Here is a 144,179-nt window from a genome sequence, read left to right on the forward strand (position 1 = left end):
ATAGTGGCCTGACCTTCATGGCCAAGTTATCTCAATTACTCTCTAAGGTTCTTAACATAAATTGGAAACTTCATTGTATGTATCATCCTCAGGGCTCAGATAAAGTAGAGAGAATGAATAGAACTTTAAAGGAGATTTTTAACTAAATAAACTGGTTGTAACTGTGTTGACTGCCTTATGCCCTTCTCAGAGTCTGATGTACACCCTACTGAGAAAAGTTCACCCCATATGATACAGTCTAAGGGTGACCATCTTCCATGATCCCTCAGGTACATGCCAGACCATAATCAGATTGCCCCACTCCAATCTCTGAGTCCTTAAAAGGATCACAATTAACTTTGAATAAGATTCTCCCTCAGGTCCAGGCTGTTCAACTTGTTGGGTACTGCTCACCTAATCACCTGTTTCCAGCCTGGAGATGCTCTATCAGTCCTATATTAGTCCACTGCTTCAAAGCTGACTGGCTTGAATATAGATGAACTGGACTTTACATGGTGACTTTCTGGATTCCTACTGCTGTTAAAGCCACTGGCATTTGTGCCTGGATTCATCACTCACACCTCAAAAAGGCACCTGAGAAACCCATGGAAGAGGAGTCTAATCCTCAGAGCTGGAAAGTGATTGAAAAGGGGCCCTTTAAACCAAACTTTCTAAGGTTTGACTGTCTAACATAAATTTGTGTTCTTGCTGTTGAAATTTGCATCATGATTGTCCTATGGCTAATGGTTTAGTTGTTTTGTTTTCAACATATGCAAACAGAACCTAAATGCATCTGGAAAGAGGAAATAAGAGGTACCCCTATCATAGGAAACACCCTGATATTGTCTTGCCACACAAAAGATTGTCTTTATCTACCAGGGCCCACAGTTTTGACAAAAGAAGGGGAACAATTTGCCTTTAACCAAATGCATGGAGAATACTTGGAATGGACTAATCTAACTGACCAACCCCAATGTAATAACACAGATTTCAGCATAATCAAACATTCTTTAAAGGGTTCTGATAATAGAAATTATAGGTATGCTAAAATACGAAGGGGAGGGAAGACTCATTAATTACTTCAGTTGAATTTAACATACCCAGAGTAACCCTGAATATAATCTCTGGGTTCATTTAGCACTAAAAATCAATGAGAAAACTCCTTCTGTGTCAGAGGAGATCCCTTTATTCCTGGGCTTTAAAAAAAAAATTAGTATGAAAAAGGAGTTTCCTATGAAAATTATACAAGGATAATGGGGGGGAGGCAGAGAAAATGGAACTTGCCCTTACTAATGTTTTAAAGGCTGTGGCTGATGTTCCCATTGATACTCTTTTTCCTTCACTGTCTATGTTTTGATTGCACAAATATTCCTTCCTACTGTAATTCCACTTCTTATCACACCCTCCTCTTTGGTAAACAATTGCCCTTAGGATGGACTTTTTTTTTTTTCCTGTGAAAATAATACTTATTCTGCACTCCCTGCAGGATATAACAGTTTAGGTGGGATAGGACGTTTTACACCTGTTTTACTCAGTGAATCTTTACAATCTGTTAATAGAATTACAAGAGCTCTTCCTGGAAATTGCGATGATTCCTTACATCTATTAGTTCCCACTACAGTTGCTGCTACCACAGCCTTTCTGTTCCTGTCCCAGACTTGTCTTTGAACTATAAAAAGAGGTTTCTAAAATAGCCTGTCTAATTTCAAAAATGACTAATATTACAGCAAAAATATTAGCAGAAATTAATCAAGAAATGGAAGAATTGAGAACAACTGTTCTTCAAATTAGAGCTACTAAATGGATACCTGTTACTTAAATATAATGCTTGTTGTCAGCAATTTACTGGAATGTAAATTGCTCACAAGACGGCTAAGTGAGTAAAGTTGCATCTCACCAAGCCTGAGGACTTGAGTTTGATCCCTGGGACCCACATGGAGGGAAGGAGAGGGCCAACAGTAGTTGTCTGACCTCCACACATATACACATACCTAGATAAATATAATTTTCTAAAAAAAATGTTGGAATTGATAGACTATGGAGACAGCCAGGGTGTATGGTACATGCCTTAAATTGCAGCACTCGGGAATCAGAGGAAGACAGATCTTTATGAGTTCTAGGCCAGCCTAGTCTACATAGTGAGTTTCAGGACAGCCAGAGTTACATAGAAAGACCCTGTTTCAAAACAAAACAAGACTATGGAAACTTGAAGTTGAACTGAATGAATTTTTCATTATAAGGTAGCCATGAGCCTATGAAGATAAGGGGTAGAAGGTTATGGTTTAAAAGTGATATGTCTGGATGCCAAGTTGTGATGGATAATCTTGATTTTCAAATTGAGATAAAAATCACCATGGAAAAAAGTCCTTGGGCTTGCCTGTGAGAGATTTTCTAAATTAGGTTCATTGAGATGGAAAAACTCACCCTAAATGTGGGGAGCATCATTGAGTCAGCTGAGGTCCAGGACCAAATGATAAAGAGAAAGTGAGCTGAGCCCCAGTGTTTATTTTTCTCTGCTTGGTAACTGCAGATGCAACTGCAGAATGTGACCAGTGCCTCACATTCCTGCCGGCCATGACTTCCCCACCATGATGGACTGTGCCCTCGAAACTGTGAGTGAAATAAGTCTTCCATTAAGTGGTTTTGCCAGATTCTGTGACACAGCAAGGAGCAATATAACCAAACCTAGTGTACCAAAATCCTTTGCTTTCTCCTGGTCACCTTTTGCATTTCTACTAAAACCATCCCATATCTTAATTTGACTCAGTTTTAGGGATCTTTTTACAGATCTTCCCACAGTCAGTCACTCCACAGAAGGTAAGCCTGTTAGGTAACTTGTCACTTCCACTGTTTTTTCCCTCATAGCCTTTCATTTTTCTCTAATTGTGAATTTTTTAGTCTAAACAACAGTCACAGATTTGTTTTCCTGAGACTTGACTTCATGGATTGTCTGTGTCAAATCCCCTGGACTTCCTGTCTTTCTCTTATTTTATTTCAGTCTTTCCCTAGAACATTATAAGAAAGAAGCACAAGACATAATTTTATTATTTATTTAGCTTCTTTTGTTTTATGACTGTATTTGGCACTCTTTGATGCATATGTGAATGCATACATTGAGAATGTGAAAACCTGTCTCTAAAGCATCCCAGCTATACCACCTTTGCCTACGTTTTCACTGATGATCTTACCATTTACCAAGGAATACAAATAGAATGTGAGGTTCTTTGACACCAGCCCTCACCTTTACTTCCTGCCATCTGGTAATTAGTCTTGGATGCCTTTTAAGATTAATTTTTTTCATGAGTTCATGTGAACTCCCTCTTACAGAGCAGGCCTTAAATCCAATCAAAAGGCTCTTGGTCTTACCCATGATAGCCAAACCACTACTGAACAAGTGGACACTTCTTGCCTTTCATGTAGTATTTTAGCCTTGAATTTACAGCCAAGCAGGAATGTTGGTGACAGTTCTCCACCAGCAGCCTGTATGGCCACCTCTGGCCTTATGAAAGTCAGCCAACAAGCTAAGTTTCCAGTTCAGTCCCAGCTTAACTTCTCCATATCCTTCAATATGTACAGAATCTTCAGCAACAGGGTCTTACCATATAGTTTTGGCATATAACTAACAGCAATAACAGTAGCCTTTATGGCTTGTAGAGGCTCAGAGGCTTCCCTGACCAATAACTCAGAGGAGGTAGCCCACCCCCAGCACTGGGATTTTTATTTAACAACCTTATGACCTCTTGAAGTATCCTTTTTTACCCATGTAAGGTGCCTTTTGGGTTTAAATTTTGTAGCTATTGTTTTAACAACCCACTTTTTCCAATTAACCCAGGCCCGGCAGAGTTGTCAGATAGGCAGAAGAACCCTTGTACCTGGTTGTCTCTCCCATGACTTTCCAAATCTGTAAAACACTCAGAGGTTAGCATTGCATCATCTATATAACAAAACAATTCCCAGAGGATGGGTGGGACCAGGCAACATCTGAACTACCATCTCAGAGCAAATAGTGGGGTTACAAAGATAACCTTGGTGAAGCCTCTGAAAGTCTGTTGTTATCTGTTCTCAGCAAGTGTCAGGTGATCCCAGAGGTTTATAACTAAGAAGATATAAAGACAAACATAAGTAAGGTCTAATACAGCATGGAAATGTCCCACCCACTTGTATCAGTTGTTTCCTCCACAGGTCAAGGTTGGGTACAATGCATGGATAAGAGGCACTAATTTAATTAGTTCCCTGTAATCCTCAGTCATTATGTTTAGATAGCCTGGAGATTTCCTATGGAGTCCCCCTTTTCTACCCTTGATGAACTCAGTACAGCTGACATTTTCTGCTCAGACCAATTCAGGGCCAAATGTGAATTGATTTGATCCTGTTTTCCTCTGTTGCTGTTCCTGGCTCCCTGGGTCATAGTAGCGCTGGGTTGTGTTGGTACTATCGATGGAGCTGGAGCTGGAGCTGAAGCTACTTCTCTCTCTCTCTCTCTCTCTCTCTCTCTCTCTCTCTCTCTCTCTGTTCCTTTTGAGACAGTATATGGTGGTTTGGTAGAAAATTGCCCCCAAATGGAGTGGCACTACTAGGAGTCACGGCTTTGTTGGAGTGGGTGGGGCCTTCTTAGAGGAAGTGTATCACTCTATGGAGGCAGGCTTCCAGGTCTCATACATCCTCACGCTACACCCACTGTCTGAGGTCACTTCCTGTTGCCTGTAAATCAAAATGTAGGAAATGTAGGACACTCAGCTACTTCTCAAGCACCGTGTCTGCCTGCACACCACCATGTCTCAACATGATGATAATGGACTAAACATCTGAAAATGGAAGCCAGTTTAATATTTTTCCTTTGTAAGAGTTGCTGTGTCATGGTGTCTCTTCACGAAATAGAAACCCTAACTAAGACACAGGGTTTCTCTGTGTAGCCCTGGCTGTTCTGGAACTAGCTCTGTAGACCAGTCTGGCCTCAAACTCAGAGATCTGCCTGCCTCTGCCTCCCAAGTGCTGGGATTAAAGGCGTGCACCACCACATCCTGGCAGACTTCTCTGAGCACAGTTCTACATGGCTGAGTGAACTGGGATTCAGATACCTTGTTTCTAGTTCTCTCATGAGTGCCTGTCCATCCTCTATTGTTTTTTAATTCCTGGTCATTTATGGAGTTTAGGTGGAGATAATCAAATGTTTCTAATGGCTTTGCTGAGAGAGTCCATCAGGGACTGACTTCCCTCAGATTGTCTCATATTATGTATCCTTTGTCTTAAGAAGGGGCAGAAAGTGATATCACTCAGTTTTCCTGACTCCACAGCAGTCATACTGACCCTACCTGCTCCTGTGTCCCACAGCCTCATAAGCCATGTTGCAAAAGATTCTTTCATTGCTTGTTTAAAATCTTTCCTAATTTCTGCACTTTAAGTTCTGAGTAATTTCTAACCACTCTAGTTTCTTTCATTGGACCATGGTCAATGTCCCCATCTTGTATGTTGGATTACAGATCCCTCCCCCCACTTGTTTTTATTGAAGATTGGACTTGAGGAGTACCTTTTATCATTTTTACCATAGCTCTTTTATCCTTTTGTTTATCTACTTGTCAAAACAGAGGCTAACATGGAGGATGGTAGCCACGTCTCCCTTTTTTGTTGTAATTTCTTGTTTCTCAGCAAGAGAAGATCCTTGCTGAGACGTCCCTCAGTGGGCAGAGCAAGAGAGAGCTGAAAAAGTAACACTTTTCTCCAGAGCCGGGGGAGATTGTTACATTTCTGCAGGGGTTTCCCCTTTTGCAGAGTGAAGCAAAAGAAGCAACATCTTAGGCCCGAGAAGCAGCAGAGCTCTGCTAGGAAGCCCTTAAGTGGGGGCTGACCAAAGAAAGAAATGTGATAGATCAATAGGCCAATTTACTCTTTTTCTGGGAACATTTTTTTTTTTCTGAATGATTTCTCCTTTTTCTTCACATGTCTCATTTGTCCAGTGATCTTTAGTTTCCTTAGCTGGATGCCTTCATTCTCCTGAAAAACAAAATCAAAACCCTTCCCCAACCCTAATTTTGGGAAGGTTCCCTTATCTGATCAAATGAAAAACATTTGTTAGTTTTAGGTTAGTTTAGATTGAATAGTTATGCTGTTTAATGAAGTATCACCTCTTCTAATCAAGAGGTCTTTCTTGTTCAAATCTAATCTTTATCAAATTTGATTTACGGTTTCTCCTGAAATTTTCGTTTTATTTTTTATAGCTGTTCTATCATTCAGAGCAGTATGGTTTTTTATAGTCGGCATTAGGTTCTTTAATTGCTCTGGGGAGGAGTTTCCTCCACAATGACAGGAAATGACTGAACCAAATTTATCATGGGGGCCTGCCAGAGACTCCTCAGGGTGTTTCCCAATGGCAAAGGGTTACTTTAACTGTCTCTTATTGCTCTGCATTCATTAGTCTAATGCCTGCCTTTGTCATACCTTCTGCATAATACAGAAGGGAAGGGCATTCTGTTGGTATTATTTTTTAAACAATAACAACAACAAAAAACATTGTTTCTAGGAATGCCTTGTTTACAATCCCTTTTTAGGTGACCCTGTTTACCACAATTAAAATAGTTGACATTTCCATTTTTCTTCAAACTTCTTGAAATCATCTCTCTTATCCAAGCATCATCATGGTTATGAGATTCAATATTGACTATATCTCAGATCCATTCCACCAAGGGTACTGATCTTGCCTTTAATGACCTAATTACCTTTTTGCATTGTGCATTAGCATTTTCAAAAGCCAAAGATTAAATTATTATTTGCCTAGCTTCTGAATTTAGTGTCATTCTATTTACTGTTGAAGTCAATCTTTGTAAGAAATCAATGTAAGTTTCTTTTGGGCCCTGTATAATTTAGTAAATGACTCTGTTTTCTTTCTTACTTCTTTAATTCTGTCCCAAGCATTCAAAGCTGCTGTACAGCATAAAACCAGGTTGTGGTCATCATATAGAGACTATCTTTGGACATCAGCATAATCTCCCTCTCCAAAGAAGTTGGTCTTGGGAGATTTCCATACCTCTAGTCCTACTTTGCTGTTCAGTGGTCTTAGCCTCATCTTTCCACCAGATCCTCCGTTGTAATTGAGGACCAGGCTCCAAGACTGCTGTAACCAAGTCTCTCTAGTCTTGAGGGATAATTCTATTACAAGTTGATCATGAGTTTAATATCTGCTTCACAAAAAGTGAATGCATGCTGTATGAGACTATTGCTTCCTTGAATCTCCTTAAATCTAACATTTGCACAAGAGTCCATTCAGCTCTTACACAGCCTGAAGGATATCTATCATTTGGCAATTTCTGTAAAGTTACTGGATAAATTAAGGTTGGCTGTTTGAAAACCTTAGACTGTTCCTCTCTAACCTTATAATGCAATGCTGAGATTGGTTTTCCTTTAAATTCCTCTGTCTGGGTCTGAATATATCTATGATCTGTTTTAATAAATTTTTTTAAAACTTGTATCTTAGCACTTATATTAATCAACTTTTTTAGTGATAAAATAAAAATGATAAAACCGATCACATTTATAATTGACATTACATAAATCCCATCTAAATAATTATCCTCCCATTTAATTGTTCCATTTTCAAACTATCCAGCATATTATCATATAGAGACCTAACTCGCTCCATTGTTATAGTGTTTCCCATTTCTTAATGTGGGAAAAAACTCTCTCTTTTAACTAAGTCCTCCCTTTAAGAATTCCCGGTTGACTCACCAAATCTACCAATGCTGACAATTCAGATGACAGTGAAATATGAGGCTTACTACTGCTGCGTAGAACAGTAGAAGCTAAAGAGGGTGTCAAGGCAGCTACCTAGTGTGGCTTTAGCCCAAGGAGGGTGTCCAGTGGGAGAGGGAACTTGCTGTCCGAAAAATGTACACAAGGCACTATGGGGAAGAAACACATGTGGCGGGAGCTACCTAAAAGCAGAGCTGGCTGGTAGTGAGGGGCTAACTCTGGCAGCGTATTGAGCCTACATGTAGAGTTTGTTGCCCAGAGGCTGCAACAGGAAAAAATCCCAAACTCGCTCAAAGGCTTAGGGAAAAAAGAGAAAAATCTAGCTGGTGGGGTAGTGACTCCAGCTGCAGACAGCTCTGGCCTGTGCCAGTAGCTGCAAAGTGACTTTTTTTGTGTGAATTCATGCCCCAAAGTTTAATGCCAGATGTAGTGTGAATTCTAACTGGTCTTAATAATAAAAACCCAGAGTCAGACATTGTGGTGAATGCTTAAAGATCAGAAAAGTGAAGGAGCAGCCACAGTTATCTCTTACTTCCATGGCTCCTCAGACCAAAAAGGGGCCAAGCTCATGTCTCCATCCTGCCTTATCACTTCTCTCCACCATATCACATCCCAGCCATATCACTTCCTGTCTCCTGTCTGTATCAACCTCCAGACTTCTATGGTTAGCTCTACCCTCTGATCTTCAGGAAGTTTTATTTGTCAGAACTCAAACAAAAATATCACAACACACATTGGCTTATGAAAACTACTGGATTAAACCAACCTATATATTTTAAAAATGTCTTGACTTCAAAATGGAAGTCAAAAGATATGTTACTTTAGGGAAGAGGTTATGCTTTTTATTTCCACAGGAGATGAGAGGTCATGGACTCATTCCGGGTTGATATGTATCAGGTTTAATTGGGGAAGACCCCCTGAAAATCCTGGCTACAGACATAAAGAAATAAACCTAGAAAAACCACAAAACACATAACATATATTTTACCTGCTCAAACATAAAACAAAAAAATCATCTTTGGCTAACTTGTGTACAACACACAGTCTATGCTTTCATTGATGCAGATATGTATGTTACCTTTAAAAGTTTACATATTTTCAGAGCAAGACACCAAAAAAATGGATGGTCCAGGTGATACAGCATCCAGAACTGCTTCAAGCCTGGTGGCTGAGATGATTTAGCCTCATAGAATACTCCAGCCAAGACTTAACAATTATCCTGATTTTCAAGGTTCCCCTAGAAATTCCAGTGCCCCCAGACAACAAGAAGCAGTCTAGAAAAAACAATGCCCATATTCTCAAAAGATGGGTTATGGAAGTTTGTTATCGTTTAAGGGGGTGTTGGTTACAAGTTGTTATTGGTCATAGTCAGAAAAAAAACTAAACAAAAGAGTTAAATTCAAAGAAACTCTTTCTAAAGGAAAAAAATGGGGATATGATATAGAAATGATGAGCTAAAAGGGTAGATTATTGAATCTACTTTAATCTGAAATGCAACTATTAATCTCAAAATATTTTACATTGGCATGGATTTTGGTTTACTGATACAAATTTAAAGTTAATATTGTTATATTGTATGTATGTTTCTACTCTTGTTTAGGGTATTATATTTATGCAGCTCATTAAAAAATGTAACATATAATTAAGAAATACAGATTAATAGTAATCTATAATAGTCAAACTTATAGTCATGTTAGGTATGTTTTCAAGGTATGTTTTAAGCATGTAGTGATATTTTTGCTTGTGATCTAACAAGTAAAGCTTGCTAAAGATCAGATTGCAGAGCTAAGCCACTAGTTAGCCATAGAGGCCAGGCAGTGGTGGCACACGCCTTTAATCTCAGCATTAGGGAGGCAGAGGCAGACAGATCTCTGTGAGTTCAAGGCCACTCTAGGATACACAAGATTGATCCAATCTGAAAGAAAAACAGAACCAGGCAGTGGATGGCACACATGCCTTTAATCCAAGTACTAGGGAGGTTTAGACAGGAAGTGATATGGCTGGGTGGAGAAAGGAATATAAGGTAGGAGGAGACAGGAACTCGGTCGGCTCTTTCAGGCTGAGAATTTGGTAGAGGTAAGAGCTCTAGTGGCTAGCTGCTCTGCTTCTCTGATCTTTCAGCATTTACCATAATATCTGGCTTTGTGTTTTTATAAAGACCAAATTGGATTATTGCTACAAAACAGATATATTTAGATAGATAGATGATATTCAAACACTTCTAAGACTTACAGAATATAACATTTAAAATGTTTTAATAACATAAAGCTATTCATTACAGTGAGACATGTCTGCTTCTGTCAGCACAAAATTACTTCAAAAAAGATGATGGGTATTGAAGAAACTCCATATGGAGTTTGCTTTCTTTATAGCAAAAGCTAGCCATTTGGGCAAAGAAACTGGCTTTGCCTCAATTGCTGACAGTATACTGTCCAAACTGGACCAGCAGGATGCAAAAGAAAGAGACTGCCAAACTTTGCCTAGACAAGGTAGGCCACTCCTTCAAAATTTCATACTTCTTAAAAATGTCTGTCAGATATACTAGGCCTGTAGGCCAAAGCTGGATGCCCCAACATCCCAGAAGAACTTTGAATGACTGTCCAGGCAGCCAGATGTCCCTGTTGTTAGGAAACATTATACCCTTCTGGGTCTTTGACTGAGTTAAAGACTAAATGATTAGACTTTAACTTTCCCTTAGTTATGATAAAGGGTAAGTTAGGTATAAAACTTTGGACTCATAAAGATAAGGTAAATAAATAATAGAGTACTTTCTCTAATTTTGTCAAATACAAATGGACTGGATATTGTAAGTGTAATTCTTACTTGATAATTATTTTTGTTGTATATAATTTTACTATACTAAAATTAAAACCTTTTAAAATTAGACAAAAAGGGAGAAATGCTGTGTAGCAATCTTTGTATACTGTAAATAAGTATTACTCACATTGGTTTAGAAAGAGCTGACTGGCCTCTAGCTGGGCAGGAAGAGACTGGGCAGGAAAGCCAGACTAGAAAGACACTGGGAAGAAGGGCAGAGTCTGAGAAGTCTCGAGCCAAATGCAGAGGAAGCAGGACATGTAGAAAACGAGGTAACAAGTCATAAACCACATGGTAGAACTTAGATAAGAAATATGGGTTAATTTAAGTTGCAAGTGCTAGTTAGTAACAAGCCTAAGCCATTGGCTAAGCATTTATAATTAATAAAAGTCTCTGTGTGGTTATTTGGGAGATACTGATGAGACACAGAGAGACTCTACTGACAGAGGGGCCTAGAGAATATGGTCAGACTCTACTGACAGAGGGGCCTAGAGAATATAGCCTGAGCTATTTTAAGGTTGTTTAATTTCTGTCTTATTGGAGCTTACCTGAAGGATGAAATGTTTCAATCTTGGAAGAAACAGTTACATAACACTGTCAGGTATGTTGTCTCAATAAGGAGTAAAGTAACTAATACAATGTTTTTTAAATTTATTTGATCATAGAATATTTCTCATATGAAAGTGTATGAGTAGATCATCATCAATAGGAACGTTTTAGAAGCTGATGTGATGTTTCAGTGGCTAAGAGCACTTGCTGCTCATGAAAAGGAGCTGGTTTGGTTCCCAGCACCTATATGTCATCTCAAAACCATCTTTCACTCCAGTGTCAAGGGATCTGACAGTCTTCTATGACCTCCTTAGGTACCAGGCATGCAACTACATACATACATACACACATGTATGTGGCAGGTAAATGTTCATACATATAAAATTTAATTAATCCTTTAAAAAGAGGAACTTCTAGTATACAATGTTTATTCAGAAAAAGAAAAATAATATTTCAGATTAGCTGGTGCAAGACAATAAATTATCATACTTATTATCAAAATCATCTAGCTTTTCCAAGTGTGGAGGTATGTACCTGTAATCTCAGCACTCAGGATATGGAGGCAAGAGGATCAAGAGTTCATGGCCATCCTCAGATAGTGAGTTTAAGGCTAGCTGGAGCTATGTGCAGCCCTGTCAAGACGGAAAAGGAAAAGCTATAATGAAACCCATTACTTTGTATGATAACTTAAAAAGAATATTTTTAAAGAATAAGAGATTCAATCTGGGTGTGGCAGTGCATGCCTTTGATCCAAGCAGAGGCACAGGTAAGAGGATCTCTATGAGTTCAAGGCCCGCCTGGTCTACATAGTTCCAGAACAGCCAGGACTATGAAGAGAGAATCTGTCTAAAAAACAAAAAACAGCCGGGCGGTGGTGGCGCACGCCTTTAATCCCAGCACTCGGGAGACAGAGCCAGGCGGATCTCTGTGAGTTCGAGGCCAGCCTGGGCTACCAAGTGAGTTCCAGGAAAGGCGCAAAGCTACACAGAGAAACCCTGTCTCGGAAAAAAAAACAAAAAAACAAAAACAAAAAACAACAAATAACAAACAAACAGAGGGAGATTGTGTGTAGAAGCAACTAACTTTTTTTCAGTACTTGCAAGAGTTCATTAAAGTGATAACACAAGGTAAATATATCAATCAATGGATTTGAATTGGGCTTTGAAGCCAATCCTTTAACCCCAGCTCTCTACAGGATAAGGTGTAAGTAAATTTGTTGCAACTCTGTGGGTTTGGTCCCAGACTTTGGTACCAAAACGTGAGTTTTGCAACTCTGGGAAGGAGTATCTTGACCACTTGTGAGTCAGGCGACAGCTGGAGCTGTGATGAGACAGCAGCCCTGGAAGGCCAGGTATCCTGGATCCCGGAACTGCTTCACAAGGGAAGCATATCCTGACTGTTTGGGAAAGTCAGGCCTGGAGCTGCTAGGGCAGCTCAGCCAGGAATGGTATCCTGACTGTTCCGGTCAGGCTATACCTGGTGTGGTGGGGGATGGTCTCCCCGCAGGATATAGCAATCCTGCTCAGCTCCTGGAGAGCTGCTACAGCTGAGCTTTGCTCAGACCCCACTTAAGGGGGCTTCCTAGCAGAGCTCTGCTTCTCCACCCTAAAATGTTGTTTCTTTTGCTTCACTCTGCAAAAGGGGAAACCCATGCAGAAATGTAACAATCTCCTCCGGCTCTGGAGCAAAGTGTTACTTTTTCAGCTCTCTTGCTCTGTCCACTGAGGGACATCTCAGCAAGGATCTTGTGTTCAGCTCCTCCTTTCTCTGTCCAACGAGGGATATCTTAGCAAGGATCTTCTCTACACCAGTGAATGAAGATCTTCACATCTAAAAAGAGGTTTATTTGGGAAGGAGGAGTCCAGGAGAGTAGCGGCCTCTACCAGGGTGGAGAGAACAGCCCACAACTGACCAGGCAGGGCGGTTTATATAGGATGTCTTGGGGGCGGAGTCAACCACTGATTGGTTAGTTTTTTCTGCCCAGGGACTGCCAGTTTTATGGGCTAGGGACAGAGATGCCCCTTATTTCAGAGCCAAACTGTGTTTCTTTCACTGGCCTTATTTAGCTTTTTGACACTAATTCTAAGGCCAGGGCACATTTCTTTCACTGACTCTGATTCTAGGAACCAATGTAGATGAATTTCTAAAGTCTTATTAAATAAGGAACACAGAGCCAAATACAGAGGTGCAAGCTGTAGAGATCAGAGCAATAGCCACCAACTAACCTTAGCTTACCACCTCGCCATAGCTTCCCAAGAGAGCCTTTTCCTCTCTAACCTGCACTTTTATTGCCTTGCTGATCTGCTTTTTCATTGGCTCTAAGCCCAGCCACATCACTTCCTCATCACTGCCTGTCTATACAGAGCTTCAGGTCTCTGTGGTTGGTACTGGGATTAAAGGCGTGTGTTACCATGCTTGGCTGTGTCCACACAGAGACTCTGCCTGCCATGTGATCGGATTAAGGGCATGTGCTACCACTACCTGACTTCTGTTTATGGCTATGACCTCTGATCTCCAGGCAAACTTTATTTATTAACATACAAATAAAACATCACATTTCAGCACAAATAAAATATCACCACAGACCAAAAGTGTCATTTTGGCACTAATTTCAGAGTCAGGGCATGTTTCCTTGGTTCTGGGTTTGGGGATAAAGTGTTCATTTCTCTGGCTCAGGTCCCAAACCCAGGCTGTGTTTCTTTCCCTGGTTTTGGGCCCCAGAGCCAGGGTGCTACTGTCCTGCTCTATGATTAGTTGGTTTCACAGGTCAGTTGACCAGGGGCAGAGATGGCTCTGGTTTGAGCCAAACTGTGTTTCTTTCACTGGCCTTATCTGAGCCATCTTTCCCTGGTTCTGGGCTCCAGGGTCAGGGTGGGTTTCTTTAGCCAGCCCCTTTCCCCTATATAAGGTAGAATCTCCCCCCTCTCCCCTCAGAGCTGAGGACCGAACCCAGGGCCTTGCGCTTGCTAGGCAAGCACTCTACCACTGAGCTAAATCCTCAACCCATAAGGTAGAATCTCTAGTTCAAAGCCAGCCTGTGTTACATGATGAGATACTTGCCTCAAAACATTCAATATTAGCCGGGCGGTGGTGGTGCATACCTTTAATTCCAGCACTTGGGAGGCAGAGCCAAGCAGATCCCTGTGAGTTTGACGCTAGCCTGGTCTACAGAGCGAGATCCAGGACAGGAACCAAAACTACACAGAGAAACCCTGTCTCAAAAAACCAAAACAAAACCAAAACAAAACAAAAATTCAACATTGCTTAAGCTTTTATTTTGTATTTAGATAAAATGTAACTGGTGGATATAGAATAGGAATCTGATTTCTGCAGTAATCAAAATAATAAAATATCTATCATTAAGATTTCAGGAAATATTCTTTATCTATTTGAAGAGCCTCATAGTAATATGTTCAAATATATCAAAGAATATGTGAATAAATGGAAAATTCATAAAATGAAGATAATATTTCAAAGATGTCAGTTTCCCCCAAATTAGCTCATAGTTGTAATGCAATTCTGAATAAATTCCCATGAGATTAGATGCTATTAGCTTTCCATCAGTGATTAAAAGGAAGTACCAAGATAGGAACTGTTGTGTAGCAGTTTTCTTCAGATTAAAACCTTCCATTTTAGAGGAAAACTTAAAACATAGGCAGGGTGTAAAGGGAAAAATGAAAGAACACGCTATTTTAGGACAGGATTTTTACAAAACGTGAAACAATGGCATGTCCTGGGAGAGGCAAAACTCTCCATTCTGCAAGGAAGCCCCATTAAGACAGAAAGTAAACAACCCAAAATAGCTCAGGAAGTCCCTGAAACAGACCAGATTCTCTAGGCCTTTCCTTTACCAAGAGTATATAAATAGTAAACACTTGAGCATCACTCTCAGATAAGCCAACCTGCAAGAATGACTCTGAGACACCTCCTGGAATAAACGGAGACTGGCTGCCTAGAAGAAACAAAGACCAGCCAAGCTGCCTGGAAAGGACACTCTCCAACTTGTTGAGCTGCTGCCTTGCAGGCTGTGCAGTTTGCTCTAGGTCCCAGCTTTGCTATCACCTGTCCTGGGTGAGCTTTGGTAATGCAGGTGTCTTTGAGTGATTTCTGCTCCTGTAAGTAACCCCTAACCCATATTCCTGTAAGGAACCCCAGTAAAATTAATAGGTTCACCAAGCTGGACTTTAGGGGTAACTGTATTTTGGTATGTCATCAGTTCCATTTGAGATGAGTAGACATTTGTTCACATTCCCCCAAGAATAGTGTTGGCACCTATCCCCAGGCCTCACAACTTGAGTTCAAACCCTGAGAATTAAAGGTATAAGGAATGATTCTACTCCAAGTTGTTCTCTGATCTCCATACACATCCATGGCACATGCATTCCCTCCTTCTGTGTCAATAAATATATAAATGTTAAAAAATTTTAAACCAAGGTAAACAACTTAAAAGGTTCACCTTTCTGAAGTTTTGGTCCATGGCTATTTGATCATGTTGTTTTGAGCCTATGGAAACACATTTTCTTATGTAGGAAGAAGATGGCAGAAGAGGCTGCTTATTTCACGGCATCCTGGAAGCAGAGATAAAAGCAACCAAAGTCACCAGGTGGTGGTGGTGCATGCCTTTAATCCCAGCACCACCACCACCACTGCAGGGCAGAGGCAGGCAGATCTCTGTGAGTTTGCAGCCAGGCTAGTCTACAGAGCAAGTTTCAGGACAGCCCGGACTGTTAGATAGAGAAACCTTGTCCTGGAAAAAACAAAAAACAACAAAACAAAACAAAAACAACCAAAGTCACAGTATTGTGGGAGTGAGAACTCATGATATGAGCATGGCATGCCAATGAGGGCAATTCCTGAGACTCATGGGAATGGCAAGGCCTTCCTCCAGTCAGGCTCAGTAGAATGGCAAGGTCTTTCCCTGGTTAGAGTACAGATGCTGAACAAAGGTTGACCTTTAACTAAAAACAGTACCGAGAATACAGAGTACCAACTGCAGCTTCATCCTGATGACTGTTATCACACACCCTAAGACTCTTCCCCTACAGAGGCCTGTCTCCTCATTCATGTCGTTTACAATAAACTCACTGAATATCTGGGCTGCTGGTGTGGAGCTGAAGAGGCCTAACTTAACATCAGTGCAGCCATGGCAGGCTGCAGACCAGGAAAAGCCACAAACTGTACCCTGCAGGGGACCAATCAGAATTGAGACAAACAAGTACTAAATGCTCTAGAACGTAAAGGACAGCTTACATCACTTGTATATAAATTGTCAGTTTCCTTGCAGCAATGCCAATACCAATCACCGTTTGACAAAACTTCTGTTACCTCACTCCTGCCCAATTAGGAGTTCAACCCCCATCCCCTCAATCCTGTCTCGACTGAGCTCGAGGCTCTTCCTGATCTAACTGCTGTGTTGGAATGGACTGGAAGCCCAAGCTTAAGCTTACAATAAAGGCTCTTTGCTTTTGCACATGAACTCGGACTCTTGGTGATCTCTGGGGGGGCTCATGACTCAGGCATAAGAGAGCAAGCTTTCTTGTTAGGACCACCAGCCCTCAAATAATGACACAGAGACTTATTATTAACTACAAAAGTTCAGCCTTAGCTTAGGCTTGTTACCAACTAGCTCTTATAACTTGAATTAACCCCTATTTTTTGTTGTTTACTTTTTTATTTTTACTTTTTTGAAACAAGGTTTCTCTGTGTAGCCCTGGCTGTCCTGGAACTCACTCTGTAGCCCAGGCTGGCCTTGAACTCACAGATCCACCTGCCTTTGCCTCCTGGGTGCTGGGATTAAAGGCATGTACCACCACTGCCTGGCTAACCCATATTTTTTAATCTACATTCTGCCACATGGCCTGTTACCTCATCTCTGTACTGCATGCCCTGCTTTCCCTGCATCTCGCTAGTGAATCTGCCTTTCTTCTTCCCAGAGTTCTCTCTCTGCCTGGAAGTCCTGCCTACCTACTGGCCATTCAACTCTTTATTACACCAATCATAGTAACACATCTTCGCACAGTGTGCAAATATCCTGCAACACTGGTGTGTCTCCATCCAAGCACATACACAATGATCCCAGATTTATGTTATTCATATCTGTCTTTCTCAATCTCCTGTTGCTCCCAGTCAGGTTTCTAGGATCCAGCTTTGAGGGCCATGGCACAGTATCACCTTCAAGAACATTCCCTCAGTGACTTAACTTCCTCTTACTAGGCTTCGCCTCCTAAAAGGTCCACCAAGTCCCCATGGCACCAAATTTTAACTATGGTTTCAAATGAATTAGCCCATTGTAGCTTTCTCCTGGGCCTGGGTAGAACATCATGGAAGCAGGAGAGTAGCAGAGACTGTTGTTCATGTCTTGGGAGCACAAAGCAGAGAGATGGAGAGAGGAAGAGACCTAGACAGGATAGCTCCTTCCTCTAAGCCCATGAACGACTTTCTCCCACTGAACCACTGCCTCCCTTTCACTTCTGCCCACCACTGCCACCAGACTATGAATCTATCCAAGGATTAATCCATTGGTTTGTTCAGAGCCTTCCCGACCCACTTGTCTCAGGAAATGCCACCAGACACACCCGGAGGTGAGTCTCAACAGTTCCATAGGAGTTTCTTAATCCCAAGAAGTTCATAATCAATGGGAATCATCATGTTGTCAATGGTAATCAGTCCAAAGGCAGCAAAGTATGATCGTACATGCTTGTAACCCTGCACTTGGAAGGTGGAAGCAAGTCATCCACAGAAATACAGGGTATTCAAGGCCAGCCAGAGCTACTAATACATCACCTCAAATCCAAAAAGCAAATAACTATGATAATAATTTCAGAGTTTTGGAATGGAACAATAGCTTCATTTTGGACATTTTAACCTCAGAATGCTTTGCTATTAACCAGGTATGGTGTTTTATGCCTGTAATCTCATACTCAGAATGATAAAGCAGGAGGATTGTGGTGAGACCAAGGCCAGGTGCCCAGGAGCTCATAGTGAGACCCTGTCTTGATACAAAAATAAACAAATTAATTAACCTAAATAAATTAATAAAGAAATGCTTATGGTGAAATCATTTAATTCTGAAGAATTTCATTTTTGTTTGCTTTACAGTCAAATTTCTAATTTTTCTTTTCCTTTAAAGCATTCTTCTTTCAGTGTTTGATGACTTTATGACACAGCTGTCTAACATACTTTAAACATTTAATAATACTGCAGACAGGATCTGAGGCTGCAACTCTGTGGTATAGGACTTGCCTAGCAAATACAAAGGCCCTAGTTTGCCCGCCCCCTTCACAAAAAAAACAGAACAAAACAAAACTCACAAACATCTTTGAAGATAAACATTGTAACATCAGTGGTAGCCAGATAAGTCAAAAGTACGAACTATGAATTAAACGACAAATAGTACTTACTTCAAGGTAAATTGTCACGCACTTAAGTACCCCATAGGGTATTTTCTATGACATACGATATCATATAATGTAATTAGCATTTTCTTTTTAAAATGAATTTTCGAAGGCAAACTATTAGCCACATAAAATTTCCCTACCAAGTACTATCTATTATCGCACAGAAAGCAGTTTGGGTAATGCTGCTTTAAGGTCCCAGGATTGACTACGCAACTCAAAAGTTATATTTAACTCCTTGCTTAAGGTTGAGGGTGTTCTGAAACTGCTGGAAACGACTGGTTAAATATTTAGAAACACGGATTCTCTGGAATGCGGGATGAAAACGAGCACTTAAGGGTGGAACAGAAAGAAAACAGGAAATACAGAAACCCAGTGCAGTGAAACTATGTGTGACTACCCTGAGGAATGAATCACTAAGACTGGGTTGGGGATGTGCGGCGGTTTTGCTTGGATGTTAAGTTGGACTGTTAACACCTCTGGAGTGTTATTTCCAGGCAGGACTTGCCTCTGACTTCAGATCCTGGACCTGAGGCTTTTCAATATGATAAAAGACCAGTAGAGGGAGAGAAACGCTGAATACAGTGTAGCAGGAGTAATCCAAAAGCCAACAGATCTCTCATTCTTCCCAAGCAGAAGAGATTGATCCGTTACGCAGTACCAAATCACCACCTAACTTGAAGCCAGCATAACTTTTTTGAAGCCTCAAAAATGAAAAATAGCACAACTTCTATAGCTAGAATACAAGGAAAAAGCATGGGACACAGCCCAAGGTCTCTGGGAGCTGAGTCAAAGGACTGCAGAGGGCTCCTCGGACGGGTTGCAATTTAAACCAGTGTTTGCCAAGGACTTCTTTCTAAAATCGGCGTCCAATTTGGCATCGTTCATCTTGCCCTCATTTCGTTTTCTCTTCGGGCGTCCCTCGCTCCCAACTTCTCTGTCAGCTTCTCCCAAGACAGAGTGTCGCTGGAAGAAACTAACAGGCGTGACACGTCCGCCGTCCCAGGATGACACCACAGCCTAGCTAACGCGGCGCTGAGTGGCACTGCCACTCGGGGCGGAAGAACAGGGCGCAGGCGCAGTGAGTCACTGTTACCAAATTTGCCCATTGCCCGGCCTCTTCTCCTCACTTCCGGTCCCTTCGCAGATCTGTTTCCGGGGCGTTGCAAGTTCGGCCCCTCCTCGCTCTCACCCTCCTCTGCCCCAGGAGGGGGGAGCCGAGGGGGTGGGGAAGAGTTCGTTGTTTGTTTACACGATGTGAGCGGAAAGAGAGACCAATAAAGTTTATTCTGGAAACAAAAGGAAAAAGAGCCCGGGCGCCGGCGAGCGGAGCCGGGGGTGGGGGCGTGCGGCGGGGCCGGCGCCGAGCGGAGCGAGCAGCCAGCGAGCGGCAGTTCCGGTGCCGCGGCGGCCGAGGCTGGGGCTGGGGCGGCCGGCGAGGCAGCGCTCGGGCCCGGCCGGGCCGCTCCGCAGCGGCGGGGGAGAGGGCCCGGGAGGCGGGCGCCGCGCCGCCCGCTGTCCTCTCCCTCGGCGCCGCCGCCGCCGCCGCCCGCGGGGCCGGGACCCGATGCGGCGGGAGCCGCGCAGCCTGGAGGAGCCGGAGCGTGAGTAGACGGCGGGGAGGGCGGGCTCCGGGCGGGCGGGCTCCCGGCCCCTCTCGTCCTACCCGGCCGCCGCCCGGTCCTCCTCCTTCGCGCGGTCGCGGGGCGGCCGGGAAGGGCACGCAAGGGCCGCACGCCCCGGGCTCGGGTGTCGGCTGGCCCCGCCGCCCGCATTCTTGCCGGGCCTTGCCTCCCGGATCCGGGTGTCGGCTCGCGGGCGCGCGTCTTGTCTGTGCCTCCCCTGCGCTCCGGGGACCGGCGGCGGACGGTGTCAGTCCCCGCTGTACGTGGGTAGGTGGAGGACGAGCGGAGGGCTTGTGCAGTCTGCGTCTGTGGGGAGCCGAGTTGACTGCAGCCCGAGGCTCGTGCCTCCACTGCGCCTTTGTGCACACGCGGGGCGTGGGCTCCCAGGACCCTGGGGAAACCGGCTTGGGAGGAGCCCAGGTAGCTCAGGTCTGCTCGTTGCCGCTGCGACTTTTGAGCCACTTTGGACCATATCAGAGGCTAGCCTCTCTTGGTATTTGTTGACATCGTGTGCTGTTGAATCTGTACGTTTGATGGTGCATTGTAAGAAAAGTCCTGGGCCAAAAATAAAAATAAAAGATACTGTGTTGCTGAATTAATTTGGACAAATCAAACACGGTGTTTTGACGAGGGAGCTCCCACTGCAACGGCAGTTCAAGAATTTAACATGTCTGTATTCAAGTTGTAAGGGATTTTTGTTTTAAACTAAAGCGTTGCGTTCTGGTTGACAGCGTAGATCACGGTCTAAACATCACGTGTTCTGGAAATTTTTAATTATCAGATTAAGTGTTCTGCAGTGTCATCAGTCAAAATTATCTGAAGGGTACGGTTGATGTTGATGTGTGGTTTTGTTTTTTGAGTTTGGGTTTTGTTGTTGATTTTAGTTTTTCACGTCGTGTTTTGGGACTTTTTAAGGGAGACAATAGCAAATATGTAAACATCCATACGTTTTTTTTAAATTGTGCGTTTTTCAAAATAACGCTTTCCCATTTTTAAAAAAAAAATCACAGAACGAGTGATTGAAACAAATGGTACACACTTCAGAATAGTAATATCAGCAGGGAAATAAAGTAACAAATGTTGCCGTTTTATTGGTGACAGCGTAGAGCTTGAAAGCATGCCTGTCCAAGCGGAAGGAATTAAAAATGAACACACAGATAGAAAACACTGACTTTATCTAAGGTTTTTAAAATTTCAGGCAAGTTAGATGTCGTATTAAAGAAGTGTCTTTAAGTGCAGATCGCTAAGTGAAGCAGTGAATTTGTGAGTGTATTCTCAGGAGGGCACTTTCTGTGGAGGACTGGGAACAGCACCTGCGGGTCCTAGAGGCCTAGCTTCCTTCCTGCTATAGGTCCTTTATCCCCAGTCAGTACTCCCTTCAAAACCCATCTAAAGTTAGAAAGAGAGTACTCATATAAAGTAGGCGATGGTAACTTTTTAAAGGCAGCTTATTGCCTTTTCCTTTACCGAATGGAGATTTTTAAACAGTTGCAGTCATGTACAGAGCATTTGCTCTGTTGGTCTGTTTATTTGAAGAGCGCAAACTTAATCCTATTTGATCTCTTTAGCAGCTCGAGTGGCATTAAAAGGATCAGTTCTCTCTATTTTACTGTTCTGTATCTCGAATTCCAAAGTGGGGGAATCTTTAAATGAAGTGTTTATGAAGCATCATCAAACCTCCACAAAAATACTTATGATCTTTAAAATTATCCAACTTCAGAAATATCAGCATATCATTCATAGCTCATATTGGAAGGTATAGTCAAGTAGGGTTTTTAGAAGGTCTGGTATCTCTTAAGTTATTTTACCTGTCATGTTTAGGCAGAGCAACATCAGTCTCCCTAGGAAATGATACTCTAATCTGAGGCCAGACAGATGGCAAGAGACACAGTCATTGACAAACAAGCCTTTTCTGACTTCTTTCACGTCTAGACTCTAATCTTCTCCAGGTCATTGCTCATGTAATAGAGCTGGGAAACAGGGCGCAAAGAGGTTTAGTTAAGATCATCTTTTATTTTTTAAATTCTCGGTAGTAAATGTGTAAATATGTATACTTCCAGGATTTTGTTTGCTCGGTTTGGGTTTGTTTAGGGGAAGGCTTGTTACTGCTGCTGTTACCGAGCTGAGGTCTTGCTCTGCAGTTTACGGCTGGAACTGAGGACTCTTGTCTTCACTTGTGCTAGGATCACTGGCTCCCCAACCTCGCCTGGTCCTTTAAAGCCTTCAGCAGCGTTTTCATTCCTAGCTACACAGTCACCTAGGAAGCATTTTAAAATCATGATAGATTCTGATGTGCTTTGTCTGACATGGAGCCAGACCTGTTTCGTTTATTTTGTTTTAAAGTTCATGAAATTCTAATGAGCAGGATTGTGAAGGCCTGTCTGTCAAGGGCTTGTCGGAGTTGGTCCTTGTTTCTCCCTTTCTCTCACACTGCAAGCTCCCTGATCTTTCCTTGCTCTCCTCTGCCAGTGCTGCTCGCACTTAGGTGACACTGGAACTCTCAGTTTGCTTCCCTGACTCGCTGATTCTCTCATCCTTCACATTGCCTCCTTTGAAAAGTGCAGTCTGGGTTAGGTGTCCCTGCTTCCTGTTCCCATGGCATCTTGTCCCCCACTGTAACCAAATTTCCTCACTGCATTGTCATCTGTTTGTCTGTGTCCTCCACCAGGATGTGAATTCCAGGAGGACGGGGACTTGGTTGATCACATGTACAGTTGTGCCTTTTAGCCAGTTATAGTCATATATTAAAGGCAATTGACTAAACAGGCATTTGCTGATGCTTCTTTACAATGTGTGATAATTCGTAAGTACCAATTAAGTTTTTATTCCCGCCATACACATTTAACTTTTTTTCCCACTGAAAGTATGCATCCTTAAACTACTGCTCAAATGGATTTCATTTGGAAACATTTGAGATGTTACAAATTACATCAAGTGGTACTCCATTCCAAACACACACATGCACACCAGCAGCGTTCAGACCATTACTAGATCCACTGGACCGGAAACCAGGAGAGTCAAATGCATTCAGATATTTCTTTCCCCCTAAATGTTGTGTTTCTGGGGAAGTCTTGAACTCTTCAGCCTTGGTCACCCTCTATCTCAGAAAGCCTCTGCTGGATGTTCTGTGTGGTACTCAGTGATTTGGCCTTAACATACAGAGCAGCAAAGGTAGCATTGAAATCTGATGTGTTCAGAACCATGCTGTAGTCGGTGCTTGCTACTTTGGACAGATGTCCTCATCTGTGTAGTGGGGGTGCGACTACTCAGTAGAGAGGGTTGAACTCAGTTCAGATCCAGGAGAGCTCTTGACTGATCTAGTCCAAAGTGTTCATTTCCACTAGAGAAGAAGGGTCTCCTCAGTCAGATGAAGCCGTCTGTATCGGAAGTTTCACTTTCCACTTTTCAACTGCTGGTACCACAGGTATAACTAGGGTCCCAAACCATTGTGGCTTTTGGTTTCGTTTTCTTAGAACCCTATCCAGTTTCCAGACACCCAGGTTTTGGTCAACTTGAATGGAAAACCACTATGTCTGGATAACAAGTGAACAGGCTATACTACTGTGTGTGTGAAGTGATGAGCTTACAGGGCTCGGGCTCCCCAGTTAGGCAAAATCAGATTTGATATTCACAGAAAGGGAGCAAGTTAAAATTAACAGTGACTTTGAAAAGAAGTCTCAATGACTTTGGTAAAATCTCTTTACAAATCCTTAAAGTTCAGGAGGCTCTTATTGAGTAATTTCTAAATTATAAAGGAAATACAGGAAAATGATCTCAGGGCTAATTCTAGAAGCAAGGCACTAAGCATGTTCCCACTGTGCAGACAGGAAGTAGTGGGGAGAGCGTGCTGAAATTAAAAAATAAGAGTGATGGTTAGGAGAAACTCAAGTGTTTGGATGTAACAGATCAATACAAGACGACATGACAGTGAAGTCTGAGGCTCCTGCGGGACGCCTAGGGTTCCTGTCAGTCATGAGGCTCCATGTTAGGTAGACTAATGTTACTCAGGGTTAAGGACCTTGGGGTGTCCGTTCCTCCTCTGCACCTGTTCATTTAGGAGTTGGACTTAGAATGCTGCAGTGCCAAGTTTTTAAGTTAGTGATGAAAGAGATGGCATGCAGCAAAGCTGTCTATCCCTCAGAGTCAGTGTGTCCAGATGAAGCAGTTTTTGTTGGTATTGAGAGCTCTGGTCTTGGGCTGGAGAGATGTCTCAGCAGTTGAGACTCTACTGCTCCTCCAGAGGAGTTCAATTCCCAGCAACCCCCTGTAACTCTAGTTCAGGCCAGATCCTCTGTGGGCACCAGGCCTTGTGTGCGCATACTCACATGTAATTTAAAAAAAGTGTTTTTAAGAGCTCTGCTCTCAATGCCTGATACACCCTCACTGCTACTCTGCTTTGGGGACAGACAGCAGCACCTTTGGACTCTTTCTGCTTCAGTACAGTAGGAGCTGCAGTGTGTTGCTTGCTGAATAATTAATGTATTAAGGAGAAAATGTAAGTGATTCCCCAAGCTCTGGCATAAAACCATTTAGGAAGTAATGTACACATAATAATTCTTTTAAATTTATATCTAATACAAGAATAATGTGTTTTCTATTTGGCCTGGAAATTAAGTACTTGGTTTTGGTAGTTAGCATAACAATTTGTCTAAATTATACTCAATTATAAGCAGTTAACTTTCAGTAACTTTTAGCATATAATTGGATTTATAACAGAAAAGTCTTTTTATCAAGGTCCACATTGCCATCTAAAATAAAGTTCTTGTCTTATGTATACCTGTTTATTTCACTGATTGTTTGAAGGTTGCTATGTAGCTCACAGTAGCCTGGTACTCAATATGTAGACCAGGATATCCTTCAGCGTGTTCTGATCCTCTTGTCTCAGCTTCCATAGGGCTGGGATTATAGGCATAAGCTACCACACTAGTCTTAAATATGTCATTTTTAAAAACTCGTAAGAACTCCTAAGGGACTGCACATAGGTTCTTCCTGTTTGTTTAGTAGAAGTTAGGGAAGTCAGTGTGTTCTGTGGTCTGTACCATGGTAGGATCATCGTGTTGTGATGCCGACTCTGAGGGTATGAGGAAAACTGACAGACACTGTTTCTTCAAGGAGGTGATATCAGCATGATGGAGGAGGAGGAGAAGACAGTGTGTGCATTCATTCATTCTGGGGTCCTGACCCAGAAGCAGGTGGGTCTCTGGAGTTCCAGGCCAGCCTGGTCTCTACATATAGTGAGTTCCAGGCCAGCCAAAGCTACATTGTAAGACTGTCGCAAAAAACAAACAAAAGCAATGATTTTTCAATTTGACTCACTTGGAAATCAAGATACTTTTCTTTATATTTCTATCAATTAGTAGCTATACACTTGGAAAAGTAATTGAAGAAGAAACTGTCAATCTTAGGTCATCTATATGTGATGTATATGAGAGACACTTTTGGGCTGGAGAGATGGCAGTGGTTAAGAGTGCTTACTGCTGCCTTCTGGAGGACCCTGCTTGTCCATGGCCCGAGGCTCACAATGCCTTTGACTACATTCTGGGAGATCCAGTGCCTCTGGCCTCTGTGGGCACTGTAGTCATGTGCACATACCCCCATGCAGACATGCACATACAATTTTAGAAAGAGAGGCACTTTTATAAGTTGTTGATGAATTGCATATTTCTATTCCTGTCTTGGGGAAATTTTTTTTTTTTTTTTTTTTTTTTTTTTTTTTTTTTTTTTTTTTTAAACAAAGGTTGATAGTTTAGGGAGGGCTTGAGGAAGAGAACATTGTGTCAGATTTCCAAGTGCTGGAGTTCTGCATTCAGCTTTGAACTTAGCCACACGGCCTTAGATCTTGGCCTTTCAGAGTACTTATTCTTTACCTGGAAAAGGTCTGAAGTTCTTTACAATTCACAAACTGTTTCTGATTTCAGGGTGAGTAAACCACCCCCTAGAGGGAGTATAGTCCTCAGTTCCTCTATTTTCAGAAACTAAAAAAAAAAAAAAAGTTTGTTTTAGGTTTACGCATATTTGAAAGCTTTTGTATGAAATTCTGTGGCTTCCTGGGGATGGGGGTGAGGGAACCTCCCTCCTCCATCAGTGACTTTGAAATCAAGCTTATGGGAGGTGCGGTCATCTCACTCACTGGCACAGGGAGCAGTCAGCGGGTGACAGGCATGGAGAGTAGGTCACCAGTGGATGCCAGCGGCCAACACGGGAGGCCAGCACACTAGTCACAGCACTCTTAATAACCACCGAGCATCATCTCACTGTTAAAGACTTCTAGGAAAATATGTTCCCTAGCTTCTCTTGGTAACCCAGTTGCACCAGGCAGTTTGAATTTTGGAAACAAATCCAGAGGCACAGAAAGCTTTCCTAGGTCTGTCCTCAGCTGTGCTGACAACTTCATGGAAAGACGGCAAGAGCCACTGCCCTCCATCAGGCTTGTTGATTCTGCTGGTGACCTGTGTCTGGAAAGACCAAGGGCACTTTCTACTTGGTGGTACTGTTAGTTAGTGAACCTCTGAGGCAGCGTCTTAAAGCATTTGTGACAGGAGCATTTTGTATTGATTTTTCTAACTATATGTAACTGTACAAGTTGAACATGACTTTTTCAAAGCAGTTTCTGGCTTGCCCTGATAGTGGGAATGGTAGGAAGAAGCAAAGGAGCTGTTTTTTCCTGGAGTGACCAGCTTTCAGTTCCTTAGTAGTGTTGTGAGACTCCCAGGTCTGCCAAATTGTTTAATTAAATTTTTGAAAATTGGGCGGTGGTGGTGCACGCCTTTAATGCCAGCACTCGGGACGCAGAGCCAGATGGATCTCTGTGAGTTCGAGGCCAGCCTGGTCTACAGAGTGAGATCCAGGAAAGGCACCAAAACTACACAGAGAAAAACCCTGTCTCGAAAAACCAAACCAAACCAAATTTAAATTTATTACCATGTGTATGGTGTGGCTGTACATGCTAGGTTACACATGGGGCGGGGGGAGTGGTCAGAGGACAACTTGATGGAGTTGGTTCTCTCCCTCTCCCTTTCTGTGGGTCCCAGAGATTAAAATCAGGTTGCAGGTTTGCATGGCAGATGCCTTTGTTCAGTGAGCCATCTTACCACCTGTCCCGAGTCATTTTAAATAAAGCTCATATACTGTTTCTAAAGCACTATTAGATGTACTCTGTGGGCGTCTCCTGCAGATTAGTTTTCCCAGCAAAGATTTGGGTGAGAAATCTGGTAATATTGAGGAACACGGAAGTCAGGCGAGCCTTAGAAAGTGAGAGGGTAGCCAGTGTGCTGGGCTGCCTGGTTAAGAGCATGTACTCTAAACCCAGTGACACAGGGGAAATAATTTAGTCTGTCTCGGAGTGAATCTCTGAGTTATACATGCTTTCTCATTTGAAAAAGAAAGTGGTCATGACTGCCAGCATCATAATAAAGCAAGAAAGCATTTAGGAGTGCCTAGCACACACTGGGTGTTCAATAAAAGCTCCTCGGCACCTTGAGAGTAAGGACCACATTGTAGTCATTCATTTATTTTGGAGCTGTGACATGGTGCAGTGAATTGAATTCTATTCTGAGACTGTTGTGCTGGGTCCTGGCTCTGGGTAGCTAGTGAACACTGCTGTCTAACAAGCTTAGAGTATCTATCTGTCAGTTCTTTACTGCTTAATTTCTGTCCCATTAAAATTTTAACACTTGATAGGAGTAGAGAATGAGTGGACAGCAAATATTAAGGAAAACAGTTTAGAGTTCTCGCATCTTAGTCTCAGCTTCCTGAAGCCAGGACACTGTCTGCCCCTAGGCTCTCAGCAACCCCAGCTAACGCCTTAAGTAGCACTCTGGTAAACAGCACTTGTTTGGTGCATCTGGGTGTTCCTTTCCCATCTTCATGTACTAAAGGTCATGTCCTGTGGGCACTTGTGACATGGTCTGTATGCAGTTCTCACTGGATGAGAGTCTTTATTAAGTACTAGATCCTGCATATGTAAGGTTTCGTTCATTTACTTCACATCCTCGGACTAGACATCATGTAAACTTTATGACTCCATTATGTGAAAATAAGGAAGGCAGCCATGTGGTTTATATCCACATGTTTAATCTCTGTTTCCCTTTAATCTCTGAAACAGCTGTGGCACGGATTTCTGTCACGTCACCTCCCTGGGTTTAGTACTGTTGTGGGCACTCAGATTAAGGTTGTAGAAAACAGATGTTTCTCTTTTCTTACCTCATTTTGAGCAGTGTGGGCCATACTGCTCTTGATGAGATACACAACCAGTCACTTTTCAGGGTAATAATCTCAATGGTGGTGTATCTCTTAGAAACCAGGAAAATCTATGTGCTTTAGAACTGTTTATTACATACTTAGTTATTTTGGGGGATGGCTAGGGAGCTCATGCCATGTCATACAAATGGAGGTCAGAGGACAAGTTGCAGGAATCATTTCTCCTCTTCACCATGTGGGTCCCAGGGATCACACTCATGTTGTCTGGCTTGGTGGCAGTGCCCTTATGCACTGAACCATCTGCTAACCCAATTCTACATGCTTTTAAAAAATTAAATATGCTGTTACTATTTTACATCAGTAATTTGTCATAATTACTGAGTATTTTTCATTGTCACTTGATTAAAGGCTGATTTTATTGATACTTCCAGATATTTTTACTGTATTTAAAGCTGTAGAATTCTTGGGACTGCCCTAGTACTGGCTCCAAGCTTGCTTCCTTCTGTGGTATTGTGACTAATCTAGGAAGTGATGTTACTATCTTGGGCTGGTACAGTGATACACTTTTGTAGTTCCAGCATCTGGGAGTCTGAGGCAGGAAGATCAGGAGTTCAGGGTCATCCCTATATATATGTATACATAGTAAGACTGATTTCGTTATGTTCTTTAAATGGCATCATGAATTCTAGCGGAAATGCTGTAAGAGAAAATTAATTTTCTCATTTTTCTAGACATGTCCTAGAGAGAGCACAAGAGAGCATGATCTTGTGAGTGAGTGTTCATGTGTGGGTATGCATGTGTATGTATATGGAGGCCAGGGCTCAGTGTCACATGGTTTCCTCAGTCATTTTCTACCTCTTTTCTTTTGTGATAGTCTAACTATGTAGCCCTGGCTCGCTTGGAACTCTCAGAGACATGCCTGTGCCTCATGAGTTGGTATGATTATAGACACGAGCCAGCACATATGGCTCCACCTTATTTTTTGAGATAAACTCTCTCACTGAGCCTAGAGCTCACAGGCTTGGCTGGACTAACAGGGATCCTTCTCTCCATCTTCCTAATACTGGACGTGCTAGTGTGTGTCACCACTCTGATGGCCTTTTTAATGTGGATTTTAGGGATCAAACTCAGGTCCAAACACTTTACCTAATACATCTCCCCAACCCCCCCTGAGTAATTTTGAATTCCTTCAAATATAAACTTGAATGTTATGAATGTCAGGAATGAAAGTAGTATAGAGTCTCTAAGTTATTTCCCTTAATCTTCAGAGTAGCACTGCAAAACATGTGTGACAGTCTTTCCATTTTGGAAATGGGAAACTGGAATTCCACACTTAATCAGCACACTGGAATCTCATCACATTTAGTTTGCATGAAATTATCTCACTTAAATGTGAAATGATGATGAAATGGTAATTTAAATATTGGAGTCACATCCATTGGTGAGCTTTGCTTCAAAGTGGACGTAAGGTTTCAGTGTGAATTGGCTGCCCTTGTGGTTGGTGTCAGTGACCAAGTGTGAGAATCCCATGGTGTTGAGTGTGACTTTGTTACTCATGTAACTTGCTTCTAGTATTGTCTTGATTAATCATATGATCCTGGACTAGAAACTGCTGCTTAGGTTGGCTGAATAGTTTTGTTTGTCCCCAGGTAGCTTGCTGATATGGCTATAGCGATCTGTACATGTGTGTTTGTTGTGTACACACATGGTCACTCAAATACACAGGCACATCCTGTGTAAGTACAAAGCCTGGCTAAAGGTGGTAGACAAAGGCGTTAGCACTGCACTTTTTGTGGCTGATTCAAGAGATTGTTCAAGGGTAAAATACCCTGTTTTTGAATAAGCATTTATTTTGAGACAAATATGAGCGACTGTGTTTTGGGAACACAGATTTAGGTTGTCTAGAATGATGTATTCTGCCGTGGAGGTGGCAGTATGAACTTTTATAGTCACAGAACAAAAGACAGCCATAAATAAAAACATTTACCAAATACTGTTGTGGGGAGGGAAATGTTGAGTCCTTCCCACAGACTGCCCAAGCTGGCTCCTGGAAGTTAGCACCTCTGGAAATGCCTCTCTCAATCAGTAGCCATTTGTTGTGTGACAAAACTTTCTGGGGAACACAACACACATATCTACTTACTCAGATAAAGTTCCAATGACACACCAAAGTACGAATACCACCAAAGTCAAACTTAGTGAACCAGTGAGTGTTATTGGGGTTCCTTACAGGACTATGGGTGAGGAGGTACTTACAGGAGCAGAAATGACTCAAAGGCAGCTGCATCATCAAGGCTCACCAGCACAGGTGACAGCTCATAAAAGCTGGGAACCTGGGGCACAGTTCACAACCTGCAGGCAGCTCAATGGATTGGAGAGTGTCCTTTCCAAGTGACTTGGGTTTAAATCTCTTCCAGGCAGCTGGTCTGATCTCAGTCTTCAGCTTGTCTGAGAGGCTCAGCTTTTATGTTTTACTCTGGAAGGGAGGAGCCTGGTGAATCTGGTCAGTTTCAGGGACTTCCTGAAGCCTTTTTGAGTGATTTTCCTTTTTGTTTAAGGAGCTTCCCTGCAGGATGGAGGAAACGGTTAGACAACACCACACCACCCAGTAAGGTGTTCTTGGGTTTGTCTTTTGTCACAAAGCTGACAAGTAGCATAGTATTCTGGTTATGTTCTAGAAACGTAACATGTCTCATTTTACTGCATTAAAAACAAACATACCCCAGCCCCATTAAAAGTCTTCCTTGGCCAGGTAGCAGAGCCCTGGCCAGCTACAAAACTGGCCCATGGAGGCAAAGGTATGCTTCCTCTCCCAACTCTGATGGATGATAATTGGGTGCTTACATGAAGAGCATGAGTATCCCATGAGGAAGGGAGGATGAGGTATATAGACTTGTCAGATTGCTTACTTTGTCTTAGTCTTTCCAGTTCTCTAGATAGGGATTGGCAGATTCCCACTTGGTGTTTTATAAAATATGTTTTGCCTCATATGGTTAAGACCATTTCATGTAGCAAATCCACAGTCTTATAAAAGAATCGAGAGAGAAGGAGAGTGATAGTTAAGTGGTCATGAGATAAGATGTTGTAAGATAACTGTAATTCTTGAAATCAAGGAGTAAAGATTGTTCAAAAGTGCTTTCACAATTTAGCCTGAGAAAAGATCACTGTGTAAAGCCCACACTCGGGCGTGGTGTCCTTGGTGATCGCTGTTCTTGAAAAGCCTTATCACTCCTAAGGTATAGTGTGTATTCAGCAGTTTTCAATACATGGTAAATGATCACTACACATTCCATATAGATGTGTACAGTCACAGGGACAACTTAAAGGTGTATTAAAACAATAAAATTATGTGAGTAATACATGAAATACATGTAGCTTTTAGAGTGTGGGTTATGTATGATTGTGTTTACCTTCAGAATACACAAGCACAGACAATAGTTTGTTGTAGCCATTTAAGGCCATTTTTTACATTCTTAGGATAATTCTTGATAATCATAAAGTACGCTTACAATAGACTGTTGGATTGTCTTTGTTCGTACTTTATAGTTGTCATTTTCTTTGGCTTCTATGTAGACATTTGTTTGCCTTAGTACAGTAAGACATGACTTAGAAGAAGGATGAATACTGAGAAGGAAACTGGGAATTCCCAGTTTAGGTCTAGTAGGAACAGCAAGAGTCAACTGAGAAATTATTAGTCATAGAGTAACTGCATATAAAACCATTTAAAAATCGGTAATTCTCCTTATGATTATAATAATTGTTTGGAAAATATGATAAAAAAGAAATCATTTATAAAAATAAGAGAAAAGATTATTTTAATGACAAACATGTGAGCTGTGGTTAAGCAGTCACTGTATTCAGTTCTATGGTAGAGGGCACAGGATGTTCCTGGATGGGAAAGTCAGCTATTAAAAGAATCTGTTCTGCTATTGATTTATAAGTGTATCATAATTTTCATTTAAAAATGCATGTGAGAAAGTAGGATAGCTCTTAATTTTGTCTAAGAGACTATAAGCAGATAAAGGAAAGATGACTTTAAGTAAAAATTAAAATCAGCTAGTTTTCCAGCTCTCTGAGATACCAAAATGCACTATAGAATTGAAATGAAAGAGTTGGACATTGGCATGAGTGTGATTATCAAGTTGCTTAAAAGGAATAGAGAACCCAGAAGTGGTTATTCCATAAAGGACTCACCAGAGCTCTAGAGGAAAAGATGTATATTTTAGAGACTAGTATATATATATATAGGAGAACATACTAAGAATTGGAAGTGTTTAGCAAGTAGAAATTCATGTATTTGACTCTTACAACATTGACATTTTTTTCACTCCTTTCCCATCCAAATGAAAAAAATTAAAGCTATAACCAAGAACTCTGCAAAAATTAAAGAGACAAATGTTTTAAAATATTTTAAAATATAAATATTTTTAAAAGCACAAAGTTCCCTTCCTGGAGGTGGATAAACAACAGACCTAGAACATGAGCTCATTACTGAGGCATCACACACATACCGGAGACATGCTTAAACCCCAGAGATTAGTAATGGGTGAAGCGGGCTTAAGGTGCAGTGGTCCACTGTTCGTACTTGAATCAGCAGTGTGTTTTCTAACATCGCTTTTGCTAGTGTGGGCTTTCATCTCTACTTCTACTGGCTGCTGTTGGAAAATGGGGTGATTTTTAGGCTTTTAAAATCAACAGTTTTTTTTAATTAGCATAGTTTTGACCCAGTAATTCTGTTTGCAGCATTTATATGTTGTCATTTGTAAGCTTAAGTATTTAACAAGTAAATGATATTCCATATTCTATAGGAGGTAGTCATATAAACTGTTTCATCTAGTAGGCTGTGCAAAGTCTGGGTTTGAGTCCTAGTACTGCACATACACATTAAAAAAATACATTTATTAAGAATTTCCAGTAATTTAAGGAAATGTTTTTTAAGTGAATAAAGCAAAATACAAAGTTGTATGTGCTATGTGAGTACAACTGTAGTTAATGGTGTCTTAAGCAGTTTGTATATTTTCCCTCCTTTGTGCTGTGTTTCTGTTGCACACAGGACTTGACGCCCGTGCATTCATTCAGCACTTGAAGTGAATGAATTTCTGTAATGTGCATGGATGGGTTCTACACTGAAAGAAATACAGGTCATTTCCATGTGCACACTAGGACATGGGGGGAGTTCTCCAAAAAGAGGCTGGTTAACACTAACACTTGTTCACGTAGTGTCTGCACAGTTCTTATATGTGATCTTTTTCTGTTCAATGTGGTAATGTAGTAATGTTCTGAATCACTCTGATCTTCGTCTATCTCGTCTCTTCTCAGTGTCTCCTTTAGCCCTGTGCTGTGTCGCTGGATTACCTCCCCAATATCTGCTTCCTGTCCTGTTTACATTTCCACACTGCTGCCAGAGTTGTTGGCGTGGTAACTGGCAGAATTGCACGAACAGGCTGACAGAAATAGGTTTTATGGAAGGAAGCCAGGGAAAGAGACACTCCTTCCACAGTTGCAGTGAGCACCCTCAACTATCAGATGCGTCTGCCTAAAGTTCAGTGACGCAGGGGACTTGCATTGCTCCTCCTTAGACAGACTTCATGATAATAACCACAGGAACTTTGCATTTCATTTACTTGGAAGTTTTTACTTTTGTCCATTAAAGTCTTGTTACTTGCTTTAGTAAATCCTTACACATGCAGGGAATTTTGTTAAAATGTAAATTTCCCAGATCCTCGAAATTCTGATCCAACAGATCTGTAGTGGTGGGAACATGTGTTTAGTGAGTGCCCTTTGCACAGGACTCCAGGCCAGGATGGGGAGGAAGCCAGCCTTGGGATAAGGTACAGTGTCTCTTACTGCCATTTTTTCCCTCACAGACTGGACTCCACCCACTTCTGTGCTCATTTTCTGCCTTGGTCTCACAGAACAACTTTCTGTCTAGCCACTCTGAACTGTTGCTGACACACTCAGGCCTTTCTGGACTTGAGTTCCTGAGGCGTTGATTCCCTTCGGTCTTAACTGTGCCTTCCTAATAGCTTGTTGAGCTGGCACTCTGGATCTTATTTATGTGTAATCTGTGTAAGATATTCCTGGATGCACTCACAGGCAGGCAAGCTCTCACTCAGTGTTTCTGTGGGCTCTACATTTGGAGCCACACATGTTCAGTTACACTTGTTTATTTACATAGCTTCGCTGACTGAGAGCCTCTGGAGGTTCACATTGCATTTCATTTTAAATCTTGGCTGTTTGGCATAAGACCGCTGCAAAGTCCTTGCACAGCATATGTGTTTTCAGATGATGAACTGTTTGGTAAGCAAGTGAGGGAAAGAGTCGTAGTCCTGTTTTTAGGGAGGAAAATGAAGTCTGGAGAAATTACCTGCTTCGTATTCCCCAGATTTATAAGAACAGGGACTTGAACACAAGATGTATGACTTTTCTGACTTCCGTCTTTACGGGAAACACTATTAGAGTGATAATTTTCTTTCTTTTTAGGCATTTTTCTTGTGGCTGACAGTGTAGCTTGTATTTTGTTTGAATGGGAGATATTTTAGTAAAAATGTTTTCATCATCATCACGCTTTATAAAACAGTGCTTATTGCTCTGGGTAGACACTGATTGTTGAATGGATACGAAACTGTTCATCTGCTACTTTCGCTCTTGGCCTTCCGTCGTCCTCTGCCTGGAATGTGTGTTTGTTTCTTTGAAAGAGCAGGCTGTGTGTTCACTAGTGGGATGTTCAAAAATACTTGATTAATCTGAGCTAAAATACTCACGTAGGAAACCTCTTATTCTATAACACTTACGGCAGAAGCCGTTATATGTGTAAGTTTTCAAGTGGACATCCAAAGCCTAGTTTCTGAAGCTTAGATGTGTAGCCTGGCTGAAGACTTAGCTCCTAAGGTGTTGATGGAAATCAGAGGCCAGCTGCAGAGTGAGATCCTAGGAGCCGTGGAGGACATGTAGCTATGCTTTAAACCAAATGCTAGCAATGCAACATTTAGTAGCATCTGTTCTTTTAAAAGAAACAGTTTGGATAATTGGAATCATCTTATAATTCCAATTATCCTTATATCCAGCTGTCAACTTTTTCTGCCAGTATTTCTTGAACCAAAACCAAGAAAATGGAAGTTAGGGTCCCCATATTTTGAAATAGGCCAAACACTGAAAAATTTGTTTTATCTTAAAAGATATCTGAAAGAGTTCCTCAGCACCTAGAAAGATTCATGAAAAGCGGGTATCTGTTAACCCTCTCCAATATTAAGCTGAAGTACGTACTTTAGAAAGTCATGGGAGTGGCCTGGGGAGCCGATCCAGTCCATAAAGCACTTGGAGTGCTAGCATGACGACATAATTGAGCCCCAGATCCCATGTGAAAAGCCATACAGGTGTAAAGCAGTAATCCTGGAGCTGGGAGGGTAGAGACTGGAGGACCCTTGAGACTCACCTGATCTGACGGAGTAGCCACATGGTGAACTCCAGATTAAGTCAGAGACCTGTCTCAAAAAATAAGGTGAAGAGAGATTGAGAAAGCCACACAACATTAACCTCAGGCCTCCACATTACAGGCTTACACATACCTGCAAGTGTGCATACACTCACATGAACACACATACATCAATCACATCGACATGCACACAAAAATAATAAAAGCATTGGAGAAACAGAAATGCTACTGTTAGTAGCCATTTGAAGGCTATTAAAAAGTCAATGTGAGCATTCTAATCCCAGTTTTGAAACTTTATACTGTTTCTTTTTCAGTTTTTGTTTGTTTGCTTACTTTCGTTTTTATTTTTCGAGACAGGGTCTTACTGTGTAGTCTTGGCTGGCCTAGAACTTGCTACGTAGACCAGGCTAGCCTTGAGCTCATAGAGTTCATAGATGTGCCTCTGCCTCCTGAGTGCTGAGATTAAGGTGTGTGCCACAACACCCAACCCCTCCAGTTTCTAAATCTTCGAAATTTTATTGCTATGTGTATGGTGTGTGCGTGTACCATGTGTGGAGTGGTAAGAGGACAACTTTGTAGAGTCACTCCTTTCACCCTTAGCTGGAATCCTGGATTGAATTCGGGTCATCAATTCGTGTTGACAGGTGTTTTACCTGCTGAGTCATCTTGACAGCCCTGTTTCTTAATTTTGTTAACCTGCTTAATCAACATGTCAGTACTTTCCATTCTCCCCCCCTCCCCACCCCCGTGTGTGTGTACACGTGTGGCTGATGTGAGGAGCCATCCCCAATCTGCTGCTGTCTTATTCATTGAGGTGAGGTCTCAATCAAACACAGACCTTGACACTATGGCCAGCCAGCTTCTTCTGGACAGTCCATCTCTGCTTTCCCAGGCCACTACACCCACCTGGCATTTATATGGGTTCTGGGAATCCAAAATCTGGTCTTCGTTCATGGTTACAGGCCAAGCACTTTAACATAGCCATTTCCCCAGCCTCGATTTCTGTGTTTAAGATGCTGAAATCGCCATTTTCCAGAATACCAACTCAGTAGTGCTCCTAATGGCTTCTTGTGTTAGATTATATTAGTTATACCCAGTTTTACCTTCCCAGTCCTCTGACAGGTACTTTTTACACTGACAAGAGATGACGATATTTTGTTCTATGCCCATTCTGAACTCTTCGTTTTGATTTTAATCACTGAAACTAATAGTATTTATATCTGTGTGTGTAAAATGTTTCCATTTGCAACCAAGTGGAGTACTGTTGATAGATTTCTCCTCTGTACCACATTTAACATCACAGTAGTATTCTTCACAGTCAGGTCTCAGGGTTTATCTTTTCATACACACCACATAGAGCTCAACACTGCTGGGTTTTTTTGTTTGTTTGTTTGTTTGGTTGGTTGGTTGGTTGGTTGGTTTTTTTTCCCATTGGAAGCATGATTTTATATAATTTTGGGGCTCTTTCCTCCTAAAATTTCCACTTACTTGCCTTTTACCTATTATAAACATCACACACATTCTTCAATATGTCCTTAATGCTACCTGACTCTAATCAGAACTTCTGTTCTTCCTGAATGTTTTTCTCCTTCAGTCACACAGATTCCATCTTCTCTGTCTTCTAGCTTGGGCTTACTCCCTTTTATAATTCATGTGAAATGTAGCTACCTTTTCTCTATGGTTTACTTAAGTTGTTGACCACTGTGTTAGTTTCCACTAGTCCCAGTGTGTGGGATCTCTCTACCTCTTTACCTCCACCTTTGACTAACTGTAGTCATTTTCTGACTAAGCCTGGGGATTGGTTCAGGGGAAGTAAAGCTTTGAGAACCTGAGTGTCCAGAACACCCTATTTGTTTTTCCTTTCCCCATGATAGATTGCTAGGCATAAAATTCCTGGTCCAGCTATTTTTCAACAGGTTTTAATCACAACGGTCTTGTGCTTTGTTGCTGCCAGTCAGGCCTTTGCTTGTTCTGTCCCTCTGGACGCTGTGGCATTTGTGTCTAACTTCCTTTGGTTGCACAGTGCCTTGCTCCTGGATGCCTTGCACCAGTCTACCTTCCAGAGATCCGGGAAGAACAAGTGTTTGGCCAAGGCCCTTATTTGTTTCCTTGAGGCTGGGCTGTCCTCAAAGGCTCTTACATTTGGCAACTCTGACAGGTGAAGTGTGTCTTTAATTGGCGTTTGTAGATGAGTAAAGATGGACTTTTTGATCAGCCATTTGCTTCACTTGTATGAACGCCCAGCGCATGCTCTCGTGTCTCCTTATTCACACTCCTGCTTTTGTCAGTTGTGAGGGCTTTTACTTGTCTGCATTTTGCTTCCCTTCAGTCTGTCCTCATGTGCATTTGTCACTTATTTTAGTTTTATTTAGGGAGATCTTTTTCAAGCATATTTGAAAGCTTATCTCATGTCTTCTTGCAGTCTTTACATGGTTTTATTTTTGTGCAATTTATTTAGAATAGGCTCTAGTTTAATATAAAGTTAAATTAAAAACATATCCTTTTTTTCCTATCTTGAAACAGTCTCACACTATAGTCCGGGCTGGCCCACCAAGCTGCTGTGATTACGAACACAAACCACCATGAAGGGCCTCAGAGTCTTACTTTGTAGCATCTTATTTATTCATTTGTTTGTTATATGGTAGCCCTGGCTGGCCAGGCATTTGTTATATAGCCCAGGCTAGCCTCTGATTGTTGGTGATCTACCTGTCTTAGGCTTCTGAGTGCTGGTTATTAGAGGCATGCAGTTCTCCATTTGAAAGCAGTAAAATCCAGCTGTGTCACTTCCGCCCAAACCACTAATCAGTACATAATTGAGTCTGCATGGAGTAGTAATATAGTACACTACTGTGTGTGTGTGTGTGTGTGTGTGTGTGTGTGTGTGTGTGTGTGTGGCTTTAAGATACATGAAAGCCGACTTCTCGGTTCACTCTCCGTTCAAACATTTGGTATACTAAACGTTATTATGGAACTTCTTGGACTGTTAGAGATTGACATAAACAATATACACTCAGAACTACACACCAGCCTCACTTAAAGAATTAGTTATCCTAAAGAACTGTTAAGCTTAATGGCTTTATAGTGCACGAGTGTGCACAACAGACACACACACACACACACACATACACACACACACCCTTAGTAAAATAGGAATAGAATAGAAAGTTGGTCCTGGACTTATTCAATAATAGGTGATCCAAATCCGAGGACACCAACTCCTGTCGGCGGTATGATTAAGGAGCCGCCAGCAGCCGTGTTTGCTTTGGTGTACAGTGCCGATCTAGTCGGGTGAGAGACAAGTCATGATTTACACATGTTCCTTCCCATGTCTGCCGCTGTCTTGCTGACTGCTCTTTTATATCTTTCCCAGAGTATAGGCAATGTGATGGTTCATTCTAGGAAGAAATTCTATCTAGGAGGGGCATAAAAACGTGTTTTATTTGCATATATCTTTAAATTCTGATCTTAATTGTTTATTAGGATTTTTTAGTGTATTTGTTTTTTTATTTTGTGGGTAAGGTGTTTTGTCTGTGTTCATGTCTGTACACCACATGTGTTCCTGGTGCCTAAAGAAATCAAAAGAGCATTGAATCTGGAACTGGAGTTACAGAGAGTTGTGAGTTGTCACACTGTTGCTGGGACTCTGGTCTCTTAGAAGAGCAGCCAGTGTTCTTAACTACTCAGCCAGCTTTCTAGCTTCAGCCCCATTACATTTAAATTCAGCATCAAAGTCTTGGGGCATAGACAGAAGAGTGCCAGTTATTAGCCAGCTTGTTGTGTCAGTGGTCTGTAGTCCAGCTTTTTCAGTGGAATCTTTGTTCCCATCTGTCTTAGGTTTCCATTGCTCTAATAAAATAAAATGACCTAAAGCCACCCGGGGGAGGAAAAGGTTATTTCAGCTTACACTTCCACATCACAGCCATCTCTGAAGGAAATCAAGGCAGAAACTCAAACAGAGCAGGATCTGTAGGCAAGAACTTAGGCAGAAGCCATGAAGGAGTGTTGCTTACTGGCTTGCTCCTGTAGCTTGCTCAGCCTGCTTGCTCACAACCTCCAGGACCACCAGCTTGGGGTTGGCACCACTCCAGTGAGCGGGGCCTTCCACAGCAATGATCAACCAAGAATATACACTGCAGGCTTGCTCCCAGGCCACTCCACTGCAGACATTTTCTCAGAATGACTAACTTGTGTCAAGTTGACATAAAACTAGCGAGCACACTGTAAGAAACCTCCTGAACACAGTCTTATCTGTCTCTTGTAAGCTTCCCTCAGAACTATCCATTAAACGCCACTTCACAGCACTCAGGCTTTTCTAGCCAGTATCTCTAGACTTCTGAATCCCTCCCACAAGCCACTTCCCAAAGCCTGGGCCATGAGTTGTGTAACCGTTTCAGATGGAAACATTTCATCCTGCAGGGAAGCGCCTTAAACAGGAAGGTAAACATTTCAAAGGAAAAGTCCCTAAAACTGACCAGATTTACTAGGTCCCTCCTTGCCAGAGAAAGCCATAACCGCGGAGAGTTTACCTCAGGTAGAAAGGGCAACTACAAACCAAAGAAACAATCCCATCCTCATCTGTTAGGTGGTCCAGTGAGTTTACTGGGGTTACTTACAGGAATACGCAGGAGGGTGGGGAAAGAAGGCCACCAAAAGCTCCAGACCACTCTAGGCTACACAGTAATAATGCCAAGGCCATTCCTGTCTACATAGTGAGACCCTGTCTCCAGAAAGTAAGTAAATGAGTAAAAATAAAATCTGAATCTTGTTGTCTCCCAAAGAGTTTCAGTCTCTAATAACAGTCTGAGAGCTCTCTTTCTAGCAACTGGACTTCCTCAAGCTTAATTTGATCCTTAGTCAAATAAAAATGGGACTGGGCATTGTCTGAAGTTACTGTTTACTCTGGTTTGATGACTACGTTTCCTTTGCTGCAACCTGTATTTGTAACTTTTTTTTGTCTGTATTGGTTTTTGGAGCTACTTGTAAATTACAGAAACCAACCCTTTGGTACATGTGTTACAGAATGTGTTTTCTCAGGGCTCAAGGGATTTTTCACTTGGGTTTATGGTACTTCTACCAGACCACAGTTTTTGGCTTTTAATTAGTAAAATTATTTATCTTTTGGCCTTAATATATAAACCATAGCTTTCCTTTATATAAACAATAACCAATTATACAAGATAATGGAAGATAGGAATCAATCACAAAATCAAGTTTTATACCTAGAAATAAACTTAGGTCACAGCAGAACATACGTGAAGAGATCTTTTTCACCAGGCATGGTGGCACACACCTGTAATACCAGCTCTTGGGAGGTAGAGGCAGGAAGATAAGGAGTTCAGGGCCAGCCTGGGCTACATGTAGCTCTTGGATACTAGCTACAGTGGTTTTAAAAATCCTAAGGGGACTGAAGAGATGGCTCAGTGGTTAAGAGCACTGGCTGGTCTTCCAAAGGGCCAGGATTGATTCCCATCAACCACATGGTGGCTCACAACCACCTGTAACTTGAGTTCTAGGGAATCTGACGCCTTCATATGGTCTCTGTGGACCAGGCACACAGGTAATGCACAGACATACATACAGGCAAAACACCCATACACAAAAATTTTTAAAAATTGTTTTTAACTGCTGAGGAAAACGTAGATAAGTGGAAATGCAGACTTGGCTCGTAAACTGCTCTGTTAAAGCAGCTAGTCCAGGCTGGGGAAATAGCTCAAAGGTTAGGAGCATGTACTGCTCCTCCAGGACCCAAGCTCGCTTCCCAGTACTCATGTCAAGTGGCGCACAACCCACCAGGAACTCCAACTCCAGGAGCATCTGATGCGGGGCCCTCTGTAGGTGCCTGCAGTTAGATGCAAGTCAGTCTCCCTCTCCCTCTCTCTGTCTTTTTCACACACACAATATTTTTTTTTTTAAATCTTAAGTCTTAAATGGCTATGAATTAAAGTATTCTCACTTGAAGTGTCAACTGGTTCTGCTTGCTTTGTTTCTGCATGTAGCAAGGCATTTCTGCAGCTTATCTGGACAAGACATTGGGCTCACATGGAAATGAGTACAATGGTCATGGCAGCAAATGGGAATAGAGATGGGAGAGGGCTGGTTCCTGTAAGTAAGACTAGGGTGTGGTGAGAAGAGGAAGGGCAGTGTGGAAAGGCTTAGTGATGCTTTGAGTCTGTGCCCTGCCCTGGTGTACTGCAGTTGAGAACTGTGTAATTAGATGCCACTTTTAGTCAGCCAGTTGTAGTGACACCACTGGTAATGAACTGGGGAGGGGGAGACTGAGTACTGTGCCTTCAGGGATTTATTTGCCTTAGTTTATCCCGCCTGCCTAAGATGAAGAGCCCTGTACACTGTCTGCCTGTCAGAAAGCCTTTTCCTTTGAAAACCTGAGTGTGTGCACACACAGATACTTGACAGGAGTGGGAAGGTTGGTTTGTGCTCACAGTTGAGGTGTATGTCCATCATGGCGGAAGGTCGTGGCAGCAGGAGCTTGAGGCAGCTGGTCCCATTGTGTCTGCTGCAGTCAGGAAGCAGAGAGAGGTTATTGTTAGTTCTCAGCTCACTTTCTCCTTTTTATTCAGGCTGGGGAGGGACCCCAGGCCATGGAATACACTTGTAGCGTGGTTTTTCCCTGTCAGTTAATCTAATCTAGAAAACCCCCCACCAGAGGTTGGTTTCCGTGGTGACCCTAAATCCTACCAAGTTGACCTTCAAGGTTAATAGTCAGATATACTTTATTCTATAATTACCATGTTTTTGCTTTATGGATTGTGAGATAATAAGAGCTAGAACTCTATATAAAAACATTACCCCCCCCACACACACACTTTGCCTGACAGTATTTTTGGTTTTTTGTTATTTTTGTTACGAGGTCCTCCTGGTTCCTTCTTACAGAGACATGTAGCCTTGGCTGGCCTGGAACTCCCTCTGTAGACTAGACTAACTGAACTCAAAGAGATCTACTTGTCTCTGCCTTCGAAATGCTGGATTAAAGGTGTGTGCTATCACACCAAACATCTAGCAGTGTCTTTTAGAATTATTTGAGGAACGCATGTTGAATTAGGGACAGGTGACTTCTCCAATAAGAACTCTTTCGGCCTAGTAGAAATAGAGAAAATGGAAAAAGCTAGTACTAAGGGCTGGGGATGTAGCTCAACAGCAGAGTACTGACCTAGCACATGTGAACCTTTGGACTCCATCTCTAGCACCACACACACAAACAACACGGTAATGGGAATGCTGAAAGCTCTGCCTGGAGACTGGGGATGTGCTTGGCCGTGGAGTGCCTTTGAGAAACCAGCCTAGACAAAGGACATCCCAAAGTGGTGCTTTGACTTTCTACTGGGCAGTCACTTAGGGCTCATGCGGCTGTGCTTTTCACTACACCAAGTGCCTTTAAAGCCTTTTTCGTTTATGAAGGTGTCTTTAAAATGAAATGTAGAATATGAGCCTACTTTTTTCCCAGCTATTGTTGTTTGTTGGTCTTGGTGCTGGGCACTGGACGCAGGACTGCCCACATGCTGAATGCACCATGCCAGTAGCTTGACCAGCAGCTCCCTTCCTGATCTGGTCCCTAAATAGGGGAACATCTAACACGGTGGAAATCAGTGTTTAACTTTAGAACGTTTTGCAAGTGTATTGTGGGAACTTTGTAATATGTGCTCAGATAGGGAAAAGAGCCAGGATTTTGTCCTGGAAAGATGACATCCTGACAGGACAAAAGACCATTACTGGAAATAGCTAGGCTAAAGTCATCTTCCTGCCGCCACACACCAATACAGAGAACAGCTCTCATAGTTGTGGAGTGTGTGACAGAGAATAGAAACATTCTGTTCCTCTCACTCACAGGAGGAATTTCTAGGCTAAATTGTTGGTTTCAATAGTAAGATTCATATTCTGACCAAAGAAAGTTTTTCTTTTCCTTTTTTTCACTCTGAGGCTAATGACTCATGTTCTCAGAATTGCGCTTTTGTGGAACCTAAAGCACAGTCGGAACTATAGCCCTGTCGTTTGGACTTTTGTGATAGCATTACTATGGGTAGACTAGTGATGGGTGATATGGATCCAGTTGTAACAAGAAACCAAGACTGTTGGAGTTAGCTGATTCTAAGAGGCGTTTGGTTTGTGGTACTAGGGAGTGAATCCAGGGCCTTGAGCCTGCTAGGCAAGTGCTCTATCATTGAGACATGTTCTGGAAATTAACATTGGGAATACTTAAAAGTATTTGTGTGTGTGTGTGTGTGTGTGTGTGTGTGTGTGTGTGTGTGTCCTTTTTCCCCCCTATGTGCTTTGAAATTGGTGTGATTGTCAAATAATAATGATACCACATGATCTGTCAGGTCATAGAGATCATTAGTGTTAACTAAGTGAAGTTGAACAGTTTCAGTTTAGCTTGAATACTATAGTTAAGGAGTAGGGGTTTGAATGTGCTCTTTCTGCAGGCACCATGGTTTATACTTTCTGGATTTTAACCCCATCAAGATAGTCCATTGCATGCTCACCCCAGTGATAACTAAATTGGGGGTGTGTATGTGTAAGGCTCTGCCACTGTCCATTCAGCATGTCTGTCAAAGCTGGCGACTTTCAGTTCTTCACTTTAATTTTTGCATCATTCTCTTTTTGAGTTACTCTTTAGCTGCTTTTTAGAGAAAGTGTAACATTACCTTTTAAAGAGCTTAAATCTTCTGTGCCTTATTTTAATTTCAACCAAAGTTTGCTGATGAGTCGTAATAGGAGAAGGAACTAGGATAATAGCATAGTGGTATGGCAAATAGCCTGTTGAAAGGATTTTTGTCATATGACAGATTTTATGAGCAAGCACTTGAACTTCTAGTTTGGTTAACGATCTGTTTCAGTTGGTCAGCTGAGGACATGAAGCATCAGCCAGTAAAGATGAAAGTATCCTACTAACCATCACCCTGGTGCTGATGCTTGATGATGGCCCCACCAGTTCCTCATTTTCATTGCTTTTTTAAGATACAGGAATGGTCATTTCAAGATCATTCATTCATTGTGCATTAATAAGTCCAAAAAAAATCAGGAAACATTTGAAAGGGAAAATAAAGACTCAAGTTCTGTGATTAATTAAATAAATGTGTTGTGAATACCTTGCTCGTCACGCACATTGTATGGTGGTGTTGTTTTTACATTCTAACCTTGTAAGTCTCCACATTGATGGCCGCTGTTGTTCATAGACCTCCTCACACCTTGGCTGTGTGATCTTACTAAAAGTAAGTCCCCTTCCTGGTGGCACTGTTGGGAACTGTGTGGTGTTTGCTCGCCAGTCTCCCTCCTTCACATCACACCTGCTCTAATGAGATGCCTGAGGATGGAAGATGGTGGGTCACTAGTTGGTCCATAGTTGTTTGTAGTTGAGTTTTTAAGTCATTACTAATGTGTTCAGTGCCAGGAAAGGAGGCAAATGGCAGGCAATTAAATTAGGATACATTATCAGAGAAATTTTGGATTGTTCTAGCTCAATCTCATCTCAAACTCATGATCCTCCTGCCTTGGCTTTTGGGATTGCAGGTATTTACCAACACACCTTGACCAAAAGAGAGAGCAACATAATATTGTTATTAATTCTTGAAATTTTTCATACATGCATACAATGTATTTTTTTTTTAATCTGCATGTATGTCTGTGTGAGGGTGTTGGATCCTCTGGAACTAGAGTTATGGACAGTTGTGAGCTGCCATGTGGGTGCTGGGAATTGAACTCAGGTCCTTTGGAAGATCAGCTAGTGCTCTTAACCACTGAGCTATCTCTCCAGACCCCTTTCCCCCGTACAATGTATTTTGATCATATTCATCCCATACTCCTGCCAGACCCCATACCCCAAACCCTCTCAGTTTGAGTTTTTTTGGCGGAGGGAGGGGGGGGGGATTTTGAGACAGGCTTTCTCTGAATAGCCCTGGCTGCCCTGGAACTCACTTTGTAGACCAGGCTGGCCTCGAACTCACAGAGATCTGCCTGGCTCTGTCTCTTGAGTGCTGGGATTAAAGGCATGTGTCACCACCTCGCCCAGCCAAGTCCTCATCTTTTAGATTTCTAAATCGATTTTGGCCTGCCCATACACTCATGAATGTGAGGCCATCCGTTAGAACATGGTCTACTTATGGGGCTTCACCTTTAATGACAACTGACTCTTCCCTCGCCCAGAACTATCAAGTGTCAGTAACTTCTCAACTAGAAGAGAGGCTTATGAGTCCCCCTCCCCTCTTCTAGAATGTTGACTGGCCTGATCTTGTGCAGGCCACCGTAGCCGTGGTGAGCTCATGAGTTCATTTGGCCTATCATGTTCAGATGACACTGTTTCACTTTGGTCCTCTTTGACCTATGGCTCTTACATTCTTTCTGCTCTCTATCATATAGATATCTCATTTATGAGTGATCACTCTATGCACACTTACTCTACATTTTGACTACTTGTGAATTTCTACATTAACCACTGTCCACTACACAAATAAACTTCACTAAAGAGGTCTGTGAATTGCACTAATCTATGGGTATGAGAGATACCAGTTTAGAGGGCAGTTTGATAGTGGGTACATTTAACAAAACAAGAGTAGCAGCTTCCCTCTTGGTAGTATGAGCTCCCCAGCTGTGGTTTCTTAGTTGGATTTATTTACAGGACCAGACTTGCATCTTCTCTTCTGGAATAGGCCTCAAGTCCATTCCGGAAGCAGTTGGTTATGCTTCTAACATCTGTGCCACAGTTGCACCCATGGGCATATTTTGCTACACTAGTCACTATTGTGGTTCACAAGATTCACAACTAAGACTAGTAATGATCTTTCTCTCTCAAGAGCCTCTATAGCACCTTCCAGTATTCTGAGAACTAGCCAGGAGGCTTCCTTGTCAGTATTAATTTGATTTCTCCTTGTCCTGTATTACAGTATGCAGTATCTTCAGCAATAAGGTCGTACCATTATGATCTGGTGAGCCACCAAGAATACTGGTACCAGTCTATGTTATTTTAAGGCTCTCCAGAACACCTCTGACCAACAACTCAAAGGGAGATACCTATACTTTTTATTTGGAAACCTATGGGTTCTGGAGGGAGCGTTGTCCCCTACATAAGATAACTCCAATTAAACACTTTTATATGAATATATGTGTGTGAATATAAATATATATGTATATGTATGAAATTTAGGAAGTTTGTAAGATAGTAGGCTTCCTGTGGATGAAAATTGGCTTTTAAAAATTTTGAAAGACTTATTTATATATATATGAGTGTTTTGCCTGCATGTGTATGTGTACCACATGTGTGCTTGGTGCCTGGGAGGTAGAATAAGTCAGAAATGGAGTTAAGGGTGGCTGTGGGTTATGTGGGTCCTGGGAACTGAAATCTTGATACAAGAGTAGCCAAGTGATATTAACCACTGAGCCATCTCTCTAGCTCCTGAAAAGAGGCAGCTTTAAAACTCGAGTTCCTGTTACATTTCATGTCTTCTGTCCAGTGTTGATACTGTGAAGAATAACTAAATAAATATAAAATTCCATGTTTTATAGTCTTAAAAATAGTAGAATGTTCATGTAAGTAGACCTTTATACAATTATGTTAGGAATTGGGATTGGGAAACATTGGTTTGGGTCAATATGACATACGAAATGGGCAGATTAAGACTAAACATTAAGTGATGAGCGTCAGTGAATAAAATTTTAGTGTATTGTACATTTGCCATGTCATTTTGTAAGAATGTTAGTAAATGTTAATAGATGGGCATGAGGGGAGAGTACTTAGTTACAGCTCCAACAGCCTCTGAGGAAATGGGTTCAGCACAAAGGCTGAGATTGGGATTGGCACAGATGGCAGCAGCAGCAACAACAGCAAGGGTGGGTAAGAACTAGACAGAATGTCCGGGAGCTGAACACTGATGTGAGAAACGGGATGGTCTGCTTGGAGAGCCAGAGTCCCCTTGTCTACTCTACCTCGGGGTGTAGAATTACACTCTCGCCTTTTCACAAAATGCCAACAACCAGGGACTGCCCCCCTAGGATGAATAACATTAAAAAGAGGATTTCTCCCCTTGGGTCTGGGTTTATTTTGTGTGTGAGTACATTAGATGGCTATTGTTTGGCAGAAAAGAACCTTGTCCTCTCCATGTCAGATTGATAAACACATTTGAGAAGCACTCCATATTTTTAAGTTAATCTGGTTTGTTTGTTTCTGTTTTTAAATTTTTTATTTTTATAACAGGTAAGATGGCTCATCAGGTAAAGGCATTTGCTGCCAAGTTTAGCAATCTGAGTTCAGTACCTGACACCCACATAGTACAAGGTTGTCCTCAGACCTCTACGCACATGGCTGTGAGACACTCACATCCAGATATGTATACAAAACACACATGTACATAATAAATAAATGAGTTAATAAAAAGATTTTATTTTTAATGACAGGTATATTTGTGTGTATGTTTGTGTACATGAGCGCAGTGCTCATGAACTCCAGAGGAGAGCATTTGATTTCAGGTAGTTTGTAAGCTGAGTGAAGGGAGTGTTGGGAACCAAACTCAGCTCCTCTGCAAGACCTCTATGCATTCTTAACTCTCTCTCCAGCCCAACACATCTTTATTTGAATCACTTACCAGCAGGTTTTTTTTGTTGCAAACCAAATTGGTAGCATTCAGTTACGCTTTTTCCTTGGCCTGGCAGTATTGGTCAACAGATCAACACTGAGATCACAACAGTACAAGAGAAAACGTTGTCATTTAGTTTTGGGAAACACTTAGAGCAGTGATGTGTGAATTTGTACTTTTCTTGTTTTTTTTTTTTTTTTCCTCTAAGGGTGTGGGATTACAGGCACTGAAACCATCACTGCTATTTATGCAACCTCAAGAAATAGGGAACTGTTGGAAAGAGTGAGCCATGATGGAACTTTCTGACAATCCTTGATTTTTCTCCCCAAATCATTTTGGCTGCCTGGCAGATAGTACAGATGAATCTGTTGTTACTATTTGGAATGTTAATAAAAGCATGTTCCAAAACAAAAAGACCTTTTAATGGAGCATGGTTAGATACAAATGGGTATCTATACTGTGTCTGCTAGAATCTTTGATGAAAGTTGCTAGCTCTGTCTTTATTGAATCACACTAGGCCGAACATCTATGAATGTAAACACATTCACAGCAGTCAGCGCCATAGATAGGTTCAATTGAGAAACCCATAGCTGACCCAAATTTCTTTTATGGTACATTATAAGGTTGGTTTGTACTCGTCTTTTTTTCGTTATTAAAATCATAAGATTAATCAGAGATACAGACATGCTTTTTAAATGTATATAGATGCTAGAGCATATGACCCAAAGGGAGCAGTATATAGAATGTGAGCCCCAATACTGACTAAATTATGTCCTCATCTCATGGTATAAAGAAATAGGGTATCATTTTTAATGAAGAAAGTTAGGAAAACTGGTATGAAGCAAAGAAAAAAAGAACCTGCCCTGACTGAGGAAGTCTTCAAGATGGCAGGGCTCTCTAGCATCAGTAGTACTGAGGCTTGAGAAACATTGGCCCTATTAAAACAGAAACATGGTTGCCTCTGCTTTAAACAGGACCTGGTAATGTGTATTGTTCTCTCTGCTGAATAACAATGCCATTTGAAAAGTTAGAGGTTTCCAAAGCACTTGTGGGTTCCGCTGTCATTAGCCCTAGGTTTTGAGGATTTCAGAGCTGTGATCACTCTGGACTTTCTGTGGACTGATTAGCTTTTGCCTTGCACCTCTACAAGTGTTGATCTGTTGACCAATACTGCCAGGCCAAGGAAAATTTGGTTTGCAACAAGAAAACCTGCTGGTAAGTGATTCAAATAAAGATTTGTTGGGCTGGAGAGAGAGTTAAGAATGCATAGAGCCATCCACTTGCTAGTGCATGGTGTTGTTCATAGACTGAGCTGTCAGTCACAAGGACTCAGAGAACTGGAGCAGTAACCAAGAACAGAATCACAGTGTCATTCCACTGGAAGGTTAATTCTTCTTTTGGGTTCTGTGTTTTGAAATCATAATTTACCAAATCCCATCATCCTGGTCTGAAACTCTTAAGTGGGCTTTCTGAAGTTGCTAGACTTATATTTCTGACTGGCTGCTCTTAGTTCTGTGTGAAATTAGTATGTTCTCTCTCGACTGTCTGTCTTGTCTCTTTTGCTGTTGCTTTGTCTAATACCCTGACAATAGCTGCTTAAGGGAGAAAGGTTTATTTTATTTTTGGCTGGTAGTTCCACCATGGCAGAGAAGACATAGCATATAGGGAAGGAAGGCCTGGTGATAGATGGGAGCCAGAGGCTCACTGGTCACACAGCATCGCCAGTCAGGAAGCAGAGCACAAACAGGAAGTGGGCCAGGTTATAAAGCCTCCAGTCCTGTGCCAGTGACCTGCTTCCTTCAGCATGCTGAGGGCCAAGTGTACAAATGCATGAGTCTGGGGGAGCCACTTCATGCTCAAACCACAACACTGTCCTAGGAAGATGAGAAAAGTACTCCCTAGAAAACTCTGAGTGACGTCACCACCAGAGCATTGTATATTAAATCATGCATTGGTATGAAGTCTCTTGTCTTTTCCACACTCTGATCATAATTAGGCTTCTCAAACCTTCTCCTGGACTGTTCTGCCTTCCCTGTTTATACTTTGGGTACTGAGATTGACTCTGGTCCCTCATGCCTGCTAGGTAAGAACTACACCCCAGAGCTATTCTCTCAGCTGGGGTAATGTCTAGTCTCCTTTTGACTTAAACCATACAGAATCTTAGTTTAGCCGAGGACATTAAAATTTGATTTTGCTGTTGTTACTGTCCTTGCATTTGCTTTTATTGGGAGTCAAAATCAGAACCTCAAGTCTGCAGAGCCACATGTTTGGCCTATAAAATTTACATTTTCTACCCCTCATTTCAAGATAGGGTTTAAGTCGCATTTTTAAGTTCATGATTTACCTAACAACTTAAAACCAGCATTACTAATTTGTATTTCATTAGTGGCTCTGAAGTGGTTGCTTCTGTTATCACATTAGAATCTTTTAACCTGCCTGTTCAGTCACGGTCCTAAAGTCTATGTTTTAGCTGGATGTGCTGGTACCCTGTCATCAAAGAAGCCCTGGGGATGGGTAGGAGGATCAGCAGTTCAGGGTCATTGTTTGCTGCATAGTGAGTTCAAAACCAGCCTGGGCAACATGAAACTCTGTAAAATCTATATCTTATGTACACTACTCACCTAGATCTTAATTGTCTTATTTAAAAATTTTTATCAACACACAAACACTCCCTAATTGACCTCATGTCAGGAAACCTTTGACTTAATTGCTTTAGTAATCTCAGAAATATATTTTCATAATGCCTTCTGTAGTTCTGTGAATGTGAATTTAATATGAAAACAAATTGCAACCCTTCCTAAAGAGTTTATAGTTTCCTACATAGTCATGAGAACTTGATCTCTACAGCTCTTTCTGTCTTACTGAAAGCATGTTTTCTCATGGTCAGCTTGTAAAGGTCAGTGAAGGACAGCGTTCTGAAGGAAGTGGATAGAGCATCCTTCCAGAGCTAGTGCATATCACAGCTGTCCCTCTGGACTCACTCCAGCTCCAGCTCCAGCTCAGTGGCTCTTACAGAAAGGAAATCTTAGAGGCCTGCCCTGGGGCTCAGAGCATGGTGCTGAAGGATACTTGCTTCCCAAGAATCAGCACGCGTGAGATGTGTTTGTAATTATACTGTTCAGCCCCTGCAGCTGGCCTCTTAGAGCACTCCACTCCTTAGGTGTCTTCCGCCTATTCCTACCATCTACTGCTGTTTCTTTCCCTTCAGGCCCTTGACATTTTCTCTGGAAAAATTTCTACAGTTTAGTTTTCTACTTCTTTTTCTATTCTCTGTTTTGTTTTGTTTTGTTTTCTGTGTCCTTATCCCCCAAATCCTGGAAAGTTCAGCATGGTTATAAAGTATTTTAATGAGAGTGTGTAAAGCTACAGTATAAATACCTTTAAGAGACTATGGTAACAATAAGAAAAGAAATAATTAACTCAAAGCATCTATAGTCATCTTCAAATAGGGTGATCAGACCATTGATTATTAAGCTGTGTTTGAATCACACTGTTTCTATAGTGAAGGGAGTCTTTAGTTCTGGTCTAAGTCAGAACAGAGGTTCACTTGGTAATTTAAAGATTTGGAAAGTATATTTCTGTTTTCTAGTAGTAACCAGATAAAGAGATGCAATATATAAAACTAAGCACTGTTTTCCTATTGATTTAAAAATAAAGATATAACCTTGTCTGTCAATACATAAGAATCAGAAATGCATACTGGTTATTCAAAAACCTTCAGCAGCTACTGTATGTGTGAAAAGAGGTCCAGAAAATACAAGGTGCTTGCTTCAGAAGTCATGGCTGTTGGATGCTTAGGCTGCCGATTCAGTCCGCATAGATGTAGATAAGCTTACAGGTAGATGTTTCCAGATAGCTGACCTATTGTGCATGGCTTTCTGATGTAGAGATAAGTTGATTTAAAAACAACAACAACATGTTTTAAACATATATTCCCAAAGTCAGACCCTCTCTGCTGTGTTCACCTGTTACATAGACTCCCAGTCTACACTTGGGTACTGGTTTTGCTATTGTAAAGTGGTATCCAGCTAGACATGGCTGGTAGTGTAGAAGATGATGCAGTGATGAGGGGGTTGACCTTAGCCAAGAAGTGGCCATCATGTACTGGAAACAGTCTTCCTCCAGTCCTCACCAGCATCAGGGGCGTTGCCTGCTGTGTGCTGCCGGGCAGCACAATGACTGAACTTGATAATGAGGAATGTGACTTGTCAGCAGAGAGGGAATGAATTACATATGCGTGCTTCTAAGAAAGTAAGATTAAGGGGTTGGGGATTTAGCTCCATGGTAGAGCGCTTGCCTAGCAAGCACAAGGCCCTGGGTTTGGTCCTCAGCTCTGGGGGAAAAAAAATAAGAAAGTAAGACTACCTTCATTTGAATAGTTTATTTACATAAGTAGAAAGTAAGGAAAGCCAATTTTCTTTTTTGTCTTTGTTTTTCAGGTGGGCATAATAGCATGAACCTAATATAGGTATGTGAGACACAGAGGTAGGAGGAGTAGGCTAATGAGATCTTGCCTTAAAAAACACCTCTTCATAGTATAACAATGAACATATAGTCCCAACATTCTGACAACATTCTGACTTTTCAGTGATGTATCCCCATCTGTAGTAGCACCTACCCATAATCCAAATACTTAGGAGGCTGAGGCAAGAGGACTGTGAATTTGGGATCATTTCGGACTGGATAGTGAGTTAATGGCCAGCCTAGGGTATATAATGAGAACGTTGTATCAAAAAACAAAGGATAGAATACATGTGTAGGGCCATGGATTTCATCTCCAGCAGCCTCCTTAAATGAAAGTCTATTTCCTAATTGTCACATCTCTGATCTTTGGTTTAGGTAGTGCCTACACCCCAAAGGATCATTGCCAGGATAGCTGGAAAATATTAGTTGTGAGGTCCTTTTGCCTTCTCTGCCCTTCCATATGTGAGCTTGTGGGTTAGCAGTTTTGTTCTGAATGAGAACACGAGAAGGCAGAAAACATCAAACAGTATGTCTTGGCTGCTGTGTGGTTATTTCTGTGATGCTAGTCAGTCCCTACTTTACAGAATCCTGAAGAGGTTTATGGCTATGATTGCATTTCTTGTCCACGAAAAGAGAGAGTTAAACTGTGAAGTTTGTTACCTATAACCATACCATTGTACAGTAAGCGGTAAAATCAATAACCTGTCTGCCCTGTTAGCCTTCTCTTTTAGTCCTAGAAAACATGAAATTCTGGGTTGTTGTATAAAAATGGGTGTTCCGGTGGCTCTAGCACCATTCAGCAAAGAACCGTAAACAGCTGCTGTTTTAGTGTGGTTTTGTTTGGTTTCTATTTGAACTTTTTTATGCTTGCAAAAAGTCAGTACTCATTTGGTATTTTCTTTTCGGGGAAGAGTTAAATATATACTTGAAACCTCCATTTAGTCACTTCAGTAATTGTGCACATGGATTTGATTTGTCTGGTCTTTTTACTAGGCCATGATTTTTTTTTTTTTTTTAAAGCACAGGAAATACATGAGACTGGATAAATACTTGAGTGGGTCCGTGTGCTTGCCTCACCAACATGAGGACCCGAGTTTGAGCACTACCCCCACAATAAACTACACATGCTGGTATATTCTGGAGAGGAGGCGCTGACAGGCAAATCCCTGGGGTTTGCTGGCCAGCCAGCCTAGCCTACTGGGTGAGCTGTAGGTCAGTGTGAGACCCTCTAAACTAAAGTGGAGGGTAACTAAGGACAACAGCAACGCCACCCTCTGTCCCCCATCCAGGTGCACGTGCACCTGCACACATTTAAATGAAGCAGGAGAGAGACAATAATTAGAGGATGTAAGCAGAACTGAAGGGAGGCCATTTAGGTCTTTGAAGTAGTCTGCTAGGGTGCTGAGAATGGGAATGAAGGTGGATCGGACACTAAGTAAAGGAGCTTAGGGTAGGTTAGAGGAGTCGGGGAGTGACAGGTTTCTAGATTGTGTCATGCCCCTTACTTCCTTTCCTGTGTAACGCCTCTGTTTCTGTGCTGTGTTCTGTAGGCTGCCTTCCTTCCCTAACTCCACTGAGTCAGCTGGGTACACTCTGTTTATAGAAACTGCCCACCATAGCTTCCCTTCTGCTCTGGAATTCTGAGTGTAATCACCATCACACAGACCAGTGACCTTCACACTCTGGAGTTCATCTTCTGAAGGGCAGAAAAGGACATCTGTCTTAGTCTTCCTCACCTACTGTGGTGATTTGAATAAAAATGGCCCCCATAGGCTCATAGAGAGTGGCACTATTAGGAGGTGTGGCCTTATTGGAGGAAGTGTGTCACTGGGGATGGTCTTTGAGGTTTCAAATGCTCAAGCCAGGCCCAGTGTCACTCTCTCTCACTGCTGCCTGCCAATCCAGATGTAGAACTCTCAGCTCCTTCTCCAGCACCATGTCTCCCTGCATGTTCCCATGTTTCCCACCATGAGGACAGTGGACTGAACCTCTGAACTGTAAGCCAGCCCCAATTAAATGTTTCTTTTATAAGAATTGCCATGGTCCTGGTGTCTCTTCACAGCAATAAAACCCTAACTAGGACACCTACCCAGTACCCAACATGGTACCCAACACAGGACCAACACCCTTGGTGAAGAAGCTACCTTGTGCTGCTACTAAGTGCCACATAATAGGGTGGCCACACCAGCAGGATGTCTGGGGCTTTTCCCATTCATTTCTATAGTTCCACTTTCCTTTTTTAATTTTTAGTTCACCTTCAGCTTAATGTATGTCTGTGCACCATGTTCATGGCTGGTGCCCATGGAGGCCAGAGGAGGAGGGAGTCCGATCCCCTGGAATTACAGATGGTTATGAGCCTCTCTGGGCTGGGAACTGAACCTGGGTCCCCTGCAAGAAGAACAGACAGTGCTCTTAATTGCTGAGCCGTCTCTCCAGCCCCTCCACTTGCTTTTTCATTTTGCATCTCCTGCTTTGCTTTTGTGGTACTTGACTTAACAATTTCACTTACTGAATGAAAGAAACCGTGTAAGAGCAGGAAGTTAACTTGTGTTTTCTCTTAAGATGGAACTCGGAGGGGTTTGGGGTTGGGGGATACACACATGTGCATGGCACGAGTGTGGCCGGAGGACAGCTCTGGGAGTTGGTCTGTGGGATCAGGGATTGGACTGGGACATCCGGTCTGCAAGCACTTTCAGCCACTGAGCAGTTTTGGTGGCTCAGAGCTTGTGCAGTTTAAGGGTTTCGATGGCGTCTTCCAAATGAACCCTCCAAACTGTTGTCATCTAAAACGGAAAAGCTTTCAAGCCCTTAATAGTTTTAAAAATATCATAACTACTTAGCCAGAAGTGAAGGAAACATTGTACTAACACGGAGTCATAGTTCCCTCAGTGTCTAAAACAATCGATCTCAAGAGTATAAAGATGGTGCAGATTAATCATCATGCTTCAGGGAAAATCCTTGATATTTTGTTTTTGACAATATACTTAAATCATTGTTTAAAAATAAAATGGAGTGGGTGGTGTGGTGGTACACACCTTTAATCCCAGCACTTAGGAAGCAGAGGCAGGCAGATCTCTGAGTTAGAGGCTAGCCTGGTCTATAGAGCGAGTTCCAGGACAGGAAGGGCTACACAAAGAAACCCTCTCTCCAAAACAAAACAAAACAAACCCATGAGGGGCCAGAGAGGTGAACTGTCATCTAAGTACACTTGCTGCTCTTGCAGAGAACAAGAGTTCACTTCCTAGCACCCAAGTCAGGCAGTTAAAATACCCTTTAAAAACAGAGTGGAAGCCAGGCATTATGCCACACACCCCAAGCCCCAGCAGGCAGGTGGAAGCAGAAGCATTAGAACACAAGAAAGGCTAGTTCTGGCTGTATCGCAAATTCAAGACCAGCCTGGGCTACTTCACCTTAGACTTTTTCTCAGACAATCCAAACCTCACTTGGACAAAAAACAATCCCACCACCTATAGAAAGGAAATTATAGGGGGGCCTGGAGAGATGGCTCTTGAGTTAAGATCATACTGCTCTGCCAGAGGACCAAGTTAGATTTCTAGCACCCATATCAGGTGGCTCACAACTGTCTGTAACTCCAGCTCAAGGGGATCTGTCACCTCTAACCTACATTCACATGCACATATCACACAGACATACACACATATACGTGGTTTAAATAATAAAAAAATATTTAGCCAGGCCATGGTGGTGCACACCTTTAATCCCAGCACTTGAGAGGCAGAGGCAGGCAGATCTCTGTGAGTTTGAGGCCAGCCTGGTCTACAGAGCGAGATCCAGGACAGGCTCCAAAGCTACATGGAGGAACCCTGTCTCAAAAACAAAACAAACAAACAAATAAATAAATAAAAATATAAAAATATTTAAAGGAAATTAGAAAGATTAAGATAGAAAGACTAAGCCACTTAATTTCACATTACTAAATATGCTGGGGGAAGAGTAGAGAAGGAAAAATATTTGGATTTTTCTGGGCTGTACTTATATTTAAAATAAACGATGACCTGTTAACCTCAAAGTTCTACCACAAGTCTGTTGCATCATGAAATGATGAAAAATGACAGATATGACAGAACCCAGTCTCTGTGTATGCCAGGCAAGGGCTCTACTACTCCACCATATCCCCAATCTGTTAAGTGTTGATTTGTCCTTGAGACAGTCTTGGGAAACTTTCCAGGCAAGCCTTGAACTGCAGTCTTCCTGCCTCACCCAGAGTACCTGAGATTGCAGGCCTGTACCTGGTGAGATGAGAATATTTGGTTGAGTTACAGCTTGTTTTTTCATTCTTTCCATTGTCTCTGTTTTTATGAGACCCAACTTAGAAAGTCTATTCAGTATTTTAAAAATTTCATTAACTCTAATTAAATGCAAGTTGTTCTAGTAGCTACTGTAATAAATTCTTTATAGCATAGTTTAGAGCAACAACAGTCTCGATTAAAACATGTAAGTTATTATTGCTCTAATCGTTCAGACAACAGGAAGTGAGCAACTGCATTTCACAGTGCAGTCATCATTGTAGGCTCAGGAGCTGCTGCTCTCTAACAGGTGGTTTTCTTGTCTTATTCAGGGCACTGTTTGGGGACAGCCATATCTCTGATTCCGTAAAGCGGTTTTCTATGTAAAGTTTGCAGAGGATCAGAACAATGCCTCCACGACCATCGTCAGGTGAACTGTGGGGCATCCACTTGATGCCCCCACGAATCCTAGTAGAATGTTTACTCCCAAATGGAATGATAGTGACTTTAGAATGCCTCCGTGAGGCTACACTAATCACCATCAAACATGAACTGTTCAAAGAAGCCAGAAAATACCCTCTGCATCAGCTTCTGCAAGATGAATCTTCTTACATTTTCGTAAGTGTTACCCAAGAAGCAGAAAGGGAAGAATTTTTTGATGAAACAAGACGGCTTTGTGACCTTCGGCTTTTTCAACCCTTTTTAAAAGTAATTGAACCAGTAGGCAACCGTGAAGAAAAGATCCTCAATCGAGAAATTGGTATGATATAATTTTCAGCTAATTGACATTGTCATTGCTAAACTGCAAATAACTGGCATCTACTCTTTGTTTTATTATTAAGATACTTTGTCTGAATCAATACCTTTGTAATCTTTAAGTAGATTTCTTAAAAAATCTAAGGTAGTTTTTTTACCACTGAGCTATAGAATATTGTAACACTTTGATATTCTGTAGGGTTTTCCTTAAGAAATACAATTGGGAGAAGGCCTTAGATCTGTTAGAGCGAAGTTTTATTACTCTGTAAAAGAGTAGATAATGATTCTATTATAATATTAATATGTGTATGGAAAATACATATATTTAAAATGCTTAAGGCTTCATCAACTCTTAAAAACAAATTTATAGAAACTTCTTGACTCTTAGGCTTTTCCAAATGTGTGCAGTTCTCTGTAAGAACCACATCAGCCCTTCATTCTTTATAAATATCTATTTTTTAGGTTTTGTTATTGGCATGCCAGTGTGTGAATTTGATATGGTTAAAGATCCAGAAGTCCAGGACTTCCGAAGGAACATTCTGAATGTTTGCAAAGAAGCCGTGGATCTGCGGGATCTCAACTCGCCTCACAGCAGAGCAATGTATGTCTACCCTCCAAATGTAGAGTCCTCCCCAGAATTGCCAAAGCACATCTACAACAAGTTAGATAAAGGTAAGGAGGTCGCCATGCAGAGAAATCCCTTGTCACTGCGCTGGTTTCTCTGCACAGTTTCTTTTGGCTGGCTGGATGACGAGCTTGAAGGGAAGGACTGCTGACCATGAGAGTCGGTGCTGAGTGGTGAACGGTTCTCTAACACTGAAGAACTGAGTTTGGAACTCACTGCTGCACAGACTGTGACCAGAAGTAGAGCTGATTATCTTTCTTTAACCATTAAAACCAGATGAAGCTGCTGTCTAGGGCGTCTGCCTTACACGCACAAGGCCATGGGTGTGGGTTTGATCCCCCGCACCACCAAAAAAAGAAGGAAAAGACTTCATAAAAACAGGCACAGATTCGGACACTTTAATGATCTATCCTGTGACAGGAAGACACTGTCACGCATCACTGTGTCTTTTGCTTTTCTAAAGATGAGTTTCAAGAAGTTTGTGCTCTGTTCCTCTAACCATAACCAGAAACAATGTCCTATTAACCTGACTAACTAGAGGTAAAGATACAATGTCTAGTTAACCTGTCTGACTAGAGGTAAAGATACAATGTCTAGTTAACTTTACTGACTAAAGGTAAAGATACGATGTGTAGTTAACCTGACTGACTAGAGGTGAAGGTATGATGTCTAGTTAACCTGACTGACCAGAGGTGAGGATACAATGTCTAGTTAACCTGACTGACCAGAGGTGAGGATAAGATGTCTAGTTAACCTGACTGACTAGAGGTGAAGATACGACATCTAGTTAACCTGACTGACTAGAGGTGAGGATAAGATGTCTAGTTAACCTGACTGACTAGAGGTGAGGATAAGATGTCTAGTTAACCTGACTGACCAGAGGTGAAGATACGATGTCTAGTTAACCTGACTGACTAGAGGTGAAGGTACAGTGTCTGGTTAACCTGACTGACCAGAGGTGAGGATCTGGTGGAAAAAGGCAATGTTCATGTCTGACAGACTGTCACACAACTCCTAGGCTCCTTCCTGACTGACCTGGGGATCACTGAGAACCCAAGGCCGAGCTCATTTCCACTTTAATCTGCCGAGACGCACTTCACAGAGTGACTCGAGAGGGCTTCCAAAGTTTGAGAGTCGGTAAACTACTCTAAGGAAAGAGAGCTCCATCGCTAGAACGGGGCAAAGATGGAGGAGTCGGTGAATAAATGGCAAAAGGGACAAGGAATCTTCCTTTCCGTACCTTCACCTCTGGTCAGTCAGGTTAACCAGACACCGTACCTTCACCTCTAGTCAGTCAGGTTAACTAGACATCGTCTCCTCGCCTCTAGTCAGTCAGGTTAACTAGACATCGTCTCCTCACTGCTAGTCAGGTTAACTAGACATCGTCTCCTCACCTCTGGTCAGTCAGGTTAACTAGACGTCGTATCTTCATCTCTAGTTAGTCAAATTCACTAAACATCCTGTCTTCACCTCTAGTTCGTCAGGTTAACTAGACATCGCATCTGGTTGTAGTTGTGAGAGCAGAGAGTGAAAAGGTCTCGAAACTTGTCTTCAGAGAAGTGAAGTAGATACAGTGATTCATCCGACAGTGTTTTCTTGTTACAGGACAGATCATAGTGGTGATTTGGGTAATCGTCTCTCCAAACAATGACAAGCAGAAGTACACCCTGAAGATCAACCATGACTGTGTGCCAGAGCAAGTCATTGCGGAAGCCATCAGGAAGAAGACTCGGAGTATGCTGCTGTCCTCTGAGCAGCTGAAGCTCTGTGTTTTAGAGTACCAGGGCAAGTACATTCTGAAGGTGTGTGGCTGTGATGAGTACTTCCTAGAAAAATATCCTCTGAGTCAATACAAGGTGAGTAGTGTGTACCCACATCAGGGCTGCATATGTTCTTAGCACATACTTTTGATGATTAATAGTTAATATTAGCAAACAGAATTTGTAAACTTATTTGTTAGCTTATTTTAATTTTGCTTCATACTAATAGTGAGTTTCACTGAAATGACATTTTCCTTTGTGAGTTGTATCTTTTTGGTTTGTTTTGTTTCTGCCACTACCAGAGATTAAACCTAGGACCTCACAAAGGCCAGCCGAGTCTTCTACCACTGAACTATATCCTGCAGTGGTCATTTATGACATGCATGTATATTGTGTGTTTTGATCCTATTCGACCCCAGATCTTCACCTCTAGTCAGTCAGGTTAACTAGATACTGTACGTCGATGGATGAGTGAGTTTTCCCTTTGATCCCCTTGCTTTCAACCAGTCCCCCCTCTATTTAAGTTTATGTTTAAATGTTGTAATTATTTGAGAGTCTGAAGATGAAGTTATACTAACCACAAAATAGAAAGTATCTCATGACCTCCCTGCTCCCCAGTAATGATATTGGGACAGTGTTAAAGTAGAATCTTGGTCTATTAAGATCACTACTGACCTTTCTCCTCTTTCTCTGTCCACTGAATAAATCCCTTTGAGAAGCAGCAGTAGCGTGTGCACACCAGTCACTGTTTTATAATACAGACACTGGCCTTCAGTTGCTGATAGGTGGGGAATTGGGAGTTATGATGTGTATAGAGTAGCATAGATCAAAAACCTGTATCCTGGGGGCCAGCAAGATGAAAGGAGAGAACCAACTTTAAACTTCCTTTGAATTTCATGCATTCTCTGTGACACATGTACATTAATAAGTAAACATAATTTTTAAAAAATCTTCGTCTTGGACTTGGGGAAATGGATCAGTTGCTTTGGAGTACAAGTCTGAGGAGGACCTATGTTTGGATCTCTAGCTCCTATGTAATAAGAGCCAGGCTTGGCAACCTTGACATCTCAACACTAGGAAGGTGGAGACAGAGGGATCCCTGAAGTTCTCTGGACAGCCAGCCTGGTCCTTGGTCAGCTCCATGTTCAGGAGACACCCTCTCTCAATAAAATCAAGTGGAAAGTGATTGAGGAGGACACCTGACCTTGAACTCTGCACACACATCCTGCTAGTTCAAAACTCAGACCAGTACAATTTAACATTTTTTAGTATTGCTGTAACTCTGAGTCCCGTTTACTTATTATTTTTATTGTTTGGAATTTTGTTTGTTCAAGGCAGGGTCTCATATAGCCCAGGCTGGCTTCAAACTGGCCACGTAGCTAAGAATGGCCTTAAACCTTCCTCCGTCCACTCCCCACGTGCTAGCTTACCAGTGTAGGTGACATACCAGCTTATTTATGGGGCTTTATTGTTTCAGTAAAATAAATGTTTCTCAGGAATTGCAGGGAGGGAGTAGTGTGGTGTTTGGCCCTGAGAAAAAGGCTTCATTGTGACGTATGACATGGACTGTCAGGCTTACCAGAGGAAGCTGCTCTTCCCTTACAGCGATCATTTCTGATCCTTGTGTTTAGTGTTTGCAGTTAGGGGTAAAATGACAATGTCAAACGTTGACCCTAGTTTTTTACTTTATAGATATATTCAGTAGCTCTTTGAAACTAATTCCACTTTAATAGATAAACAGCCGCTAACAAGTGTGGTCTGTGTTTACTTTTTAAAATTACCTTTGGAAATCATTAAGAACCTTATGGAAATGGCTTCTTCCCTCCCTCCGATCTCTTGCAGTACATAAGAAGCTGTATAATGCTCGGGAGGATGCCCAACTTGATGCTGATGGCCAAGGAAAGCCTTTACTCACAGCTGCCGATGGACAGCTTCACAATGCCATCATACTCCAGGCGCATCTCCACAGCTACGCCCTATATGAATGGAGAGACATCTACAAAATCCCTCTGGGTTATAAATAGTGCACTCAGAATCAAAATTCTTTGTGCAACCTATGTAAATGTAAATATTCGAGACATTGATAAGGTAAGGTCAAATGCTGATGTTTACTCTATGTAAGTCATTTTTGTATTAGCCTAATTTAAGCACTATAAACTATTGACCTGTGGTAGTTTTTCAGATGACTAAAAACACAAGTCTCAGAAAATATAAATGAGCCATGAATCCTGTTTGAGTTATACCTGCCTCAGCTTTCACACAGCTTTGGTTCTATCTATAATTGTAATACCCATAACTATAGGCTTTTTAAAGTAAAAGGTTTTATAGTCTGTTCAGTTACAAACAGTGATCTGACCTAAAGTGGGACTTTTTATAGTCTTTATTTAATCCCGCTATGTGAAAGTCTTGACATCTCATAACAGAGCTGTTAATATCTTTGGGAACTGTTCCTCTAGCTTCAGGAATTTGAAGTAATGCCTGACACCAGCTTACCTTGGAAAAGTGAAGGCCTCTGTGTTTTATGCATAGTGGCGTCGGCTTGTGGCTGTTAACTTCCTAGTGGTCGGAGGCCCCATCGTTAGAGGGTGAAGACAACAGTTAACTGTAAATTTATACCAAGAACCTTCTGAACAAAACATGATTCTCTCATTTACATCAGTTAAATTAAAATTTTGTAGTGCTGGGTTCTCTTGAGTGTTCCTGTGCGTGTGCGTGTGTGTGTACACGTATACTATATATATAGTGTACATTTTCGTCCTTTCTTTGTTTTAGATCTATGTTCGAACAGGTATCTACCATGGAGGAGAACCCTTATGTGACAATGTGAATACTCAAAGAGTACCTTGTTCCAATCCAAGGTAAGAGGGTGCTTGGACATGCTTCATGTCATTCATCTGATGCAAGCTACCTGCATTTCTGTTATTTACATAGAGAACTTAAGGACTTCTGTGACTTACTCTTTCAGATTTTATCCGTAAGGTTTTCCTGCTTCACTCCTGTCACTGTTTCAAGGAGTGAAGGGAACATGTCAAAGTCTTGTTCTTGATGAATAAGTAAAGACCTGAACTCTAAGGCTGTCTCCTCCATATGCTTCACAAGAACACAGTTATTGGGTCTTTGAGAAGAGGCAGTTTACTGTGGGAAAGCAAGCTGCTTGGACTCATTCTTGCTTAGATATGATGAGGAAATGGAAGGTGTCCAGAGCTTGCAGACCTCCTGTTTCTTTGTCTGTGAGCTATTTGAGGATAAGAGTCAACCCCTTGATTTCAGAGCAGTAGAGTTCCAGGAGAACTTAGCTGACACTGGAAGGTGTCAATATGAATGCAGCAGAGCTCACAAGTGAGACCTCAGGAGGCAGTTCACAAGGAAGGGAGACTGAGTTCTGGTTGTCAAAACAAATGCTGTTCTTGTTACTACATTTCCAGAGTTCATGACTCTCCTGGAGCCTAGGACAAGCTCAGGGAGATGGTCACTTGTCTTTCAGCGTGAGCAGAAGCAGTGGCCACCTTACCTGAGCCATAGTATGTCAATCAGGGCATCATTGAGGTTAGATGGTACACATGACATCTGAGAGTCCTTAAAACAACAGTTTTAACAAATTTCCCACTCATACTTTTTGTTTGCCAAAGTTGTGGGTGTGCTGATTGTAGGTGATTAAAAGAAAAAAAAAAAGCTTCAGTATTTTTGAGGACATTGTAGACAGTCTTTACAAATTGAAGAAAATCTACAAACCCACAAATCGAAAGAATTCCTGGAGCCTCAAGGAGAGGCTTCAGAAAATCTGTCCTGGTTGTTTGAGAACCAAGAGTAATACTTTTAGGAAAATTAGAAGGAAGACTTCATAGTAGTTGGCTACAATGTTGATATTTGGAAAATAAAAGTAACTGTTTGAGGCAGCTGTGGTGTGCATGCATGTTTTTCCAGCTTTCCGGAGCTAGAGGAAGGATGATCAGGAGTTCAACTTTATCTCCAGCTACATAGTAGCTCAAAGCCAGCCTGGGTTGCATGAACCATCCTGACGAGACAGACATACGCGTTCTACAGTTCTTATGTTCATCTGCACCTCACTAAATTTCTGGTTAGGGACTCGAGAAATGGCTCAGCACTACTGCTGTTACCAACATTTACATTGGGCAGCTCACAACCACCTGTAGCTCCAGTGTCAGGGGATCCCTCACCCTCTTCTGGCCTCTGCAGGCACCTGAACTCATATGCATACATCCCCAGACAGGCAGACACACACACATACACACATATGTATCTTAAAAAAAAAAAAAGAAAGAAAAGAATTCTCAGCCAGAGGGTGGAGGTGACGCATGCACTTAGGCAGAGACAGGAGGATCTCTGAATTGGAGGACAGCCTGGTCTACAGAGTGAATTCCAGGACAGCCAGGGCTACACAGAGAAACTTTGTCTTGAAAACAAACAAAAAATTATCTTTTTAAAGTAGAAGTTAAATCTCTGTGGTAGTAATATGAAAATGTTATTAAATTCTTTAACTTTCTGCATTTATAAAAATAAAAATCAGAAATAAATATGAAATTATAATAGAGAGGTAGGAGCATAGATATGGAAAGCGTTGAGATTTATTTTTGTGTGTGAGTGTTAGCCTGAATGTATGTCTGTGCAGTGTTCTTGGAGGTCAGAAGTGGCAGTCGGTTCCCCTGGGACTGGAGTTAACAGGTGGTCGTAAGTTGCTGCCATGTGGGTACTGGGAACTGAACATGAGTTCTGTGCAAGAGCAACAAGTGCTCTTACTGCCGAGCCATCTCCCCAGCCCTGTTTTTAAAAATTAATTATTTTATTTTTGAGGGTCTCACTCTGTAGCTCTGACTGACCTTGAACTCATAGAGGTCCTCTGCCTCCTGAGTGCTGGGATTAAAGGCATTCAGTGGCCACCACACCAGACTTTGAAAACTCTTGAAAGGTGAGCCAGGTGTCTGAGCAGGTAAGGGTGTTTGCAACAAAGCCTGCTGGTCTGGTGAGTTCCCAGCCCACATGAGAAAAGGAGAGAACTGACTCCCAGAAGTTGTTCTTGGACCTTCACATGCACATGTGTGCACACAATAAATATAATAAAAAAAATTTAATGCAATAAATATAATAAAAAACATGTAACACACAGTTAATATAATAATGTTTAGAAAAAAAGAAGACTTTTACTAAGATTTTTGGCTCAGTATTTGTGCTTTTCATATACCGGGTGAATTTGATATTTTATGATTTTTTTATACATATACAGTTAGTTTTCAGAAAGAGCAATCAATTTGGACTACATTCATAAAACTATTTCTTAAAAGTAACTTGGGCTGGGCAGTGGTGGCGCTTGCCTTTAGTCCCAGCACTCCGGAGGCAGAGGCAGGTGGATCTCTGTGAGTTCAAAGCCAGCCTGGTCTACAGAGTGAGTTCCAGGAAAGGTGCCAAACACTGTCTGGAAAAAATTTAAAAAAAAAGTAACTTGGGGGAGGAGACTAGAGAGATTTTTCAGTGATTAAGCTCTTTAATAGAAGTATGTGTATGTATGTGTTTGCCTGCATGTATATATGTGTGTGCCTAGTGTCCCTGGAGGCCAGAAGAGTGCATCTGATCCCCAGGAACTGGAGGTTACAGTTGTGAGCTGCCATGTGGTTGCTGGGAATTAAACCTGGGTCCTCTGCAAGAGCAGCCAGTGATCTACTGCTGAACCATCTCTCCTTCCCTGGTTAAGAACTCTTGCTGTGCAATCACAAGGACAGGAATTAAGATCTCAGCACGTGTGTCTATAATTCCAGTTCCAAGAGAGGTGGAGACGAAGGATTGCCGAGGCTTCCTAGCTTTCAGCCTAGCTGACTAAAGAAGAGCTCTAGGTTCAGGAAGAGACCCTGTTTCAAAGGAGTGGACAGAGGTTGTTGTAGAACAACACTCAACTTTTGTTCCCTTCATGCATTCATACACACATGAGCAAATGTGCTCATGTAAGCATATGTGCACACATAAATAAGTAAGTCTGCAGAAAATAAATAACCTGGTATGTTTTGCAGTAGATGTCAGAGAAAAGAGTGCTAGTTCCACTAGACCTAGGAACAGAGTTCTCTGAGAGTGTGGAGGGCACTTCCCATTTATTTATGTGTAGTTTGGGAAATTTCAAACTAATCAAGTTTTAGGTAGATATAAGTCAAGTGTGTCTTCCCACCTCCCAAATAAACAGATAAAATTTAAAATACTTTGTCTGGGGTGGGTGTGGGGGAGACATGCTGACAAATGGGAGCCAAAGATTATAACCCTGGGTTTCATTCTCCAGAGGCCCTCCATCTTTTCCTTGAGACATTCATTGGCCTGTAACTTTTCAAGTAGGTTAGCAAGGCCCAGGGATCCACCTGTCTTTGCCTCCCTGGTGCTGAGATCGAAAGTGCACACCACCTCATCTGGCTTTTAATCACACAAGGCTTGCAGGGAAGCATTTTACTGGCAAAACCATTTCCCAGCTTTGTGTATATTCTTTATTTTATTTATTTTATTTATATGCTGACTTATTTAGATCAGGGAGTTGTTCTGAATGAAACTGATTACATATAAAAATAAATATAACAATAATCATTAGCCAGTTCCCATTAGCTAGTTTCTCTTTTCTGTTTGGTTAGATTTTTAATAAATCAAATTTTATTTTGTTTGCATAACACATACATGCATAAAAGTATACAGACCATGAGAGCTAGGGAGATGGTTCATTGGGTAGAGTGCTTGCTGTTCAAGTGTGCTGTTCTGAATTCAGATCTGCAGCACCTATATAAAAGCCTGGGTGAGACAATGCAAGTCTGTAATCCAAGCACTGGGAGATACAGAGACAGGTAGATCTTGGGGGCTCACTGTCCCAACTGTAGAGCTAAAGCGGGTAGCTCCAGGGTCAGTAAGAGACCCTGTCTCAAAAAATAATGTGAAAAATGAGTGAAAAAGACAGCCAGCCTCAACATTTGGCTTCCACATGCACATGATGCATAAGCATATGGGCACAGTGAGTATGCATGTGCACACATATGTACACCACACACAGTATGGAGATTGTAAGTACATAACTCATCTATTTGATCACAAAACTAGAACTAGGGAAAATGGTTCAGTAAGGAAAAGCACTAACTGAAAGCCTGATAACTGGACTGATTTGAAGCCCTAGAACTCACATGAAAAGCTGGGTGCAGGGGCTGGGGATGTAGCTTAATTGGTAGGGTGTTTACCTAGCATGCATGGAACCCTGGGTTCAATCCCTGGCACTGAATAAAATCGGGTGTGGTACAAGCCTGTAATCCCAGCACTCAGGAGGTGGAAGCAGGAGGATCAAATGTTTCAAGTTATCATTGAACACAGCAATGGAACCAACCTGGAATAAATGAGACCATGCCCAGAAATGAAGAAGAAGCTGTATGTGGTGGTTCACATCTGTAGTCCTAGCACTTCCATGGAGAGATGGAAGGGAGAGACAGGAGATTGTGGACCAGGAGCCTGTGGTGCACAACACAGTGGCAGAAACAGTCACCTGCCCCAAAGTAGAAGGCAAGAACTGACTCCTGAAAAGTTGTTATACACACACACACACACACACACACACTGATCATAAAATAAAAACAGAAAAAATGGTTCCTCATACCCATTCCCAGATTAATTTTTCCTCCCCTAAAGGGAACAAGTATCCAGGCTTCTACAAGTTTGTTTCACCTTTGGGTTGTTTGCAGGTGGAGGATATTATGAATAGTTCAGTTAGCAGTCTGTGGATCGCACATTGCTGTCTTTATTCATAGTGAACCTGGCTATGCATTTGTTCATTTTCCAGGGCTTTCCAGTTCGGTTGTAACAAGTGATGTATTTAGTCCTAATGCATGAGGTTTCCTGTTAGTGCATTCCTTGCCACCTGCCCTTTGTCTTCTACAATTCCATCCGAGAAGTTTGAATTTTTTCCATACTCTGTATGGCCAGTAATACTGACTCAGGCACCACCCCCAGCTTTTTGGGACAGGGTCTCACTATGTAGCTCTGGGTGACCTGGAACTTGCTGTGTAGGTCACGCTAGCTTTGAACTCACGGATTACCTTTGCCTCTTGAGTGCTGGGATAAAGGTGTGAGCCACCACACCCAACTCTTGGCCGTTTTAATACCGTTCTGTACTGTGACTTCATTTGATTGTCATTCTCCTTGTCTTTAGTGTTGATGTATTGTGGAGCCATGTGTATTCTGGGTATAGCTTTGTTCTATCAATTTTCTGTAGGTGGAATGAATGGCTGAATTATGACATATACATTCCTGATCTTCCTCGCGCTGCTCGCCTTTGCCTTTCCATTTGCTCTGTTAAAGGCCGAAAGGGTGCTAAGGAGGTAAAGTATCTCAGATAATATCTCTAGATTTGGCTCTCCAGAATCCCCTGGTACCTTTGATTCATGCTTCCTTACAAAATGGGCAAATTTCCACTTTCTCTTTTGTTTCTTGGTTTAGGCTAGTCGTGCCGTGTGTGTAACCCAGGGTTCTCTTGAACACAGAAGTGTCCTTCTCAGCCTCTCAAATGCAGACTAAGATACTAGTGAGTGTAGCATTTGAGAATATATTGGGAGAGCTTGAGAAATGCACTGCTGATGAATAAGTACGTCCTGAGTTCATGTCAGTGTAATTTGTGAAGCATGCTGGGTGACTGTGAGAGTTACTACACACCTCACTCCTGTACTGGTTCACATGTCCCTTTAAAATAGAGAAAACACTGGGGTTTCTGGTGGGAAAGGCACAGAAAACCCTTATATTGTGAAAAGCCAGTATGGCTTTGATAGACTTTGTATTCCTTTAATTATAGATACAACTGTTGCATTCTCCTCCCAGGGAAGAAGTGTATTTGGAAATGTGTGATTTATTCACAGAATCGTGAATATTTTCTTTGTTTCATTAAGGAGCACTGTCCATTGGCCTGGGGAAATATAAACTTGTTTGATTATACAGACACCCTAGTATCCGGGAAAATGGCTTTGAATCTCTGGCCTGTTCCACATGGGTTAGAAGATCTGCTGAACCCTATTGGTGTTACTGGGTCAAACCCAAATAAAGTAAGCTTTTTATTATCAGAAATTAGTTTTCTTTATGACTGCTAAGCATAACATGTATGTAATAACATTTGTTCTTTCTTGCAGGAAACTCCATGCTTAGAATTGGAGTTTGATTGGTTCAGCAGTGTGGTGAAGTTCCCAGATATGTCTGTGATCGAAGAACATGCCAACTGGTCTGTGTCCCGAGAAGCGGGATTCAGTTACTCTCATACAGGACTGGTGAGGCACACCCTGAGTTTCTTTGTCTAGGCCATAATCTCTAGAGATGAGCACCTGCTCTGTGTACATGAGGGCTGTGTAGCTCAATCATTCTGGTGTGGATATAACTGAGCTTGGTTGTAGATGGACTTTTCTTTGGACCACCAGCTCACAAAAAATGACACAGAGACTTATTAATTATGAAAGCTTGGCCAATAGCTTAGGCTTGTTTTTAACTAGCTCTTATAACTTAAATTAACCCATTTCTGTTATTTTACATGCTGCCACGTGGCTCATGGCTTGTTACCATATCTCCTACATGTCATGCTTCCTCTGAGTCCGGCTAGCAACCTCACCTTCTTCTTCCCAGCGTTTTCTCTGCTCCTAAAATCCTGACTAGCTATTTCCTGTTTAGCTTTTTATTAAACCAGTCACAGTGATATAGCTTCACACTGTGTAAAAGGAATATTCCACAATACTCTGTAGCAGTACAGCAGTAGAGGTCATTTTCTGTACCCACCTGTACCTGTTTCATTCTTGCTTTATTTGAAGCCTTATTGGATGCTATAAAAATTGGTATAGATGCTATAACGAACTTGGGGACTAAGAGATGTCCAAGCTCATACAGCATGGTATGGTAACAGTAGTATAATGAGAATAACTGAGGTGGGTAGAGCTAGTGTATATAGGCCAGGAAAGACCTCTCTGAGTTAGTGACTAGGAGTTGAAACTCAAGTATAAACATGAGCTGAACTTGGAGGCAGCAGAAGCAACTCTTCATCACAAAATGTTAGTCTAGGTCTCCAGAAATAAAGTATAGAGAACAGTGTGACTGTTCACCTCATAGTCTAACCCTGACTATGCATAGCTTGAGCACCATAGTAACCCAGATCAAGGACCACTTACTCTTCCTTGTTTCTTAATGACAGAAGGGTGGGTGTTGAGAGGTGTTCCTGCTCTTGGGTGTCCTTTCCTCCTTTCCAAACGATTGCTTTTTGTTTGAATTGCTTGTAGGTTATATGAGACCAGCTGACTAATATTGGGCTGAGGTTGTGAAATGTGCCTGGCCAAACACAAAGAGAGTAATGCATAAGAGCTCCTCTCTGAGGACATCTTACCAGACGGTTGAAACTAATTGTCTTCCTATGTACACAATGTAAAAACAAAACAAAATACACAGCAGGCAGAAGGCATCTCCTTTTGGAGCAGTGGTAGCACTTGGTTAGGGGTGAGGTTTTATGACTTGTGGTGTGTTTCTTTTTATAGAATACAATTTAGATAGGTAGGAAATGTTTCTAAGTGGAAAGTAATTATGGAACTTTAGTTTTCCTGTATGTTAAGGCATTTTTCTATTTCATTCCTTTCAGTCGTGCTCAAGAAGACTAAACCAATGCAGAGATGTAGAGGAGGGTATGATAGCCTGGAGAGGACAGTAGTGAAGTGTAGTCATTAGTCCGTACTCCTTTCCTCTTCACATTGCCCAATATCTTGTGGCATCTTCCAAGAAGAGTGTAGAGGTTTAAATGAATCTACAGACACCAGCTTTGTAAAATGGTTTTCCTTGTGGTGTTTGTAGACATGAGTTGGACAGAAGTTCTCACTTTCCCTCCTTGGGATAGAAGTTACAGAGGCAGCTATTTCATCATTGCTGGGAAAGTCACAGGAATGAGGGCAGCACTGTTGCTCAGCCTCAGCCCTGCTCTGAAGGCCAAGTGCATCTTCTGTGTACATCATGCTGCATGTGGCAGGATGCTAAGCCGTGTCTGTGGCCTCTGAACCACTAGACACAAACTGATGATCAAAAAATGTCTCCAGATACAACCAGAGGTCCACCTTAGAAACACAGCTTCAGACTCTGATGTTGGTGAGATTTGTCTTGAAAATACAACGTCACACAGTACATCCTTCATAAGGATAAAATGAGTGAAAGTGTTCCCAGTGATAGACAATAAGTCTACTTCTATCTAGCCAGTAATTCAACTGACTGGTAATCAAAGAGTGATTCTATTTCTGTATTTTGTGTCAAAAGCTTGGCCACATATTCATGGTATTTCTTTCCTGTTCCATATGATATGTGTGTAACACTTTTTACTACTGTAGCATATACTGTGAGAAACAAGGAAGCTAGGCTGAAGAGCTAGCCTGGCAGATGAGAGCAGAGGACTCATTCTCTTCCTAGCACCCATAACATGGCTCACAACCATCTAGTTCCAGGGCATCCAGTACCTTCATCTGACTTAGCAGGCACCAGGCATGTACATGGTGCATGTACATGCAGGCAAAAACATTCGTACACATAAACTAATTTAAAAAAAAATCTAAAACAAAATCATGAAGGGAAGACCTGTTTTGGGCTCATGTTTAGGGAGGAGTCTTTGTCCCTCAGAGTGGGGAGGGCACATGGAGCAGAGCAGTTCTGTGGTGGTGCTGGGAAGGGAAAAGAGGAAGCCTGAGCACAGACTCCACCTTCCCCTTTGTTCTGTCCAGATCTCCCATCTGTTGGTTGATGTTCCCTCAGGTTAGGCCTTCCTCCCTCTTTTTCATCCTTCTGGAGCTCCTCAAAGCCACAGTGTGCTTTACTAACTGAGGCTTTGCTCAGTCCAGTCATACTGACCATCTGAAATAACCATCGCAGTGTTGAGCAGTAACATTTACTCGATATGTTTCTCCATGAAGAAATGCAGAAGGCAAATGTATATACAGAGGCCTGTGAAAGGAAAAGGGTGGTGCAGAATTCATTCCTTGATCATGTGATTTACAAATATAAATATAAAATGAAAATGTCTTACAATTGTTGAGCAAGAAAAATGGCCATCTTGATGTCTTCAACAGAAGCATGAACCTCAGTGTCAAATGTGTTTTGACAGTGTTATTTCCAGTTTGACAAAGATACTTCAGAATGAAGCTCATGTGAGAAAACGTTTAAGTTTATTATTATGCTTGGATTCTTGTTATTTTAACATGTAAACACAATTTTAAAACTATAAAAGCAGTGGAGTTTATTGGATGCTGATGATAGTAATGATGTAAGACAGCAGGCTCATCTGGGCTGTGTAGTAGCCTCTGAACTGATTTCCCTTCTACTGAAAAAGCGTTAGGACACGTAGAATAGATCGTGGCCTTCATCCCCTCAGTGGGATCCCGTGCTGACCCTCCTCTGCTGTCGTCGTCCCCTTGTCCACTGACTTTCTTCCTGTTTCTCCATCAGACCAAACTCCTCTTCAAAAGCCTTTTCCGTTAGATCGGATGCTCTGAGTACGATCTGCTTTCTAAGCCTAACAGGAACAGCAAAGTAGCCACAGTCCATCCTTCACAAGTGCTCATTGAAGGCTTCTGTCCACATAGTACTTCCTCATCCTGTTGTATAACTTCAAGAAGCATCAATACATAAAGACCGGCCAACACGAGGACTCCTTTTGTTTCTGCTCTTCGAAAGGGCATCTCTTTTGTATAGTGTATTAGTAAGCGTCCATAGGAACTGTGGAGACGAGCTGTCGTAGCCCTTATTTTTTACTGTGGGTGGTGGGTGTGCATGGCCCAGCTCACTTGTGGCGGTCAGGGACAGCTTGATGGAGTTGCTTCTCTCCTTCCACCATGTGAGTCCATCCCAGGGATCCAACCCAGGCTGTCAGGCTTGGCAGCAAGCATCTTTATCCAATCAATGTGCCATCTTGCAGCCCCTCTTGTTTTGTTTTGTTTTTTTGTTTTGGTTTGGTTTGGTTTTGGTTTTGGTTTTACATGGTGACACTTTGGAATTATTTGGGGGTGTTTGTTATTCAAAGACTCCCAAAGGCAAATAATCTGTATTTGAAGAGAATAAATCTATCACATGTGATTATATAATAAGTTTGTTACTTTCTGCTTAGTTCCTTAGTGTTGAATGTGCAGTGCTTTAATGAGTTAGTTCGTCTGTTTTCTTTCTTCATTTGCTTTTTAAATTTAAAAGATGTTAGGAGGATGATTTAGCAAGGAACATGAAAGAGTTTGCATTTTTATTTTATTATTCTGCTTTTTGCTCTCTTCTCCCAGAAGCATCATCAGGCTATAGTTAGTAGGGTAGTAGAAGAGTTCATTAGGGAGAGGAAGAGCTGACTTCCTCTTCTGACTGCTTGGTGGTCAGAATAACATGTGACTGCATTGGTTCACAAATACTGTTTTAAATTAGTTCAGTGAGAAGAATAAATTATTTTGTGTTAATAAGCCATGTGAGCTTTATTAAAAGTCTACTTGCTTTTTAAAACACATCACTCCTGACTCTCAAAGAAGCCCATGTAAAGTCATACTTTACTTTGCAGAGTAACAGACTCGCCAGAGACAATGAACTCAGAGAAAATGACAAAGAACAGCTCCGAGCACTTTGCACCCGGGACCCACTGTCTGAAATCACTGAGCAAGAGAAAGACTTCCTATGGAGCCACAGGCAAGTGTCAGGGGTGAGGCTCTCAAGGCAGGAAGCTGAGGGAGTGCCTAGCACACCGTTTGGTTGTTGTGGAGGTAGGGTCTCTCACTGTAGTCCAGGCTGGACCTGAGCTCACTTCCTTAGAATCCTCCCACCTCAGCCCTCTTCCTGAGTGCTGGAATTACAGGTGTGACCATCACTCCTGGCTTGTTCTTACCATATAGTTTTTTAACCATACCCAGTAGAGTAAATAAAATGTAATTTAAGTGTTATTTTTCTTATTAATGGTGACTTTTTCAAAAGTATGGATACAAATACTTCTTTCTGGAGACACATGTTATGTTGATACTTAAACATTTAAAAGTTGTTTTTGTTTTGTCTTTGTTGTTGTTGTGGGGCAGGGTTTCAGTCCAAGCTTTGAACTCTAGATGAGGATGACTTTGAACTTCTGATCCTTCTGCCTCGGCCTCTTAAACACTAGGATTGCAAGCATATGTCACCACACCCGGTTTACAAGGTACTGGGAACTGGGATGAAATCCAGGGCCTCATGCATGCCAGGTACACACTTTACCAACCTAGGTATATCTCCATCCTCAAACTTTCTAAATTCCTTTTTTTTTTCCATTGGTGATAGAGATTTAACTTACAGATTTCTGTAAGCTAAGCATATACTCTGCCACTCAGTTATAACCTCAGACTGACACCTTGCTTTCTTAGAATTTTTTTAAGGTAAAATTCAAGCAGGAACACACGCACATGCCTACTCACATGCACACACGCACACTTTAGACCAGCTACTCATCCCTTTCATTGATTTAGAGACTGTGTTTGGCAGGTTCCCTTCCCCTTTTCTGTAAGGAGGGAAGTAATGCCTCATCCTCACTTGTAAATCGTGCTGCTACTTGGAATACTAGTATATTTTTTTCTTAATTACATTTTATTTATTATTGTGGGGTGGAGGTTGCATGTGCCACTGTCTGCAGGAGTCCACTCCCCCTTCCAGTGTGTGGACACATCATCTTGGTGAAAGCACCTTTACCCATTGGCATCTCACCAGTTTCCCACACTGACAGACCTAACTGAAAGAGTTGTAGTTCATCTCTTTAGAGAGTCTGTGAAGTGCACACCTTGTCCAGTAAGCTCATGGGGGTCGTGGAGATGAATTATTTGAGTGCCTAACGAGCAGAGTAATCCATCCGGGATTGTTCTTAACTGTCAGCCAGCATTTATCCTCCGTTTAAATCCTTAGTCTTTACCATTTTAACTGTATCTGCATAGAGACCATAGTCATGAACACACGTTGACTTCTCCGATAGGCTTATAGCAGTTAATAATAAGCTTAGAACTTCTTACAGATGCATGATGGGGAAATTAGATGTTAGACTTTCGCATAACGTGTTCTTTATTGTCTTCCCCAACAGACACTACTGTGTAACTATTCCTGAAATCCTACCCAAGTTGCTTTTGTCTGTCAAGTGGAATTCCAGAGATGAAGTAGCCCAGGTGAGATCACTTAGGGGCTCTTGCACAGAACCTGTATGTTGCCTAAATCATCAATTCTCAGAAACTCTGCATCAACTTAGAAGATTAAATAGACTATAAAGTATTATGATGACATAATTAAAAAAACACCAGTCATCATCATTTTATATATAAAACTGTGTGTGTGTGTGTGTGTGTGTGTGTGTATGTGTGTGTGTGTGTGTATTTTCTTTTTCTTTCCTGGAGCTGAGGACCGAACCCAGGGCCTTGCGCTTGCTAGGAAGCACTCTACCACTGAGCTAAATCCCCAACCCCAAACTTTTTTCTTTTTAATTTATTTTTATTTTTTACATGTGAGTGCTCTTTCTAAAGGGCACCAGATCTCATTGTAGATGGTTGTAAGCCACCATGTGGTTGCTGGAAATTGAACTCAGGACCTCTGGGAGAGCAGCCAGTGCTCTTAACTGCTGAGCCATCTCTTCAGTCCTTGTGTGTGTGTTTTCAAGATAGGGTTTCTCTGTGTAACAGCCTTGGCTGTCCTGGAACTCTAGACCAGGCTGGCCTCAAACTCAAGAAATCCACCTGCCTCTGCCTCCCAACTAAAGACATGTGCCACCACACCCAGCTTTAAACTAATTTTAAACTCAGATGTTAAAATGGTATTTTAGATCTTTACGTATAACTTACTGTCTTTTTCTGTCTACAGATGTACTGCTTAGTAAAAGATTGGCCTCCAATCAAACCTGAGCAGGCCATGGAGCTTCTGGACTGTAATTATCCAGATCCTATGGTTCGGAGTTTTGCCGTTCGGTGCTTGGAAAAATACTTAACAGATGACAAACTTTCTCAGTACCTCATTCAGCTTGTACAGGTAAGACACTGGAACTGAGCATGCGTCACTCCACAACCATACTGCTTGTCAAAGCAGCAGCATTAGGTTTATGCTCTTTAAAAAACCCATTTATTACTAATAGTAGTATCTATTTATAGCATTTTTTAAGTCCAGCCATGCAGAAATGGGCCTGATTCATCTGAATTTTTTTTTCTTTTCTAATTCTTCAGGTCTTAAAATATGAACAATATTTGGATAACCTGCTTGTGAGATTTTTACTAAAGAAAGCATTGACAAATCAAAGGATTGGCCATTTTTTCTTTTGGCATTTAAAGTAAGTCAGTTTTTTTTCCCTACCAAATTTTTTAGATGTGTATAACTCACCTTCCTAATAAGTGCAGGAATCTTGCTGCTTTATCTGTATGGAAAACTGTTCCAAAGTTCTTTTCTTTGGAATTAAGTGAGCAACAAGTCAGAACTGAATTCTGTACTATTGGTGCAAATATTTTCAAAGGTTTTGCTTCCACTTTGAGCCAAGTAAAATTTGCCAGATGCAAATTAATGTGATAGGTTTCACTGTATACATACATGAAATTGTCCCAAAATGAAAATTTTACCTTGGAATTCAGAATAATGGCAGACTCCAAGGTTTCTTGTGAAAAAAATGAAGAAGGCTGTATATATCTCTATATACACATAAATAAATTTTGCTTATTCTTTTAGATCTGAGATGCACAATAAGACTGTCAGTCAGAGGTTTGGCCTGCTCTTGGAGTCCTACTGCCGTGCCTGTGGGATGTATCTGAAACACCTGAACAGACAAGTAGAGGCCATGGAGAAGCTCATCAACCTAACTGACATCCTCAAGCAGGAGAAGAAGGATGAAACACAGAAGGTGTGTGAATGGCTCTCCTGTTGGATTTGGACTCTTGAAGAGGGGCTGAATTACTTAAAAGCCCAGTATACATATAGATCATGGTCCCTGCATTTTGGACTCAAATTCCACTGTCTGCCAGCTTTGTGATTAAATATCTTATGTAGGCTCCTAAGACTTATTTTCCTCAACTGCAAAATAGAAATAATACTTTGAACAGAGTGTTCATGAGAAGGAAGTTGATCACATGACCCGGGCAAAGCACCTGTCACCTTCCCTTGAACATGAGGGGTGCCTGCTCTGTACTCTTTTCATGTAGCTGTAAATAATTAAAACAATCTTTCCTTATCTCATTTGTAATTTTGGTAATGACCCTGAAAATAAGTAGAAAGAAGTAAGTTTAACTGGACTCAGTAATAAACACCCGCCGTCATCCTCCAGGCCCTCAGGACCTCTTCCCTTCCTCTTCACTCATGACTGCCAGCTGGAGAGCAAGCTTTGCCTCCTCCGGTGAACTAGGAGAGTCCATTCACCAGTGAGTCCCAAAAGGCAAAGAACAGAAAAACAACTTTTCTAAAGCTGTAGCAATTAATCTAAAAGAAAGTTACTGTATTAATTTAGATTCCTTAAAATATGTGATTGAATTGACTCTCTGGAAGTTGTGTGGTATATAGGTTCAAATATAGATTAGTAGAAATATATGGAAAAAGCCAGTATATAGCTGTTGGTGGTATATAAGTAGCATACACAAATTCAGTCTCCAGCACCACATAAACCAGGCTTGATGTAGTGTGTGGTGTGTGTAAATAAGTAAGTAAATAAATGTAAAAAGAAAGGAATTTTTTTTTTTAAATGTTCTATTTCTGACATGGAGATTATGGGCAACAGGGGACTATTACTCTGAAAAAATTACTATATTGCAATAGTTTGAAAAGCTTTACAATAGATAATTTATTAAGTTCTAGCATGTATTTTGTGCTAGACTCTTCATATCACAGATTGACTGTATGGTGGTTTCATTAGGAAATTGGAGTTCATCACTCAACGACTTGTCAGTTTAAATAAGATTGTGGTGAGGAACTGAAATATTGCTCTGGAAATACAACAGTTCCTGTGGATAGTTTCGTGTTTATACTAGAGTGTGGAGGACCCTGTGCTATATGAGAGTAGACAGAGATCTCTGTCTTTTATGCCTGACTCAAAAGAGCTGCCTAGTCAGTGGTAATGGGATGTTCTAGCTATTCACTTAATATGGGAAGGGGAACTTCGTTGCTCAGATTCCAGGGGGAAATTATGATTCCTAGTCCATAGCTTTTATTCTGTCACGTTTTATAGTTTCAATAATTCAAAGTTTCCTTAAAAATGTATCAGGTACTGCTTGATAGCTCTGAGTTGATGAATAGATCTTCATATAAACTGCATATATAGTATGAGATTCTATATATCAAGTGATTTTTTTTCCCGATTCTTTAATCCTCACTGATCTTTCTTACCTAACAGTGTGAGTGCTTGACTTTTTCTAAAAAAAGCCTTAAAAGTAAGAATATTGAGCTCAGATCTAAAGCAACCTGGTCTTTTTGTTCTCCTTCTCAAATAAGGATCAGCAAACTTCCTCATTGAAAGTCAAGTAAATCCTTGACTTTTGAGATCACGTAATCTGCCCTTACCTACTAAACTCGGCTGTGAAAGCAGCCCGTGTACAAATGACAGGACCGTGTTTGTAATGCACCTTGGTTTACAAAAGCCACAGCTGGTCCACAGGCAGTGGGATAACTTTGCTTAGAGCTGTGTCAGCCAGCAGCGGAGCTTGTCTCCCAGGCTGTGCTCCAACCTTGGCCCCTCCCTGATAGTACTGCCCCAGTCATGGACTTCCCGGTCACCAGTGTTTGCGTGGCCTAGGGAATGGAGGTAACTCACAGCACTGCATGCATGCTCTGTGACAGAAGCAGCAGCTGCTTTTCCTGTATGAAATCCACTTCTCACTCAGATTTGCTTTATCAGGTACAGATGAAGTTTTTGGTTGAACAGATGAGACAGCCAGATTTCATGGATGCTCTGCAGGGTTTTCTATCTCCTCTAAACCCTGCTCATCAACTAGGGAACCTCAGGTATGGTTCTTATGCCCTTTATTGTCGTGTTTAAATAAGTATTTTTCCAAATAACTCTTAAAATAAATCCAGTCCTCCAATTCTTGTAAAACACCAATAGTAAAATATAAAATAGTCTTAAACTAGACCTATGTGTATTTAGAATCAGTTTCTGCTACTTTGATAATAGTTTAAATCTTTCTGTGGTTAGAAGTTCTGATATAGGGGTTGGGGATTTAGCTCAGTGGTAGAGCGCTTGCCTAGCAAGCACAAGGCCCTGGGTTCGACCCTCAGCTCCAAAAAAAAAAAAAAAAAAAGAAGTTCTGATATAATAAATAGAAGTGGAAATGGTCTATATAAAACCAATGATATGTTCTTAGACTGGTTGAAAATTTATATAAACATTTTTAAGATTATTTTCTTTTGAAAAAGTTTTAATTCTTCTAACACTTCAAAAAGCTGTATTGTATATTTATTTACAAGGACCAAAAGTATAAAAAGCTAAGGTGCCTGGTAAAATCTTCAACTGTCTTACAGGCTTGAAGAGTGTCGAATTATGTCCTCTGCAAAAAGGCCATTATGGTTGAATTGGGAGAACCCAGACATCATGTCAGAGCTACTGTTTCAGAACAATGAGATCATCTTTAAAAATGGCGATGGTGAGGAGCGCACTAGTGAGCTCATGCTCTGTGCACGTTGCTGTCTTTATACACAGGATATTTATGAACCGTCGAAACCTTTGAAAGCCATTTAAGGATTGCCATATAAATTCTAGATTATTAGAATGTCTGACATTTTACAGTGTGCATGTGGAGGAGTTTGGAAAATGAGATATTGTGCTTTAATGACGTTGAACCCAGATCTGGAGAGAGTAGATAAATGCAGACACTTCTCCGCTCCCCTCATCTGTCTTGAAGGTAGATTCCTGCCACAAGGAACTCACTTGTCATGCATCTTAGCAACCAAGGGAAACAACTGGAGGTTGACCCCTATGATTCTAAGTGTAGTAATCCTCCCAAGCCCCAAAGTGAGTGTGCGTGAGTAGGAAAGCAAAAACTGGCATGCTTCTGCCTCATTCATTCTGGGATGGACTACAGAGACAATGACAGAAGCCAGACGTAACAGGAGGAAGAAAGTGTGTAGATATGCTTAAGAAATCACCCAGGATATGAGACCCCAAAGAAAGGCCAAGTGGCCGAAGCTGGGCCATCCTCCTGAGCTATCCTGAAGCTGGGCGGGAGGAAGGCCGGCCGGTATTACAGGAGGTGAAGGGGCAGAGCTAAGGTGAGTACAGGTGGTCCTGATACTCCCTCCCAGCTGTTTGACACAGCCAGAATGGCAGCACTTGGGAGGCGAAGGCAGGAAGACCAGCTGGTCAAGGTCTTCTGCAGCTAGATAGCCAGTTCAAGACTAGTCTGGGCTGCGTGAGACTGTTTCAATAAAGTCCTTAAAGGAATAGGTGCCAGTCTGTCAGGACGAGATGTCAGCCTCGAGCTGACTGTCAGCCTGGTGTCAGCCTTCCTAATTGAGGTGAAATTTGATCTCCTTCAGAATCAGGAGCCTTGGAGTCGGTGTCTCCCTTGGCTTACTTCCCGTGTGCAGGGGTGGTTTGCATAGCATCCGTTCCTTAAGTAGTATTCTGTGTGCTGGACTTTGGGACTGTGGCAGAGCCTGCCCTCTTGTAGCTTAAGTCTGATTGGGAAAAGCATGTTCAACAGGTCATTACAGAAGTGAAAGAGCCGTGAGACAGAGTGTGGTCTTCTGAGAGACTGTTTTAAAGAAGGTCCTGATTTCTGTGGAGAATGGGCTGCAGGAAGAGGGGAGGGGGCTCACCAGTGGCTTCTGAGAGCAGGAGACTCAGTAGTGAGTGCTGCTGACCCCAGCTTTGCACTGTAGGCCACGTTTACACTTGATTCTTCACAGGGTAAATATTGTAAATACAGTCGGAAATTTTAAAATACCTTGTTACCCAGACGATTGTGCAGATAGTTTAGAAGTGGATTAAAAACTTAAAACACGCCGGGCGGTGGTGGCGCACGCCTTTAATCCCAGCACTCGGGAGGCAGAGCCAGGCGGATCTCCGTGAGTTCGAGGCCAGCCTGGGCTACCAAGTGAGTTCCAGGAGAGGCGCAAAGCTACACAGAGAAACCCTGTCTCGAAAAACCAAAAAAAAAAAAAAAAAAAAAAAAAACTTAAAACACTCTGTCTTACAAATTATTTTGAAGATTGAATGTGGCTCTTTATTGCCATCTGACAACAGTGGTGATATGGTGTTAAGCGTGATGTGTATTTGAATTTCAGATTTGCGGCAAGATATGTTAACACTTCAGATCATCCGAATTATGGAGAACATCTGGCAAAACCAAGGCCTTGACCTTCGGTAGGTAATCAGACTATGGGATGAAAATTATCTTAAGAGAGTAAACTGAAGTCTTAATGGGAAGATCCTCCCCAACTCCCACCCCACCCCGAGACAGTGTTTTTCTATAACAGCTCTGGCTGTCTTGGAACTTTGCTCTGTAGACCAGGCTAGTCTTGAACTCACAGAGATCCACCTGTCTCTGCCTCCCAAGTGCTGGGATTTAAGGAGTGCACCTCCACTGCCCAATAAAGTCTTAATGGTAGAAGTCTAGAGGCCTATATTAAAAGTGTTTGCAAAACGGGGGTGGGGGATGGTGGGGGGGGGTGGGGGGGTGCAGTAGTGATGAAGAGGTGGTCCTGATTGCCTTTTCACCTGTTCTCTGGCTTGGCCCAGTAGCTGAAGAGGTTCTCATGAGTGCTGTAAGACTGCCCATGCCCTGGAGTACACCGTGACTAGTAGAGCAGACTTCCTAAAGTTCAGTGATGAAGCTGCACAGGTGGCCCCGTGGTTGTGAGACTTGCTGTTCTTGGAGAGGCACCAAGTGTGCTTGCTAGCACCCACATTGGGTGGCTCCCACCTGCCTGTGACTCTAACTCTAGGGGTCCAGCATCGTCTTCTGACCGCCACAGGCACCCACACATATGTGCATACATGCAAACACAAATAAAAAATTTAAGAATATTAAATTCAGGCTGAGCGTCGGTGGCACACGCCTTTAATCGCAGCACTCGGGAGGCAGAACCAGGCGGATCTCTGTGAGTTTGAGGTGAGCCTGGTTTACAGAGCGAGATCCAGGACAGGCACCAAAACTACACAGAGAAACCCTGTCCCAAAAACCAAAAACAAACAAAACAAAAAAACTTCAGTTGCTTTCCTAAGTTTTGCTACAAAATAGATTAAAAGGTAGCTTTTTTACTAAACTTCTATGATGAAACTTGCTTCTGAACTTAAATAGGGTTTCTCTGTGTAGTTTTGGTGCCTGTCCTGGATCTCGCTCTGTAGACCAGGCTGGCCTCGAACTCACAGAAATCCGCCTGGCTCTGCCTCTCGAGTGCTGGGATTAAAGGCATGTGCCACTGCAGCCCAGCTGCAGCTGAAGTTTTTACCAGTTTCCTGTTCTATCCAGTGTTCTCTGATCACTTGTGTTCTCTTCCCCTAACTTTGCAGAAATGTTTTATGCTCTCATAGTCACTGCTTCCTTCTCTGTGACTCTTGCAAATCCATAAAGATCACACAGGCAGAAGCTGCCTGCCCTGAAGTGCTCTGGTCTGATTGGCATTGTCCGAGTTACTGTTCTGTCGCTGAAGAGATGTCCCAATCAAGACAGCTCTTATGAAAGGAAGCATTTAATGGGGGGAGGGGGAATTACTTACAGTAACACGGCAGAAAGCAGACAAGCATAGCGCTGGAGCAATAGCTGAGAGCTTCATATCCTGACCTACCTCCCCGCAGGCAGAGAAAGGGACAGCGGGCCTGGCACAGGCTTTTGAAACCTCAAAATCCACACCTAGCAACACGCCGCCTCCAACAAGGCCACACCTCCTAATCCTCCCCAGACAGTTCAACAGCTGTTGATGTCTGATGTCAGAACTCTTCAGATCTCAGACTCCTTTCAGCTTTGACCATGGAGGAGCGCTCTACTCTGACTGCAGGCATTACTTATCTCCTTTTAATATTCAATATAACAAGAGAGAAATATCTAAAGTCACTTCTTCCACATCCCCAAATACGGTTAGATCACAGATGAGTGTGATGTAAGTTGTAAAACTAGCTGCTTTTTCGTGAATTAACCAGTTTTACTTTAAAAACAAACTGATAGTCCAATTACAGATACATGCCTTTAAGCCCTGCAGTCAGTTCAGACCAACTTGGACACCCACCAAGACGGGGGACATCATGGGTTACATAGCAAATCCCTGTTCCAAAAATACCAAAACTAGAACATCAGTTAGGCTGTTTGACAGGTGTTTTCTTTGAAAATGAATACCCCTCATGTGTCTCTTGAAGGAAAACTGTGGCAGTTTTTGTTGCCAGTGATAAAATTTGAATTTCAGAAGGAAAATGAGAATTCTGGAAAACCTGTTTATCAGTATTCCCCAACTTAGACTTTTCTGAATGATATTAGTAGTAGCATTAACCACTGTGGCTGGGCATGGTTTGCATACCTGTAACCCCATATTTGAAAGGCTGAGGTAGGAGGATTGGCAAGACTTCAAGGCTGACTTGGTCTTTATAGGGAGAGTACCAGGATAGCCAGAACTGCTTATCAAGACCCTAGCTCAAAAAACAACCCAAAAGATAGACATGTTTTTATTATGTCGTAATAAAAGAAAAGCATCAGTATTTAGAAAAATCTATGAAACTTACAGGCTGGAGTGTCTTCTAAATGACCATACAGGACTCATAATGTCCTTAATGTTAAAACACACATTCAGACATGACCAGTACAGGAACCATACATAATATCTGTAGTGTTAGAACACATTCAGACACAAGTCAGTGTAGATGGAACAGCATGAAGTTTACTGATACAGTTTTACAGCCCACATTGCAACTCGAATATCTTACTAATTATAGAATAGTATCAAAGAAAACCATGACTTTGTCCTGCCTTTTCTTGACTACTTGTATGTAGATGTTTTTTCATGTGCTTAAATTAAAGTATCACATATAAAACTAAGAATGATGGTACGTATCTGTAACCCATACACTCAGGAAGCTGAGGCAGGACGATCTTGAGTTTGAGGCCAGCCTAAACCACAAGGCAAGACCTCGTTTCAAAGAGAAAACTAAAACGTCAACATAAGAAAAACTGCTCGTGCATATTACTTAGAGAAATGTATATAAAACACAGCCGGCATTGGGGCTAGAGAGATGGGCCAGTGTTTAACAGCAGTGGCTAATCTTAAGAAGGACCCAAATTTGGTTCCCAGCACCCACATGGCAGCTCATAACTGCCTGTAACTCCAGCTGCAAGGGACCTGATGCTCTTTCTAACCTCTGTGGGCTCCTGCATGCATGTGATACATGTAAACTCATACTGGCACATACATACACATAAAAATAATCAGTGAATGAATAAATCTTTTTTTTTAAATACAGTTGGCCATTAAACCCAGACATAAAAACGTTTTGAAAAAAATGTGAAAGTCTTCTCACTACTTTTTTTTTTAACAGTAATTTGTTTTATGTGTATGAGTATTTTGCCTGCATGTATGTATATGCACCACATGCATGCCTGGTGCCTATGGAGGCCAGAAGGATCTCCAGGAACTGGAGTTACAGATGGCTGTGAGCCACCATGTAGGTGCTGGAAACCAAACCTGAGTCCTCTGGAAGAGCAGCCAGTGCTCTTAACTGCTGGTCTGTCTCTCTCTCCAGCCTCCCTCGGTGCTTTTTTAATATAGATTGTTTTGTTTCATACTTAATGGTATATTAATGTTCAGTGATTTGGTTCTAGCTGAACTCAGACATTTTTAGGAATAGGTTTATCAATATAAAAAACTAAAGAGTAATAAGTTAAGATAATAAAGATCATTCATGTTAATTTTACTAATTGAATGTAGACATTTTTGGGCCTATTAAAATATTTGCATGTCGGGGTCCATTGTTGGGGTTCAGCCCCGACCTATCAAAGGGTCACTTGAAGGAGAGTGTGAGGAATTGAGAAATGCTAGATAGAAATATAGATAAAAAAAGATAGAGACACAGGATAGCTTCAGGAGGGCCCTGGGTCAATACCAGCAGTCTCGAATTTATTTCTAATGGGCTTTATACACTAGCAAGGGGAGAGGCAAAAGCTGTCTCCCCTTTCAACATCAAAGCACATCGTACAACCAAGTGTAGAACTTCAAAGCACATGGTAACCATGCCTTTGCACCCTGTTATGCAGCCTTGGTGAGCAACATGAACTCTGACTCTTTGGAATCTTTGTGGGCTCCCACATTGGCAGTTTTACAGACCTGAACAAAGTGACACCAGTAGACAGGCCAACACGGAAGAGGGAATCACCCGAGGCTTCGGCCTTCAACCAAGACTACAGGCAGCTAAGAAAGCTGGGAGAGGCGCAGTCTTCCCGGGAAGAGTCCCTAATTGGGTTCTTCAGTGACATATATATCTATATATACACAAGTGACGCGGTGTACATATAGAGAGAGACTGAGCAGGTTGTACTTACATATTTAGGAAGACTGTGTGCATGTGTGTGTGTCTGTATGTGTGAGTGCATGCATTTGTGTGTATCAACAAAGAAAGAGGCCATACATTTGAGATGGAGCAGGAGAATGTGCATGAGAAGGATTGAAGGGAGAGAAGTGAGGAAGTGATGTTATTTTAACTTCAGTCAAAAATAGTTGCTGTTTTAAAGTTCTGCCTTTGTCAATTTCGCAGAATGCTGCCTTATGGCTGTCTGTCCATTGGGGACTGTGTGGGGCTCATCGAGGTGGTGAGAAACTCTCACACCATCATGCAGATCCAGTGCAAAGGAGGCCTGAAGGGGGCACTGCAGTTCAACAGCCACACACTGCATCAGTGGCTCAAGGACAAGAACAAGGGCGAGATGTGAGTTTGCTCTTGAGTTGCTGTTACAGTGGACTCAGCAGACTTCTGGGCTAAGGAGAAAACCATTGTAGTCAGGAAAATGCACTTCACTTTTGAAATATCGGAGGGTGTTGTGAGTGAACGAGATCTTCATCCAGTTCACCTTGTATCTCACATTTTCTTTTAATCATGAACCAAATGAACATTTTTTGCTGGAGACATGGTGCAGCAGTTAAGAGTACATACTCCTTTTCTGAAGGACCTGGGTTCAGCCCCCAGTACTACATGGGGTCCCTTACAACCACTTCCAAGGAATCTGATGCACATGTATGCACATGCCCATACATAGATATATAATTAAAAGTAAATCTTACTCAAAAATAATATACGTTCAAATTTTTACTTCTAATTTGGTAAAAATGATATTTTAGAAATGAATTTTCAACACTATCAATGATTGCATATGCCTTAACCAAGCACTTAGGAGGCTAAAGTAGGTGGATCTTTAAGTTCCAGACCAGCCTAAGCAACACAGAGAGGCAGAGGCAGAGGCAGGTAGATCTCTCTTGAATGTGAAGCCAACCTAGTCTACATAGTGAGTTCCAGGCTAACCAGGGCTATATAGTGAGACCCTCAAAAAATTAATGATTTTCTCCTGCACATTGTGGCTTATTCCAGCACCCAAGAGACTAAGCCAGGAGGATTGTTGTATGCTGTGAGTTCAAGGCCAGCCTGGGGTGCAGTGTAAGACCCTATCTCAGAATAAAAGAAAATTTGGGGGCTGGAGAGATGACTCAGTTGATGACCTACTTTTGCACAAGCATGAAATCCTAAATGACTAGCACCCTTTTATAAAGCCTTGTAGCATGGGTCTAGAGCCCCATGCTTGAGGCAGGGAGCCAGAACAGCTCTATCTCGGGCTGACTGACTGGCCAGCAAGTCTAGCCAGTTGGTGAGTCCCAGGTTCAGTGAGAGCCATTGTTTCAAAAACTAAGGTGGTGAGATGCTAAAGAGATGGCTCAGAGGTTAAAAGCATGTGCTGCTCGTCCAGAGGACTCAGGTTTGCTTCCCAGCACCCACGTCTGACAACTCAGCTGCTTATCTCTAGCTCATGGGCTCCTACCCTCTTCTATGGATACATTCACACAAAAATTCACATAAGTAAACATCCTGAAATGACTAAGAATAAGGTGATGAGTAATAGAAGGCACCTAGTGTTAACCTCTGACCTTGACACATGCATACTTGAGTATGCGCGCACGATCACACACACACCACGGAGAGAGAATCATGATGTCTTTTTCATTCCAGTTAGAATTATGATTAGGTCAAGGAACATCTACAAATTTCCCTGAAGACTTAAGAATCTCAAAACTTCTCAGGTCTTCAGACATTCTTTTCTCCCAATATTAATGTGAAGCTTCAGCCATATTTCCCCAGTTTGGCCCCAGCCACTATTTCCACACCACCCATGAGGTATTTATTTATTCTCTGTAGATACGATGCAGCCATTGACCTATTTACAAGGTCGTGTGCTGGGTACTGCGTGGCAACCTTCATCTTGGGAATTGGAGACCGGCACAACAGCAACATCATGGTGAAAGATGATGGACAGGTAATAATAGCCTTTTAAGTGCTTCCAGGGTCTTTAAATATATTAAGTCAAGATCTGTTATGTCTGCATGTTAAACTAAAATGTGATTTCTTATTTTTGAAAGCTGTTTCATATAGATTTTGGGCACTTTTTGGATCACAAGAAGAAGAAATTTGGTTATAAACGGGAACGTGTGCCATTTGTTTTGACGCAAGATTTCTTAATAGTGATTAGTAAAGGAGCCCAAGAGTACACAAAGACCAGAGAGTTTGAGAGGTGAGCTCAAAGACTGCCTGGGGAGGGGAGGGCCTACTGTGCACAGCAGGTGCTACTTCCTGTGCCTCTGAGCAGTGAATATCAGCAGGAGAAGCCGCAGGTTACAGCATCTTCAGTTCTGCTCATTTGTCTGATAGCGGGTGGAGAGTGAAAATGAAATGGGATTTCATTCGTTGAGCTCAGTGAGACCTAAAAAGAAAGTAACCCTTAAACCTTATGACACTGAAATTATTGGCTTTTGTTAATTAACTTTATCCTGTCAAATAACATGTAGTGTGGTTAGGACATGGGTTTGGGTTCTAACTGAGGAAAACCAGCAAACTATAACTCTTCTGCATACTTATCTTTTCCCTGCCACCTTGTGGTACATCATTAGTCTATCTTAGCCTTCAAAGGACTTTCATAAATTCTGTTGTGTGTGTAAGTCAGTCCTCTGACCTTAGGTGCCTAAATCCTTGAGGCTGATTGTTACTTTAGTATTGACCAGTTCAGACATTGACTGAATACTGAACCCCAATGCTCCAAGCACTGTTTCAGGTGCTTGGCAGGCAAGAAAGTACTCATTCACAGAGTACACATCCCAGAATGGCGGTGGGCCAGAGGAGCAGGCAGGGGAATGGTAGTTTTTAGATATTTGCCCAAGACAAGTGTGCTAATTCTATAAAGTCAGAGTACTAGTTCACACACTGACCAAGTGTTCTTCCCACTGCCAGGTTTCAGGAGATGTGTTACAAGGCTTACTTAGCAATTCGGCAGCATGCCAATCTCTTCATCAACCTTTTTTCCATGATGCTTGGCTCTGGAATGCCGGAACTGCAGTCTTTTGATGACATTGCATATATTCGAAAGACTCTAGCCTTAGACAAAACTGAGCAAGAGGCTTTGGAGTACTTCACCAAACAAATGAACGACGCCCATCATGGCGGCTGGACCACAAAGATGGACTGGATCTTCCACACCATCAAGCAGCACGCGTTGAACTGAGGTGGCAGCCGTGAACGGCAAGCTGGCACACAGTTCTTCCACTGCATGGCAGTGAGTGGCAGCAGGCAGACAGTGGCACGGGGATGGCACAGTCAGGAACAACATTAGGACTCGAGCAAGAACAGAAACAACATGCTCTATAATTGAAACACTGTACACGTAAACAGGGTTTGATAGCACTAAACTAGTTCATTTCAGAATTCAGCTTTAGAATAATGAGCAATTTCATGTTATGCCTTAAGTCCAAAAAAAGGTAAACTTTGAAGATTGTTTGTATCTTTTTTTAAAAAAACAAAACAAAACAAAAATCCCCAAAATACACACAAATGATGGAGACGAAAAGAGAATGCTGCTCTGTTTGTCTTGCCGGGGTTCTGTTTAAAATGTGGACACAACCAAGGCTGTGACTGCTTTAGGTCTGAGTACGCTGGAGCTTCTATTAAGTCTGTGGCATTGGAGAAGAATGGAAATCCTCATTTCCCATTGCTGTTCAGACTTGGGGTTTGAAGTGGGTGTTCTGACTCCCTGCTCACTGAGGAACAACACTTGGGAAGGGACTCGGTCTTTGCTCTGAACAAACAACCCTTTGATGGACTGGGGTCTCTCACCTGTGCTTCTGAAAGCAGTCACAAGTGATTACCTGCAGACAGATGTGTTTTTCTTGAGTTTTGTTTTTTGTTGGTTTTTTCTGGACAGTATTTACAAGGATCTGACTTATTTCCTAGGGAAATTCTGGGCTCGCATCAAGTACAGCAGTGACCATAGAGGAGGGACGCAGGGGCTCCTGTTTCTGACCTGTACAGTATTCACTTTAAGCTGATTGTTCCTCCTTTTGCAATTGAACTGAATACTTTTTTTTCATGCATGTTTTCCAGAAAATAGAAGTGAGTATTAATGTTATTAAAAAGATTATTTTTTTTTATTAAAGGCTATTTATATTATAGAAACTATCATTAATATATATTCTTTATTTACATAATCTGTCCCATAGTCATGCATTGTTTTGCACCCCAAATTTTTTATCATTGGTAACAGCATGGTTAGCTTTTCTCTTGGTCTATAGATGAGGCTCAGGCACTATCCATTTATCCAGCTCCCCCGTATGACTCCCTAAGGAACAGGTTGAACTGCACATGTTCCCTTCCACTGCTGTCCATTTTCACACGACGCCCTCATCGTCCATCCCTCTGTCGTGAGAATGGTCGAATCATAGAAACCAGTTACTGAACGAGTACAGAGTGGACTGTCAGCCTGACTCGTAAGCCCTCTCCTGAGGTCTGGTCATGAACGACTTTTTATATTATGAGAGACTAGAAACCATGAATTTTTTACCTTCGTAAGCTATGTATCCATATCTCAATGATAACAGTAAGGACAGTAACCCATTTTACTATCATGTCCCATTTCAAGGTGGTCAGGTCTCACTCCAACTTCATTACATCCCATTCAAGCACAGAATGCATTATTGAGCATTCTAAAAACCATCCATCCAAGATGTAGGGCTAGTGTTAGTGGTCACTCTAGATTTCTACTCAGTGTTTGAATGATTCATGTCCTAGAAAATAGCTTTAGCAGATGTTCAGATGCCACGCAAAAAAAAAAACAAAAAAAAACAAAAAAGCAGAAAAAAAGAATAAATAAAAAGAAAAGAAAAAAGAAAAAACTGTGCAATAATTTACTGACAGTTCCTAGCTTAGGCGAGTTACTGGGGAGCCTCTTTATGAAGAGCGCACACTGTACACTCTAGAAAAACAGCATCCCTTTGCCACGCTTGTCTCTGAGGTCAGACACCTGTAGTAGACATTTTGAATAGTAAACAGGGGACTCTAATAAAAATACTCTTAATATCTGGCTATTTTAGAACCCTTAAAGGGCATAATTATTGAAGATTTAGGTACTTCACTAAAGCATGTATATATTATTGCCAACAAGAAAACCTGAAGATTAGGGGAACATAGTTCTGTAAACTGTCTTGGAATAGTTAATCAGAATTTAAACTGTTTTAAGCAGAAAACCAGTTAGATTCTTTTGCAGATATAGGAATCTTCCTAACTTATTTAAACTTGGCATTTAACACTTTGTGTTACTTAGATATGCAGTTGCTAGGTACTAACATCCCATTCTTTTCTATATCAGGGATTATTACAGTCAAACTCAGTGACATGGTACAAATCTACAACTTTGATGGTGGAAACTGAAGAATTACAAAGAACTGTGTTTTCCTGAGTGCCAAAAAAAAAAAAAAAAAAAAAAAAAAAAAAAAAAAAAGCCGCGAGCCTCCTTGCACAAAATTGCTAGTTTTTGCTTTTTTTTTTTTTTTTGCATTAGTTCTAATAGTTACCCAGTACTACCTTCCAGGGTCTCTGCACAATTAAAACACAACCACATAGCTTATTTTGCTATTTACAACTACATTAATGGTATTTGAGAGAACATCTGTATTCTATAAAGGGTATATGGAAAGAAAGGAGAATAGGTTGTATTAAAAAAGATAAAGACCAAAACTTGAACTGAAGCTGGGGTGATCAAAATCTGTTCCAGAGAGCAATAATGTGCCACTCCCAGGTGCTTCGACATCAGAAGGACCTGTGGACCGGTCACCTCTGTAAATGACCATCCTTGTCATTGAATAGTGTGTAAATTTTGACTTTGGCTCCATAATTTCACTAAGTCACTTGAGGATGTTTCATCAGTAATTATTTCTGGAAGGAAAGAAAGCAAATCTAAAGAAAGAAACTAAGTACACTGTAGCAAGAAGTAACTCTTAAATCATGCTTTAACTTTTTACCATATTTTCAGCTGTACAAAACCTTTAGTTTGAAGATTTTTAGACTGCTGTTAATTTGAAATCTGTTCATCTTACTGTGGAGTTTGATTTGTTCGTTTGTTTGCTTTCTGTTTGTTTTTAAAGATGTTTCTAATTAGATTTTTAAAAAGAAGAATGGAATCTGGTTGCTATTTTATGATAGAACCTGAGACTTTGTGGTTCTTCATGTCCTCTGTAAAACTTGGTGTCAGAGTCATCAGATTTGAGGTTGTCCCTTCTATTCTGCTTTATATTACTGCCCATCAGGAAATGGGAACCTGGTGAATATATAATGGATTGTAAAATATTTTAATGTGTAACTTTTTCAACTGTGAAACTGACTATTGGTTTTGTTTTTTTGTTTTTTTTTTGATGAAAACAGCTGCTCATAAAGTATTTTGTGTAAAGTGTAGTTCTTATTAATCAGGAAATGATTAGTGGATTAGATATATATACCCTTGAACTTTATCCAAAATTCATTGGTAATCGTCATAGGCAAAGCAGAGTCCCTGTGTGTTCTCTGCCAGTCAGATGAATAGCATCACAGAAAAGATGAGGAGCCTGCCTTAAGGGTACACTGGAAACCTCATAGCACATAAACCTCGGTTTGTTCCTTAACATCATTTTTGTAAATGTGTTTGATTTGTAGTTTGGTCAGTAGTCCATGCCTGCCAGCTCTTTGGAGAAATGAAATTTCCAGCAATATGTTACACCTAGTATGTTAACCTTTTCTGAATATTACAGTGTCCACTTTTTTCTTTCTCTGCAAACTACAGACCTGGGCTGGACCCTCACACTCAAGAATTCACCTTAAGAGTTATTTTGATGTTCATGACATCGCAAAAACAGCCAATTGAAAGGCATTCTGGGGCGTTGTAGATAGTGATGTTTCTACTTCAGATGTTTGGGGAAAGGGGGATGGAGGTGGGCCTGGGAAGGGGACACTCAGAGGGGCTGGAAGTCACAGGGATGTATTGCACATACTAGAAAGGGATCACTTCCAGTTTGGGGTTTTGAAGGCTGAACTAAGTCTTGACAACATCTTTAATTAGTAACTCTCAGTGGCAGAGCAATAGAGCTGAGCTGTCTTAAACAAAGAAAAGCATTTCAGTAAGTAAAACTAAACTGATCTGGGTCATGACCCAAGAGGCCTCTATTTTTTTTTTTCTCCTTATAAAAAATTGTTTTTACTCTGGAAAGATGTTGGGCTCTGCCTTAGAAGAATTGTGCTCCTGATAAACCTGGTAACTCCATCTCCAAAGGTCCATAAGGGAAGTAGCTAAACTGCCATTCTGTGCCTCAGGCCTCACAACACAGACTCTGCAGAGCCCTGCATGTCTTATATGTGCAGATCAGACTTGGCATGCCTTACAGTTTGTGGGGGTCTGGGGGCTCACATTTCATGGCTTCAGCTGCTTGGAAAAGCTGTATAGTCACGGCAGCCTGTGGTGCCAGTTCCTTAGCTTGTGTACTCTCTTACTGTTTGGTTAGCATGGATCAAGGATCTTTAAGGACAGGTGTAAACACATGGGAAGGTTCTGAAGTTCAGAAGCGATTGGAGTCTATTAGAAGTCGCCCAGATTGCAGCGGCAATCTTGAGTGAGTTTGTGTGGAGTCTTCATTTGGTGGAGGTTGTGCACCTCCGTCTTTTTATGCAGTGCCTTTTCCTTTGCTTGGCTTTTGGGTATGGCCTGGTCTCGGCCGTGCAAAGGCAGTGGGCATTGGAAGAGGATTCTCTCACTTCTCAGGTGTCAGGATGTTTGCTGGTGGGCAGGATTAAAATGAATCTCTGTGTAGTGTATTGTTAGGGCTGATTTTCACTAACAGTAGACTCCATTCTTCATGTTAGTAAGTACAGAAAGAAAAAAAACATTTTATAAGTCAAGTGGACTTTCTACAGCCTCATCTATTGTTTCACAGTAGTAATTTTGTGACAGAATGGTGTATATTTTTACATACTCTTTTTGTCGAGCTAGGTTAGTGAGGAGGCAGAAAACCTTCAGTGTTTCCTACTAAAGTATGGGAATGTGACTCAGTTGTTAGAGAGCCTGGCAAGTATGCATGGAGTCCTGGCTTTGAGCCTCAGCACCACATAAAAGGTCTGATGACACATGCCTATAATCCTAGCACTAGGAGGTAGAGGCAGGAAGATCAGACGCTCAAGGTCATCCTCAGCTGCAATTAGTGAGTTCAGAGTCATCCTAGGATACCTGGTCTCCAAAACGTTTGGTGTGAATTTCCAAACGTAGTTATTTCCGTTGATTTAGAAGAAAAAAAAATCCTTTTGTCGGGTTTAATGCATGTTCCTAAGAATAGCTGGGAAAATGAGGCTTTATCTGATTTCTAGAAATGTTTTTGATTATGGTGATGTTGTGGTGATGGTGTTTTTTTAGGGTTTTGTCATTTTATCGTTGGCACAGGGTCTTACTGTATATATAGTCCAGGCTGGCCTCAAACTCAAGACGCTCTCCAGAGTACTGAGAAAACAGGTACCGTACCCCTCCCCCCCAGGGCTCCAGGAATCCAGGTTTCAAAAGTTGCTTTTATTATAATTCAGTCTTTGGACTTAGCTTGGCTAAATAAAATCTAAAAGAATACATTGCTTTCAAACATAATACTGTAATACCTTGGGGAATAAAGTACTACAAAAAGATGACTGCACTGCACACCACTTGTGCAAGGAGCTTGCTCTCCACTTTCAGCCAGATTGTTTCTCTCCATTTTGTTCATTCAGTAAGTTGAACGTGTAAGAGGAACTAGTTAGAAACATTCTTGCTGGGCCGTGGTGGTGCACGCCTTTCATCCCAGCACTTGGAAGGCAGAGGCAGGCGGATCTCTGTGAGTTTGAGGCCAGCCAGGGCTACACAGAGAAACCCTGTCTCAAAAAGAAAAAGAAACATTCTTAGTGTTCTTATAACCCTTGCCCCAGAAGTGCATAGCACAGGAAGGCTCCATATGCTGTTTACTAGAGTAGCTCTTCTCAACCTATGGGTCATGACCTCTTTGGGATCAGATGCCCCTTTCACAGGGGCTGCCTAAGACCATCAGAAACACAGATATTTACATTATGATTCATAACAGCAAAGTTATAGTTATAAAGTAATATCAAAATAATTTTATGGTTGGAGGCACCACAACATGAACTGTATGTATTAAAGGGTCGCAGCATTAGGAAGGTTGAGAACCACTGGCTTAGAATGTGGACAACTACAGCGTGACTCAATCAAAGACCTCTTCTGTCATACTGTTTGCAGCAAGGAGTGCAGCCTGTGACTGCACTCACTGCTAGTCACCACTGTCAGTGTCTGCTTGTCCCTAACTGCACAGTCTGTACCATCACGTTCTTCATTAAAAAAGAAAGAAAACTTACCTTGTGTCCAAATGGTCCTTAGCATGTGGTGTAAGCCAAGAGCTGTGAGAATCCCTTTGGCTGTTTCTCTTCAATGACAAACTAGTGTTGCTATGAACAGGGTCTAGTTAGATTTGAGTTTTCTATGTAATTACTTGATTGAAAAACTGAATCAAGCCAGGCATGGTGGCACTCGCAGCACTCAAGAGGCAGAGGCAGGCGGATCTCTATGAGTTCAAGGCCAGCCTGGTCTACAAAGTAGGTTCCAGGACAGCCAGGACTCTTACACAGAGAAACCCTGTCAAGAAGAAAAAGAAAGGGAAACTCAACCAATTTTTTTCTGCCCTAGCAATAAGTGCTAGAGAAATGAATACTAATGTCTGTAAAGCATTAAGAATTGTTAACATACCTTGGCTAGTTTGTTAGCATTCAGAGTATCACTCAGTGGTAGAGCATGCCTACCATAGTAGGTTCAATTCCCAGTAGTAAGACCGAGAAAAATTAGAGGCTCGAGTACTAAAAAAGATTTAGATGCTTGTGTTTCATGCTGCTATTTATATACATAGGAGTAGGTGTGAGTATGTGTGTAGAAATGGGATATTTTCTCATGTCTGTTGGAAACTAGAGTCTATATATGAAGTCAGTTTAGAAGCAACCTGCTTTGCCTTCCGTTATAAACAGTGCAGAAGGTGAGCTGCCTTGGACTGGTAACAGACATGAGCATTGATGTTCCTGCTTTCACAAAAGCCCATCACCACTTAAATTTTACTGGACTGCCAAGTGGCTTGAACTTCAAATTGACTCTCTTCTCCAACTTAATGTCTGTCTTCCCTGGGATGAATCACTAGTCAGTGTCTGCTTGGGAAACCTCTGTGACTGATGAAACACACACCTGAGGCTTCAGTGTTGAGATGGTAGGGGAAAAGCACAAAACTATATTGTTAAGTTGGAAGTCAAGTTTATTTATTAGGAAATGGGTTTGAGATTTATCTTTAATTTGAGGAAATGACAGAATCTCCATTTATAGTTTATCTTGGACATGCATAGTGTGTTTTATTGTGGGGACATTTGGTATACAAAGTATAATCCACAACCTTTACACAGCACATCAGTTAGCCAAGGGACGAGAGATGGGGTAGTTGAGGGACACCTCTCAGAGCTTACCTGCTCCCTACTGCCACCAAACACAGCCAAATAGGCCGCTGTAGCTCAGCACAAGGATGTCCCAGCTCCTGGCATCTCCATCTGCAAATGAGCAGAAACTAAGCCTGCCGGTTCACATGCCTGTCTTTAAGCCTGAAGATCATCAAAAGAGGCATTTCCAAATGCCTACACCTGCGAAGCTGTGAATGGAAATAAAGCCTGTTCTGAAGCACGTTCCCCTCGGCCCACAGTAGAGAGGTGGCAAGGAGACTCCATAGCTGTCACTCTACTGAGTTAGCCACTTAGCTAATTTGTGACTTGAATTTAATTACTAACAGGCTTTAAACTGGCTTAGAATCGTGTGACTGATTACAGCAACATGTCAAAAGTTGTTTGAAAAGTCTCATTCTGTTGTTTCCAATGAAGGATTTTCATTTTTGTGTGTGGATCTGTAAAGGCACGTTGAGGTGCTTTGGAAAAGCAGCCAGCTCTTAGGCTCAGATTTCATCATAAACTGGAAGGCCTTGCTGGAAGTCTTGGGACACTTACGCAGTCACCTCAGTTGACTTTTTTTTTTTAACTTTTGTGTGTGTGAGTGTTTTGCCTGCATGTATGTGTAAGCCACTGGCGTAGTGACTGCAGAGGCCAGAAGAGGGCGTCGGACGTCCTGGAACTGAAGTTACAGATGGTTGGTTGGGAGCCGCAATGTGGGTGCTGGGAAGCAAGTTTTTTTTTTTTTTTAGACAGGGATTCTCTGTGTAGCTATGACTGTTCTGGACCTCGAACAGTCTGGCCTCGAACTCAGAGATTCTCCTGTCTCTGCCTCCTGAGTACTGGGATTAAAGGTGTGTGCCACCACCGCCCGGCAGAAGCAAGCATTCTTAACCGCTGAGCCATCTCCAGCCCTCTGGCTGATTCTGTTGCAGAACACCAACTGTCCAAGTGAACCATTCTCCAGCAAGCATTATTCGATGTGGGTGTTGGACTCAGGTACAGCTTAGCTCATACTTGTATTTGTTTCTCCTGTTCCCACAGTGTGCAGAGACTGAAAGGAGCTTAGGGGAAGGGTAATAACTAGAAAATGCCACAAAGTAAAAAGAGCAGCTGCGTGACAAGGTCACACACACATGAGTGTAAGGTGGATTTTCCAGGCGGCAGCTTTCCTCTTGGAATGGAGGGTAAGGGAAGAACAAACTACAGTAAACGTAGCAGACCTGGGTTTTCTTCCGTTGTTGGCAGTTTTGATCTACTTGTAGTAAATGAACTGCTAGCTATGAGTATGTGTATGTGCGTTGTCTACACGCCTGCATGCATGTGTCGGTGTGTGGAGACCAGAGCAACTTCAGGTGGTGGTCCCCAGTCATTGTCCATGTTTGAGACAGGGTCTCTCATTGACCTGGAGGTCACAGATTTGCTATTCTGGCTGTCCCTAGTGTTGGGGTTCCAGGTCCAGGCCAACAGGCCTGCTTTGTCTTTGTTGTTTTGTTTGCTTATTTTCGTTTTGTATGTGTCTGAGAAACCAATCTCAGGTTCTCATTTTACCAACCGAGCCATCACCCCAGCTCCCACTGCCTTTTTCTGTGAGAAACATCATATGAACTGCACATGCTGGCAGCTGAGTGCTCGACAGACAGACTTAGGAATGGCTTGTTTCGTGCCAACATGTTCCATGGAGAAATGAAGTTATGTAGAGGAGTGCCTTGAATTAATTTTACCTACAAGGAGAAAGGTGCTCCCTTGGCTTATCTGAGGAGACTGGGAAAAGAAAGACTGTTGAAACTACATGTTTTTAGAATAACTAGAAAACGGCCAACATCTGAAGAATGGTTCCCCTGGGGAAAGCTGTGATGCCTGCCCTTGCCCTGTACACAACAGGTTTGTAAGCAGCTATCACTGGTTTAGTGCTGGGGATCAAATCCACAACCTTGTGTGTGCTAGGCAGGTGCTCTATCTGGAAGCTATAACCCCAGCTATGTTCTTAGACAAGATCTGTATATAGCCCAAGCTGGCTTTGAATGTGATCCTCCTGCCTCAGCCTCCCAAGTGCTGGGATCACAATGCTCCGCCATGCCTGGCAGTGCTCAAGTCGTCAGCTGGAGCATCTCGGGATGGGAGAGGTGTGGCTGCCTCTTCAGCCCTCTGCTCCTTCCCTGGCTCTTCGTCACACTGCACCCCGAAGACCTGCGCCTGCCCACAGAAGGTGCTCTGCCTCCTGCCTGAACTCTCACCACCATGCTGTACTGTTCACACTGAAGAGATAAGTGCTGTGTCAACCTCACCAAGCCAACAATCAGGGCCCCACCCAGCAAAGTCAACAAAGGCCAAAACAAGCAATGAAAGACAACCTTGTGGCCAGACTTCCTCAGGACGACTCCCAGCTGGCCATCGGGACTGTAGAAGCAAGTGAAAGTTCCATTTCTGTGATCGAAGAATTCCTTGATGTCCCGGGCAGTGTTAAGCAGATCATCCCTGTCTTGGTGACACTTGGGTGTATAAAAGCACTGGAGATTGGAGGAGGAAAAATGCACTGTCAACAGTGGCCACCACGAAGGGCTCCAGGCGAATGTTATGGTGAGGGTCATGGTATTTAACATGGTCATCTTGCATAGTGTGGAGGGAAGGAAAAGGTTGGCAATAGGGCTTAGAATGAAATCACTGTGTCTCTTAGCTATCGGGCTCCATGCTGAGGGGACTACAGGACTGTGAGACATGGAGCAAAGGTGCTTGCTGCCAAGCCTGACCACCTGAGCTCTAGCCCCAGGATCACACAGTGGAAGGAGAGAACTGATGCCTGTGAGTTTTCTTCACACCTCCACACACCATGGCACGAGTGCCTACACACACACACACACACACACACACACACACACACACACACACGCTTTTCAATGTGTGACTTTAAAAATGATTGCATCCAATATAGAAAACCAGAAATATTAGATTAAGTGTTTAATCACCCACAACACTGTTATAGCATGTCATCTAATAAGACCGTCATAAGTGTAACTATGAACTGTAAATCACATGAACCAGTGTGTAATTTATAAGTTCTTTAAATGTCTTAAGAATTACTGCCAGGTGGTAGTGGCACATAACTTTAATCCCAGAACTTGGGAGGCAGAGGCAGGTGGATCTCTGTGAGTTTGAAGCCAGCCTGAACTATAGAGTGAGTTCTAAGATAATCAGGACTACCAAGAGAAACCCTGTTTGAATCCTACCCCCCCCCAAAAAAAAAAAGAATTACCAACTTGGCTGAAGGAAGACTGCATTCATTCATTCTAACCAGGACTACAATGGGAAGATACTGCCCACTTAGGACTTCACACTGAGCCAGGAAACTGGAATATATCTCTCCTTTCTGCGTGCCCATTTCTCTTCCAAGACTGCTGCCAGCTCCATTTATCCTGATGGAATACTTTGAACATATCCAGTTGGTAGAGTCCTTGCCTAGCATACACAAATCCCTGGTTCGATCCTCAGTCACTTATAACAGGGCGTTATAACATCCCAGTACTTGGGAGGTAGAGCTAGATGATTCTAATTGCATGGTCATCCTTGGCTACATAGCAAGTTTGGGAACATCCTGGGCTACATGACACACATACCCTCCAAAAAAGAAAATGTTCACTGGAAGGAAGCTGGCTTTCCACAGATGGCTTGTGCCCCACTCAGGACAGCATTCTGAAAGGGCAGCAGAGAGAGCCCTTAGATAGCAAATCCACGTTACCTTGGGGTTGGTTCTGACCGCCTCATCATCGTAGTGGAGAAGCACTTTCTGGCCTGAGTGGGTGAGGTTTACGAACACCTGCAGACAGGGATACCCGCCCTGGTCCTGGCAGCTGCCCTCACAGGTGAAGGCGAAGTTCAGCCAATCGTCTGCAATGTGTGTGTGGATGGTGGTGCAGTTTGATTCTTCTCTGTTAGAGCTGTGAAATAAAAAAAGTGTTCTTCCTAAGTAAGGATGCAAGGATTGAAAGCACCTACTGGAAAGTCAAGTTCTGCCTTCTAAGACACAGCTGGGGTAATGGTCCACCCCAGACACCAGCACAAACATCACATCTTGATCAGAGAGCAGGAGGAACACAGATGGGAAAAGAGCCAGGTGACAAGTGCCTCAGTTCTGATCCATGGGGAGCATTTCCTCTCCACCAGCCCTAACACAATACTGTCAGACTTTAGATTCACCTGAATGAGTTCACTCATTAGCATCAAAAGTGCCCAGTGTGGATTCCAGGTGATCCCTCCCAGAGACTCTAGCTCAGGAGGTCTGAACTGAAGCCTGAGACTCTTATATTAGCTGGGTGGTGGTGGTGCATGCCTTTAATCCCAGCATCTGGGAGGCAGAGGCAGGCAGATCTCTTTGAGTTCAAGGCCAGCCTGGTCTACAGAGTGAGTTCCCAGACAGCCAGGGATACACAGTGAAACTCTATCTTGACTTCCCCTACCCGCCCCCCCCAAATTGCAAATACTAGGAGAAATTAACTAAGTACCATTACCTGATGGGGGGATGTCTTTCTGTATGCTGTGAATATGTGTTGCTCTGATTGGTTGATAAATAAAGCCATTTGTCCTATGCAAGGCAGCTTAGAGGCAGGCAAGAAATTCAAAGAGAGAGACAGGAAGAAGACACCAGTGAGCTGCCCAAGGAACAACATGTAATGGGATGTAGCTAAAGCCACAGAATATGTGGCAATACATAGATTAATAGTTATGAGCTAATTTAAGATATAAGAGCTAGCTAGCAAAAGGTTTGAGCCATGGCCATACAGTTATAATTAATATAAGCCTCTGTATGTTTACTTGGGAGATATGAGTGGGAAAGACATAGGAAAACTTTCAGCTACAAATGGCGCCCAACATGGGCAAGAGTTTCCACCTAAAACCGGAAAAAGCTTTTAAAAAAAGATTCTAAAACGGAGCTAAAAACAGCTCCCTAGTTGTCTCTCTCTGGCCAGCTGCAGCCTGCGGGCTTGAGCTACTCTTGACCTGCAGTATGGTGGATTCCCACCTCAGTACACAGAGACGTCTCCAAGCCACACATTACACTGTGTGGGGGATTTAGCCTTTGCTAATACAGACAAAAAAAAAAAAAAAAAGTTTCTGGGCTACACGCTGCTTTGATAGAAGCATAGACCCACTGCCTCCCAGTAAGCAGACAGCATGGCTCCCAGAGCTGGCGGTGAATTATCTCCGCCATGTTGAAAAGCTGAGATGGGCAGAGTCAGCAGCCAAGGCTGCTGCTTCAGTTCTAACCACTGCAGTGTAAAGCAATAGATTCACAATAAGACAGATTCAGATGGAATAAGACTTTCAGTGGTTTACAGTGTGTGTACAAATGTATGTAGGCTTAGAAGAGAAAAAATAAATGAGAGTTATATAAAAATAGTTTCAAAAAATAAAGTCTTTAAAGAGACAATAAAGGTAATATAAAAAATAAGCCACATAAAGATGTATATTACACAAGGAGTCTGGATTATATTGTCTTTGGGATTTTTAACTGCAGAGAAACATTTGATTGTAAAAGCTGATGAGTTAAATCAATATGTATATTTTAAAGTTATCTTTATTTCAAAATTTATGTCTAAGGATATGTTGCTTTGGAAAAGAGGTTCTGCTTTTGTTTCCACAGAAGATGAGAACCTGTGGATTGTTTCCAGGCTCATATGGTTTGACAAGGAAGGCCCCTGAGAGGTCTCTGGATGATCCAACATCCAAAACAGCTTCAAAGTAACTGGCTCAGAAACTACAGCATCACAGACTATTCTAGTCAGGACTTGCCCATAATTCTTAATTTTCTCAGGATCCCCATAAGATTATCAGTGCCCAAAATCAGCAGTTAGTAGTATAAAAAGCTATGCCCAAATTCCCAAAATATTGTTTATAAATGTTTATTTTTATTTAAAGGGGGTTGATTATAAAAGCAATCTCTTTCTAAAGAAGAAAAGGGGATAGTATAGATATGATAGGATGAAAGGGTAGATTATTGAATTTACTTTTAAAGATCAACTTGTTTGAAATGTTTTACATTACTGTGAATTTTAGTTTATTGATACAAATTTAAAGTTAATTTTGTTATACTATATATATGTATATATATATATATTTCTACTCTCATTTAAGGTATTATGTTTATGTAACTTATTTAAAATTGTAATGGATAATTAAATACATATTAATAATTAATCTATGATAGTCAAACTTATAGTCATGTTAAGTTTTCTAGGTATACATAGATATAATTCAGTTAGGTAGGTAATCTTCAAACACTTCAAAGACCTACAGAATATGGCATTTAAAATGTTTTAAAAACTTAGACTTTCCTGGATAATGAGACAAGTCTGTTGCTGGTAGCACCAATTTTCTTCAGAGAGGAGGATGGGCATCAAAGACACTCCATATAGAGTTATCTTCTTCTTGGCAAAGACAGCCATTTGGGCAAGAAACTGTTCTTGCCTAGACTACTTGACAAAATGTTGTGTTGACTGGATATGGATGAACCATGGGAAGGTGACCACTGAACTTTGCAAGGCGAGATGGTCCTTCAGGTTCCTGCTTCGCAGAAGACATTCTACAGGACGCAGAAAAAAGTGACTGAGAGACTAGACCTATGGACTAAAGATGGATGCCCAAACATTACAAAGGAACTTTGGATGACTGCCCAGGCAAGCAGCTGTCTCTGTCATTCTAGATTTTTGGAAGTTGCTTACAATGCTCTTCCTGTTTACTTAGGTATTATTATCCTTCTGAGGTCTTTGATATAGTTAAAGACCAGATAATTATAATTTTCCTTGGTTATGATAAGAGATAAAGTAGATATGAAACCATAGACTCACAAATATAGGATAGAATATTTCTTTAATTTTACAAAATACAAATAGACTAGATATTGTAACTGTAATTCTTGCTTGATAACTGTTTTGTTATATGTAATTTTAACAGGTTAACATTAAAACCTTTTTGTTTAGACAGAAAAGGGAAAGTGATGGGGGAATGTCTTTCTGTTCACTGTGAAAATGTGTTGCTCTGATTGGTTGATAAATAAAACCATTTGGTCTATGGCAAGGCAGTTTAGAGGCAGGCAGGAAATTCAAAGAGAGAGACAGGAAGAAGGCAGGGGGGAGACACCAGCGAGCTACCCAAGGAGCAATATGTAATGGGATGCAGATAAATCCACAGAACATGTGGTGAAACATAGATTAATAATTATGGGCTAATTTAAGATATAAGAGCTAGCTAGCAAAAGCCTTGAGCCATGGCCATACAGTTATAATTAATATAAGCCTCTGTGTGTTTACTTGGGGGATGTGAGTAGGAGAGATACAGGAAAACTTTCAGCTACAATTACCCTCAGTTCTGAGCCACCAAGAGTCACACTTGGACAACACACCATCCCTCATGTCATATTTTTTTGACGTATCTACCAGCTTCCTGGTGAAAGTGGGCCTTTGGGAGGGGTTCTGGTAGTGAGGCTGATTCTACATCCTGCTCTGCTTCCAGAGGTAGAAGTAAGTGTATTGAGATCTCCACTGGGAGACAGGCTGACTTTGTGCCTTTGAATTCCTTAGGGTGCCAAGCTATATCCTGTTCATCTTTATGCTCCAGGGAGTGTGTCATGATGGCACATGCTACAAGCTCCATCACATTGGACCTCATTACATTTTCTTGGAAACAGTACTAAGAGCTTTGCCCTGTGTCGTGTACACATAGTGTCTTGAGTACTGTACTAGTTACTCCTCTGTTGCTATGATAAAACTCCATGACCAAAGGCAACTCAAGGAAGATAGTTTATTTGGGCTTATGGGATGAGTCTTCCATGGGAGGAGAGGGGCATGGCAGCATTAGGTGTGAAAAGTTGTCTTGACTGATGATTGATGTTGGAGAACCCAGCCCACTGCGGGGAACACCATCCCTAGGCAGATCGGTCTGGACTTTTTAAGGAAAACTAGCTGAGCATAATAACCAAGTGAGCCAGAGAACAAGCCAGCAAGCAGCATTCCCTTCATAGTTCCTGTCTTCAGTTCCTGCCCTGACTTTCCTCAATAATAGACTCCAACCTGGAAGTATAATCCAAATAAACTCTCTCCTCCCCTAGGTTGCTTTTGGTCATGACGTTTATCATAGCAATGGAAAGAAAACTAGAACACATGGACACCTAGGAGACAAGACTCCAGGCATGTCTGTAGGAAGTTTCTAGATTGGATTGAGAGAGAAGACCCACCCTAATGGAGATCCTGTCCAGTGGGCCGGGATCTTGGACTGAATGAAAAGAGAAAGACTAACTCACCACTCCTGTCGTCTCTGCCACCCCACCATGCTGGCTTGTGCGCTCAAAGTGGGAGCCAAACTGGACACTTTCGTGAGTTGTTTCTCATCAGGTGTTTGGTCACAACATGAGAAAAGCAGCTAACAGACTATCTGTGGACTCCGCTCCCCTCGAGCCCTCCTACACAAGGCAAAGTGGGCAGGTCCCTTTTATTCCCACTTACTTTTTTTTTTTTTTTTTTTTTTTTTGGTTTTTTTGAGACAGGGTTTCTCTGTGTAGCTTTGCGCCTTTCCTGGGACTCACTTGGTAGCCCAGGCTGGCCTCAAACTCACAGAGATCCGCCTGGCTCTGCCTCCCGAGTGCTGGGATTAAAGGCGTGCGCCACCACCGCCCGGCTAATTCCCACTTACTTTTAAAGCAGTTAAAAAAGCCCTGTGCAGAGCCAGCTTTTTTTTCCCCTACACTCTCAATGTCAGCCACAAGCAATTGTGTTCCTCTAGAACGAGTGGAAGGCATGGAGATGGGTGTGTGTGCCAGCAGAGGCCACGGCAAAATGTTGGGGTGGATAGCAAGAGGCAGGCTAGGAGGTGGAGGACCTCAGACCACACAAGCCAAGTAGTACGGGCAGTCTCTAGAATCCTTTACAGCACCTAGAAAAGAATTCAGCCCAGCTGATATCGATAGGAAAACTAGGTCAGATTCCTGGCCTCAGGAGGGTGAGCTGCCAACTGTTAAGCCAAGTTCACAGAGCTCCACGACAGCAGTGATAGAGGACTATACATGTCTGGACATGTCACAGTGACTGCAGACCTGAAGAAAAACACTTGGAAGTAGCCTAAGAAAAACGTTAAGCAAGTGAAAATTACAGAAATGAAAAAGTACTTACTTGTGCCAGTGAGACAGTAAAGGCGTTTGCCACATGAAACCTGACCACCTCAGTGCAATCCGCAGACCCCACATGGTAGAACTAACTCCTCACAGTGGCCTTCAGACAGGAGTGTGGTGTGTACACACACGCACACATCCACACACACACACACACTATCTGCAGGAGTGTGGTGCACACGTGCACACACACTAATAAGCACATTTTAAATTTGAAAACAAAAGTTCTTTCTGAGCTTTAGTTCTGGCCTGCTTTCCCGCCTATCTGTTTAAACTCGGCATCCTGAGGTACTGCTTTAGAGCTGTCCGTGTATCTGTTGGAATGTAAGTTCCCTGATTCCCAAGTGCTGATTGTGGTCTGGCTATCTATCTCTCAGGGACCTCAGAGAGCGGCAATAGAGAGTGATACCCTAGGCACAAGGGCCAAGCCAGAACCCTTGAGGTACAACGAAGTATATTTAGAGCTTGAAAATGATGTTGTTACTTCAGTAGCTCTGTGTCCCTTTGCCATGCATCCCTCTTTTTACTGTCTGAGAATTTCATCCATGCACACAATGTGTTGGATCAAAGCCAACACCCTTTGCTCTTCCCATTCCCCTTACCCCTTTTCTCTCCCAGCTCCATGTGTTTGCTGGTTTAATCCACAGAGGCCACTCATCTGTATGCACAGAGTGTGGGACCATCTAGTGGAGCATGGCTAACCTCTCAGGGGTGGAATCCCGGAAGAAACTGACTGCCTCCTGCATCAGTCATCGGTTGCAATAGTTCCTCTGCTAAGGGTGGGACTTCTCAAGTGTCTCCCATTTGTGCTGGGGTTTTGCTGGCTTGATCTGCAATTCTCTGTCCCTTTGACTAAAAGATTCGGGTTGGAGAGAAAGGTGTGAGTCACCCTAGAAATCTGAATTGTTGTCGTTAAGGGACCTATCCCTCAGATGCTGAAGAACGATAAGGTGAGGCAGAAATGACCACTGGCTGCTCAGGCAATGTCTTCACAGCTCCCATTAAGCAATTTCCAGAAATACTTAGAAAGTAAAACCAATATGAGTCACAGATTGACCTCAGCTTACAGCAGATCTCCTGCCACCATCTCCCTGATACATCAAGTGTTTAAACAAGCAGTCATGAAGATCATATACTCCTCTTGCAGAAGACTCATGTTTGAGTCCCAGCACTCATCTGTCAGCTCCAAACGCCCCCCCCCCCAAACTCCAGCTACAGGAGACCTGGCACCTCTGGCCTCCAAGGGCACACACCAACACACACACACATACGTGATTCAAAACAAAAATCTAAACTTCTGAGGCTCTCAAAATAGCTCAGAGGGGAAAGGCACCTGCCCGCAACCCTGAAATGTGAGTCTAATACCTTGGACCCATATGACTGAGAGTGAGAACTGATTCCTCAAAGTTTTTTTGTTTTTTTTGTTTTTGTTTTTGTTTTTTTTTTTGTTTTTTTTTTTTTGGTTTTTCGAGACAGGTTTTCTCTGTGTAGCTTTGGAGCCTGTCCTGGAACTCACTCTGTAGCCCAGGCTGACCTCGAACTCACAGAGATCCACCTGCCTCTGCCTCCCTAGTGCTGGGATTAAAGGTGTGCGCCACCACCGCCCAGCTCAAAGTTGTTTCTTAGTTTGGCTAGCTGGTTCTCTTTCTCTCTCTCTCTCTCTCTCTCTCTCTCTCTCTCTCTCTCTCTCTCTCTCTGTCTCTCTCTCTCTCTCTTTCCCCTCTCTCCCCCTCTTCCCTTCCCTCCCCTATCTTCCTCTCTCCCTCTTTCTGAATCTGCCCATATACGCAGATGTGTATGTGAACTCCATTCTTTCAGCTCACATAGACATGTGCCATGCAGTCGTGTGTGTGTGTGTGTGTGTGTGTGTGTGTGTGTGTGTGTGTATGTGTGTGTGTGTGTGTGTGTGTGTGTGTGTTTAAGGTGAGGGAAACTGACTAACAGCAAAAGGAGAGAAAGCTAGAAGGAACTCTGAGGAAGAGCTACAAATGTCTAACTCGAAGGTCACACAATCCCTTATGGTTACAAGAATGAACTGGGCTCTGAGCATCCTAGCAGCCACTGTAGTTAGGGAGCAAACAGATGTGAGATTCCAGTGAGTTACCTGGCCGAGCAGGAGCAGAGAGGGGTTTCTCCTGGTGGTGATACCAGAGAGAAAGCTGGGCTGGCATCTCCTAGCGGGATGCTTTTGTGCTACCAACCGTGCGCAGAAACGGTCTCAACTGGCAATGAGACCGTGTGCAGAAACACGTGTGGACTGTCAATGTGGAGTAGCTAAGGAAAATTTCATACCTCCTCCACCCTCCACTGTCTCTAGCTTGGACAGGCAAGCCCCAGGGTGTGCTCAGGAGAATGGACTCCAGTGCTGGGCTGGACCCATCTGGGAGCTCTGGGTCTTGGCCTGTGTCTCACCTGAGCATGAAAGGCTTCAGCACAGTGGTCCCCAACAGGAAGAACATCAGCACAGAGGAAGCCATCATGGCAATGCCCAGCAGGGTGGCACGGTCCTCTCCAGCGCTTGATGGAAGCTTTGGGTGCACCTTCAGCGGCTCTCCATCACTTTTGCCTGAGGCCGGAGGTGCTGTCCTTTAGGGGAAGTCAGAAGGACGCTGTGTGAGCTTAAGAGAGCTCAGGCATTTATCAGGTGGCAAACCTGAGCCTGCCTCACGCAGACATAAGCAGCTTCCTGAGAACGGGTGCCATCAAAATAAGCCAATATGACATGTTGTCAAATATTTTTAAGATAGGAAAAGCTAGGTGGGGAGTAATTTACATTATATTGGCAAATCATCGTGTGCTGTGTAAGCTCGTTGAAAGTGGACTCTGGGAGCAAGGATGGCTCCCTTCTCCAAGACTCCAGTATCTTTTTGTCAAGTACACTCCAAGACTTCTTGTCCTGGATCATGCTGGTCCCTCAGTCTATGTCCGATAGGAAGAACAGCAGACAGGTAAGAGTGTAAGAACAGTGTCCAGCTTGGGGCTTGGGAAAAGAGTAGTGGTTAAAGAGTTAGAAAACCCGAGTTCTCATTCCCAGATCCCAGGTGAATTCTGGGTAATCATCACAGCTGCCTATCATTCCAGCCTGGGGGGTGGGGGGCGGGGATGGTGATCTCAGAGCAAGCTGTCCTTAGGAGCAGCCATATCAGTAAGCTCTGGGTTTGACCGAGTGACCCTGCCTCCATGTATACTACGGAAGAGCCCATCTAGAATGATTCAGGACGTCAACCTAGTGCCTCCACACACATGCACCCACACATGTGCAAACATGCTCACACATGTATGCCACATTCATAGGAAAATGGAAAATAAAAACAAATGGAAACTCACTGCATCCCTGAGAGAGACTGAAGGAGGTCACTGTTGTTTGTCCCATGCATAAGAATGCCTGCAACAGGAACCAGACGCTGGAAGAGGATGGAGAGGGCAGTGTCCTGCCTGGAACTCTCCCAGTCTCAGCCTCCAGCATGGAGCTTTGGGCAGGGCTTCCTCTGCCCTCTCTGCCGGGTGTCATGAGCCGCCGCCGGCTGGATGTTTTTCCATCTACCTGTTGCTTGCTATTTGTCTTTGCCTTTTCTTTGCGACATGCATAATAAACTCACTCATTTAAAACTGAAAGTATAGCTATCTTAGGTTATTCTCCCTGCAGAGCACATGATGGTGACTGGCTATGACTCCAGCACTCGGGAAGTAGAGGTAGGAGGATCAGGAGTTCAAGGTCAACCTTGGCTTCATAGTGAGTTTGAGGCCAACGTGGGCTACATGGGACCCTGTTTTTAAAAAGGAGGAGGGACTGGTCAGCAGTTAAGAGTGCCTATGCTCTTGCAGGGGACAGTGTTGGACTCCCAAAACTCCCATCAGGTGGCTCACAATGGCCTCTAACTAGTGTCAGGGAATCCAACACCCTCTTTTGGACTTCACAAACACCTGCATGATAGGTGCGTATACAGACACCCAGGTGCACACACACATACACATAAGAACTTCAAGTTCCTTTCTTAAAGGAAGAAGGGAGGGAGGGAGGGGGGGGAGGGAGGGAGGGAGGGAGAGAGGGAGGGGCTGTAACAAGAGTGAGGACTGCTGAGCCTGGGGGCACCTCAGGAGAGCCATCGTATCCATGACTAGAACAGAGTGGCCTGTGTATGGCTGCCATTGGTCACTTGTGACGCATGTTCTGGGCCTGCTTGTCTTTCAGTGAATTCCGTGACCTTTCTCATGTGACTTCTCCACATTCTCATGAACTCCGCATGGAAAGCACAAGAGCCACGTTTAGGATGAGTGACAACCTGGGACAGGAGGTTGCTCCCATTGTTGTCCCCCCACCCCCACCCATCACCTGATGAGACAGCATGCCCTTGGTCTGGTCCACTGCTCACAGGTTCAAGGTCCCTCCCCACACCATCCCTCCATCTTCAAACAAACCCACGCTCTTCTCTACAGTTCCCTCCCTTTCTCTCTCCTGTCCCAGGAGCTGAGATGAACCCATTCACAGGGATGTCTGCTGAGTGGTGGAGGCCATTGCAGTCACACACAGTGGCAGCCACGGACAGCACCTGCTCGGCTTTTTCTGTCCATTTTTTCCTAATGTGGTATTGTTTGCTAACACTTTAAAAATCATGATGGTTCTCATTAAAATGCTTATTGCTGCCTTTTGAGAACATCACAAGATCCACATTCCTGCCTTTGGACAGCTGGCCAAACCGTGCTGGCTTCCCTGTGGTCCAGCCTCCCATTGCCGTGGCCCCTCCACTTCCCAAGGTCAGCAGCCATTCATTTCCATTTTAAGAGGCTTCAGTAAATCATAAGCTGATGAAATGCAGCCCCAAGTGTGGAAACTCAGGCCCTGCCAGTCTGCGGAGAAAGCTTATGAAGTTTTGAGCCAAGCCAAAGTCCCGTGGAAGGACTTGCCGGTAGGTTTTGGTTCTGCTTTGCTTTCCAAAAGCTTACGCCATACTTGACCCCACCCCCTTGCTTCTTCCTCTGCCTTCTCTCCCCTGTCACTGCAGACTGGGACAGTGGAGAGCCCGGGTTGTCCTAGCAACCAGTGCCGAGAAGAGTGCCTGTGTCTCTATGGCTAATGGCACTGTGGGTCCCAGCAAGACTTGCTTGAGATGGTTTGGTTTGTTGTTTTTGTTGGTTGGTTGGTTTTTTGCATTTATTCATTTTGTGTAATGAGGGTTTCGTGCACACACACACACACACACACACACACTATGGCTCTTGTGTGGAGGTCAGAGGACAACTTGCTACCCTCACGTCTTTCCTTCCACCATGTGGGCTCTAGGAGCTGAATGCAGGTTACCGGGTATGCTGTTAAGCACCCTTTCCCACTGAGTGATTTTGACAGCCCTGCTTGGGAATTTCTAATTTCCTCTCTCTCTGTCTCTCTCTGTGTGTCTCTGTCTCTGTCTCTGTCTCTGTCTCTCTCTCTCTCTCTCTCTCTCTCTCTCTCTCTTACTATGTGTATGTGAGAGAGAGACAGAGAGAGACAGAGACAGAGAGAGACCATTTTGGTACTCATGTCCATGTGGGATCAGAGGAGAGTGTCTCTTTCTTTCATTTCTTTTTTAACCACTACATGTGCCAGGCCAGGAGAGCCTCCGGGGAGTCTCCTGTCTCTGCCACCCATTTCACTATAAAAAGCAACAGGATTACAGCTCTGGGATTACACTGGGATTACAGGCACGGACCACTGAACCTAGCAATTCTGTGGGCTCGGGGAGTTTGAACTCAAATCCTCATGCTTACACAGCAAGGGCTTTGCCCACTGGGCCATCGCTCCAGCCCTCTCCACCTTCTGTTTTGAAATACGGTCTCTCAATGGGACCTGAGGCTGTAGCTCCTCAATTAAGCTAGGCCGACCAGCCAGCAAGCCCAGAGGTCCTCCTGCCTTCCCTCCGCCAGTGTCTGGCTTTTTGTGAGCATTCTGAGCGATCAAGCATGGGTCCTTGTGCTTCCAGAGGAAGTACTGTACCCACTGAGTCATCTCCCCAGCCCTGACTGCATGCTCGGCAAGCTGCAGGAAAACGGCCCGACTTGTCAGATTCTGATCATCCTGGGCCAGACATGCCATCTCATCTATTTCTGCCCACTTTATACCAAGAATTTGTGGGAAATTGACAGTCACAGAGCTCCACTGTAAGGAAGTGACTTCGCAGAGAGAGTGATAATGTAAAGTCATTGAAATTTGCGTATAGATTCTCTTTAGAGAGGAGAGTTTATGCAGTACACACAGAGGACATCAAGTAGATGGGAACTAGAGTGCCATCTGCAGTCAACATAGCATATCTTATGACTGTAAAGTAATGGGCTTCTACTTCAGCTGTGTGGCAAACTGCTAACCTACCCCAACTGGGCACACAGTCAATGTTGACTAAAGCTTCAAGAGAAAACCACAAGGGACTAAAAAAAAAAAAGTACCTGAAAAGGGGACCCCTAGCCTGAGCATGTGGCCATAAGCTTGTAGAACCTGCCCCCAAGAAGCTGAGGCAGGAAGACCATGAGTTTGAGGCCGGCCTGGGCAAGATTGTGTTTTATTTAAAGAAGAAAAAGAAGAAGCAAAAGAAGAAGAAGATGATGAAGAAGAAGAGGAGGAGGAGGAGGAGGAGAAAAGAAAGAAGGAAGGATGAAAGAATGAATGAATGAGTGAAAAAAGAAAGGAAGGAAGAAAGAAAGAAAGAAAACGAAAACAAAAGAAAGAAAGAAAGAAAGAAAGAAAGAAAGAAAGAAAGAAAGAAAGAAAGAAAGAAAGAAAGAAAGAAAGAAGAAAATGAAAAACAAACCAAAAGCCCATAGAACAAAAGAATGAGTAAAGTTTCACCTTCTGGGACCCAGGTTTGTGGAGTGACAGGGACAGAGGCCACACAGGTCTATCTAGCCAAGTACAGGATTTAATATACCATTCAGCTGGAGCCTGGACTCCAAAGGACCTGAGATTCGGTGTCAGGGGAGTGTAGACATGATGCACACACCCTTCCATGGGAACCTACAAGAAGAGTCCTTTCTAAACCAGCATGCTGAGACGAGGAAGGATATCCCAGCTGACCCTGGAATGTTGTGTGTTTGTTTGTTTGTTTGTTTACACTTTAGTGTAAAAAAATACCTTTAATCCATAGTGATTGTGTTTCTAATTAAAAAAAAAAAAAAAACAGTATTACGAATTCTAATAATCCCCCTGGTAAGGAGGTAAAACCAGAAGTAGTTTCTCTTCCAATGTTTCTGGAGGTCAAGTGTGGGAATAGGTTCTTACAAAACATGGCCAAGAGAGGTGCTCACAGGTAAGCTCAACATTTGTGAGTGGAGGCAGGGGAATCTAGAGTTCAAGGCCAGCCTTGGCTGTACAGTAGTGAGTTAGAAGTCAACCTGGCTATTTGAGACCCTATCTCAAAGAGAAGGTAAGTAAACATTTCCTTTGGGGCCTGTCTTATGTTGAGAGTGGAATTAAAGGCTGGAAGGTGATGTTCCTGTCCTTGGGGGTTCTCCAAGTCTGGAGTTATGCTTGGAGCTGGCAGGGAAGTGGTGGGTTCCAGACTGTCTGGTAGAGAGCCCTGTGTGGGCCACTTCTGCTGTGCCTGTGGTGGGGAAGGGTGCTGAGGAATGCTGACTTTGAAATCTGATTAGCGTTTTGCTAGCATGTGAATTTTAAGAAGAGGAAATACATGACAAAAATCTGAGAGAACCGGCATTTCAGACTCCAGTTAAACCAACTAAATAAACTGGAATGTTATAACCTTGTGGCAATCCTCAGGGACTTGGCATTCAGTGTCTGGCTCTGTGTTTGCTTGTGTGGTTGGTTGATTAATTGTTAGAGACAGAATCTTCCTCTGTAACTAGGCTGGCTTTGAACTTATGATCCTTCTACCTCAGCTTCCTAAGTGCCAGGATTATAAACTTGAGCCAGCACATCAATGGAGTTTGTACTTGGATTCAACACTACCCCAAATTCAAGAACCTCAAACTAAGAAGTCAGTTTAACACTGTCCCCTCTGACACCCAGAAAAGCCAACAAGTATCTAAAAGAAGAGTGTTCCAGCCTTGTTCTGGGAAACACCTCAGACTTCTAAGGACTGCATGTACATGCTCACACACCACAGAACACAGAACAAAGAAACAAGGGCCTTTGGTTGCAAAACAAACAACCAGAATAAGAGAATCAGATCCACACCAAAAAAAAATTTTTTTAGGTGTTTTGAAAAATATAAAATATATATACATGATATTTAAAGAAATAGATGATTAACATATCAAAAAATAAGACCATCTAAGATATGACTAAGCTGATATGATTTTAAAAATCCAAATGGCTTAGAGGTTGGTAGCATGGACTGCACTCCTGTAGGACCTAAGTTTGGCTCCCAGCACCCACACTGGCCACTCACAAAATCCTGTAACTCCAGGTCCAGGGTGTTCAGGGTGTTGTGAAATAGAATATTTGTTTAACTATGTAAATATGTGTTGCATTTGTTTATGCTGCATATGTTTAACTATGTAAAGATGTGTTGGTGTTTCACCTTGCCTGCCTAAGGCACCTGATTGGTCTAATAAAAAGCTGAATGGCCAATAGCTAGGCAGATGAGGGGTAGGCAAAGCTGGCAGGCAGAGAGAGAAAGGGAGCCAGCCAGTCAGCCAGGAACCAGACAGACAGACAGACAAAGAAGAAGCAGGAAAGCAGGATGGACAGTTCATAGATGAGGTAAATGAGCTTTGGGGCAGCACATAGATTAATAGAAATGGGTTAAGTTTTAAAAAAAGAGCTAGCTAGAAACAAGTCTAAGCTAAGGCTAAGCATTCATAATTAATAAGTCTCAGTGTCATGATTTGGGGCTGGCAGTCCAAGAAAGCCTGCTCTACCAAGGATCCGATATCCTTTTCTGGCCTCTGGTGAGCACTTGCACACACACACACACACACACACACACACACACACACACAGTAATAACAAAATATCCAGGAAGACTTTCTAGAAATGAAAAAGTTAGGCAAGGTGCTGTGGGATGGTCTATATGTTAAATCTGTTGCTCTGATTGGTCAATAAATAAAACACTGATTGGCCAGTGGCCAGGCACGAAGTATAGGTGGGACTAACAGAGAGGAGAATTAAGGGAACAGGAAGGGAAAGGGAGTCACTGCCAGCTGCGCCATGAAAAGCAGCATGTGAAGATGCCGGTAAGCCATGAGCCACATGGCAAGGTATAGATTTATGAAAATGGATTAATTTAAGCTATAAGAACAGTTAACAAGAAGCCTGCCATGACCATACAGTTTGTAAGCAATATAAGTCTCTGTGTTTACTTGGTTGGGTCTGAGCGGCTGTGGGAATGACAGGTGAGAGAGATTTGTCCTGACTGTGGGCCAGGCAGGAAAACTCTAGCTACCCAAGGTGAAACCTGTGAAGTGTGATGCCTCATGCCTGAAAGCCAACTCTTGAGGGGCAGGCGCATTGCCCTGATTCTGTAAGAAGTCATTGTGAGGCCCGAGGAGGACATCTGGCATCTTGCTCTATCACTCCCCACCTTATTTATTGGAGACGGGGTCTGTCACACACCTTGAACCAGGCTGGCAACCAGCATGCCCAGCGATCCTCCCGATTCTTCCAGCTCTCACAACACAGACAGACAGTTACAGACAGACGTGTGACCCAGCCAGCTTTTCCCATGGGCTCCTGGGATTGGAACTCAGGTCCTCATGCTTGCATAGTAAGAGCTCACACATACTGATCCATATCCCCAGCCCACGTTCTGTGATCCTGATACCAACCTGGGCTATTAGTTCAGCCATAGCAAGACACTGCCTCAAAAAATAAAGGACAGAGCGATGAGGCAGGAAGAACAAACTTGGTGATCAGACCTAATTATCAATTAGATACACCTGAAAAGATAAATAGTAACCAAGGATCTGGGTCTACAAAATATCCGAAGTGCAGCACAGATGGCTTTGAAAACAGAAGTTACAGATTTTAAAAGCATAGGTTAAAGGAAACAGAGGAAGGCAAGCATGTGCCCACGCCTGTGACCCCAGCAGTTAGGGGCTGGAGGCTGGAGGATTAGAATGTCAAGTTTCAACACTGGCTACATAGTGAGTTGGAGGCTTGCCTTGTTTACGTGAGAGCTGGTATAAGAGGTGGAGAGAGGGAGAGTTGGGGTAAGAAGATATATTGTTACACATCTCTTACAAATCTAAAGCACTGACATACAGAAAGGTATCAATCAAAATGTCACAAAAAAGCAAGCTAAGGGGCTAGAGAGACAGACGCTCAGTAGTTAAGAGTGGGTGTGGCTCCCTTACAGATGACCTGAGTTTGGGTCTCAGCACCCATGTTAGAAAGTTTACAACTGCCTGTAATTCCATCTCTGAGGGATCTGACACTCTCTTCTGACGCGCGCGCGCGCGCGCGCATGTGTGTGTGTGTGTGTGTGTGTGTGTGTGTGTGTGTGTGTGTGTACATGAGTGAAGTGCCCACAGAGGCCCAGAGGCATTGGATCCCATTGTAGCTGGAGTTACAGGTGATTATGAGCTGCCTCATGTGGGCTAGGAACTGAACCTTGGCCCTTTGCAAGAGCAGTGGGCAATGTTAGCCACTGTACTATCTATTGTCTCTCCAGTCCCAAGTCTGTCACTAAAACGTTCTTTTATATGTACAAATGTTTTACCTGCATGTGTTTTGTGCACCACATTCATGTCCCTGGAAGCCAGAAGAGGACACTGGATCCCCTGGAGTTACAGAGGGCTGCAAGCCACCGTGTGGGTGCTGGAAATGAAACCTGGTCCTCTGCAAGACCAGCCAATGCTAACTACTACACCATCTCTCCAGCTCCTCAAGTTTGCCATTTTAAGTACAGTTCCGTTCCTGGACTAGTCCTGTCTTTATATTGTTTTAAACAAATGTGATCACATTAGATAGTTTGGGGTTTTTTAATATTGTATTTCTCACTTAATTTCCATGTCATTGAAATTCTTTTAAGCTCTCTACTGATGATTTAACAGTCCATCAGACTGAGGTGTACAGTTCTGGCCGCATCCTCAGAGTTGAACATTATTGGCTTGTCTTCAGTTGCTGAGACTGTAACAGCCCTGTCTTTGATGAACTCAGTGGTATTTACAAGCACTTTTCATCCCAGGATCTCAGAGTGATTAAAAATGATCTCATTTGCTCTCTAGTCAGTGAGATGAGTCAATAACATTTTAATTATCTTTTGCCAGGAATATTGATGTCCTGGGGACATCAACAACTATCCTTTGTTGCACTGTCCTCCTTGCCCAGTCCTCCCTGCCCTGTCCTCCCTGCCCAGTCCTCCCCACCCTGTCCTCCTTGCCCAGTCCTTCCTGCCCAGTCCTCCCTGCTCAGTCCTCCCCACCCTGTCCTCCTTGCCCAGTCCTCCCTGCCCAGTCCTCCCTGCCCAGTCCTCCCTGCCCTGTCCTCCCTGCCCAGTCCTCCCTGCCCTGTCCTCCCTGCCCAGTCCTCCCTGCCCAGTCCTTCCTGCCCTGTCCTTCCTGCCCTGTCCTTCCTGCCCTGTCCTTCCTCCCCTGTCCTCCCTGCCCAGTCCTCCCTGCCCAGTCCTCCCTGCCCAGTCCTCCCTGCCCAGTCCTTCCTGCCCTGTCCTTCCTCCCCTGTCCTCCCTGCCCTGTCCTCCCTGCCCAGTCCTCCCTGCCCAGTCCTCCCTGCCCAGTCCTCCCTGCCCAGTCCTTCCTGCCCTGTCCTTCCTCCCCTGTCCTCCCTGCCCAGTCCTCCCTGCCCTGTCCTCCCTGCCCTGTCCTCCCTGCCCAGTCCTCCCTGCTCAGTCCTCCCCACCCTGTCCTCCCTGCCCTGTCCTCCCTGCCCTGTCCTCCCTGCCCTGTCCTCCCTGCCCAGTCCTCCCCACCCTGTCCTCCCCGCCCTGTCCTCCCTGCCCAGTCCTCCCTGCCCAGTCCTTCCTGCCCTGTCCTTCCTCCCCTGTCCTCCCTGCCCTGTCCTCCCTGCCCTGTCCTCCCTGCCCAGTCCTCCCTGCTCAGTCCTCCCCACCCTGTCCTCCCTGCCCTGTCCTCCCTGCCCTGTCCTTCCTGCCCAGTCCTCCCTGCCCAGTCCTCCCTGCCCAGTCCTCCCTGCCCAGTCCTTCCTGCCCTGTCCTTCCTCCCCTGTCCTCCCTGCCCTGTCCTCCCTGCCCTGTCCTCCCTGCCCTGTCCTCCCTGCCCAGTCCTCCCTGCCCTGTCCTCCCTGCCCTGTCCTCCCTGCTCAGTCCTCCCCACCCTGTCCTCCCTGCCCTGTCCTCCCTGCCCTGTCCTCCCTGTCCTCTCCTCCATGCCCTGTCCTGTCCTCCCTGTCCTGTCCTCCCTGTCCTCTCCTCCCTGTCCTGTGCTCCCTGCTCTATCCTCCCTGCTCAGTCCTCCCCACCCTGTCCTCCCTGCCCTGTCCTCCCGCCCAGTCCTCCCTGTCCTCTCCTCCCCACCCTGCCCTCCCTGCTCAGTCCTCCCTGCCCTGTCCTCCCCTCCCTGTCCTTCCCGCCCAGTCCTCCCTGTCCTCTTCTCCCTGTCCTCTCCTCCCCACCCTGCCCTCCCTGCTCAGTCCTCCCTGCCCTGTCCTCCCTGCCCCGTCCTCCCTGCTCAGTCCTCCCTGCCCTGTCCTCCCTGCTCAGTCCTTCCTGCCCTGTCCTCCCTGCCCTGTCCTCCCTGCTCAGTCCTCCCTGCTCAGTCCTCCCTGCCCTGTCCTCCCTGCCCCGTCCTCCCTGCTCAGTCCTCCCTGCTCAGTCCTCCCTGCCCTGTCCTCACTGCCCTGTCCTCTCTGCCCTGTCCTCCCTGCAGAGGGTGATGTTCCCACCAGTTCTGATCAAGCAGAAGTCCCCACGCCTTCTCAACCTGAGGCAACTGAGTTGTCAAGCACTTGAGCAGGCTAGCTTGCTAGCTGCATAGCTTTTCTGGGTGTGACGGGGACAGAAGTCAGCAGCTTTGCCCTTTGACATCTGAACTGTGTGAGAACTGTTCCTTAGAAACTCTCTATAGCTCAGCCACATGTCACGATTCACCTTGTGAGGATTCCCATGCATTTGTGACTCTGGGCATGGGGCATATTCAACTAGCACCTTCCTGAAATGTGTTTCTATTGAAAAAGAGGCTTTGGTCTTTGCTCTCACCCTTCTGGGTGCTTGTTTTTAATTACAAAACTGCTTAACAATTTTTTTAAAAAACAGCAAATGAGGCTGAATAACAGCCACCATCAAGTTCAGGGTGGGAGCAAAGAGCTCTCCCCAACTCTGTGTATCAGGAATGAAAGTGAGATGTAGGTGTGTGGGAGACAGACTGGACTGTCTGTCTTCTGTGTGAGGGGCAGATCCGACTGTCATCTGTGTCATGAGGAGTGTTTTAACTTTCACTTGCTGGCTTGGTCGCTGCTCAGTTTCCTGCCATGCAGAGACTCGCTGTAATCGTTCATAAACGCATTAGTTAGTTCATAGCTAGGAGAGTGGTCTGCTCTGTGGTCTGACCCTCCTACCTGCCTGAATCCCATCCCCAACCCATCCAACCCCCTTCCTTCTTCTCCTTCACACCCTATCCCAGGAGGGTAGTTAAAACTGGAGGTGAGCTGGTGCCCAGCCCCTACTAACAAGCCGTCCAAGCTTCCTGTGGTGGGAGAGCTTGGCTTCAAGGTGCACCCCTCCCAAAAATATGCCAGCACATCTTTAATATCTCATTACTCAAAAAGCCCTGGGCACTGATCTCCTCTCTGCCCATTTCTGACTCTCCTGTCCCAACCCTAGGACAGGCATGGGAGTGCCACTTCCCTGAAGCTCATAACTCTCTGTTTTGCATACCCTTGGGCAGATGGGGCTCCTAAGATAACCCTTTTCACTTCCTCCTTTATGCAGCATAGCTGGGTGGTGCCCATCTACAATCTCTGCACTTGGGAGGTGGAGGCAGGAAGATAAGGAGTTCAAGGTCAGCCTCAGTGACACAGCATGTTTTCAGTCACCCTGAGCTACATGGGACCCTGTCTCAAAACAAACAAACAAACAATACTCAAAACAATAATATAAAAAAGCTTGTGTACATAGAATATACAGACCTATGTAGTTTCGAGAATTCGAGGAGAGTGTACCCCTGGGCAAGGGCACACTTAGATAAGTGTCACTATTTCAAGATAAGAAGTGGCAGAGACTCGGAATCTTACAGCTGCCCAGGTGGGGAGCTGGAGCCTGAGTCTTGGTCTGGACCATTGAGACTTCACCAATGGGACCAAAGGCTGGTGTCATTTCTTCACCCGAAAGGTACCTGCTGAGCACTGCCTGAGCGTTGGGATCCAGAGCCCACGCCACCTGTGTGACCTTTGCATCCAGGTACATGGATCCACACCTAGAATCCCAGCCCTGGAGAAGTGGAGGCAGGAGGATCATTCTTGACTGTATAGAGAACTTGAGGCCAGCCAGGTCTACAAAACCCTGTCTCAAAACAACAGGCAAAGGTAGAGGTGGGGTGCGGGGAGGTGGGAGGTGGTGGGAGGGTTGGGGAATAAGGGAGTGTAGTTTGCAGGTGCCTGGGAGGCATTGCAAGCTGGGCCTCCTCAAAGCACCTACCAAACTCAGCCTCCAACTCAGCATGCCCTCCAGTAGTACACACAGCTTGTTTGGCAGGATGCACACGAATGGGAGATTCAGACGGGGACTTACCTCCCCTGGTGCCTCCGACCACCCTGCAGTGTGATTTGGACTGGGATGCTGAAGGGCTGCATGAGGCTGAGGCTGGCCAGAGTGGATGCTTCTTGCCTGAGCCGTGCCCTTCTAGAACTCAGGAAGCTTAATCATCATCGGAAATGGAGTCCCAGAGGGAGTTCCCAACTCCCTGCCTAGCCACAGCCACCAGGAGCTCTGGTTCCTCCAGAGCTGCAGGACCTCTAGAAGTTTCCTAGAGAGGTGGGGGCTCAGGCAGTCAGGCTGGGCAGAGCAGAGCACTCAGGCACAGATGCTCATGAAGTACCTATGTGATTCTGCAGTCAACAATTCTCCCCAGCATTGCCTGGCACCTGCACCACCTGTCACCTGTGTTTCCTCTGAAGCCACCAGGTGCATTGTCATAGAGACAGAAGGGCCATGGAAAGTTCTGAGCCCCCGGGGACTCAGTGTAATTGGAGACAGACATACCTAATACATTGCATATAGGAAGAAGAAATGTTCTGTCCCACATACATTCTTATTTTTCAAAAATTATGTTAGGGTACAGGCTTAACATAGCAGCCTTTTCTGGTTACTTGTCTGTTCTGGTTAAAAGAATTAGCTTCACAAACCTGCAAAATGACTCAATGGATTAAAGGGTCATCTAGCCAAGACTGGGTGGCCTGAGTTCTGTGCCCAGACGACAGGTAAACGTGGAAGGAGAGAGCCAACTCCACACACCTACACAAACAGATCATGCACACACTCGAAAAACATAATATTAATTTAATTTTTAAAATTAGCTTCACAGCAGACACAATAGCACACACCTCTGTTTCCAGTCAGAAGGTAGAAGCAAGAGGATCAGAGTTCAGGGTCAACCTCAACTACAGAGTGAGTTTGAGAATGTTCTGAATTACCTGAGGACTCTGTCTCAAAAACAAAAAGTATTAGCTTATATGTCATTACATGATTTCTCAGAATTTCTAAGACTCAGTGATGGACTGGAGAATTGGCTCAGTGGTTAAGAGCATTGGCTGCTGTTCCAGAAAACACAGGTTCAATTTCCAGCACCTGATATGGTGGCTCATAGCCATCTGTAACTCCAGTTTTCAGGCATCCAATGCCCTCTTCTGTCCTCTGTGGGCACCAGGCATATATATGGTACACCAACATACAGCCAGACAAAACATTCATACACATAAAATAAAACAAAAAATAATTGAAAACGGAACAATATTGTGCCTGAAAGAACAACTTTTTTTTTTTTTTTTTTTTTGGTTTTTCGAGACAGGGTTTCTCTGTGTAGCTTTGCGCCTTTCCTGGGACTCACTTGGTAGCCCAGGCTGGCCTCGAACTCACAGAGATCCGCCTGGCTCTGCCTCCCGAGTGCTGGGATTAAAGGCGTGCGCCACCACCGCCCGGCATTTGAAAGAACAACTTAAGTGAGGAAGAATTTAGTTTGGCTCACGGTTTCATAGGGCTCAGCCTGTGGTTGCTTGGCAGGTGATAGAGGTGAGCTCATCACTTTGTGATGGGCAGGATACAGAAAAAAATACAGAAAGGGGCCAGGAGCAAAAGACTGCCCTCCCAATATGTACTGGTACCCTGCTTCCTACACCTCCTAAAGTTCCAGAATTTTCCAACATCTGTGGTAGAGTGGTACCAACATCTGTAGACCAATCCCCCAACTCATGAGCCTTTGAGGGGGACATTTTGTATCTAAACCATAACAGCTCTGGTGAGGCCCAGTTTACCTCTCCGACATGAGTCATTTCAGAAGAGGAACTCTTTGTTGAGAAAATGCCTCCAAAAGACTGGCCTGCAGGTAAGTTTGTAGTGCATTTTCTTAATTAGTGATTAATGTGGGAGTGTCCAGCCCATTGTAGGTGGTGCTACCCCAGGTGGGTGGCGCTGGGTTTTTTCTCTAAGAAAGCAAGCAGACCAAGCCATGGAGGTAAAGCAGTGAGCAGCACCCCTCCATGGCCTCTGTTCCTATGTCCAGGTTCCTGTCCTGCTTGAGTTTCTGCCCTTGCTTCCCTCAGTGATGGACTGTGATATGGAAGTGTAAGCTAAATAAACCCTTTCCTCCCCAAGTTGGTTTTGGTCATGGTGTTTCATCACAGTGTATTTGTTAGATTTCTGAGGTAGCTTAAAGAGATAGGAGGCAGGAAGAGACCAGACTGACATCAAAAGGGACTGTTTATTTCAAAACAGAGAAGGGTAGACACTCTTCTGTGGGAAAGAGGTGCCTGTGAGGAGGGGAGGAAGGACTGGGGAACAGGACAGTTGTGAGGGGCTATGTGAATATCTAGCAGTTTTCCCTTGTCCTGGTTTTGCCTGCTCCATCCTGACAGGCTACAGGAGGGTTGACCCAGGGATACATGCTTGAGCAGGGCCAGCTATAACCTCATCAGAATTCTATTTTTACAACTGAGGCATTCTATCCATGTTTGTTACTTTTCTATTGCTGTGACAGAGCACCATGACCAAGGCAACTTATACAAGTGTTTAATTGGGCTTACAGTTTCAGAGAGTTAGAGTCTGAGATAGCAGAGTGAAGGAACAGTTGAGCACCCACATCTTGATCCATAATCATCAGGCAGAGAAAAGCACTGGGAGCTGCCTGAGTCTTTTGAAACATCAAAGTTTGCCCCCAGTGACACACCTGCTCCAAGAAGGCCACACCTTCTAATCCTTCCCAAACAGTTCCACCAAACGTATTCAAGTATTCAAATATCTGAGCCTGTGAGGACCACTCTCATTTAAACCACCACACACAGTGATAAAAAAAAAAAAACCCTAAGGCAACATCTCCCATCATTTTTAATTAATTGTTTATTTAATGTGTATAACTGTTTTGCCTACATGTACCACATGCATGTATAGTACCTGAAGAAGCTAGGAGAGAGCATTAGATCTACCACTAACTGGAGGGTCAGATGGTTGTGAGCCATTATATGGGTGATGAGAAATGAACCCAGGTCCTCTTAAATACTGAACAGCCTCTCCAGTTCCTCCCATACTTCTTGTCATGAACATCCTTTCTTGTCTTTTGTTCTTGCAGTTCCGCTCTGCCTTGCTCCTCCTCAGTTTATTAATCAGTTGTGCTCAACCTTCACGTCTTTACCCAGCCATAAGTACTACTGGTGAGTCTGAAATCACCTGCCCTTGTCCTATGTTGACCTGCAGAAATGCAGATCCTCAAAGAGAAAGACATTTCTCTTTTTCATCCTTGTTCTCAGCTCCTATAGGACATAGGGAATTCAGGATGTGGAGTAAAAATGATGATTGAATATACAGCAGATTTTCTTCCCCAATTAAAATTGAATCCTAGGGATGGCATTACAGCAAATTACCAAGTAAATTATGTCCTCAGATATCAGGTATCTGGCAACACAGCTAGTAAAGTGATGTGCAGAGGAGGTATGAAGAGATGTTATGAGAATGGGACTGTGTCACTAAGTCACACAAGGCTGGAAGAGAGAGATGCCCTCCCCAAACACTGGCATGATTAATGAGGCTAGTTTACCAAGCTCATGATTGTAGATGAGGCTAGAAGACTATATAATTGATCAGGAGTTGACATCACTACTCTGATATCATCCTGAGTGGCATAGGATGCCACACTCTTTGTATTTCTTTCCAAATAAATGTGGGCTTATGAATAGGTGGAATGACACAGATAAACTTAAGAAAAAGGGCCATAAGGATGCTGGGAGTTCCTGTATATATAGCCTATGTGATGGCTAAGCTTGGCTGTCAACTTGACTGCATCTTGAAGTATCTAAAACACAAACTTCTGGACTCTCCTGTAAGGGATTACTTGAAGGAGGAAGACTCACCTTACTGTGGGTGGTACCTTCTGGTGGCAGCTCAGATAAAAGGACACAGAAGGAAACTTTGATTTTTGCCTGTATGTCTTTACTTTTGATGGAAAGTTCCCCATCCTATTGCTGTGGCATTCTTTTGCTGAGATGAGAACCAACTTCTTTGAGCTTCCAACACAGACTGAAAGCCATCTGGTACTAAACTGACACTGCTGAGATCCAGCCCTGTGGACTGAGCAACTACTGGATTTTTTATTTTGTCAGTGAGACAGTCATTGTTGAGCTCTAGGAGGCACAGAGGTCCTGTGCTCACAGATAAACACTAGCGGAACCAAGAACATCAAACACACAGGATTGTCTCTTCAAAGGGAGAGATGTATAAACCTGTGTTCTGCCCAGAAGGCTGGGAGATGCCTGGTGACATTTTCAATATCTGTGTAGCTGAGACCATACCAGATCCTCCCCCAGGCCCTTAACTTGAGCTTGTTTTCTCAGTTAATCTAAAGAACCTATCTTTGTGGAAGATGTCACTTGTACTTTACAAAAAGTTTCAATGTAAGCGTGTCTTAAGCTTTGTTGTACACATGGGACTGAGTTAATTATAACCAGTAAGATTTTTATCAAATTGTGCTGCTGTGTTTAAGTATGCCTAAAATAAACTACTCCAGAAGGGTCAGACTCTCAAAGGTTGAAGCTATTGAGTTGTGTTAAACCAAACTGCTTTCTTGCCTCTGGTAGATCCTCACCCTGCTAGCCCTGGTGTTCCCAGAGACTGTAAGTAAATTTGTTGCAACTCTGTGGGTTTGGTCCCAGGTTTTGGCACCAAAGTGTGAGTTTTACAACTCTAGGGAGAGGTGTCCTGACTACCTGAGAGTCAGGCAACACCTTGAGCTGCTTAGGACAGCTCTGGTGGCTGGAGCTGCCAAGAGGCAGCACAACCCTGGAGGACAAGGTATCCCGGACACCTGGAGCTGTTTAGCACAGCTCTGATGGCTGGAGCTGCAAAGAGACAGTTTCAGCCCTGGAAGGCGAGGTATACTGAACACCTCAAGCTGCTCAGGACAGCTCTGATGGCTGGAGCTGCAAAGAAGCAGCCCAAGACTGGAAGGAAAATTTTCTGACTGCTCCGGAGAGTCATGCCTGGAACTGCTTCAACAGGAAAGGGTATCCTGACAGTTCAGGAAAGTTAGGCCTGGAGCTACCAGGATCTCTGCAAGGAAGGGTATCCTGACTGTTCGGGAGTGAGTCTATACCTGGTGTGATGGGGGATGGTCTCCCCCTCAGGATATAGCAATCCTGCTCCTCTTCAGGAGGGCCACTACAACTGAGCTTTGCTCAGGCCCCACTTAAGGGAATTTCCTAGCAGAGCTCTGCTTCTCCAGCCTACGAAATTGCAAAAATGTAACAATTGCCTCCGGCTCAGGAGAAAAGTGTTTCTTTTTCAGGTCTCTCTTGCTCTGTCCACTGAGAGGCATCTCAACAAGGATCTGTTCAGCTCCTCTGGTGGGTCCTCACTCTGCTAGCCCTGGTGTTCCCAGAGACTCTATAAACCACACCCTGGAAAGTCAACCTAATGAAGTACAGGTATTCTAACAGTTCTGTTTCCTTAGAGAACCCTGACTAATGTGCCAGTCAAAACCTGAAAGCCTCCTTTCTTCAGTAACATGTATTTTGGTTTTGTTTTTTAACATATAAATGGCTTTGAAATCCAGGAGTTTTACCTATGTGGCAACAAGCCTGATCTTTGATGCATGTATATCAGTCACACATTCAGACTCCTGTTGAACTCAACTGGCACAGCCCCACACAAGTAAATTCAGAGCAGAGTTGGAGAAGTGGCCCAGGTGATAGAGTGCTCGCATAACATGCACCAAGTCTAACATGCACAATATCACATACACGTGATGTGGTGGTAATGCCTATAATCCCAGGGCTTAGAAGGTAGAAGCAGGAGAAACAAGAAAGAGTTCAGGGCTAGCCTTGGCTATTTAATAAATTGGAAACCAGCCTGGAATACATGAAGTCTCCAAATACACACAAATCAAAGGCTCACTCACCAAAAACAAACGAACAAACAAACAAAACCCTACAGCTCTGTATCAGATACCAGAGACTCAAAGATGACTCCATCAAGTTCCTGTTAACTAAAGCTCCTGGTACAAGATGGCAGGAAGCAGGCAAGCAGAAAGTCACAGTGCTTTGTGACAAGGGGTCTTTAAAAGCTCAAAGATGTCGGGACAGCACCAGACATTGTGGCACATGCCTTTTATTCCAACACATTGGAGGCAGAAGCAGAGGCAGAGGCAGGTGGATCGCTGTGAGTTCCAGGCCAGCCTGGTCTAAATAATGAGTTCCAGGACAGCCAGAGCTATGTAGACAGATCCTGTCCAAAAAAACAAAAAGTTAGGACATCAAGAAGGGAGGCCTGGGTAGACCTCTGCCCACAGACAAAGCAGAAAATGCTGGGAAAGAGCATGCACCCTCATGCTGTGGGATGGTCTGTATGTCAAATGTGTTGCTGATTGGTCAATAAATAAATCACTGATTGGCCAGTGGCCAGGCAGGAAGCATAGGTGGGACTAACAGAGAGGAGAATTGAGAGAACAAGAAGCTGGGTGAGAGAGACACTGCCAGCCGCCATCAGGACAAGGAAGATGTAAAGTACCGGTAAGCCACAAGCCACGTGGCAAGGTATAGATTAATAGAAATGGATTAATTTAAGCTGTAAGAACAGTTAGCAAGAAGCCTGCCATGGCCATACAGTTTGTAACCAATATAAGTCTCTGTGTTTACTTGGTTGGGTCTGAGTGGCTGTGGGACTGGCAGGTGAGAGAGATTTGTCCTGAGGTGGGCCAGGCAGGAAAACTCTAGCTACACCCCCAGCCTTCTGCCCTCCAGTTCAGCCAGCACTATATTCCTCACACCCTTAGGCCTGTGGTCAGCATAGCATGCTGTGGCCTCAGCAACACAGACCAAACAGTAACATTCCAGAAAGGGCTTAGTGAGTACACACTCTGGCTAGGACTCTTCAGCCCGCGGTATAACTGTGAGCATCAGCAGAGAAGCTCCTGTCTAAAAGGGTTCAGTGAGTACACACTCTGGCTAGGACTCTTCAGCCCGCGGTATAACTGTGAGCATCAGCAGAGAAGCTCCTGTCTAAAAGGGTTCAGTGAGTACACACTCTGGCTAGGACTCTTCAGCCCGCAGTATAACTGTGAGCATAAGCAGAGAAGCTCCTGTCTAAAAGGGTTCAGTGAGTACACACTCTGGCTAGGACTCTTCAGCCCGCGGTATAACTGTGAGCATAAGCAGAGAAGCTCCTGTCTAAAAGGGTTCAGTGAGTACACACTCTGGCTAGGACTCTTCAGCCCGTGGTATAACTGTGAGCATAAGCAGAGAAGCTCCTGTCTAAAAGGGTTCAGTGAGTACACACTCTGGCTAGGACTCTTCAGCCTGCGGTATAACTGTGAGCATCAGCAGAGAAGCTCCTGTCTAAAAGGGTTCAGTGAGTACACACTCTGGCTAGGACTCTTCAGCCCGCGGTATAACTGTGAGCATCAGCAGAGAAGCTCCTGTCTAAAAGGGTTCAGTGAGTACACACTCTGGCTAGGACTCTTCGGCCCGCGGTATAACTGTGAGCATCAGCAGAGAAGCTCCTGTCTAAAAGGGTTCAGTGAGTACACACTCTGGCTAGGACTCTTCGGCCGCGGTATAACTGTGAGCACAAGCAGAGAAGCTCCTGCTCACTGGACTTTAACTCTGTGAGAAGACACATAAGAAATAGAGGCCCAAGCACGGTTAATCCAAATACTTGAGTGTGGTGAAGAAAGAAGCGAACACCGTTGGAGAAAGTGACGGGAAACCGCAAGCCAAGCATAGTGGACTGAGAGCTTAGTGGCGAGAAAAGCCTGTGGAACAGAGACCAGGGCATAGCTAGGCAGGTGGGAAAGCTTGGTTGGGAAGAAGCAGCAAACCCATAGTTTATATATTCCCTGCACTGGGGAGTCAGAGAACAGGGGTCAGGCGTCCAAGGCCTGCCTAGGTAACATGACACCGGGTCTCAAAAGAGGCCAGTCCATGGGTAAGCCACCACTGGAAGGGGGTTTATACTCAGCTGGGCTCGGTTCTGCTGCACTCTGTCTTAATGAGTTGCAGCAGTGTCTCCCTACATCCAGCTGAAGTTTGAGACATGTATCTCTTTAGTCACTGCCCCAGACCCACAGTTGTGAGTCACCGTAGCCAGCTGGTAACCCTTTTGATCTGTCAGCCTCTTCCTCCCACAGGGCCTGGGCAGGGGCAAGACTGTCATCAGCTGGCTTGGGTTGGTCGGAGATTTAGGGGCCGTGTGGAGTGTGATCAAGCTCGTCAGTCTCTGTGCATCTCAGCTCCCTCCCCTGGAGATGGCAGGATCGCAGCCTGTGCGGGGTTATTAAAGGGATTTATGAAAAAAAAACTTGGCAGAGGCAAACACACAGCTGCCTACTTAGGGAAGGCTAGGTAGGAATAGTCAGCCCACCCAGCCTCCCACCTCAGGCTCTACCCCTCACCTCACACAGGAGGCCAGATTCCTTTCCCACTGTGCATGCTGTGGATCTCCTTTGACCAAAGCTTAAAGATGATTATTGTGATGAAATAAACTTGATCTGTTTTCCAGAGCCACATCCATGACCTTGAAAATGAGCCAGAAGATCACCCCGTTAGTCTTTAACATCAAAACTAGGTCAATTGAGCTGAGTGTGACGTGCATGCCTTTTATCATAGTACTTTGGAGGCAGTGGCAGGGGCAGGGCCAGAGGCAGGTGGATCTCTGTGAGTTCGAGGCCAGCCTAGTCTACATAGCAAGTTCCATGACAGCCAGAGCTAGTAGAGAGACCCTATCTCATTTAAAAAAAAAAATCAAGTGTGTGTGGTGCTACATGCCTGTGACCTCAACACCTGGGAGGTAGAGGCAAAATGATCGCAACTGAGGCCAGTCTGGGCTACACAGTGTTGAAACTGTAGTGGAATACGTAAATTCTAAAATGCATAGCTAACTGGTGGGTAGAACACCACAGCCTAGCTCTTTCCCTCCTTCTGTCTTTCCCTTCATACCGGGGATCAGAATTAGGAGTCTCACACATTCTACCGCTTGGCTGGATCCTTCGAGTCACAGAACTGCAAAGTTCGTGCTTGCCGCGTTCCTCACCCAAGGAAACTAGATCCCCGCGAAATTAAGGCATTTGCCAGGAAGGCATCACCAGTTCACAGTCTCTGCATTGGAAGCTGTTGTGAGTGACTGTCCTCTGAGCCAAGCCGCTGCCATCTTGGAGCATTTACCTGTGCCCCCTTGCAGAAGATCATCCCAGCTAGGCTTGTGTCTGTCTACACCCTCCCTAGCACATGTTGTATACAGCTCGGCTTTAGCTGTCCATGGCCTCGGGGAGGGGCTAAGTACATTGGTCGGAGAAGACTGAGAGAGAGGGGCTCCATACACATGGCTTTGGGGAAGCCTCCGCCTTACTGGGTAAGGCTTTTCGGGAGCCGCCTGTTGGGAAAGGAGCACCCACACCCCTGTAGATGATCCCTCATCTGTGCTCTGCAAGAAAACCCAAAAAACTCTTTGGTTCCCCAGAGTGAACTTCCACAGAATTGTGCCTCAGTTTGTTGTTGGGACCTTATGAGAGGAGGTAAACAGATTTTGTTTATGTCCCCCTAACCCCTAAGGAATCTTAGCAACAAAGTTCAGGGTCTCACCACTCAGACGTGACCCTACCCAGAGACTTTGCATGGACTTTAGATAATAGATCCCTACTGATAGGTCAACGGCGCTGGTGGCAGCGCTGCTTACTGGCGGAAAAGTCACTGCGATGGCAACGACTACCAGAGTTACAAAGAGCTTTATTAGAAGGAAGGAGGGGATAGGAGGGAGGACAGCCAGGCCTAGGGGGAGGGAGAGACGGTGGGAACAGAGCAGAGAGCAGGGAGCAGAGAGGGAACAGAGAGAGAGCAGAGAGAGAGGGTGGGGGTCCGCCACCGGCTTTTTGAGGTACAGATTGCATGACCACGTAGTTGCCAACGCCTGCTGTGACGGAAGATGAAAGACCCAGAGCTGCGCATGTGCCAAAGTGAGGGTAGGTTCCTAACACCTACGATTCAGTGAAAGATAGTGTGGACTATACATTTTTAAAGTTTTCTAGTAGCTATTATCTTAGCGTTCCGTATTTTGGCACAGGGTTTCATGTAGCCCAGGCTTGTCTCAAACTAAATTCAGAAATAGCCTTGAACTCTTGAATTTCTTTCTCCACCTTTGAAGTGCTGAGATTACAGGGGCATACACATTTTCAAAACATTAAAAAAGAAGCAGCAGCAGCATTGGCCTGTTGTGGTGACCCATACCTATAATCTCAACACTTGGGAGGTAGAGGAAGTCCAAAGTCATTCTTGGCGACAAAGTGAGTTTGAGACTAGCCTACTTAAGACTCTGTCTTTAAATATATATATCTACATGAGTCAAAATTCATGATTTATATAATACTGCCATTAATATATATATATATATATAAAACTTAGCGTTATACACCAATAATTTTAAATTTTATCTCCCTTCTCCAACAGAAAAGACATAGCTAATTTTTTTTAACATTCTCTTACAGGTCAAACAATGACTTGGCTAAGAAATTAGACAGATCATCTATGATTGTGAAAGGGTCCATGACCACAGTCAAAGTGAGAACACGTTCTGTTCTCCATCTTTCTCTCCAAGTCCTTAGCACTTTTCTTCAATTATCTCCATTTTCTAGATGGCATAAAGTCTGAATTTAAAGTAGAAAAGATAGATGTGTGGTACTACCTTAATGGTTGAGATTGTCATCGTTCAAACAAAATCCAACATAAAATGAATTTTAACTAGATTAAAATCCAACATAGATGTATTCACCCTTCCTCTCTGCTTCCAGCAGCCTCCTGCTGCTCACGCTTCTTGCCTACTGCCTTGTCTTCCCCACCATGAGGGACTATATTCCTTTTGAATTGCAAGCTAAACAAACTCTTTGTCCTTCAAAATAAAAAAAAAAAATCCAAGGTAAGATAAATATTAAGAACAGTAACCCATATACCCCCTGCATTTAGACACTAAGATTTCCCATTGGCTTGTGAGGCATCCCAGGCACTAATGTCTACCAGGAACAGCACTGTGGAGGCCTAGGTAACCCCCACATTTTTGTCTTCTCATGTCTCAGTCTCCTTTTTATGGACAAAAGAAAATTGTGTGTTACCCTTGAATGACGACCACTATGTTTGACCAAGCCTTGAAATGTAAATATAACCAGAGAGAGCACTGTTCTTCAGAATGCAGTTGGAGCTACAGCATCTCCTCTCCCACTGAAGAGGGGGCTCATACAGTGAACTCTGAGTGAAAAAATAGGGAGATGAGACACCACATAATATGTGGCCTATTCACCTGCCAAGGTTTGGATAAAGTTTTCCCTGCTTGTTCTGCTCGATTCCTGCCACACTTTCATGCCACAGATATCAGAGAGCAATCCTGTGCCCTTTCCAAAGACGTCCCTGTCTTTAGTTCAATCACACTGAGTTCTCTCTGCTCTTACCAGGGTTGATTCACAGTCAGCCATGTCTGTTTACTGCTTGCAGCACGGTGTGCTATGCAGGTGTGGTGGTTTGAATGACGATCGTCCCAGTAGACTCATGTGTCTGACTGTTTGGTCCCCAGTTGGTGGACTGTTTAGGAAGGATTAGGAGATGTGGCCTTCTTGGAGTAGGTGTGGCTTTGGATGTCAATCTGCCCCTTGGCCAGCAAGGCTAAATCTCCAGGATCAAAGAATATATTCTAAAGATCTAAATGGGGACAACAGGAGACTTTTTCTTTCTTTCTTTCTCTCTTTCTTTCTTTCTTTCTTTCTTTTTTTTTTTTGAAGTTTTTTGAGTTCAAGAGTAGTACAAAACAAAGCACTTCTTATTTTTATTATTATTATTATTATTATTTTTTTTTTTTTTTTTTTTTTTGGTTTTTCGAGACAGGGTTTCTCTGTGTAGCTTTGCGCCTTTCCTGGAACTCGCTTTGGAGACCAGGCTGGCCTCGAACTCACAGAGATCCGCCTGGCTCTGCCTCCCGAGTGCTGGGATTAAAGGCGTGCGCCACCACCGCCCGGCCTTATTTTTATTATTAAAGTGAGAAAAACATGAGGTGAAATCTACCGTAAAGTTAGGTAAATACAAGGACAGCAAGGAGTATACCTGGTGTTATGTCTTATCATCTTTGGTCATATGAAAAGAGCAAAGAATATTCCCACAGAGATGCTGTGGACATGCCAGGGCATTTCCACCATGTCCTTGCTTTTAAGTACATTCACTTACCATAGTTTATGCAATTCTTTCTAGAAGGCCACCTTGTGGGAAGAACATTCTGTACTCTGCCCCATTCATAGTTCACAATAAATTTATAGCTTTCTTACATTGGCTCCCACACTTGAAAGAGGTGAGTCACTGGAGGGGGCCTTTGAGGTTTCAAAAGCCCACCCCAAGCCCAATCTCCCTCTCACTCTCTGCCCACTGCCTCCTGCAGATCTGGATGTAAAGCTGCCAGCTACTGCTCTAGCCCCATGCCTGCCTACCTGCTTACCTGCCTGCCGCTATACTCCCTGCAGTGATGGCAGTCATGACCTAACCCACTGAAGCTGTAAGCAATGCCCCAATTAAACGTTTCCTTTTATAAATTGCCTTGGTCATGGTGTTTCATCACAGCAATAGAACAGTAACTAAGAACAGCAGGAAAACATAAAGCTGAATACAACAGACTATCTCCTCCTCCATCTACTTCTGTTTAGGGATTATTTCTAATAGGCAAAAAGCTGCTGCAGACTCTGGGCTGATTTGCAGCATATGGAATTAGAAACCAGAAAGCTATTATAAGATAGTGCTCATCCTCTGGGTATTTTTGAGGACCTTTCATGTACACAACCTGTTGACATTTCTGAGATTTTTATGAAATAGAACACTGGGGACCAGAGAGATGGCTTAGTGGCTAAGAGCACTTGTTGATTTTGGAGAGGACCTGGGTTCAGTTCCCATGTATACACATGTAGTGCACATACATACACACAGTCAACACACACACACAGATAAAAAAATAAATAGTTTTTTAAAAAAAGAAGTAGAACGTTGGTGCTGGGGACATAGCCTCAGCTGGTAGAGTGCTGGCCTCGTATTCATGAAGCCCTGGGCTCCATCCCCAACAGTCCATAAATCAGGTGTGGCAGGGCACACTTGAAATCCCAGGAAGATATTGACTTTAAGGCAAGACTTAGCAACAGAGTAAATTCAAGGACTGTCTGGGCTGCATCAAAAAACAAATCAACAAAAAAAGAAGTTGAGCTGGGCATGGTGGTACATGCCTATAATCCTGGTACTTGGGATGTGGAGGCAGAAGGATCTGGAATTCAAGGTCAGTCTCAACTACATAAAGAGCTTGAGGTTACCCTAGGCTATATGGGACCCTGTCTCAAAAACAGAATTAAAAGTTTGATTTTCCAGCTATGTTTATGTTATAGATCTGCCAGAATGTTTCAAAGTGTTCCCAGAAACACCATAGCAGCCAGGCTGCTTAGATGATCACATTGCTGATGTCTTCAGTGGGCCCATACGTTTCAGAGTGCTGTGGTTTGAAAGTGGAATATCCTCCTCAGGTCCATGTGTTTAAACAGTTGGTACCCAGCTGTGGAGCTATATGAGAGGGTTGTGGAGCCTTTGAGAGGTGGAGCTTTAGGGAGGAAATGAGCCATGAGGGGCTGACCTTGAGGGTTTATAGTCTGTCCCCACTTCCTGTTCAGTCTGTTTCCTGAGTGCACTAGGACCAGACAGCTTGCTTTCCCAGATGCTGCCTTGTCTCCCCCATCATGGTGGACTGTATCCTTCCAGAACCGTGAACCAAAATAAATCCTTCTCCCCTAATTAGCTTTTGTCAGGGATGTTACCACAGCAGCAGGAAAAACAGTGAGGACAGGAAGGTCTTCATTGAGAACATCTTCCACTCTCCCCTCTGCAGTGAGATCTTGGAACTAGGTCATCACTCTGCAAGGACCTCACTGCCTTAGGCTGCAGTCTACTGAGCTCTCTTTGGGTATAGGCCTATAACCCTAATTGAGGCTGAAGCAGTAGATTCATGAGTTCAAGGCCATCCTAGACTACTTATTAAGACCCTGTCCGTAAATCCAAAACAACAGCTACAAAAAAGCTATCTTCAATGTTTTAATTTTTTAACTTATTTACAAATCACCCAGATACTTAACGAATATTTTATTACCTTATCTTGTTATTATCTTGTTATATTATAAATAACCTCATGACCTTTAGATTTCAAGTTACCAAAAAGATGTTTGCTATTATGAATTTATAAATGTACAAATGCTTTGAAGGTGTGATGGTATGCAGATTTAGTTCCAGCACTCAGGCAGAGGCCAATGGATCTCTGTGAGTTCAAGGCCAGTCTGTTCTACATAACAAATTCTAAGCCAGCCAGAGCTACATAGTGAGACACTCTGTCTAAAAAATAAGGTTTTCCCCATTTATATTCACTTAACTTTCACGTTTAACAATTTTTAAATTGTTTATTAAAAATAAAAGTGGAGGCTGGGCCACGGTGGTGCACGGCTTTAATTCCAACACTAGGGGGGCAGAGCCAGACGGATCTCTGTGAGTTCGAGGCCAGCCTGGTCTACAGAGCAAGCTCCAGGACAGGCACCAAAACTACACAGAGAAACCCTGTCTTGAAAACCCCACCACCACCACCAAAAAAAAGTGGAAGAAACACTCCTCCTCCTAATGCTTGGACAGGTGAGGTGGGCCCCAGCAGGCCCAATGTGAAGAGGAGACAGGTGATGAAGAGATGGGGGTGATGGGGGGGCAGCGTGGTGCATGCACTGTGGAGAGAGACAGAACTGGTGACCTAACATGGTGATGGGTATGAGTAAGGGCTGAAGTTGATGGTGGATCATGTCGTTGCCCAGTGGGGTCAACGGGATGGTGTGCAGCACCCCAGAACTTAAGGAGTTTAGGCAGATGCAGACTCAGCACCTGAACAAGCTGCTCGGCCACAGGATCACCCTAGCTCTGGGCAGTAACAGAGGCCCTAGATGAGGAATGGTCCATTTCCTAACTTTGACCTCCTCAAAGGACCACTGTGTCCAGTGATGCCGTTGAGGGCTGTGTGGGTCAGTGGCCCTGCTGTGGCTGGGGTTGGGTTAATGTCTGAGGATGGTGTTATTACCTGATGACATGCTGATGTTCACGGCCTGTGCCATGGCCTGAATCCATGTTGATATCTGTGGCCTGTATTACTGCTAAAGGCCACACGGATGTCTATGATCTTTGCTGCAGCCTGATGCCATGTTGATGTTCATGGGCCGTACTGATGCTGGGGGGCACACTGATCTGAGTGGCCTGTGCTGCTGCCTGAGGCCAATGGTGATGTCCCAGTCTGTGCTGCCACTGAGGGCCATGTATGGATCTGTGGTCTTACTGTGGCCAGGTCTGTGTTTGTGTCTGTGGCCCATGCTACTACCAAAGGTCACTCAGATGTCCATGGTCTGTGCTGCAGCCTGAAGCCATGGTGATGTCCATGATCTCAGCTGCATAAGAGGGCCTTGTCTGGGTTCTACTACAGTCAGGAGCCCTGTTCATGATCTGTGCTGACACCAGAAACCACGTGGAAGCCCATGATCCATGCTCCCTCAGACTGTAAAGAGCAAATAAGCTGCTACTTTGGCAGTGACATTGATGACTGCAGATGCACAGTTGAGAAAGAGGGACATGAAAGACTTCTGTGACAACCCCTACCTCTACCCTCCCCCCCCAAACTACTAACAACCTAAACAGGAAGCCAGGAAGCCATCAAAGAGAACTCTTAATGGGATCCTGAAGTATAGCACTCCACAATAGATGGCTTCCAGCGGGGACATGGGAGGGGAAGGACTCAGTTCTGTTTAAGAGGCATGCCACTGAGAGTTTGATCACGCTCCAGTGAGTATATAGATAACCCAAAGGAAGATAACCTTTCTCTCTCTCTCTCTCTTTCTTTCTCTCTTTCTTTTTCTTTTTCTTTTTTTTCTTTTTTTTTCTTTTCTTTTTTTTTTTTTTTCTGCTAGGGGGAGGTCACAAGGGCAGGGGTGGACATGGAAGGACTGAGAAACAAATGTGATAAGGGTGTATGATGTGATGTGGTGATACTTTGTTTGTTGTCTAATAAATAAAGTTTGCCTGGAGATCAGAGGAAAAAGCCAGCCACTATATTAAACATAGAAGTCAGGCAATGGTAGCACCCACCTTTAATCCTATCACTCAGGAGGCAGGGATCTGTCTGGATCTCTGTGAGTTCAAGGCCACACTGGGAACAGAGCCAGGCACAGTGGCACACACCTTAAATTCCAACACTAGTTAACCATAAAGGTTTGGAGGTCTGTACAGACAGACAGGAAGTGACAGAGCTGGGCAGGAAGAGGAAGTAATGTAGCTGAACAGAGAGCAAATGATATAGCAGAACAAAAAGACATATAGGTGTGGGTATACAGGAAGTACATCTCTCTCTCTTTCTCTCTCTCTCTGGAGACTGAGGTGTCGGTGAGGTGAGGTTAGCTTGTGGCTTTTCCTATTCCTCTGATCTCTCAGATTTTCACCCCTATATCTGACTCCGGGTTTTCATTTAATAAGACGGTTTAGCAATTCATCTATAATGTGACATCCCCAAAGAATCAATAAAAATATTATGTTGGAAAAAATAAAAAATAAAACTGGGCCAACAAGATGGCTCAACAGGTAAAGGTGCTTGCAGCCAATCCCAATAACCTAAGTTCTCCCTGAGACCCACACGGAGGAAGGAGGCCAGCACATGTGCTGGATGGCATGCTCGTGTTCACACGTGTAAACACACCTGCGTACATACCCCCCAAACATACACACAAGCACACACACATTAAAAATGTGAAGTGTGTGTGTGTGTGTGTGTGTGTGTGTGCACGCGCTGCGTGTGTGGCATGGTGTGTTGTGTGTGGCATGGTGTGTGTGTGTGTGTGTGTGTGTGTGTGTGTGTGTGTGTGTGCGCATGCTGCGTGTGTGGCATGGTGTGTGGTGTGTGGCTGTCAGAGAACAACTTTCTGGAGCTGGTTCCTTCCGTGGTGGGACCCAAGGATGTGACTCAGGCCATCAGGTTTGCTCAGCAAGTGCTTTCATCTGCTGAGCCCAGTCTTTTCTTTTGACAAAACAAAGGAAAGCTAAAACTGCACCAGTTCTAGTCCAGTTCTCCCTGTGCCATTCTTTGGCTACACTGGTGTTGGTCTCATAAACATTTGCTACATTGTTCAAGTATATTGATGTACATTTATAAACAGATTGCAACATTTTAAGCAAAAGTATTTTAAAAGGCGGGGTGAAGCCGACTGGATAGCACATTGTGTGGTTTGAATAGGAGTGGCCCCATAGGCTCATAGATTTGAATGCTTGGTCAGCAGGGAGTGGCCATACTTGAGAAGGATTAGGAGGTGTGTCCTTGTTAGAGTAAGTATGGACCTGCTGGAGGAAGTATGTCACTGAGGGGTGGGCCTTGGGAATCAGAAGCCCAAGTCAGTCCCAGTGGCTCTCTCTCTTCCTGCTACTTATCAAGATGTAGAACTCTCAGCTCCTTCTTCAGCACCATGTCTGGCTGCACGCCATCATGCTTTCTTCCATAATGATAATAAACTAAACCTCTGAAACTGTACACCAGCCTCAACTAAATGTTTTCTTTATAAGAGTCGCCAAGGTCATGGTGTCTCTTCACAGTAACAGAACATTAATCAAGACAAATGGCATTGCTCACAGTGGGCTGGGTCATCCCATATCAATTAATGATGTGGACTCTGTTCACTCTGTTCATGGTTTCCTGCAATTCCATTTGTCAGGTCTTGGTATTATGTCCTATGTTACTGGAGTCCTTTTCAGAAAGACATTGCCTATGAATATGTCTTGTGGTATTGTCCTGTTTCAGAGTTTCCATTCTAATATTAAGGCAACTGAGAGCTACCCACCCAAATCATCTCATCAAGAAATTCTGGGAACACACACACACTAAATTAAAATTAAAAAAAGAAAGAAGTAATCAATTCTGGGACTAGAGTCAGGAATGCACACTAAAAACACCGGGTTTAGCAGTGCATGCCTATAATTCTAGCATTAGGGAGGCAGAGGCAGAAGGGTCTTTGCAAATTCAAGACTAGCCAGCTTTACACAGTGAGTTTCAGACTAACCACAGACACATAAAGAGATTCTGAGAAGATAGAAAGAAGAAAGAATATACAATTCAATAGGTCCACAGTTCTGAGAAGCCAAATGGAGGACCCCCATTTAATTTCTTATGTGTTCTGAGCATCCTTTAAATTCCTCTTTTCAGGATTAAAGTGGATGTAAGATTTGGGTAACTTAGTTCACAAATGTCAGATGAGACTTCTCCATGCTTCCCTGAGGGTGGAAATGCCAATTACCCAATATGTTCCGTCTCCTCTAAGTCTGCTGAGGCGTTCCCTTGTAATTAGTCTCCTGCCTCTGAACCAAGATGGAGTGTCCCCAAGGACAAACCTTCCTTTTGTGCCTGAACTTCCAAATTACACTGTGTTGTCTCATCTGATCAATTTCCATGACCAGGTCCCAGGCTGAGAATCACTGAAAGGGAGGAGAGATGCAGTGGACAGAGACAAGGGACTGTCCACAATGTGAACATTTGCACCAGCTACATCAGGGAGCTGTGTTCTGTGGGGAAAGTGCAGGCTCAGGGATGGCCTGTTAGTCTGTAGCTCAGTGCAACATGCTCAACATGTTGAAGACCACAGGTCCAATTCCCCAATGCTCAAAAACCAAAACAGCAACAACAACAAAGTGGGGGGGACTCAAACATATTCAGACCACCCCCTTTCTCTGTCCATCCTGAGTTTTATGTAGCCCAGGCTGACTTCAAACTTTTACCATGCAGCTGAGGATGATCTTGAAGTCTCTGTGTGGTTATTTGGGGAGTGGCTGGCTGAACAGAGAAGTTTGCCTACAGTTAGTTCCTCTGCTTTCTACCCATAGGCATGCAACATCATCATGCCTGCCCAAGCTACTTTTCCAAAACAACAACAACAACAACAACAACAACAAAAACAGCATTTTCCAATGCTCTCTCTGCTCAGGGTATCCTTGCCTTCTCTAAGTTCATTTGGTCTTGTTATTCTGTTTCCTGAGAGGGTAGTCAGTCTAGACCACAGCAGAGCAGAACCATGGGGTTCTAGAAAAGCCCCCTGCCTTTGTCATCCCTGGTCATTCTCATGTCCTTTCCTTTAAGAGCTGGCAGTACTGCAGAGCCACCCTTCAGCATCTGAACAACTCGAGGACTTAAGACCTTGGCTCTGAAGCTTACTGGACGTCCTCCTCTGCCACGTCTGTTATCACGTCTGCACTTCTGCAGCACCTGCTCCTTCAGTTTCCTGTCACACCAACTCACCTTTTGTAGTCATATCCATTTAATGTAAATTTGAACCCCCATCCTGGTGAGCTTAAAGATTCAAAGTTTAAAGTGTTCAGGTATGATGGTCCATGCCAGTGATCTCAGCATGCAGGAGGCAAAAAGCAGGTGGATCTCTATGAGTTCATGGCCAGCCTGGTTTACACAGCAAGTTCCAGGTCAGCCATGACTACACAGAGAGACCCTGTCTTTTTGTGTGTGTGTGTGTGTGTGTGTGTGTGTGTGTGTGTGTGTTTGTTTTTTTTTGTTTTTCGAGACAGGGTTTCTCTGTGTAGCTTTGTGCCTTTCCTGTAACTCCCTCCATAGTCCAGGCTGGCCTTGAACTCACAGAGATCTGCCTGGCTCTGCCTCTCAGATTAAAGGTGTGTGCCACCACTGCCTGGCATCTTTTTTTTTTTAAAGTTTAAAATGACTTTCTGTGGGCGGCTGAGATTGTTCAGTGTGTGTAATGACCCTTGCTGCCAAGCCTGATAATCTGAGTTCAATTCCTGGAGCTCACATGATGGAAGGAGAAAACAGACTCCTACAAGTTGTTTTCTGACTTCCACATGTACACTGTGGAATACACAGGAGAGCACATACAAACACACACACACACAATTTTAAAACATTAAAGTAATCTTATGCTACTTCACACAATATGGAAAAATTACCTTAAAATGATCAAAAATCTAAATGTAAGAGCTAAAACTACAGATTTGTAGAAGACAGTGTTAGCTGAGCGTAGTAAAGCAGGCACACGACTCAAGTACTTTGGGAGGCTGAGGGTGAATATTATGAGTTCAAGGACAGTCTGGGCTACAGGACACCCTGCCTCAACAAAACTGATTAATTCAAATGTGCAAAGAGGAGATGCAGCCAGGAACCATGGGTTCAAATCACAGCGAGAAGCCAGAGAACTAAAGCCTGCTTTTCCCTGGAGCCATCCTGTTATCTGTGGATTTTCATGTGACAAAATGTGAATCATGTTGGATATGCTCTGGAAGCTTCCCATGCAAGCTTTGTCTCCCACCTGGGGAGGAGAGGAGATTTCTCTTTCTGATGTGATGGAGGCTCAGAACCTGTAAGCATGCCACCCACAGCCTTTCAGTAATAGGATCAGTCATTCCATTTGGGTGAATCTTCTCTTCTGCTGCTTCATGGGCACAAAATCCCTGGATAAAATGATCTCTGGGGTTATGTGTTGTGGAATATTCCTTTACACTGTGTAAATATATGTCACTGTGATTACTTTAATAAAGAAGCTGACTGACCAATAGCTGGGCAGGATAAGGTTAGCAGGAAAATCAGACTAAGGTCACTAAGAAGAAAAAGGGCAGAGTCAGAGGAGTTGCCCCCAGACATGGGGTGGGGAAGAAACAGGAGGTACAAGATGAAAGAGAGGAAATGCAACACGGCAGGATGTAGAGTAATATGAATGGGTTAATTTAAGTTGTAAGAGCTAGTTAGTAATAAACCTGAGCTATTGGTTGAGCATTTATAATTAATATTAATATTAAGTCTCGGAGTGGTTATTTGGGAAGCGGCTGGCAGGACAGAGCCAATTGCTGTCCCAACAAGAAACTCTGCCTACAGTGTGTCTTCTCAAGGAAGGCATTTCCTAGTAAGAATTGATACTCAAGCTGGCGTGGTGGCTTACCCCTGTAATGCCAGCACTCAGAAGGCCAAGGCAGGAGGTTTCTGTGAGCTCTAGACCAATCTGGTGACTTATTGAGACTTGGCTAGGCATGGTGACATGCCTATAATCCCAGCTCTCAAGAGGTAGAGGCAGGAGGCCAAAAGTTTAAGCCCTCTTTGGCTACATAACGAGTTCTAGACCAGACTGGATTACCTAAGACCCTGTCTCAGGATACCAAAGACAGGCCTGGGGAGAGGGCTCAGCCAGTAAAATGCTTGCTATCTAAGCATGAAGAATTGAGTTTGATCACTAGCACCCACATAAAAAGTCAGGGGAGGTGACTAGTGCTTGTAATCACAGGGCAGGGAAGGCAAAGACACAAAGCCCAGATCCCTGGGCTTCCTGGCCAGTCTGTCCTACTCAGAAAATTCTAGGCAAATGAGTGACCCTGCCTCAAAAAATGAGATGGATGGATGTCTTCTAAAGAAGGACACACACACACACACACACACACACACACACACACACACACGAACACTTTCAAATAAAATTAAGAGAAAATAATTAAAAGTGGTAGTCAACAAGCTTAAACTTTAGAAGGAACAATTGGCACAGTGAGAGGGAGAGGCCGGGGAGGGTCACTGGAACTGTGAGCTAGAATGAACTCTTTCTCTAGGTTGCTTGTGCCAGGTGTTTCATCTCAGGAGCAGGAGTGAAACAGGACACTGGTGAAGCAAGCGTGCCTGCCTCTGCTTCTCATTGCCTTTGTTTATGCCTTCCCTTTGGCCAACATCCTTTCTCCTCTTTGTCCCTTGGCCAATTCCTCATAACTCTCCAAGAAGCCAAGCCTAACCTGCGGTTGCCAGTGCAGGTAACATCTGTCCAATTCTGAAGACTACTGTGTTCTTATAGGTAGGGACTTTCATCCACTTTAACCACATAAACACAGGCGTATAACAAGCATTCTGCAAATAAGATTCTGCCCCAGAACCTCAAGGAGCAGAGCTCACTGGCTTGTGTCACCAGGTCTAGCTAATCTTGGTAGTTTCTAATATTGCTGCCAGTCAGCTGACTGGGATCCCTTGGCCCTCCCTGCCTAGGTGGGCTATGAGAAGCTCTTGAGTGCCAGTCTTGAGTATCTTTTGTCTCTCTCAGTGTTTGGCAGCAGTGAATGACCACATCAGGCAGGGGAGAGCAACAGTGTACTTCTTACAGCTTTCCTGCAGGATCCTTAATTAAAGTTGTTGTTCAGGGCCAGGGAGTAGAGATTCCTTGGCCCCTTAACACAAGCTAATATTACAGCTCTTGGCTCAGGGGGTGGAATCTTGAAGACTTCTGGCTTCTGACTCCTCAGAGACTTCTTCCTTCAGCTCCAGTTCCCTCCCTGTCTGTGCCCACCATCCCCTTTTCTGTCCTGGCCACTCTGGAGCTGTTAGGCGGCCGCTTCAGTGGACAGGCAGTCAGCTGTCTTGCCACTTTGTAGCTCAGCCTGCAGCCTGCTCAGTTCCTGCCATCACCGCTACTCCACTGCCTGTGCATCACCAACAAACATACTGTGGTCTCTGTTGCTTCTCTCTCTACATTACCAATTCAACCTTCAGTCCTGAAAGTAGATGAGGAAAGGCCCCTTGAAAGAAGTCATTTATTGGACCTGATGTTATGCCACCAGGAGGGACAGCACAGGAAAATGTCTCCCAGCTCACTCTGGGAATGAGTGTCTGAGTGCTTTACTCTATCTATCTATCTATCTATCTATCTATCTATCTATCTATCTATCTCTTTTGCACACACGCATGCACACATACATACTCTCATATATGTATGTGAAATATTTGTTTACACTGTGTGAAGATATATTGCTGTGATTGGTGTAAAAAGTGCTGAATGGCCAATATCTAGGCAGGAAGAAGTTAGGCAGGACTTCCAGGGACAGAGAGGTGCTGTGGGATGTTCTATGTGACAAATGTGTTGCTAATTAGTCAATAAATAAAACACTGATTGGCCATTGGCTAGGCAGAAAGTGTAGGCGGGACAAGGAGGAGAATAAAGCTGGGAAGTGGAAGGCTGAGTCAGAGAGACACTGCTAGCCGCCACAACGACAAACAGCATTTGAAGATGCCGGTAAGCCACGAGCCATGTGGCAAGGCATAGATTAATGGAAATGGATTAATTTAAGCTGTAAGAACAGTTAGCAAGAAGCCTGCCACGGCCATACAGTTTGTAAGCAATATAAGTCTCTGTGTTTACTTGGTCGGGTCTGAGTGGCTGGGGGACTGGCAGGTGAAAGAGATTTGTCCTGACTGTGGGCCAGGCAGGAAAACTCTAGCAACAGAGAGGACTCTGGGTAGAAGAAAGGAGTTGCCAGTCAGACATGGAGAAGAAACAAATGATGCAAGATGGAAGAATGTAGCAGAACATAGGTTAATACAAATGGGTTAATTTAAGTTATGAGCTGGTTGGGAACAAGCCTAAGCTCAAGTCCAAGCATTCATAATTAATAAGTTTCCATGTCATTATCTGTGAGCTGGTGGCCCAAGGGAAACTCAGAGAGTTTGAACCCATTGCAACACACTTCACATACAAATGGAGCTGTGTATGTGGTCCGGCCACTGCCTCGCCTCTTTAACGCAGTAACAGCACTCCCTCTTTGAGGGTACCTGGGGTAGTGTTCCTCCTCTGACCTGGGTCAAAAAGGTGACAGGGTTATCTGGTTTTCAAAGGCCCAGGAGAGCACGAACTCTGGCATTGTTTCAATCAGTCTGGCTGAAGCAGAGACAGTTGTTGCTGTCACAAGTATAGTCTGTCTGAGGCCAGGGGCAGTGGCCTTTAAACACAGCATTTGGGAGGCAGAGGCTGGTGGGTCTCTGTGAGTTTGAGACCATTCTGGTCTACATAGTTTCAGGACAGCCAGAGCGACACATGAGACCATATCTTAAATAAGCAAACAAAAAAAACTCCCAACAACAACAAAGCAGTGCACACGATTCTTGTGGCAGGCCAGAGGTGGAGACTGACTCAAGTCTCACTCACCCCCGTTCTGGGTATCCCACACCAACCATGAGAGACATCACTGCCAAGCCGGTCCCCCCTTCAGCCCTCGACATCAACCACCACGGAGCAGCTGTGGTGGCAGAGCCCAAGCCCAGGCTGGCATTGCTACCCTGCTTCGAGGAGTCTGCAGAGCTCACAGTATCTCTGGAACAACTTTTAGAAAGGCAGACCTGATGGGAAGATGCTTTTTAAGTGGTTTCACAAAATTGAAAGATGGCAGAGGAGAGCCACAGCAGGGAAAGG

The 144,179-nt window shown here is 43.4% G+C and overlaps 2 protein-coding genes and 1 long non-coding RNA gene across 3 annotated transcripts in view; 1 reads left to right on the forward strand and 2 right to left on the reverse strand.

Moving 5' to 3' along the window:
• The first annotated feature begins 19,983 nt into the window (after positions 1-19,983).
• On the forward strand, positions 19,984-91,114 carry Pik3ca (phosphatidylinositol-4,5-bisphosphate 3-kinase catalytic subunit alpha). Its single transcript, XM_059265328.1, has 21 exons — positions 19,984-20,086; positions 57,366-57,793; positions 58,252-58,461; positions 60,020-60,270; positions 62,017-62,262; positions 62,947-63,032; positions 68,411-68,516; positions 69,078-69,230; positions 69,315-69,449; positions 73,724-73,848; positions 75,251-75,332; positions 76,018-76,182; positions 76,374-76,477; positions 76,867-77,038; positions 79,019-79,125; positions 79,642-79,763; positions 81,406-81,484; positions 85,856-86,026; positions 87,503-87,620; positions 87,724-87,875; positions 88,589-91,114. Exons 2-21 carry the CDS (start codon positions 57,442-57,444, stop codon positions 88,857-88,859), a joined length of 3,207 nt encoding a protein of 1,068 aa, XP_059121311.1. The 5' UTR covers positions 19,984-20,086; positions 57,366-57,441; the 3' UTR covers positions 88,860-91,114.
• A 6,189-nt stretch (positions 91,115-97,303) lies between these two features.
• On the reverse strand, positions 97,304-110,254 carry Kcnmb3 (potassium calcium-activated channel subfamily M regulatory beta subunit 3). The gene is made up of 5 exons (XM_059265088.1): positions 110,250-110,254; positions 107,718-107,891; positions 99,885-100,083; positions 98,503-98,658; positions 97,304-98,406 (listed from the first exon to the last, which is right to left on the reverse strand). Exons 1-5 carry the CDS (start codon positions 110,252-110,254, stop codon positions 98,239-98,241), a joined length of 702 nt encoding a protein of 233 aa, XP_059121071.1. The 3' UTR covers positions 97,304-98,238.
• Positions 110,255-127,453: 17,199 nt separating this feature from the next.
• The window catches only part of LOC131913005 (uncharacterized), a 51,411-nt gene continuing 34,685 nt past the window's right edge, over positions 127,454-144,179 (reverse strand). Inside the window, exons 3-4 of the long non-coding RNA XR_009379785.1 lie at positions 128,295-128,416; positions 127,454-128,163 (exon numbers count right to left, since the gene is read on the reverse strand). This is a non-coding gene — a long non-coding RNA (uncharacterized LOC131913005). The remainder of the gene's footprint in view (positions 128,164-128,294; positions 128,417-144,179) is intronic.

Source organism: Peromyscus eremicus, chromosome 6 (assembly GCF_949786415.1).
Source record: "Peromyscus eremicus chromosome 6, PerEre_H2_v1, whole genome shotgun sequence".
NCBI classification, from domain to species: Eukaryota; Metazoa; Chordata; class Mammalia; order Rodentia; family Cricetidae; genus Peromyscus; species Peromyscus eremicus.

What these genes read in the sequence shown, in the direction of transcription:
- Kcnmb3 (XM_059265088.1), bottom strand. An exon ending in CTGAAGCCTTTCATGCTCAG is followed by an intron (nt 100,084 to 107,717) that starts GTGAGACACAGG and finishes TTTATTTCACAG; the next exon opens with CTCTAACAGAGAAGAATCAA. An exon ending in TGAGGAAGTCTGGCCACAAG is followed by an intron (nt 98,407 to 98,502) that starts GTTGTCTTTCAT and finishes TTATCTCTTCAG; the next exon opens with TGTGAACAGTACAGCATGGT.
- Pik3ca (XM_059265328.1), top strand. Translation starts at nt 57,442, where the DNA reads ATGCCTCCACGACCATCGTCAGGTGAACTGTGGGGCATCCACTTGATG. An exon ending in ATATTCGAGACATTGATAAG is followed by an intron (nt 62,263 to 62,946) that starts GTAAGGTCAAAT and finishes TCTTTGTTTTAG; the next exon opens with ATCTATGTTCGAACAGGTAT. An exon ending in GACAAGAACAAGGGCGAGAT is followed by an intron (nt 86,027 to 87,502) that starts GTGAGTTTGCTC and finishes TATTCTCTGTAG; the next exon opens with ATACGATGCAGCCATTGACC.